We start from the raw sequence: 144,179 nt of genomic DNA, 5'->3' as shown, positions 1-144,179 counted from the left end.
TCTGGCAGCCGCCTGCTGCCGCCCCTCCTTTAGCATCACTGGTGCCCCCCACTGTGGCTACAACTGCTGCGCTTTGAAGCGCCTCGTCGCCTTCCTTGAGGAACAAGCACGTGTCTTACAGCGTCGAGCCCGCCGAACGTAAAGACCCTGTTCATTGCCCCTTTTTTATTTATTCTTTTGGTGGGTGGGAATTGGGCGTTGGGTTTTCGGACAATAGGACAATTAGGTTGGACTTTTTCTTTGTGGACATTGGTTGGGGTTAGGGAGAGGGGTGGGTCAGGTGTTGTGTTTTTTTTTACATCGTTTATTTTTGTTAGGGTATTACATTAATATTTCTACTTTACATACAATGTTGTTAATGTTTTGTGGGTGGGGTTACTGTTTTTCATCACACTGTTTTCTTGCTGGTGCAGGGCCGCCCTCAGCCAGTGTCTGATTTAAATAATTGGCTGACTTTGTAAGACACAAACAGATAGATGCGGCACCCCTCACTGAGTGACTTGTCCTACTAGTACTGTCAGTCTTTTCTAGTCTATGCATTCTTTAACTGGACTCAAAGGGGTGTGTTAATTGAATTAATGAATACATGTCCATTATTAATTATGCCTCCCCCAAACTTCTTACCTTTGCTTGATTTTTAACTTAGGCACAGCGATGGCTGCATGGTGATGATGGTTTCTTTTCTCAACATGCCATGGTTGTGGTGGTAGTAGTGGTAGTAGTACACACTGGCAGCAGCATTTGCAAAAAAAGAAAATGAGACAGTCAGTCGCCTGACAGAGACTCTTCGAGGAGTAGTAGAATGAAGTACAGTACAGAACTTACTACAAAACAATAATATGCAAAAATAGTTTACAACAAAACATAATGGTGGTGGTGATAACCTAGTAGACAGAGTTACAAACTATAGTTGTGTTGAGTCACTTGACTAGGCCTACAGTGCACTGGACACAAGCGTAACCGTTAGTGCTGTCTAGGAGGATGACAACAAATCCAATCAATGCCGGCAATTAATGCTGATGTATAGGTTCCTCACAAATATACTGCTCATGGGTGGGCAAGCCGAAGAAGATCCTCGCCCTGCCTTGAAATTGAAGTACTGTTGCTTTTGCCACAACCACCCCAGCAAGCGTGTGATAAATTATTGGTGTACATTTAATTTAGTCACACCTCAATAAGTCACACAGCCCGGGGAAGAGGGTTAGGGTTTGTTGAATGGATGGGAAGGGCGTTTGGGGAAAGTTTTGACACTGAAAAACAGTACGCATGGACAACCAACAAACGACAATCTTTGTAGACTACCATATCCATATCAATATGTTAAGGGAGAAAAGGAAATGCATGCATGATGATGATTGATAAGGAGACCCGGATTACATACAGTTTGTGTTCAGTTGTTCCACGCTTACTTTTACAGATAGCAAAGCAAATTTTAAAATATCTGTAGGGATGAATTATAAACAGAGAGCAAACCAAATGATAATAATAAGTATAACAACAAGAACACACTGTTGTAAAGTTTGCAGACAAAAAAAAGAATTGAATTATTTAAAAGATGTTGAAAGTTGATCTGCCTGCCTGGCAGATGTAGATTCATTGGTAAGGTAAGTGTGCATTGTTTTCCCAAGTATAGCACAGGGTAAGGCCTGGCTTGTAATTGTAGCTGGTAAAACAAAAGGGATATTGAGAAAAGAAGTTAAAAAAAATGCACAAGTTATGGTGTAGTGCAACAAGAGCACTTTTCGAGGCGGCATGTATGCATCATCTCTACTCTAGTCTGTTTCCAGCATTGACCTACAACTACAACAGGACAGAGCAGGCCCACAGTGACCGTGCCCTTTGCACATCCTCCATTTAGGACATATCCAGCAACATAGCTTTTTACAATTTAAGTGACTCAATCAACGCACCGCAGTCATACCACCACTACCTTCGACTCCACTGCTACACAGACATTTAGGTCTGCTGTGGTTGTTGTTGACTTGTTTACCTTTTATGCCAATCATGAAACGTCCTGACTTATCCCATCAATCATCTCCGATACTTGTACTGAGTGACTGTGAAGAACGGCCTGCAGTAGAAGTACAATTTTGTTATTAAACAACAAGAGTGGAAATATTGACTTGAGTCACTCTTAGTGTGTAGAGTAAATACTAGTACACTTTGACTTTACTTCATGCACAACAAAGAACAAAAACACAAACACCAATCACTCAGAGTCGGTGTCCAATGCATGCCATTCATTTTCATTACCTGTTCGTTCTCATCTTAAGTTAAGGGGCCGCCTCTCGCACCATCATCATCATGGTGCTGTTGTCATACTCAGTGTGCAGTGTACAGATTGAGTCCCCTTCCTATATTCAAAAGCAATGTATTGGGCTGCAGTAGAAGTACACATTTCTAATTGAAAATATTTGCAAAAAGGGAAAAATTGCCTTGAGTTACTTTTAGTGTGTAGATTATTACAAACAACAACAACATTCCTCAGCCTGCGTCCAATGCATGGCATCATTCATTACCTGCTCCATCTCATCTTCAGTTAATGGGAAGTCTCTCTTGGATCAGAAAGCTATAGTAGTCATCACCGTGTTCCACTTCTTTTGGAGGGACTAGGAAAGATTTTATTTTTTCTTCTATTTTGCATCATCCAATCATCATCTGTCTTGAGGGCAATGGATTTAGGGAGATTCAGGAGGATGGAGGAGCAGGATTCTGAGGAGTGTATTGTGAAATGCAGACAGCTGAAAATCGTACATTGAAATAAAAAGAGTAGAAGAGGGAGGTGATGGATTTGTGTGATTCAAAGTTTCTAACCAGAAAGACAGACATACACATAAAGGAAAGTAAGGGAGGAAGACAGTAACTGCAAGCCTAATTGTCAGGGAAGTATAGCTCATCCTCAAACTCTGGGGGTTCAACCAGAAGTAGGTAATCATCATCTAACACACTACTTCTGTCACCTGAGCCGCTGTCCTCATCTTCCTCCCTAGATTCATGTATTGTGTAATTTGGTGGTATAAAGTGCTGATTCATTTTGATCATTGTTAACCTCTCCACGTTTTTGGGCGAGAGACTGGTCCTTCTCACTGTTACAATGGAACCAGCAGCACTGAAAACACGTTCAGAAGAGACACTTGCGACAGGGCAAGCCAGATAGCTTATCGCCAGCCTGCTGAGCAGTGGCATTTGGGCCCTTTTCCCATACCAATACCGCAAAGGGTTTTGATCAATGTACACCTCTGTTGGGTCGTCCAGACAGGCCTGGACCATCCGCTCAATGTTCAGGGTTGCTAAACTTTTTTCGGGCTCTTTTCTCTTTGCATCAGCACTGGACTTTTCAATGCCTAAATGTAAATACCAATCGTTTAACAATTTTACTGGGCCTAATGATCCAGTTCTTGCTGTTGTCGATAGTGATGGTGAGTGTTCTGAGCCAAACGCACTGCTCTCAGCCTCCGAAGGGGAACTTGACGCTGGCTGCCCTGCTGCAGTACTTGCTGTGGGTTTATCTAGCTGGCTTTTAATTAGCAGTCGTTCATTGTCCAACTTACTCGCTTACTCAGCTATCCAAGTTTTGCAGCTGGCAACATCCATCTCTGAAAAAGGAATTAATGTCTTCAGTGCCAATTTTGCCAGTGGATCCAGAATTGTGGCACAAATATAATGATCTTGTGACAAAACCTTATATTGCACCCTTGTATTGTCAGCTAAGCAACGGGCTAAGCTCTCCACCAACTCATATGCTTCTTTTTTCCTCTATACCTTTGTATGCTTCAGACACTGCCTTCAGCTGATGCTCTAGCATTTGCAATAATGGTATAGCTAGGCCCATAGCACAGTCCTCCTTGCTGACTTCATGTTTGAAGACCTCAAATGGAAGAAGCATCTCAGTCAGGCATTTAACTAGGCACCATTGGTCCATCTGAAGGGTCATGCCTTTCACAGTAGCATCCCCTCTTCGCATGACATATTCATTGATTGGCCTGTACTGCTCAAACAGACGGTCAAGCATGTAATAAGTAGAGTTCCAACGTGTTGCCACCTCCTGGACGAGTGCTTTGACTGGCATTCTATAGTCACATTGAAAGATCCTCAGCTGATTCTGAGCTTTAAAAGAATGACTGAAATGAGTGCATATTCTTCGGCAGGGGGTCAGTACATTGCTGACTATGGCTTCTTTTTTCAGAAAGTCTTGAACTATAATGTTAATGCAGTGCACCAAACATGGAACCCTGAAATAGAAACCAAGCTCCGTGGCCTTAATTACATTACTGCCACTATCTGTGGAAACAAAACCAATATTAAGCCCTCTTGGGTGCAGCCATTCGAAAACCTTGCTGCAAAACTCTTCCAATATGTTTACAGCAGTATGAGATTTCTCCATGGCGAACATGGCTACAGTTGCATGTTTCCGAGTGGCTTTAAAAATCTCAGCTGTGTCAAGGGCACCTACTTCAAATAGCTTATCTCTAACCCCCACAAGAGACTCAGTGTGCAGTGATTCACATGTAATCAGTGGCATGGCAACTGGTTTACATGTCTGTCATCAGGTGGATATTGTGAACAGCACTCTGCTGCAAAGCTTGCCCAACCAATTCCAGCACATCATGATGTGGTGCCGGAACAGCAATTCTTGTGAAATAGGACTGGCTGGGAACCTTCCATTTAGGACAGATGGCTGACACAAATTCAAGCAAACCCACTCCTTGCACAAATGAAAAAGGGAGAAGGTCCAACGCTAACATTTTAGCCAGCTTCGCATTGTACAACCGAGCCGTTGGGTGGTTGAGTTGGTACTGCCCCTCCAACCTAAGCATGCTCTCAATGGTAGGCTGGATTACTATCCCTTGTGGTGCTGTTGTTTTTTTTAACCCACTTAGACTCAATGACGCACTTTGTTTCATTGCAGTACTCGGTCACCTTGGTGTCTCAGCCTGACTCTGAGTATGGCTCTTACTGCGGTGCCATTGAGATGTTGCTGAGGATGTGGCGGTACCACTACACTGCTGGGGACAGGGCTAGAAATGCCTGCCTCTTGTTCACCTTCCACCGCGATAATATCGTCATCTGATTCTTCATGCCCAACATCAATGGGTTGAGTTTTACTTTGTTCTAAGCGAAGTAGATGAGCCTCCCACACAATAGTGTGGTGTATTTTGAGATGACTTGTTTGGCCTCCAGTACCATAGTTCATACCAAGCTTACCCCGCTGAACAGCATGTCGACAAATTGAGCATATAGCAACATTCTCCTCCTTACTGCTAACCGAAAAGAAGTCCAACACTGGGGAGGAGAACTTTCTGGCGCTGCTGGATGTGCCACATTCAATACCAGATGAACTGAAGGGGGGCTTGGAATTTGACTCTACAGCTACACTGACTTCTACCACTACCTACTGAGATGTGGTTGAGCTGGATGCAGGTCCCTGCCGGGCCTTCAATCAATCAATCAATCAATCAGTCATTTGTTAAGCGCACTACATACCCGTGAGGGTCTCAAGGCGTGGGGAGGAGGTGGGGGCCGCTACTGATTGAACAGCCAGGTCTTTAGTATCCTCCTAAAGGTCATCAGGTCTTGGGTCTGTCATAGGCTCAGTGGGAGGGTTTTCCATGTCTTGTCGGTGAGGTGGGAGAAGGATCTCCAACCGGTGGTTGTTCTTCGGATGCGCAGGACGGTGGCGAGTGAGAGGTCGGCGGAGCGTAGCTGGCGGTTGGCAGTGTCGAAGGAGTGCCGGCTGTGGAGGTAGGCTGGACCGGTTTTGTGGAGTGCCTTGTGTGCGTGGATGAGGAGCTTGAAGGATATCCTCCTGTTGACGGGGAGCCAGTGTAGATTTCTCAGGTAGGGGTGATGTGGCTGTGTCATTGTACATCGAGGATCAGTCGTGCCGAGGCGTTTTGGATGCGTTGTAGTCAATTGATGTGCTTGATCGGGGCTCCCACATAGAGGGCGTTTCCGTAGTCAAGTCTGCTGCTGACGAGGGCCTGGCTGACTGTCTTTCTTGTATCTGTCGGGATCCATCTGTAGATCTTGAGGAGCATGCAGAGGGTGTTGAAGGAGGAGGAGGGGACGGCATTGACTTGCTTGGTCATTGAGAGCGTTGAGCCAAGGATGATTCCCAGGTTTGATGCGTTGTCGGTGGGGGTCGGGGCTGCCCCCAGTGCCATTGGCCACCAGGAGTCATCCCAGGCTGACGGGTTGGAGCTGAGGATGAGGACCTCCATCTTGTCCGAGTTCAGCTTCAGACGGCTGATCTCCATCCAGTCGGCAACGGCCTTCATTCCTTCATGGAGGTTGACTTTAACGGTGATGGGGTCCTTGGTGAGGGAGAGGATCAGTTGAGTGTCGTCGGCGTAGGAGATAATGTTGAGGTCGTATTGTCAGGCGACGAGTTTGAGCGGGGCCATGTAAATGTTGAACAGTGTTGGGCTGAGGGAGGGCCTTTGCAAATATGGAAGCTGGAGGTCGTGGTGGTGTAACCTGTGTTGATGGTATCCGTGCTACATCCTCGCAGCCATTTTGGGTAGGGTAATATTGTTGGTCTCCATCCCCTTTGGGGCGGGAGTGATGTTCGTGATGACTGGCTCATCATCATCATCATCATCCCCCTTTTGTTCTTCTACCTCCATAACTCTAAGTCTTTCTCGAACCTTCCTTTTCACTAGCCTTGTCTTGTGGCGTGCATCACTCTCAGGCTGAGCTGGTGGCTTCCAAGTGGCATCACGATCATCAGAAGCAGGGCTTGAAGAAGGAGATGATGGACTAACCCTCCTGTTCCTTGCTGGGGGTCTGGAAGACAATGGATCTTCTGAAACAGTGGTTTGCTCTACTTTGTCTGCAGGGAGATCGATTTCTTGAAATGCCCCTACTTCAGGAGCAACAACTAGTATTGTGGGCTGCTACTGCACCTGCTGCTGTTCTTGCGGCTGCTGCACACTTATCTGCTGAGTTTCTGCCTGTGGTGATTGTGTACTACTTTGCGATAATGACATTTCAACATTGCTGCTCGTTAGTAGACTGGCTACCTCTGCGACACTCAGGGGCTTTGGCCTAGTTTGGAGGGGTTGTCCCGTTGGTGCGAAGGTGCTGCTCCCAGCTTGGTTCCTGGACAATGCTGCTGCAGACATAATTTTTTTGGTCCCAAAAAAACACAGTGGTCGGCACACCAGTTGTAGTTAGTGCCACTTCCTTTTTCTATTTTGTCTTCTCACTGGCAACTTTCTTGGTACTGGAGGACCTCGTACCTTTCTTTGGGGCCATCTTCTTCAGATGTCAGGTAGGATGCAGGTGCAGAAGTTGTAGAGATGTCTGTGGTCACACGTGCACGTGATGTGGGGTGCAGCAGCACTTCTGTCTGGCAGAACAACGGGTGATGATGATGACACCTCCTCCTCTGTCTTTTTGTGTACCTAAAAGCAAATAAGCCAGGAGAAGAACATCAGTGAAATGTTGCATTTGTTGTTGTGGTTCAATTACTACTAGTAGAAAGAAACAACCGATGGAGTACCTGCAGACCTATATAGACATTCCCCGATAATTTGGTCTCAGGTACTAACTAAAGTTTTCAGGGTAGCAAATGACAACGTGTTCTCCAATACCTGGGCGATCTCCATTATAGTGCCAATTTTTAAAAAGGGACAACGTGAGGACCCGGGGTGTTACAGACCCATTTCCCTCCTTGACTCTGCCATCAAAATCTTAGGCAGAGTCTTATTGTCTAAACTTAGTGGAAATTTGGAGGTCTGTGGGGGGCTTTCAAACATACAATATGGGTTCAGAGAGAAACGAGGTACTCTGGACCAATGTTTGAATTTGCACCTGTTAATTGCCAAATATGCGGTGGCCCGGGAGGGGTCTCTTTATCTGGCTTTCATGGACCTCTCCTCGGCCTTCGATTTGGTAAATAGGTCCAAACTGTGGTCAATCCTTCTCGAGATGGGGATAGTTCCTTCCCTGGTCACATTCATGGCCTCTTTTCTCTTTGCACCAGGAGCTATTTGCCAAGGTAAGGGTCACAAATGAGGGGAGGTGTACGGGCACTTTTAGGTCGGAGAAAGGGGTCCGCCAAGGGTGCATCCTGGCCCCCCTCCTTTTCACCATTTACATAAATGGGTTGGGAAAACCTCTAGAGGAGGGGGTGGCAGACGTTCCGCGTGTAGGAGGACTGCAGGTTCCGGCCCTCCTATACGCGGACAACGCCGTACTGATTGCTCGTACAGGTATTGGTCTACAGACACTATTGGATCGTTTTGGTTCCTTCATGGAAAACCTTGACTTGAGAGTAAACGCCAAAAAATCTCATTCCATGATAGTGGGTAAACAGAGAGGAAAGTTTAGATCTAAAATATTCATATGTAAGGGTGAGGTGGTTTTCAGGGTTCCGGTCTTCCCTTACCTGGGGGTCCTTTTTGACGAAAGGGGGTCCTGGGCCCCCCAGATAAACGTGAAGTTTATCCTTGGCTCGTTCGACATCTGCACTGTTGGGTTTTACAAAAAGGTTGGGGGCTAGGCCAATGGAAGCATTTTAAAGGTTTATAACACCAAGTGTATTCCCCTTGCCATCTATGGGGCCGCCTTGTGGGGCTACGCTACCCATGATAAAATCCAAAGGGTAGAAAATGGGATAATCAGACAATTGCTCTCAGGTCCCAAATCTACCCCCACCTTTTCTATCCACGAGGAAGTGGGTTTGCCTTACATTGCAGACAAGTTGAACCTGGCACCCCTCTTATTCTGGGCAAAGACATGGCTTAATTCAGAGTTAACCTTGAACCATCTTATCCTGGAGGATGTTATTTCTTTGAACCACGCCATGAAAATACCTTGGCTGAAGTATTTAAAAAACACATTTTCTGTTCTAGGTAGACCGGAACTTTTTTTTTTATCTCCATCTAACATCAGGAGAGAAGATGTAAAATGGATCAAGGTCCATTTTTTAGAGCGAGTGCGTCTTAATAGAGAGGAGAAGGAAATAATGAAACCATCTGTAAGAGCACACTCTATGTTAATCACAACACCCACCCTGGAACCATACCTGAAATTTGTTACAAGACCCCTTCATAGATTCCTATTAGCAAGATTCAGGTTTAATTTGATTCAATTCTCCTTAGGTTGTTACCCATCATGGGCCAATTCAGAAGATGCCCCTCCCTGTGAGTGTGATAACTTTTCAAAACAAGATACCATGCATTTCATGATGTTTTGTGGGTTTTATACCGCCGCTAGGAAAAAACATCTGTTACTTGTTTTGAGGGAGGCTGGCTTTATTCAAGTCAGACCCGCATTAATCTACCTCCATATGTTGGGCAATATTTACATTACTTTTAGTGTTGCCAGCTTTCTAGCGGAAGCTTTTAGATTTAGGACGAAACGTGTACCACTGAACACTTCATTGTAAACATGGTATCGTTTTAACAGATTTTAATTCTACGTGCCAAATACGATGTAGAATAGTCTAATTATGGCCTGCACTGATTTTGTACATAAATGAACTGTGATTTTAATGTATATGTATTGTAGCAGGGTTTCCGTTCTCCCACAGAACTGTGCACAGAGATCTAGAACCTCAGTGAATTAGGGTGACCCAAAACCCACCTTAGTATCCAAAATCCCCTTACCGAACTAGCTACAGTGTCTCATTGGTCATAACAAACTCCCAATGATTTAGACAAACCAGAACATGAACTTAGGTTACCTCAGGTATCGTGGAACACATGAACACTCTTTCGCTCTATAATCATTTCAAACCACAACGGGGAGTAAAAGAACACATGTGCAAGTTTGAAATATTTATTTTTCAATGCAAGGTTCTCAAACGCAGTATCTTATATAATACCAGCATACATATTATAAAAATCAGAGTTATCAGCATAGTCACTAATCCATAGTAAGCGAACGGTGATAGCATATTATAATGCAAAAATCTATAGAAATCTGTATCACCTATATTTCGCGCACCCTATTTTGCATACTATATTATATCTAAGAAGGTCTCATTTGGGTTTTAGCAGGGCGGGCCCATACCTCTAAATGTCAGTAGGAGAAGATCACATCATCAGCTACCAGCTCTCTGCATGCGAAGCACCATCAAGTGTCTTATTGCATTCTCAGTAACTCTATCTTAAATCCGCTTAGAGCCCAATATTGGCAGCAACTTTATTTGTGTTATGTCTAATGTGGTGCGAGGATCAGGCCTCCCAGCAACCTTGTGTTACATTATTCTTAGAGGGTTCAGCTCTCAGTGTACAGACAGTGTACCAAGTGTACCAAGCACAACTGATATCAGAGCAATAACATATTATTCTCAAATAAATCACAAATTTCGTCTAGGTTGAAAGCTACAATAACAATTATGTGTCGTGTGCAAACTGAAGCCGAAGGAAAATATGTTGTTTAAACATTTAATAAACTCATGCTAACTTAACACAATATATAGAAAAGCAGTAGCTATATGACACCCCCACAATGATCCGAGGACGGTCAAAAAAAAACAAGCCAATAATATAATAAAGGCATAACATGAAAGCAGAGTTCAACAATATTGAGCCAAGCTAAATGTATGTAGATGTATATAAAAAATAACAATATAAAAATATGTATGAATGCCTATACTGGCCAAACAAAATGTAATAAAAGTCTTGAACCTGAGGCCAAAAATAAAATCATAGGCCTAGAACATATGAAGTTAAATGTCGTAAGAAGAAGGCACCATTCAGAATTACTAAAAAGTCACGTGCCATTATAATGAAAGTCTCCAAAGCAATTCATGGGTGGATAGAATGTGCAAAAAAGGTAGCAATAGCTTCCAACATGAAATCACTGTCATCATCCGAAAACAGTTCAGCCATCCAATTAAGTAATGGGAAAGAACATACATGCTCTTCCAGCACCGGACCCTCTAGCATCATCAGAGGACAACTCGGTGGGTTCTCAAGAACGCTATGTGCCAGAAACTCATGCGCCGCTGCGGGTATGTCCCACTGACCCATTAGTCCATGCATCGCTGCCAAGGCCATAATACTTTCGTCAGAACAAAAAAACTCGTGAGAAACTACGGGGCCCATCAGGTGATTAAAATCGACGTCAGGAGATAACGGCGAGCAGAGACACAAATCAATGGCCCAGTCGAAATCGCAGCTCAGGCAATGAAACACAGGCTGGACACATGTGAAATAGGAATATCGAAACGATTATCCAAATGCCGTGCTTAAAGTCGCAAGCGGCAGGGTGCCATAGTAATCAAGCATCCGGTTGCGAAACAGTGTCAGAAGGGGCTGAGCGGCTTCTTGCACAGGATGGGCATCCATGCTTTAGGAAGCAGAATAATATCAAAACGCCTGCAGCTAAAGCCAGCAAAACAGGGAATCCTCCAAACAAACTCGAAAATATTGAATGGAAGAAAGCGGGGATGACACCAAAAATCTTTTCAAATGTAGTCAAGAGACCACTGCTAACCAATTTTAAAAAATGAGCTAAGCCAGACGTGGAGGAGGCATTAAAGATTTGATGAACTAATTTACAGAAATGAAATGGCAAGTCAGTATTTAAAAGTGCCTGCACCTCTGTGCATGTGTTAGCTATGTGAAGGACATAAGTTTCACGGGCCGAGCTCAGGGCCACTTCCTTTTGAGACAAAAGAGCCCTTATTCTGCTCATACCATTGAACTCCGCTTTCAAGGTTGGGATGCGCGGCCAGATAAAAACATCAGAATTCCCATGTGTGGGAGGATATAGCACATTTTTGCAACACACCACACGTTCTGATACAGTAACCACATAAGCGATACCGACCACAACACTCCTCCTTATTCAAAAGCAAATAACTACCGTTTGTCAATAATGTAAACATGGGAACTATTGCCGGAACTGGTGTGCCTATGAAAACACAGGCTAAATTAGGCCGGTCCTGATTACAAGAACCATGTAACTGAATGTGTCTGCATATCAGTGAACGGTCAGGCGACTGTGTGCAGTCTTCACCATTTAGATTCACTTCCTTTCCATCTTTCAGACATCTGTACGTGTATGGTAAAGACCATGCCTCATGGAGGAAAGCACTGCCTAATGGTTCATATCGCCCTATTGCAATATATCGCATACAATTAGTAAATTTGTACAAAGCAAATGGTAAAGTAATAACTCCATGGATAAGCCATGTTGCAGCAGCTGCTTTAGCCACAGAAAAGGGTAAAGATTCTAACTTTTCAATATGTAACATAGAAAATGATGCATCTCGCATGGAAAGCATGCGCTGTTTGTCAGTCAAATTAAATGGGGCAAATAGGGAGGACACGTTCATGTAACTCCAGGGCACGGGGCCCGCCTTCAGAGTCTGGAGTGTCCATGCAAACTGCATTACAGAACGCAATTGATTTTGACCATGGTACAATACAGACACCTCATCATTCACAATGTCAACTACAGAAGAAACAATGTTATTCAACGTGTAAATTCGGGAAGAAAGCATGTTAATACTGTTATCTACAACTGCAAGCACTTTTTCCGAATTTGCTTGGTCAATCGCCTTTAGGCGTTTAGCAGCCTCAATTTGTGAAAATTTCCAAATTTGATTGTAAACCGCATAAATCCACCGTTTAGACCTACCCTTAGCCGGACCTTTTATAAAATCATTTAAATCCACATTATCATTTAACTGAGACATATGTAGTTTAACTGCAGCTAACGTGGAATGTTGTAACCAATTCTGACACAATTTCCCCACAGAGTAAGTGGTGACAGTATAATCAGTTTCAAAACGTGGATCAGGTCTGACTTGTGTGAACCCTTCAGCCAAACCCAGAAAACGACGTTGGCAAGAATCAGCACTTCTATGCCACATCAGCCAACCCTTCGGATCCAAACTGGATACATTAAAGGATGAATTGTGCAATAGAGTTTGCAACTCACGAATGGACAATTCAGTATAATTACCCCAACCTGAATATTCTTCCAATTCGGGGATGATTGGTGTATTTAATTTTTTAGAAGTCGCCAATCCAAAGCATGTTGTTTGGGAAATAGTAGAATTTAGAAACAACATGTGATTCGGGATGAGACATGCACGGTGCAAAGCCTCAGTGCCTTGTACCTGCCAATCTTTGGTACCCCAAACCGATTTAAGGTCAATAGTTCCTTTCCACAGTTCGTAGCCATCTACAGCTAACTTGTCTAGAAAGGACTTCGAATACAACAATTTTGTATCGGGAAGTCTAACTTTGGACATGGACATTTGTGTCATTTTGAAATAAAATGACTCAGGATTTGATTGATTAAAGTCTGTAAAATAAGTGTATTTTTTCAGAAACGTATTTGAGCTGCCTCCCAATGGAGCTGGGCAATGTTCCCACTGTGTGTAATTTACCGCAACCCTCCTGGAATTAGGTTTGTGTAAAAAATGATTACCATAATGTTGGAAGCAAAACAAATCACCATAATTAATTGAATCTAAGTATAAATCCTCAGCATCAAAGGCAGCATAGTATTTCAAATCAGAGAATAATGCTTCTACAGCCTGAATATCCCAATCATCAGAACGTATATTTTGTTTAATCACATACCCTATGTTTACTCTAAGCACATTTGGAACATTAATCACTTCAGTGGGGGCATGTATTTGAAATCTAACCGCATCCCACACAATCCCATCAAGGACAGGCCAAGCAGTGATGTTAACTGTATTCAAGTCTCTTTTCAGTCTGTGTGCTGAATGTGAAGAGAAAAGAGGGGCCAATGTTCCATTAAGGTACCGAATTCCTGTTCTTTCTTTGACATAGTGGCCATCGATCAGGCGGAAAAAATAAAACACAAAACCAATTGACATAAAAAGGTAAAATGAAAATAGAATCAACCAAATGTATGCCCAAGGGGGAATTAAAAAATGTTTTTTAAATAGAGTGGCATATTTTGCAATAGTTGAGGGTTTCTTTGAAAGTTCCGAAACAGAGTCAAAAGAGAACCTGGACTGGTCGGCCAAACGAGTCCGCAAATCTGGCATTGATAAATCAGCAGGATAGGTGTAGTTCAGCTCATCAATGTTAGTAACAGGAATAGTATTTAATAAAGGACTGGATATAGCAGGCATCTCGAGGGACACCTCCGGTTCTGCACCAGAAATAATAGCCAGCACAGAATGCCTCACCATGGAAGGACAGGATACAGCCGGTGTCATGCTATGAAGAATCGGCCACCCTGTGTGTCTTGACATTGTCAATAGAGATAAATCTGTTTTCCTTACGACCTGGAAGTGGTGGTAATATGACTGTTCTCGTGCCCTTCACTCCAAGAACTCAAACCGGTGCACGATATGAGGGACCAAACTCTTTCTTGTTATCGATCTTCTCTCGAACCAGTTCTCCAACTTGGGGTAGCCAGCCAACTACCGGGATCTGCAACGCATCATCCGATGTGGAGGGCAAATGTTCCTTTGCTAGACTGTCTCTGGTCTTTTGTAGATCCTGTAAAACATTGCAATGTTCATCTACGTCAAAGGCCGCGGCCTGGGCCTTGCAGTCTAGACCGTCGAGGTCAGGGACGTACATCTTGATACCAAAGAGCATTTCGTATGGGGTCCGCCCACCCAGAGACCTTCTAGGGAGGTTATTAAGCGCACGCTGCACGCCATTGAGGTAGGCTAACCAGTTTCTGCCAGTGCCTATAACTCGAGCTGTCAAAGATTGCTTTAAGTCACGGTTCATTCGTTCCACTACACTGTTTCTCTCGGGTCTGTACGGAGACGAAAACTTGACTTGGACCTCCAACGAAACCATAACATCCTTATACGCCTTAGAGGCGAAAGCCGGAACCCTGATCCGAATGGAAGGTACCACAGGCAAAAATCCCTACAAAGACTCGCAAATCCTTATTGACAGTCCGTGAATCAGCGCTCCGATGGGGCCATACCCACACAAAGCGTGTGCATGAATCAACTGCTACTAAGATGTACTTATATGTAGTATCAGAAGAAAAAGGACCGCAGTGATCTAAATAAACACACCCCAGTGGTTTATTAGAAACGTACAACTGTGTCTGAGGCGGACGCGCAGCAGTTGAAGGTTTAATCTGCTGGCAAATGTCACATTGAAGGACATAATCGCGAGTCTGTTTGTACAGTCCCCGCCACCAGAACTTTTGTTGTAGCTGAGTTACAGTGGCCGAGATGCCCGCATGCGCAGACGCCACACCTTCATGAGCCGCTGTAATCAAAGAAGCTCTGCGATCCGAGTTGGGAATTAAACGTTCGCCAACTTCAGGAATTTTCACATAAGGAACCTTATCGGGACTTAAGTGGTATGTGTACTTCAAAGGGAACCCCGAAGGATATTTACCTCCCTTCTCAGTGGCAGCAACAGCCGCCAAGATGTCATCATCTATCTTACTTTTGGACCTCATGACTGCTGCAACTAAGTATTTAGACACTGCTGACTTCGCTGCTTCATCAGCAAGCGAATTACCGACAGCGTGGACTCCCACGCGCTGATGGCCAAGAGTATGAATCCCAAACACGAGTGGCAACTTTTCTTTGAGTTCCGCCACTCGGACCCAGATCATTTTATGTTTTATTGTGCTACCTTTGGAATCACGAAATTCATTCTGAATCCAAAAGAACAAGTTCTCATTGTAAGACTGGACACAGTAGTAAGAGTCACTTACGATCAAAGTCGTCACACTAGGATCCGCGTACTCCAATGCAAGCATCAGAGCACGAAGCTCTGCCAGTTGTGCGGTGCAGTCCCCAAGCGTCTGCGTGTGCACGACACTGGACTTGAACTCATCGTTCACCATGGCACCGACTACAATGGCGCAAGCAGAAACGTAGGCATGGTTAGAGCCATGCGCAACCTGCGCCGAACCATCAGTGTAAATGATGCAATGGAAATCCTCCAACGGCCGCATTGCTAAAGGAGCAGGATGAACAAATTCATACTGTAAGAACTCCAGCGACTGTAAAGTGGCATCAAAAATAAACGTGACATCCTGGGATGACAAGGATGCAGCCCATTGAATCCACTGAGGGTGCAAAGCTTTAGAATTTGGTACACTGGCTTTCGTAACTGCCTCCAAGGCAGGACACAGGGTAACAACCAACATGCGTTTTCCCTGTGACAGGGCACGTTCCTTGAGAATTGCCATCTGCACAGCCGTCAAAACTTTCTCCACAGTGGAAAATCGCATTTCAGCCGAAGTGTACAAGTGTGACTTGTAAGCAATAGGTACTGTATCTCCTTCATTAAAAGTGAGGTACGTGAAACCCACCGTCCCCGGGACAATTCTTATCACCAGGTTGGTCTGGTTATCACAAGTCTGTAAGTATTCAGAAGCGAGTAAATCAGCTTGCAAAGACTGCAGAATAGCTGAATGCTCAGGCAGCCAGCATGATTTGGAAAAAGATGGTTGTATCAAAGCATACAAAGGCTTGATACGCTGGGCATATTCCGGAATGTATGTTCTACCGAAATTCAAAAAGCCCAGTAATGACTGTAATTTTTTCAGTGTTGTCGGAGAGCGCAACTGTGCGCATTTCTCCAGGAAATGAGGAGCCAAGCCTTTTCCTTCATTGGTTAGTTCATAGCCTAGAAACAACACTGTGTACTCTGAAATGTGTGACTTCGCAAAGTTAAATTTGTAACCCATGTCTGCAAAGTTACAAATAATAATGTTCACTCGACACAGATGCTCCCAAAGTTCGTCGTCTGTGAGATAGATATCATCCACATAGGAACAAGCATCTGGGTCGACCCTCTCCAACAGAGAGACAATGCGGGTGGAAAATACTCCAGGACTATTCTTATAGCCCATTGGGAGACGCCGAAACATTTTTGGGACACCGCCGCATGTGAAAGAAGTCCATTGGGAACTTAGACTGTCCAATGAATGGGCATAAAAACCATTGAAAATGTCAAGCGTGGTTTTGAACCGCTTACGCACAAGACTATTTACAAGGGCAGAGCCGTGAGTATTCTGTACTGCACAGTTACGGCAATGCGAGTTTACATGCCGGTAATCCAAAATCAAACGGTAAAAGCCGTCCGGCTTGTTTACAGTAAAAAGGGGGTTATTCATCGGTGACACACATGTTTCAATTACACCTTGATATTCCAATTGTTCAAGGATCGCTGCGACCGAAGCTTTAGCTTCACGTCGTATGGGATATTGAGGTTGAGGCTGCGGCTGAGACCGTAAAGGAATTTCGTGGCTCGAGGACTATTTATCCCAGCCACACTGATTGCGGTACACAGCCGGTGCAAGCGCCAGAGCCCACTCTTCTGCAAAGTGCAGTGCTTCCACTCTCGAAACACTGTTCGCGAAACTGGGGAGGATTACCTCCTCCCCACGTGGAGCTGCGAGCACAAAAGGCGGGGGCCAGTCAGCCTCCGAAAGCAAAATGTCATACGTAGACGAAAGATTTTCCCAAAATACCCCTTTTATGGTACGCTGTATGTCACCTTCAATTAACAGGACAATTTCAAAAAGTCTATCAGGGGGAGCAACTCTTGTATTAGCTGTTTCAATCACAACATAAGTGTCAGTCGCTGTCACCTTCAGTAGTGGACGGAGGGCCTCTCTCACTATGGTAATCTCCGCCGCGCTGTCCAGCAAGGTCAGAGCCCAAGTCAGATTCCGAAGCCGCGTTCTCACAATCTGGGGCATACCGATGCGCCGTTAAGGCTGCGACTTTCTTCTTGGCAAACTGCGGTCTCTGAGGCGTAGAGCCTTCCTGCTTGTCTGCACCGTTGCGCGGGCGGGGCTGACCACGTCCTTGCTGGCCACCCAAGCCCCTGCCGCCCCCTCCACCACCGGTTGACGGAGCCGATGAGTCCTGAAAGGAACGAGGAGAGCGTTGGTCAGAAGCCTGAAAACGTTCAGGTGATTTAATCATCGCGCGGTCGCGCAAATCATACACTCGTTCCGACTGCGCAGGCAACGGAGACGCTGGGCGCGAAACCTGTGTTTGTTGTTGCTGCTGTTGCTTACCCTGATTCTGTTTTTAGGCCAATTTTGTTTCTCGGACTTGGGTTGAACGTCAGTTTCCGAAGCTTGTCCCTGGGGCCGCTTCTTCTCCTTAGTAGAAAAAGGCTTATTACCCTTACTATTGCGACCTACTGTTTTATAAGCCGTCACAATTATCCTCGCTAACTGTCGGGGTTTCTCGGCATTGGAAACCAGCGCTAAAGCGTTAGCCACCTGAAAGTTCACTGCATCCCCCTTGACATTCGCAAGGATCAGATCGCAAACCACATCAAAGGAGCCACATAGGCGCATACCCAACTCAACAGCCGATTCCGGCCCGTGATCATCTTGAACACGTTTAAGGACCGTAGACAGATTGGACACAGACGGGGAGCCAAAGCACCTCGAATAGACCGCCGCAAAAGTCTTACCCCAGGTCTCACAGTCAACAAGTTCAGGGGCCAAATCTTTCGGCAAACTAAGCGTAAGAATCTGGTGTTTTTCACCAGGAGTCGTATTAGGAAACACCGCCTCCAGCTGGTCAAATTTCTCGGCAAGCCAGAAAGGAAAATCATCCTTATCCTGGGGCTTTTTGCCCATAACGGAATTCACCATGACAGGACTGATTTTCAAACCAGCCTGCCCTGCCGGAAGGGCCGCACCTCTAGGGGCTGCCACTTGAACATTATGACTTGTGTAATGCACAAGGGCTCTAATCACGGCAATGGCGACTACATGAAGTCGCCTAAGGTCTGCCAAGTTACAAGTGGCGTGATTAGGGTGAGGAGTAAATCCAGCCAAAGCGGGCCAATTTGTGCCCGGAATGGACAAAGGACCTAACCTCGGAGCGGTTAAAGAGTGGGGTAGGGCGCCACCAAACCAAACTCCATGCTGCCAAACATCAATAGGTACTTCCTGTGCTCTGTACGGAGCATATTCAGCAGGTACAGGTGACGCAGTGTATGAGTGGAACACACCAGAATTTGCGTCCACTGCCGGAAATGTCACCCACGAATAAAACAGTTCGTACGGGTAAGCATGTTCCGCACTCACCACCAGAACCACAGCCAAGCCTTCAGCAGGTACATCATAAGTCCGCAAATGATCAAGCACCGCAATGCGACTATGCAGCGGGATGTCCACGGCTTGTGCCATGACTGCACAGGAACGGGAAAAAACAAAGATTACTTTGTAGCACAACTGGGTAGTAATTCAAGGAAACCGTTTTAGATAGATTCAAGCTTGAAAAGACCTATTTCAAAAATTGGTAGGTTTTTCCGACACCACCGTTTTCCGGAAACGGTAATGAAGGGGTTACGGTTTGAATGATATACTACCCGAGTGTCATGATATAAGGCCAACAACGTATGGGCGCCATGTAGCAGGGTTTCCGTTCTCCGACAGAACTGTGCACAGAGATCTAGAACCTCGGTGAATTAGGGTGACCCAAAACCCACCTTAGTATCCAAAATCCCCTTACCGAACTAGCTACAGTGTCTCATTGGTCATAACAAACTCCCAATGATTTAGACAAACCAGAACATGAACTTAGGTTACCTCAGGTATGGTGGAACACATGAACACTCTTTCGCTCTATAATCATTTCAAACCACAACGGGGAGTAAAAGAACACACGTGCAAGTTTGAAATATTTATTTTTCAATGCAAGGTTCTCAAACGCAGTATCTTATATAATACCAGCATACATATTATAAAAATCAGAGTTATCAGCATAGTCACTAATCCATAGTAAGCGAACGGTGATAGCATATTATAATGCAAAAATCTATAGAAATCTGTATCACCTATATTTCGCGCACCCTATTTAGCATACTATATTATATCTAAGAAGGTCTCATTTGGGTTTTAGCAGGGCGGGCCCATACCTCTAAATGTCAGTAGGAGAAGATCACATCATCAGCTACCAGCTCTCTGCATGCGAAGCACCATCAAGTGTCTTATTGAATTCTCAGTAACTCTATCTTAAACCCGCTTAGAGCCCAATGTTGGCAGCAACTTTATTTGTGTTATGTCTAATGTGGTGCGAGGATCAGGCCTCCCAGCAACCTTGTGTTAGGTTATTCTTAGAGGGTTCAGCTCTCAGTGTACAGACAGTGTACCAAGTGTACCAAGCACAACTGATATCAGAGCAATAACATATTATTCTCAAATAAATCACATCTTTCGTCTAGGTTGAAGGCTACAATAACAATTATGTGTCGTGTGCAAACTGAAGCCGAAGGAAAATATGTCGTTTAAACATTTAACAAACTCATGCTAACTTAACACAATATATAGAAAAGCAGTAACTATATGACAGTATTGTATGTGCCTTTTATGATTTTTTTAAAATCGAATAAAGTTTACTTTGACTGACTGAGAAAGAAACAAATAAAATATATAGTCTACCCATTTGTGAGACTTTGTCAACAAGGGCTATGGTATACTACTGTGTACACACTACACTCTCAGGAAGGATAGGAAAGAGAATAAGAACAACAACCAAAATATCAATGTAATGGAAGTGGGGTGGACCCTGTTTGGCATTAAAATATTTGACCATCACATCATTCAGGGAGCTGCTGCTGGCAAAGGGGATGGATGGATGGAAGCAGTAAGCCAAGAGGAAAACCATGCAGGCCTATATGGCAAAAGCAGTACACTAATAACTCCCGCCACAAAAGGCCACCAACCACATGGACACTCACAAATCACAAGCAACAAGCAGGAGCCCTGGGAAACACAATGAACTGACAAAAGGCATATAAAAGCCAGGCAAAGGATGCATGCTAAACCACACTGCTTTGCCTTTTTAATGCAATAAAATGCACACAAAAAAATACACAGGCCAAAACAAGGTCTGAGGGTGCATGCACACCAACACACCAGACACACACAGCAAAGAAATGTCTTTAAGACACCCAAAAACAGAAATACCTCCCAAAAACAAATTTTCCAACTCAGTCCAATGCCATCTATGCCCTAAATTATGTTTACATTCAACAGACCACACAGAAACACTTGTTTAATGTACCTGTGGCTACCTGCTCTGAGCCTACTGGATGAAAGCAGGCCTGTTGGCAGACAAGGCCACACAAGCTTGCAGGCCTAGGCTTCAAAATGGCCACCAGCCACATGGCCAAGCCCATCTAAACACAAGAAACAGAAGACATACTATGCAGGTCTATTGCAAAATAGCACACTGCCTACCTTCAAAATGGCCGTGGGCCTCATGGCCAGGCCCACAACAAGAAGGCTAGGCCACAAAGGAATAGTATGCAGGCCTATATAGCAAAAGCAGCACACTAATAACTCCCTCCACAAAAGGCCACCAGCCACATGAACACTCACAAATCACAAGCAACAAGCAGGCGAACTGGGAAACACAATGAACTGACAAAAGGCCTATAGAAGCCAGGCAAAGGATGCATGCTAAACCACACTGCTTTGCCTTTTTAATGCAATAAAATGCAAAAACGAAAATACACAAGACAAAACAAGGTCTGCAGGTTGCATGCACACCAACACACCAGACACACACAACAAAGGCATTTCTTTAAGACACCCAAAAACAGAAATACCCCCCCAAAAACACATTTTCCAAATCAATCCAATGCCATCCATGCCTAAATGATGCTTGAAATACATTCAACACACACTAAAGGAACAGTTTCTTCATCATGCACCCACCGATGGCTAGCTCTGGGCCTACTGACTACTACCCACAACAATTTAAAACAAGCATTAGAAATGCAATAGGTCTCGCAGCATTAGAGTTAGTGCTTTTAGAATTGTTTATAGGTTTTTTGTTGTAAATCTTTTGCATTTTATTTTTTTGTAGGCAATGCAAAAGAATTACAAATCAAAAAAGCAATAAGCAAATGTAAAAGCTTTAACTAAAAATCCTGCGAGACCTATTGCACTGTGTGAGGGTGAGGTGTTGAGGGTGAGTGAGGGTGGGGGTGAGTGAGGAGTTGAGTGTGAGTGAGGTGTTGAGGGTGAGTGAGGTGTTGAGGGTGAGTGTGAGTGAGAGTGAGTGAGGGTGAGGGTGAGAGAGTGTTATTGTGAGTTAGGGTGAGGAGTTGAGGGTGGATGAGGGTGAGGGTGAGGTGTTGAGGATGAGTGAGGGTGAGTGAGGGGTCGAGGGTGAGTGAGGGTGAGTGAGGGTGAGTGAGGGTGACTGAGTGTGAGTGATTGTGAGTGAGGGTGAGTGAGGGTGAGTGAGGGTGAGGGTGAGTCAGAGTGAGTGAGGGTGAGGTGTTGAGGGTGAGGCGTGAGGCAATAGGTCTCGCATTAGGAAAGTTTGAGCTATTGGTATTGTAAAGGACACTTTTTTTTATTTATGTGTTGGTTTTGAAAGTAGCAACATTAATAGCTTTGTCAGTTACAATGTCAATAGTTTTAACTTTTGCAAATGCGACACCTATAGCATTGTGTGTTGTATTTACGTGACTTAGATGTATTGATATTACAAATAACAATGGCTTTTAATTTTGTAAATAATTAATACTTAAATAAAAATTATTGTAATTTATAATGGCAATAGCTTAAACGTTTGTAAATAACTTTTGTGAAGATTATGTTCAGTGTATTTTATTGTGACGAAAATCCAAGAACATTGCAGTTTGCACCTACACACACACACAGAGCCACACACATATTGATGTGGTGGTGGTGGATCTGGGGGATATGGTGGTGGTGGATGTGGTGGTGGTGGTGATGGTGGATGTGGTGGAGATGGTGGTGGTGGATGTGGTGGTGATGGTGGTAGATGTGGTGTTGGTGGTGGATGTGGTGGTGGTGGAGGTGGGGGATGTGGTGGTGATGTGGTGGTTGTGGATGTGGTGAAAGTGGTGGTGGATGTGGTGGTGGAACTGATGGTGATGGGTGTGGTGGTGGATGCGGTGGTGGTGGTGGATGTGGTGGTGGTGGTGGATGTGGTGGTGGATGTGGTGGTGGATGCGGTGGATGTGGTGGTGGATGCGGTGGTGGTGGATGCGGTGGTGGTGAATGTGGTGGTGGATGTGGCGGTGGTGGTGGTGGATGTGGTGGTGGTGGATGTCATGGTGAATGTGGAGGTGGATGTGGTGGTGGTGGTGGATGAGGTGGTGGTGGTGGATGCGGTGGTGGATGCGGTGGTGGTGGTAGTGGTGGATGGGGTGGTGGATGTAGGGGTGGTGGGTGTAGAGGTGGTGGGTGTGGTGGTGGTGGATGCGGTGGTGGTGGATGTCATGGTGGATGTGGGGGTGATGGTGGATGTCATGGTGGATGTGGTGGTGATGGTGGATGCAGTGGTGGTGGATGCGGTGGATGTGGTGATGGTGGATGCGGTGGTGGTGGTGGATGCAGTGGTGGTGGTGGTGGATGGGGTGGTGGTTGTGGATGTAGTTAGTGGTGGTGGGTGTGGTGGTGGTGGATGTGGTGGTGGTGGTGGATGTGGCGGTGGTGGATGTGGTGGTGGTGGATGTGGTGGTGGATGTGGCGGTGGAGGTCATGGTGGATGTGGAGGTGATGGTGGATGTGGTGGATGCGGTGGTGGTGGTGGATGCGGTGGTGGTGGGAGTGGTGGATGGGATGGTGGTTGTGGTGGATGTGGTGGTGGATGTAGGTGGATGTGGTGGTGGATGTAGGTGGGTGTGGTGGGTGTGGTGTATAACTGTTGAATGTTAGCTAGCGGGCTGATGAGCTCTGGGTCACTGTCATTCTCTCGTGCGCACGCCCATAGGCTTTGTGAATGTACATATGCAAACATTGGCGCTCACCCTTCCCTAAGCCAATAGATGGAAATGCTGGCGCTGCCGAGCCAGTCACGCTTCCTGAAACCCGAAAACTTGTCTTCAGGAGATTGTTCTAAATCAGCACAAACGCTAACCTGTCCGTTCCGTATTGGTTGTTTCCCAGCCAGGGCAGGTGTTTGTTTATATGAAAACTAATTAATTATAGCAAAACAGTGTCTAGAGAAATAAGCGTTTTAAAGAGGAGAAATAACTGCAGCGGTGCAGCCCCAAGGACCAATATTTTTTTATAGGGAACCTGCCTCGTACGTCTGTGAAGCATGAGCGGTAGAATTTAAAGTAATTTCAGTTATTTTGTGTTATTTCCGGAGCGCAACCGTCACAGAGAACCTACGGAATACAGCAAAGCCGGCCACGTGACAAATTAGTAATTTTAAATGTGTATTTTGTAACGGGGTGAGGTGGAACACAAGACAAAACCGATAGTGTTGAATTTAAAAGCCGTACGTGAGAAGGGCAGACCAAATAACGAATCATCTCGGCGCGTTTACCTCTGCGATGTAGGTGGGTGTGGTGGATGTGGTGGTGGTGGATGTGGATGTCATGGTGGATGTGGCGGTGGATGTCATGGTGGATGTGGAGGTGACGGTGGATGTGGTGGATGTGATGGTGGATGTGGTGGTGGATGTGGTGGTGGTGGATGCGGTGGATGTGGTGGTGGATGCGGTGGTGGTGGTAGTGGTGGATGGGGTGGTGGTTGTAGTGGATGTGGTGGTGGATGTAGGGGTGGTGGGTGTGGTGGATGCGGTGGTGGTGGATGTGGCGGTGGATGTCATGGTGGATGTGGAGGTGATGGTGGATGAGGTGGTGATGGTGGATGTGGTGGTGGATGCGGTGGTGGTGAATGCATGCAGTGGTGGTGGATGGGGTGGTGGTGGTGGATGCGGTGATGGATGGGGTGGTGGTTGTGGTGGTGGATGTAGTGGTGGTGGGTGTGGTGGTGGATGTAGTGGTGGTGGGTGTGGTGGAAGTGGTGGTGGAGGATGTGCGGGTGGTGGATGTGGCGGTGGATGTCATGGTGGATGTGGCGGTGGATGTCATGGTGGATGTGGAGGTGGTGGTTGTGGATGTGGTGAAAGTGGTGGTGGATGTGGTGGTGGAAGTGATGGTGATGGGTGAGGTGGTGGATGTGGTGGTGGATGCGGTGGAAGTGGTGGATGTGGTGGTGGATGCGGTGGATGTGGAGGTGGTGGATGCGGTGCTGGTGGAAGTGGTGGTGGTGGATGTGGTGGTGGATGTGGTGGTGGATGTCATGGTGGATGTGGCGGTGGATGTCATGGTGGATGTGGAGGTGGATGTGATGGTGGATGTGGAGGTGATGGTGGATGAGGTGATGGATGTGGTGGTGGATGCAGTGGTGGTGGTAGTGGTGGATGGGGTGGTGGTTGTAGTGGATGTGGTGGTGGATGTAGGGGTGGTGGGTGTGGTGGTGGATGCGGTGGTGGTGGATGTCATGGTGGATGTGGGGGTGATGGTGGATGTCATGGTGGATGTGGTGGTGATGGTGGATGTGGTGGTGGATGCGGTGGTGGTGGATGCGGTGATGGTGGATGCGGCGGTGGTGGTGGATGCGGTGGTGGTGGATGGGGTGGTGGTGGAGGCGGTGGTGGTGGTGGATGGGGTAGTGGATGTGGTGGTGGATGTAGTTGGTGGTGGTGGATGTGGTGGTGTGGTGGTGGTGGTGGATGTGGCGGTGGTGGATGTGGCGGTGGTTGTCATGGTGGATGTGGTGGTGGATGTGATGGGGGATGTGGTGGTGGTGGATGTGGTGGATGCGGTGGTGGTGGTGGATGCGGTGGTGGTGGTGGTGGATGTAGTGGTGGTGGATGTGGTGGTGGATGTGGCGGTGGATGTCATGGTGGATGTGGAGGTGATGGTGTATGTGGTGGTGGATGTGATGGTGATGGTGGATGAGGTGGCGGTGGATGCGGTGGTGGTGGTGGATGCGGTGGTGGTGGTGGATGGGGTGGTGGTTGTAGTGGATGTGGTTGTGGATGTAGGGGTGGTGGGTGTGGTGGATGCGGTGGTGGTGGATGTGGCGGTGGATGTCATGGTGGATGTGGAGGTGATGGTGGATGAGGTGGTGATGGTGGATGTAGTGGTGGATGCGGTGGTGGTGAATGCATGCAGTGGTGGTGGATGGGGTGGTGGTGGTGGATGGGGTGGTGGTTGTGGATGTAGTGGTGGTGGGTGTGGTGGAAGTGGTGGTGGTGGATGTGGCGGATGTGGTGGTGGATGTGACGGTGGATGTCATGGTGGATGTGGAGGTGATGGTGGATGTGGAGGTGATGGTGGATGTGATGGTGGATATGGTGGTGATGGTGGATGTGGTGGTGGTGGTAGTGGTGGATGGGGTGGTGGATGTTGTGGTGGATGTGGTGGTGGATGTAGTGGAGGGTGTGGTGGTGGATGTGGCAGTGGGTGTGGTGGTGGATGTGGCAGTGGATGTGGCGGTGGATGTGCATGATATGGGGTCCGCAGACGTTTTGGTAGACTTTTCTTTACCACTTACTATAATTCTCGCCAATGGGCTTGAAATGCTTATTTCTGAGAAGTGCCTGTACACTCTAATTAAAAGTATTACGTCTCCCTTGAGAAGAGCCGGTACTCTCCCTCTCAAATAAAAAAAAAGTGCCGGACCACAGAACCGGCCCATTTGTATAACTGTTGAATGTTAGCTAGCGGGCTGATGAGCTCTGGGTCACTGTCATTCTCTCGTGCGCACGCCCATAGGCTTTGTGAATGTACATATGCAAACATTGGCGCTCGCCCTTCCCTAAGCCAATAGATGGAAATGCTGGCGCTGCCGAGCCAGTCACGCTTCCTGAAACCCGAAAACTTGTCTTCAGGAGATTGTTCTAAATCAGCACAAACGCTAACCTGTCCGTTCCGTATTGGTTGTTTCCCAGCCAGGGCAGGTGTTTGTTTATATGAAAACTAATTAATTATAGCAAAACGGTGTCTAGAGAAATAAGCGTTTTAAAGAGGAGAAATAACTGCAGCGGTGCAGCCCCAAGGACCAATATTTTTTTATAGGGAACCTGCCTCGTACGTCTGTGAAGCATGAGCGGTAGAATTTAAAGTAATTTCAGTTATTTTGTGTTATTTCCGGAGCGCAACCGTCACAGAGAACCTACGGAATACAGCAAAGCCGGCCACGTGACAAATTAGTAATTTTAAATGTGTATTTTGTAACGGGGTGAGGTGGAACACAAGACAAAACCGATAGTGTTGAATTTAAAAGCCGTACGTGAGAAGGGCAGACCAAATAACGAATCATCTCGGCGCGTTTACCTCTGCGAAGGTGACTGTGTCCAGGGACACTGCTCCCTTGGTATGCATAGCATCGTTACTTTTCAAACATAGCGCAAATAAAAGTAGCACGAGAGCCGTAAACATAGATCTTTTTAGCTTAGTTTTTTTGTCAAACTACGCAAAGCAAATAAGGTAACTTTCAATGATGATGAAATATATAAAAACTTACTTTTAGTTTTTAAACGGCGTGGGATATAATGAAACACAATTGAAACAAGCAAGACGGAGGGAAGAGAGGGGAGGGGGGAGGAGAAATGCGACACGGCGCGAGGGGAGGGGGGAGGAGAAATGCGACACGGCGGGAGGGGGCGGAGCGGGTAAAACACGACGGACGTGCACGCGCCCGTGACTTTTAAGGTCAATGCGCATGCGCATAAGCTTAATGCGCATGCGCATTGACCTTAAAAGTCACGGGCACTGCAAGGAATCGCCACGATTCCTTGCAGTGTAGATAAAGACTGGATAACTCGCAATACTCTCGCCTTGCTCGATGCGCATGCGCATCGACAGGCGAGACCTAAAAAAGAATGATAAGTACCAAAATTGTAGTTGCAGAAACTGCAATGCCCCCAATCAAACAGACATAACACCAACTTACTTGTAAAATATCAAATTCAAAAGTCCTCAAATCCAATGATAAAGATGAAGCAGACACAAAGAGTGATCCTTCCAGCTCAAAATCCAAAGGCAGAATGAACAGGAGATGGAAAACACTGGGAGGAGCCTTCTGGACAGGAACAGGAAGTTGGAGATTCTGTGGCACTTCCTCCCTCTCCCCCCATTTTAAACTAGGTGACCGACGAAAGGAGTGAGAGCATCGGAATATCGGACATGTAACAATAGGAGGGAGGAGGGCGAGAGGACAGGTCAAGCGCTGACAGGGGAGAAGTGTGGTGTATGGAAGCAAGGAAAGATAGGGAAACGAGGGGTTGATCCACCCTGACCTTCAGGATATCTACAGGAGATATGCTCAAATACAATGAATCTAAAAGGGAATCATATGCAAAGTCAGGGGATACATTCAGGGCCACTGGAATTATGAGATTCTGCAGCCACAGCTTTTTGCCACATTTGCCACACAATACATCATCTGCTACATAATCTGCAGCTTTTAACAAAAATATTTGCTCCTAGCTCAAAAGGATAAGAAATAAGGCGAAATGTTTGTGCACAGTGCAAAGCTCTTCATTTGTTAAACTGGTACAAATGAGGTGACATCTCTACCCAGACAGTATTAAAATATATAAAAATAACACAAAATAATAAAGTAATATATAAAAACCAGTGTCATATTATGCCCCACAATTTGCCATTTTTGCCACATACTTAAGTCAAACCTGCCGCATAGTTTATTCCAGTGGTCTGGTTATATTGAAAATCGGGCATGGATTTGGCTCTGGTATACCAACATTGGGCTCTCTTCTCTAAACCCTAACTATGATGGTATCTCCATCAACACACTGTGACTAGGACCCTAATCCTGATTGCAGAGCAAATGTTGAGTTGGCACCAAGGCTTGTTTATACTCGACTTAGAATTAATGCACTGGCACAAATTGCACATGCCATAGAGTTTCTACCGCACAGATGTTCGTAAGGTCAAACAAGTAGCAGATGTGCACTGTTTGCAGAACTCTGAATGGAAGAGAACATGTACTGTTATCTTCTTCGACCTCATTTCAGTTTTAAGTGTGTAAAGAGGAATTGGGTGCAAACTGAGATGTTAGAGATGTGCAAACTAGAGTATTTTCCCTTGCTAAATGTCATGAAAATGTTGTAAAACTATGCTGTACTTTTGTAGCTAAATGCTTGCGGTTTGGTAGTATCTTAAATCCCTTCATTTTGCATTAAAACAGTTATGCAAGATGTGTCTTTAAACCAATCACTGGCTAGTATCGTGCGCAATTTCCGTATTTGAGGTGTAGATAAAGTTTTGCGAAATCGTGAAATGTACATTTTTTTTAATTTGATCAATTAAAGGAAATGCGGGAACTTTGAAAATGTTGCCCGTGAGATTAAAACTTCCCTAAGGCATAGTTACTGTATCCTGGGCAACTGATATTTGCCAGGTGTGCAAATTGCGCCCAGTAGGCCACACAATTTGCTGGCCTATGGTAATCGGCTGATCGTCAGGCCCCTCGGGGTGCGATTACCTGGCCCCTTGGTTTGCGATTGCCTGGCCACTTGGAGGCGATTGTCTGGGCCTTATGGCACCTCGCGGTGTGATTGTCTGGTCTCTCGGGGTGCGGTTGCCTAGCACCTCGGGGTGCGAATGCCAGGCCCTTGATTGCCTGGCCCTTAAGGGTGCGATTGCCTAGCCACTAGGGTGTGATTGCCTGGCCACTGGGGTGCGATTGCCTGGCCCATCGGGGTGCGATTGCCTGGCCCATATGTAACCTCGAGGTGCTATTGGCTGGCCCCTCGGGTGCGATTGCGTGGCTCCTATGTCACCTTGGGGTGTGCATGTGATTGCCTGGCCCCCACGGGGTGCGATTGTGTAGCGCTCGTTCCAACCGCTGCTTGGCTCACCCAGCAACATTACTTGCGCTTATGCTGGTAAAGACGTTGATTGATTGCGCAAATTAATTAAAAGGCCTTCATTTCTTCACAGCCATGTTGGGTACGTCACACTTCTTTTCACTCAGGTCTGTTCCATCGGGTTGTCAGTGGCTGTTACGTTTTGTTTGTCATGAAGGATGTTGAATTGGAACTAAGGGACTGCAGCGAAGGGAAGCCCAGGCGCACCCCCACCCTGCAAGCGGCACCTCATTTCACGTTGTCCCCCTGGCTTTCTATTAAGCTCACGTCCTCCAGGGCCGCAGGTGACCAGCCTTTTCAGGGCCGCTTTCAAAATTAGAACGGTTAGCCAACGGAATTGTATGCAAATTACCCTCATAAATATGCATTCCACTGGGAATGAACTTCCAGAAGCTGCCACAAGGGGGTGATCTTACCTGAAGCATTTTGAAGAGACATTTCACCCCATCCAACATACACTCACTAAAGCCAGGGTCACTGCAATCATGCAGCAGGGGAGGGTCATATTATTTGCCACCCAAAGCTACAAGAATAGGTTGGGTGACATGTATTAGTAATTTTCATGAATAATTAAAGTCCTGAATTGTCAAACTTGTGTGAGTGTGATGGGTAGTAGTGATAGTACTGTCATTGGCAGGGCTAGTGGGTGCAATGGGTGGGGTGAGCTGCAGTGGTTTCCAGACAAGGGCCCTTGCACTTTTTTTTTTTACAAATGTAGCACTGGTCCATGGAATGTTTTCACTTAAAGTGCGCCTGGCTGCTTCATTTTCGCAATGCATCAGTAGGCTGTAATTGAGGAGTCAGACCGTTGCTATACTATAAACGACTGTAAAAGGGAAATCTAAATTTCAATAGCTTTTTAACTTGCCGGAGGAAGAACAGACAATTGTGTCATGAACTGAGGGTGCCTTCCACTGTTCCCCAAGTTCCTCGGATCATCTCCAGAATGTGTCAAATGACAAAGGAAAATGTGGGACTATTGATACCGAAGGCTGCAGAAGCCAGAGAGAAAGAAATGGGTAGTTCCAAAAGTCAAACCCCAAAAATATTTATTGGGCATTAAAAGTCCCTTGGGCGCTTGCTTCTCCATGGCAGTTAATGCCATTCCACATATTTCCCTAGGTAGAGCCGAAATAAATTAGAGCCAGTGAAAACAAAACTGCTAATTTTATGCAAGTCCCATATATCTCAGGGGCTAATAAACATACCTAGTATGGGATATGATAACCTTTGAGACACAATCCTGAGGTTGTGGCCGTAGGGCCAGAGCTGCCGACTTTGAAGCTGGGGAACCTGGTTCGATCCTGGGCTTGGCTCAACAACCTTTGATTCTGGGCAAATCACTAATCTCCCTGTGCCTACCCAAAAATGAATGTGTCCTTCTGTAACAGGTACCTTTGGGTCGAGTTTGCGCTATATAAATCCGTAACAACAAATACGGGCTCTACATAGCACTAGCCTTTCAGAGATGAGCAGGACTTGAAACTGACATGTCTCAAGCACTAGTGACCTTTCAGTGGTGAGCCTGACTTGAAACTGATGTGTCTCAAGCTCTAGTGACGTTTCGCTTCAAGCACTAGCGACCTTTCACAGGAGAGCCTGACTTTTCATTGGATTTCCACATTCCCTTTTAGAACTTTGAACAGACAGGATTAGTGACTTGTCCCATTTACTAGCAGCCCTTCAGGGGCGATACGGGAAATGAAACCGGCTTGTCCGGAAAACTAGAGACAACTCAGAGGTGACTCATGCATGTTACTGACAACTCTGGGCAGCAAGTTCCATACAGAGGCGAGTCTGGCACGAGAGTGACCCAGGTCCTAGAGGCCATGCAGAGGTAAGAGGTTTAGCCAGGCATTAGCACCCTTTCCGAACTGATCCTCATGCTACTGTTAATACTGTGCAAAAAACCGATGGATTTAGGCCCAGATCTCTGTACTGGGGTGAATGTATGACATTGTTCTGCATTCTGTCCATCAATTGTTGTTTTTGCATTTGTCACCTCAAGTGGGATGGGTATGCTCAGACGTGAGTCCCATACTCTCCACACCACTGGAGTCAAGCTATCCTGGCTTATGACGGCTGATAGCCAGAAACCGGTCCTAGGATGCTTGAGTCCGGTCCAGGTAAGACATAGCTTGGCAGTTCGGGCTGGACTGCTCCCATGAAGCACAGGGTTGAGGCTGATTTGCATATGGCCATGTCTGAACTGGGGTGGTGTGGAGTGCAAAAAAACGATGGATTTAGGCCCATATCTCTGTACTGGGGTGAATGTATGACATTGTTCAGCATTCTGTCCAACTGTTGTTTTTGCAACTGTTAATTCTCCAGCACTTGCAACTTTTCAGACATAAACCTATTACTGCCTTTGCACCAGTGCTAACAGTCTATCAGAGGAGAGCCTGACAAAACACAGACTGCCATGCCACTAGGGACTTTACACGCCTTTCGCAAACTGCCCCGTGGTCTTTCAGAGATGTTCGACCGTCACAGCCTGCAAGCCATTCAGAGGCACCAGCCTACCTCCTTCAACAGCGAGCGGCACAAAGAATTGCCACGGTAAGTAATAAAGGATGCCCACGTGGAGGCGGGGAAGAGAGGAAGGATAGATGCCAGCATGTGATATTCTGGGTGTGTCAGATTTTCCTGCACCCACCGGCACGCGCATGAGGCCTCTGTTCCCCAGTAGTCCTCTGGGCGGACAAAGAACATCCTATGGCAACCCGGCTACCGCTTGCGCTGCAGGCTAGACTGCAGCTCCTCGGACTCGGCACATATGCAGCATGATGAATTCATTAGCACTGCCTCCTGGCGGGGGCAGTCACTACGTCAGAGGTGCCAGGGTGCTCCATCCCAAGTGCGCCCGCCCTGCCCCATACAAAAAAACACTGGCTCGCTATATTTCGGGAGTGGCGATGGTGGCAAGCACGCGAGTGGTGCCCGCGCGCCACAGCAAGCCATGTGTTTTGCATTATTGTGCACGCGTCTGTGCACAATAATGCAAACCACATGTTACCCTGTGCGGGTAACAGACACCAATAGGCCATGGGCGGAGCAACGCGCCCGCCTTTGGCCTATAACGTGCTCTGTTTAAAAAATATAAGCATGCAAAAGCCAATCCCCTCACAAAAAAAGTTTAAGCTATTGCCATTGTAAATGACAATGCCTTTTATTGATGTTTTAAAAACGAAAACAAAAATAAAAGGCATTGTTATTTGCAATGTCAATAGCACAAACTCGTGTAAATGCGAGACCTATTTCATTGCAAATGCTTGTTTCACTTAGTGAACCAGTTCATCATAGACAATAGCTGCTAAGCATACTAGGATGAGCTTTTTCTTTTTGAAGCATCACTTGCTAGAAGGCATTTAAACGTAAATGTATGTGGAATGTGTGTATGTCAATATACGTATGTATATATGTGGAATTTGTATAGAGCGAACCTAGCCAAAAAAGCAATGGAGCTACCAGCAGGGCAAAAGGAAAGCTTATAGTCCAGGAGTGACTGTGTTCTTGAAGGAGGTGCATCGTCAACTTTATCATAAATCTTTGAGTAGCTTTGGGGTGGTCCTTATGATATGGCAGGGGTCTTCAAAATGTGGGGCGCGACCCCCAGGGGGGCCGTGGAGTGGTGTGAAGGGGGTCGCGCATTCACAGTCACACGTCTGCCCTGGCCTCCAGGGCTTCAGCCCCCCTCTTCTCCCGTCCTTTGTCTCAGCCCAGGCTGCTGCAGTGAAACTCGAGCTGCTGGGGGCTCGGCTGGGCAGTGTCTGGAGTTTTATCTCCGGCACGCCCGAGTTTTTCACAGGTCTTTAAAGACCATTAACATATTTACATGCCTTTTGTAAACTGGTTTCAGAGTCTTAATGTTTTTTATGGTTCCAGTACCCCCTGGGCCCCCACTCTGCCTATTCCTTACATTTGTATTTTTACACTTCTTGCTGTAGTGTGAGAATGCATTTAATGAAAAGGAATATAAAGTTGGGTTGCCAAAAGAAAAATGCCTGCTCTTGACACTAAATAGAGTTTTAAATAAAAAAGTATGTATAAATTAGTTATGTGACTTTTCGGTCTTTGGTCTCTTTAATTTTCAGTCATGGATCATTGAGGCAGCCATACACAATTAAAAGTGCTTTCTATTTATATTTGCTGTTTTAAGTATTCACAGATAAGTGCTAAAAATACAGCTTTTGGTGACTGCTTATTTCTGAGCCATCAAAATAATGAGCTGGTAACCCTAATCATAAGACTGGAAGTTTGTTGCAGGATCAGCACATTATTTATTTCCTCCACCCTCAATCCCTAATTAGTGCCATTATAGCAATAGTTTAACTTATATTTGAAACCCTACACTTCGAATTTCTGGGAATTCACCCTGCTTTCAGACAACTCACTTCTCATTCTCGCCTTCACTTTCACGCTCACCCTGCACTCGCAGCAATCACAATGCACTCGCACTGATCACCATGCACTCACAGTGATCGCCATGCACTCACACCGATCGACATGCACTCACACTGATCGCCATGCACTCACAGCGATCGCCATGCACTCACAGCGATCACATGCACTCACAGCGATTGCCATGCACTCACAGCGATTGCCATGCACTCACACTGATAACAATGCACTCACACTGATCACAATGCACTCACACTGATCAGAATGCACTCACACTGATCACAATGCACTCACACTGATCACAATGCACTCACACTGATCACAATGCACTCACACTGATCACCATGCACTCACACTATTCACCTGCTCACCGTGCACTCACACTGATCACCGTGCACTCACACTGATCACCGTGCACTCACACTGATCACTTTGCACTCACACTGATCACCGTGCACTCACACTGATCACAATGCACTCACACTGATCACCATGCACTCACACTGATCACCATGCACTCACACTGATCACCATGCACTCACACCAATCACCCGCTCACCCTGCACTCACAGTGATCATAATGCACTCACACTGATCACCATGCACTCACAACATTCACCCGCTCACCCTGCACTCACAGTGATCTCAATGCACTCACACTGATCACATGCACTCCCAACATTCACCCGCTCACCCTGCACTCACAGCAATCACAATGCACTCACACTGATCACCATCCACTCACACCATTCACCCGCTCACCCTGCACTCACAGTGATCTCAATACACTCACACTGATCACATGCACTCACAACATTCACCCGCTCACCCTGCACTCACAGTGATCATAATGCACTCACAGTGATCACAATGCACTCACACTGATCACCATGCACTCACAACATTCACCCGCTCACCCTGCACTCACAGTGATCACTCTGCACTAAAAATGTGCTTGCATTGTTCACTCTGTACCTCACCCTGCAGCCACATGAGCACAATTCTCATCCTGCACTTATGTGACACTTCACTCACCCGTCCCCCCTCACTGCTCAATATGTAGCTCACTCAAACAAGGCCATCATTAACCATGCACTAATTTGTCCCACTCTGCACAAATTCATATGATCACCTCACTCAACCTGTAGTACTCCTTTTACCCTACTCTCACACTGTTGCATTGCTCTCCTTGCAGTCACATAGGCACTCTTGTCACCCACACAGTGCAGAAGGTTAAAGTACCTGGTACACAGAAGATGTACCATTCACATCACAGAAGTGAGTGTGAGTAAACTATGAGCATTTTGTCAGACAGGTGCTATAGAGAGATGAGGTGTATTGTTTGTGAGTGATATTGAGGGAATTCATGGGGAAGATGGAAAGACTGTTGCACCCTGTGCGACTAGTGCTAGGGCCAGTCCTGGCTGGGAGTGTTAAACCCCCCCCGAAGTTCGGGTCTAGTGGATCCCCTGCTTCTGCCTATTATTATTTACATTTGTAGTGCGCTACTGTTACTAAAAGGTGTCCTGGGGCTAATAACCATCTGCCTGCAATGTGAGAGAGGGATCCGGGATTGGGAGAGAAGAGAAGAGAGGGATGGAAGGAAGGGGTGAGAGGAAAGGGGCATGGGTAAACTGCTTAACTCTGCACACGACCGCCAGGGTTGGAAGGGACACTTGCTGCTCCCGGCCATGGCCAGGTGAGCTTCTAATGTGGCAGCGCGTATTCCTGCGGAGTGGGAGGCCCTTCACAAAGGTTGACTAGACATGTTTCTGATGTTAATTGCTGTATTTTGGTTATAAACTGGCACTGATGGGGTGAAATCTTTCCTCCGTGTTACTGTGTTTAAAAAATTTCAAAATAATAAAGCAATGCTATCCCAAAATACGCAGCATCACAAAACATTATTTCAATTTTCTACTCACACAATTTAGTCAAGCCTGTCGCATAATTTGGTACTCACCTGCCTCATAATTCTAGTAGCCCTGCCTAGAGGTCTAGACATTTTTGTCAGGAGTGGGTCCTTACGCCTGTAAATGTTGACAGGGGGGTCTCGGCATCCAAAAGTTGGAAGACCTCTGTGATATGGTAATTTTGTTCTAGTTCCTGGTACAATGCCCCTGGCACTTCACATATTTGAATTTTGTGTTTAGTATTTTCTTTTTTAATAGATTTTATACAGCTTGGGAGCTATACTGTGCTTATTGTCAATGCTGGTTTTGTTATGATTTTTTTGCAAAACTTTATTGTTGTGAAAGAGGCCGGGCTCTAGTCATCCTGAAATTTAAAAAGATTTAAGAAACAAAGGGAAAAAAATGCCAAAAACAAAATGTGCGTCCTTGGCTGCTAACCTTTTGCTTGGTCAAGGCTTCATTTATTTTTTTAAATCTTTTCTATACAGAGGTTGCCTGTCAGTAGCATCCACCGAGTGTTCATTAGCTGCTGGCTAGTGGGTTGCTTTCTGAACGGGTTGAAATAACTCAGCCATGCCTCCAATGCCAATCTCTAGTCACAGTCTTCTGCAAGGCTTTTGTCTTGTCATTTTTTTTGTTGTAAAATGTTTATTGTTGAGAAAGCGGTCGGACTCTCGTCATTCTAAAATAGAAAAAAGATAAAAACTGGCTAAAAGCAAAACAAACTTAATCTTAAAAAGCCCACATTCCCTTAATGGTTCCTGGCACAGAAGTGAACTCCTTTAGGGGTGGATCTACTCCTTGTGAAAAGACAGCGGATGTCCCTCACAGTAAAGTGAGTGAATAGCTGAAGAGGGCTCACTCACTTTCATCTAGCGTTCTTCATCCATTGGTCTGTTATTGTGTCATTCACATTTGTCTGTTGCCTACCACAGCATTCAGTAGGGAATGCTGTGGTAGGCAGCAGAAAAATGTGAAGGAAACAATAACAGACCAATGGATGAAGAACGCTGGCTGAAAGCCCCTATAAGTACACTACACATAATTTAGAAAAATTAAACCAGACCTTAAAAGTGGATGCCATTTTACACTTCAGTTTGTGGGGGCACTGCTAATGGCAAAGGTATGAGACTAAATGTACGCATGTGAGATACAACAAGAAAGGTTGCTGCCCATTCCTTTTATTCCAGCGCACCAGTGAAGAATCAGAAAGACTGGATGTGGAAAAAGTGCAGTCACGAAACACAAACAAATCTAAATACTGAATGCAAGTAGCCAGTCAGTGAATAAACAGAATTGAACTAAATTATCTTGAACGATTTGCATCCACTCCACAGGCACATTTGGAGTTAAGCCTGAATCAGAAGGGGCAGTAGACAGTCAAGTTACCCCTCTAGAGTACGAGAAAATGTTGCGTTGTCAGTTTTAAAAACACAAACTGGCTACACTATTCCTTTTCCCAGAAGCGGCGACAGTCCACCCCTGTTACGTTATGTCACAACGATTTGGTGTCATTTTAATGATAAATATATTTCCTATGTTCATAAATAGGTGTTGGATTTTTACTCTGCTGTGTCTATTACTCATTTACTGTTGCTTTTCTCAAGACAGGAAAATTACATTTTTATCTACAAAAGTCTAAGATGTTCCAGAGATCAACATAGAATGTGCTCAGCTTTGTAGGGCAGTCTGTTTCTAGCAAATGTGTCTCTTGATGCTAGTGTTTCTGCTATAAAATGGGTTCCAGCTCTTGTCACTGTCAAAAACATCACTGAAAAACACAAGCTCTAATTACCCCCTGCTGTGCCTTTTCTTTGGAGAAGGCAAAACAACTTCTTACATTCCTAAGAATTCGTCACCGACAGTCAGAATCCTATACAATGAGGAGTTCTGTTTTTGGGCCAGAGTATCATCATCCAAGGTTTATTTCCGAGAGTTATCGGCCAATTCGTTTGATAAGTATAGTACCTACCTCAGCCTGGTACACACTTGCTTGCTGATACAACTTGCATGGAAGTGCAGCAGTATCCCTGGTCCAAGCCTACATTTTCTCAGCATTGAGGATTGATGGTTTCATGCCATTCCTCGTGTGATATCACTTTTTGTCTATGTTTTGCACCAGGCTCCCAATCTTTTAGCTCCACTATCCAGGTCTTGGTTTTATCTCACACAAAGTATAGCAATGCTGTACTTATCAACCTGCCTGACACTACCCTGGCATCACCAAAATCCTTTATTCCGTGCTTACACTTCTCTGATCACAGACTACTTAACCTTTTTCCTGTCTCCTCTTCATTTTTTTCTGGTGGTGGTGGCCTGCTGGGGTGGCACACATTTGGCACCTGAAGCAGAAACTGTGGAGAATTGAGTCCTTTTATCTTGGTACACCTGTCCTTGTCTTTCATCTTGGATGCTTCCTTCCTTTATCCTTTGCCTTGATTGGGGCTGTAAGTTCTTGTCCTTTTTAATTAGTAGCACAACTACTGTGAGACTGTGTTTATTCACCCTGGACTTCCTTTGTACTGGGTTTTCATTTGTCACCGAGGTTTAAAGGCTGTGGTAAGTCCTTTAGATGTCAGATGACATCATACTCAACTCGATATCATTTATTCTCTCATTTACCCGTTTGTGCGGCTGTAATGAGACTATTTTATTATTTTCGGCACAATTTTTGATTACTAGTTTTATTGTATTTCTTTTCTTCTGCGTCACCATCCTATTCCTTCCATTTCCATGTTCATTTTTGCTTTCTGTGTAACCATTACATTGGAACTTTACTATCTTTTCTTAGATTTTTTGCGAAACTTTTTTGACTGAAGTGCTATAATACATTAAATCATTTAAAAAATACTTGTAATTGAACAGATCTCTCCATCACTGAGGGAACTAAACAGGCTAACACTCTCAGCCTGAATCATACTCAAAACCTAGGGGCATATTATTAAGGGCTCATCGCCGCTTTAGTGGCGATATTCTTATCGCCCTATTAGCAAGCTGTCGCTAACAGGCGTTAGAAACAGCTTTCTGGCAATTGCGGCCGGTATTTCCATCACCTTGCATGCCAGCGATATTTTTCGCTAATGACATGCAAGGTTGGCGTTCCCTCTCAAAATTTCACAAAATCTCACGCTAACACCACTTCGCCCTATTATCAAGGTTGGCCCAGACCTGCGAAGCGATAAAAAAACTTCCGCTAAGGCCCTTTAGTGCAGGAATTTAAGACCAGGGTGACAACACTTGGGGCCAAATTAATGCAGCTTTTAGTGCAGAACAGCGCTGCAAGCAATGTTGCAGCACTGACCTGCGACAAAACAACAGTGCAGGAATGCACACAATCAATAAGATAGTGTGCATTTCTGTGCCCCAGTAATGAAACGTGCTGCTGCGCTGTGACAAGACAACATTGCAACACTTCTTACTACGCCCTGCTTGCGACAGCATGGATTTGCTGTAATCACTGGACAGCGCTCCATGACGAAAGAAATGACAGAAACATCAGGAATCCTGACGTATCTGCCAGCGCTAAAGTCACGCAGTGCAGCAGGCGTGTCACAACCATGAAGCAACTCCAGAAATGCATGGGGCCAGCCTATCCCTGTGGCACTCCCTCACCCTCATGCCTGCCATTAGGCAGGCGGAAGGTACTGACGCAGTGCTGTTCATGAGGGGTGCCAGAATGTTGGCTCTGTTGGAGATCCATCGGTGGTGGTTGGGTGCTGTGGTGTCATTGTCTGGAAGCATAGGTGGAGTGTTGGTGCGGAGGGAGTAGACGAGATGTTCATTGGTGGCCTTGATCCAGCTGCGATAGGGTGCGATGATGGCGGTGGCGTCCGGTGGGCAAGGTGAAGACGTGATGTTATCAATGATGGTCGGTCCAGGAGAGTCCGGTGTTGTCGCTGTAGTTGACTGGAGGAGTGTGTGACATTGATCCACATTCAGTCCATCACTTGTGGTTTTTGCAATTGCCGCCCTAAGTGCGCTGGGGATGCCCAGACGTGGGTCCCAGGCACTCCACACCACTTGGAGTCAAGCTAGCCGGGCTGATGAGAGGTGTTACCTCGAAACCGGTCCGGTCCTCGGATGCTTGATTCCGTTCTGGGAAGGACATGGCTTTTGTAGTTCGGACTGGACTGTTCCCATGGGGCAACAGGGTCAGAGCTGATTTGCATATCGCCATTGTCTAACCCAGGGTGGTGTGGAGTGTAAAAAAACGATGGATTTGGGCCCAGATCTTTTGACTGGGGGAGTGTGTGACATTGATCCACATTCAGTCCATCACTTGTTGTTTTTGCAGTGGCTGTAGTTGAAGCGCACGCTGGCGGAAGGCACGTGCTCGACAATTTGTCCTGCCATGTGGCTTGTTGCAGTGACTTGCTGCTTGCGTCTGATGTAGGGGACCTTCCCCATGAGGGGGTGGTGTCCTGCTCACTTGGGTTGTTAGGTGGAACTTGAGTTCACCGAGTAGGATGTCGTCGGTGGATGGGAGACCCTAGGGTGCAATGAGGTCTACAATGGCATTGGAGAATGCGGGGCCAAGGCCCGGGGGCCTTGCACATGAGGGTGCCGCAGATGGTGTTCTTGGCCCTGGTCTGGATCTTGGAGTTGCCGTAGTCCATGGTCCCCCTTGGGTCATCAGAGTGCTTGGTCAGTCGGCGTGTGCTTCTGTAGGTGATGGCAATGACTCCTCTCTGACGGTAGGGGTGCTCCTTTTGGGTGATACTGCAGCCGTCAGTGACGACAATGGGGATGTCTGGTCCGGAGCAGAGGTTGGTCCTGGCAGACAAGGTGGTGTCTAGGTTTGATGGCGAGGAGGCTGCTGGCATCGTATTGGTGGAGTGTCCCAGTGGAACGAACCATGGTGCTCAGCGTGGCCCAGGGGCAGATGGACGCAAATGGCATTGCCTATGTTTGCCTTTGGCACAGGAGACGATCATTACAATGCAGGCAGTACATCCTGAACAACGCAACTCTGACAACGCAGGTGTATTAACATCGCATTGGAATACAACACATTGTGAGGTCAGTAATGGGGTAATATAAAGTTATCAGGTGGGGATGCGGTTTGGATGTAAGATATGAAAAATGGGTTGTGTTTTGGGGTAAAATATGAAAAATGGGGTATGTTTTGGGGTAAAATATAAAAAGTGGGGTGTGTTTTGGGGTAGAATATGAAAAATGAGGTGTGTTTTGGGGTAAAATATGAAAAATGGTCTGTGCATTGGTCTCAAATGAGATCTGTGAGTGTGTTGTGGGGGCTCAAAAAGGAATTCCAGCCTTCACGGTTGGGTTTGTGGTGCAAAGGTCAGTTTTGGGTTGCTCTCAGTGAAGTGGGAACAGTGAACTTAACGTCTCCGCTATACAACACCTACTCTACTGTTGCAATGTGCCTTGTATTAGTATGCATTGGACATGTAATGCAATGTTACGGCATATGTCGTAACTACCTATGTACCTTTGGCACACAAGTGGTACACCCGCTGTGCATGGGCACACAGTGGCCACCACTGAGAAGTGCGGGGGCTCGTCAGCTGTGATGTGGTAAACGCAGGAAAGACAACTGGATGGTGCATGGATGCGGGGATGTGTGTGTGAGTGGGTGTTGCTAAAAATGTGTTGAGAGAAGTCTTACTTCGAAGCCGTGTCCCATGTCTTCGTAGGTCCTGCTCTTCTGTGTCTGCTTCCAGGAAAAGGAAGTAGGCAGCCAGGCTCCCTCCCCTGAATTAATCACAACGCTGCGATGCTGTGGTGGGATTGGTAATCGGCAATGGGACAAGTCATGCAGCCATGGGCCGGAGGGGTTGGCATGTTCTCCATGCAGGCTGTAATGCAGCCTGAAATGCGAACAGGGAAGAGCGCATGACAGCTTTGGGCATCCTGAGTGTACCGGACAAACAGTCATTGCGCACTTGAGGGGGCATACCAATCCGCCCATGCCCTGCTCTGTGTTTGGAGTAGCTCTACCAACCCTCCCACCCCCTGAGGATACATAGCATGATCACATCAGTTAGTAATCACTTGTTTTCCCTTTTCAATCTGTTTTTTTGGCTTCTCTGAGCCCGCACGTTCTGCCTCCTGCAGCTGCTGCCCCTGCTGCCTCGCACCCCTGTCCTCTCACATTCCCGCATCCCAGATGATCCTTCCTTCCCCCTCCCCTACTAAATGTCAGCGCTGCGCGGTCAAACAGCAGACGCGCACCTCTGGTGCGCCAAAGGCGTGCCTAAGGCAAGCCCATCTGCATCCGTCCATTACCCGACCTCAACCAGCATCAGGAACCCTTGATCTCGAGCCAACCACTGCTACAGGTCAGCCACCCTCCACACACTCAACCACGGAAATCTCAGAGACTGACAAAAGACCTTGCCAAACACGTCTCACGGCCAGTTCTCCTGCCGCCACTGCTGCCAGACCTTAACCACCACCCCGGCCTCCAACACAGCCGACGCCAGTGTTGCAGCCAGAAAACTCCACACTTGGCTCTCCAACTGCTCATACAAGCTCGCCTCGCTATGCAATCTCGGCACACAGCGCCCCAGGAAAGCCGCCTGATTCACCACCACTCTCCAAGGAGCAAGGAGCACCTGCAGATGCCCGGAGAAGGACTGGAGTAAAACCAAGACATCCGAAATCTACACCACCGACAAGGACGCCATGACGGACTACCACAAACAAATCCCCTACAACTCCAGCAACTTCAAGCAACTCTTCAAGGTCATTCATGAATTCACCAACCCATGCAGCGAAGCCACAGACATCACCCTGTCCCAACACCTCTGTGAAAAGAGTGGAAGCTACTTCCACCTCTAGATTAAAAAAACTCTACTACAACTTCGTTGACATCAACCAGACGCCACAACAGGCTCCCTGCCCCCGACACACCAGCCAGCCCACCATCTTCACCTGGACGCAGGTCACAGCCGAATACACCGCCTGACCATGAAAGGCATCCACTCGGAGGCCCCCACCAACCCCAGCCCTTCTCATGTCTACCACAGCACAGAGATTGCCCTACTCGCCACCACAGATGACATCCGCACCCTCCTGGACCAATGCCACTCTGCAGCCATCATCCTACTCAACCTTTCAGCTGCCTTCAACACCGTCTCCCACCGCACACTAGTCGCCAGACTAAACAACTCCAGCTTACAAGGAACAGCCCTAGACTGGATCTGAACATTCCTCACCGGAAGAAGCCAAAGGAACAGAATTCCACCCTTCCTCTCGGATTCCACGTCAATCACCTGCAGAGTCACACAGGGGTCATCTCTGAGCCCGACCCTCTTCAACATCTACATGGCCCCCCTAGCCGCCATTGTCCGACAACATGGCCTCAACATCGTATCCTATGCTGATGACACCCAGCTCATCCTCTGCCTCACCAAAGACTCCACCACCACTAGACTCAACTTCCAGAAAGGAATGCATGACGTCAAAGTGTGGATGACCAACAGCTGCCTGTAGCTCAACTCCGAGAGGACAGAAGTCCCTGTCCTTGGAGCCATCCCTTCAGCATGGGGCTACACCTGGTGGCTGCAGCCCTCGGAAGCCCACCTACCCCCTCGGACCATGACAATAACCTCCACATCATACTCAACTCATACCTCACCGTAAACCAACAGGTCTACACCATCACCTCCAGCTGGTTCAACATCCTCCGCATCCTCCGCAAGACCTTCAAATGGATCCCTCCAGAGTCAAGGAAGACAGTCAGCCATGCACTCATCACCAGGAGACTGGACTATGGAAACGCACCCTATGCCTTCATTTACAAGTCCCTACTCCGCAAACTCCAAGCAGTACAGAACACTGCCGCAAGATTCATCATTGGCATCCCCCGACTCGAACACATCAGATAACAACACCTACGTAAACTCCCCTGGTTCCTCGTGGAGTAAAGAGTTACATTCAAAATCCTCACTCACACCTACAAATGCCTACACAACAATGTAACCATATACCTCAACAACAGAATCAACTTCAATGTACACAAAAGAAACATCCGATCTTCAAAACTTGCACTGGGCAAAACCCTGCGCATCCACAGAGCCAGAGTAGGCGGAAGTTCCTTCTCCTACATTGCATCCAAGACCTGGAACGAGCTACCGGCAGACATCGGAGGTGCCCCCTCTCTGAACACCTTCAGGAAGAACCTGGCTCTTTGGCTAACATATCTGCGCCCGCCCAGTGCCTTGGGACCCTCATGGGTGTGTAGTACACTTACAGTTCCCCTGATTGATTGAGTTGTCATCATGTGGTGATTGTTCCTCTTCTGCAATGCTTGCAGCGGTGGGGCAACGCTCTTCCGCGATTGAGATGCCACTGGGGGTGCTTCATCTACATGTGATAGGCATGAGCGACTCACCCCCCCCCCCCGGCACTCCTGTGCTACGCTTCCCACCTTCTCCTTACCTGGACAATGACACCATGGCATGATCCACTGCACTCTCTCCAAATCTGTGACTCAGTCAGCAGGAGCTAGAGTCAGGTGTGATTTCACAGGGCTGGGTACAGCAGTCACCGCGTAGTCCACTGGTGGACCTCACAATGCAGTTGATGCAGCAGGGCTCCCTTAGGCGTGTGGTTGCAGGGCTCACACCATACAAGTTCGGTTTAGCACAGGGGCCTCACCCTCCACAGCGTACGGCCAGCCCAACATCATCCAGCCTGTGATGCAGTAGACGGCACCCCCATTAGTAATCCTCTTTTTGCACCTCGGTGTAGTGGTGGATTGTAGTATGCGATGCGGACCTCACTACATTGGTGCGCAGGAGCACCTCTACCATTAACTGCTCCAAGGAGCGCAAGGCGGGCTTCTTACACAGGTCAGCAGCATGTCTCCATGCAACCTGCCAGACTTCACCAGCAGGTACGGGCAATTGTCGCACACCAATGTCTCTTGCCATGGCTCATCGACTCCACAGCTCCACCACATCCCACCCCAGGCTCCAGACGCAGGTACAGCGAGGCATCCAGGTTACAGACGCAGGTCCAGCAAGGCATCCAGGTTACAGACGCAGGTGCAGTGGGGCATCCAGGCTCTCATACGGGTCATCCTGGATGTTGGGTGTCTTGAGGGTGTTGATGTGTGCTGCACATGGTACTGGCTGCTCAAATCTGCAGTAAACTATTTTTTGGGACATCTTTTCTATGGGAGGTGGACTGATAAGCTATTTTTTCGAAGTCCACACTTGCTGCCTAGCTTGCGTTTTTATATCGCTAAGGACTTATCACTAGATTCTGCACGCTATTGCCGGTTTTCCTATCGCAATCACGCTGATGTTAGCAGCAGTTTTCTCCGCTGATACAATCGCCTGTTAGTGACGTGTTGGTAATACGTCGACACCAAGGCCAGAACTTTCAGGTGTAGACAATTATGACAAAACTCCCGCTAACTAGCGTTACCAATAGTTATCGCCAGGCCTTGTTAATATGCCCCTCAATTTGTGAATGAGAGCAATCACCCTATAGATCCCAGTCACCACCACACCCACCTCCCCCAGGTCCTGATTAAAGGAGACCACCACCACCACTGCAAGGTTCAGTCCTGCACAGCATCAGCTTTCCACTTTCTTGTGGCAGTCATGAGTTCTCCTTACTGGAAAAAATCAAGGGAATTATTATACCTACAGCCTCAACCTCGACCTCAAGTCGCCCTCATAGGGCACCATCATGACAAGATCACAACCCAAGGACAAAATACTTTTCTGTTTATTGTACTAAAATGACAAAGCATCCCGCAGTGACGTTATGACTGTACACTATAGGATAACAGATGCTCATTCTTTTGCCTGGATGCAAAAGCTGTTGCTTTTTAATACAAACAATTTGAGGTTAGAGGTTTTCCACTTTTACAGTTAGGCTTAGAACCCTATAGTTTTATGTTAAGTGCCCTCCTTAAGCAGTACTATAAGATTATTGCACATTGAAACGGGTACTTGCTTTTACCGTCCCTATTTTCATCTTATATTTGGGGACGTGTGTATGTTCTGTCTGCATGCTCTCTTACACCTTTACGGAGCTTTTTGCTCTGCGCAGACAGTCTTTTAACTGCCACCATGTCTTTCCGGGTGGTCGCTCTCTCAGGAAGGGCTGTCCGACATGTGGCTGGTGGCCTTCTGTTCAGAAGGGATACGTATTTGAGACCCCTCTTACGCACTATCAATGCTCTCTTCTCAATACTAGATCCCTCAGCAGACATTCCATTGATATCTGGAATTTGCTGTCTGACTCTAAATTATCTTGCCTGTTTCTAACGGAGACTTGGCTCGGAGAGTGCTCTGGCCCTGATTTGGCGACTGCCATACCTCCGAATTATACCATCTTCAGGAGGGACAGAGCGGGAGGCAGGGGTGGGGGCATGGCATTGATTGTGGATAAGTGTTTCCCTTGCACCACTTTTTCCGTTGATAATATCACGGGTTGTGAAGCCTTAGGTTTTACCCTTGGGCTATCTCCCTGTCAAACGTGCACTGGGATCCTTCTCTATAGAGCTCCTGGGCCCCTTGGCTCTTTTTTCGACGATTTGCAGGTGGCGCTTTCTGTGCCCTGCCTGAGATCGGAGCATTGCATCTTGCTGGGTGATCTGAATCTCCATATGGACAATGCAGCGGATCCTGACACGATTAAGTTGCAGGATATTGTCTCTCCGTTAGGGCTGGTCTCTTACATCACCAGCCCCACTCATATCAAAGGCCATACTATTGATCAGATTCTCTCGACCAGGTTGATTGATGTGTCCCCGTCGCTCCCAGTTTTATGGTCAGACCCTTTTTTAGTCAATTTCTGTATTCCTTCCTCTGCTATGACTGGCCCTAGAGTGCTGAAAGATGTGAAACGGCCGGTGAGGCCATTTCATCAAGTTACGGCGGAATTGTTGTCCGATGCTCTCCGCCGCCATCCCTGTGGGCTTACTGGTAATCTGGAGGAAAATCTAGACTCGGTTCAGAAGTGGCTGATAGCCAGATTCAATGAGCTAGCCCCGGTTAAGCCAGCTAAGTCCTCGGCCAGACATGTCTCGGCCCCTTGGTTTACCCCCTTCCTTGGGAAAATGCGTCAAGATTGTAAAAAAGCTGAAAGAGTGTGGCAGCGCAAGTATGATCCGGACGATAAATCAAAATATCGGGATGCAATTAGGCTTTATCATAAGCACATCTTTGACGGAAAAAAAGTATATTTGGAGCGCAGAATTGATGAGGCGGAAAATTTAAATAAAGAACTCTTTAGGATAGTAAAGGAGTTTACCTCCCCTTCCTTGAGCTCGCCCTCTCATTTTCATACCGAAGCTTGGATTAGCCAACTTGGGGATTTTTTCGTAAATAAAATTAAGTCTATTCAGGATTCTTTCCCTGATGCTGGCCTCAGTTCTACGGTTAGTCAACCGATCACCTTCCCCTTATCATCAGAAGAGAACGGTCCTGTTCTTTCAGTATTTCCTCCTCTGCCTTCTGCTACCTCTCTCGACCTTTTGTCCCGGCTTCAATCTGGTTCGCCACTTGATCCCTGTCCAGCGAAATGCCTGGGAAGAGTAGCGCCTGCAGTTAACATCCTGCTTAATCCGCTGCTCAATCTCTCCCTGATCACGGGAGAGGTACCTTTGGCTTGGAAACATGCTTTGATCTTGCCGCTGCTCAAAAAGCCTACCTTGGATCCCCTTGTTCACGCTAACTATAGGCCGATCTCCCTCCTCCCTGCCCTGGCAAAGGTGATTGAGAAACATGTGCAGATCTCTATTTCCAACTTTATTGAGAGCAATAACATCTTACATGATTCTCAATCGGGTTTCCGTGCTAATTTTAGCACGGAGACAGCCCTTCTTGAGATCACCGATGCCATCAGAGAGACTCTTGACCTCGGGGGTAAGGCTATTCTGGTTATGCTGGACCTGTCGGCGGCTTTCGACACCGTCCCTTACAACGGTCTCTTTTTAAGACTCTGGGAGACCGGTCTTCGTGGGACGGTGTGGAACTGGTTTAAATCTTTTTTGACCGGCCGCCGACAAGTGGTCTGGGCACCTCCGTTCTCTGCTGAAATGCCGCCGCTAGAGGTGGGGGTTCCCCAGGGGTCTATCCTGAGCCCCACCCTTTTTAATATCTATATGGCCCCTCTGGCGGCGGTAGCGGAGTCCTTCAGTGCCCGGATCATATCATATGCTGATGACACCCAGCTCCTTTTTACGTGTAAGAAGGGAGATGCTTTTGATGGTAGTCGGATCAAAGATTGCCTGGGTGCGGTCTTTGACTGGTTTCGGCGGCAGTCTGAAATGCAACTCCGATAAGTCAGAGCTGCTCTTTTTCGGATGTCCGCCTGATCCCAGCTGGAAAACATGGTGGCCCCAGGACATGTTTCCACCTGATGTGGCCTCCGCAAAAGCAAAAAATACCTTGGTGTGTTGTGTGATGACAGCCTTTCTTTCAGACCCCAGATCATCGGGTTGTCTGGGAAATGCTCTGGCATTTTGAAAATGCTACGGAAGTTTCTCCCGCTGTTGTCTCTGCAATACAAAAAAATCATTGCTCAGTCTCTAATAGGATCGCGATTGGATTATGCGAATGCCCTTTATCTAGGGCTGCCTAAATATCTGCTGGCCCGTCTGCAAATTGTGCAGAACTCGGCGGCAAGAGCCATTTTGGTCTTCCGCGTAAGGCAAAAGCCTCCGAATTGCTTAAGAGACTGCATTGGTTGCCTATTTCCAAAAGAATTACTTTCAAGGTTTTGACCCTTGCTTTTAAGGCCCTTCATTCGATTGGCCCTAAATATATTGGGAAGCGCATGGCCTATTATGCGCCGAGGAGGACTCTACGGTCGGCCTTGTTGGCCAAAGCCGTTGTTCCTCCTATCAGACTCGCCCGGATCGGAGGTCGCTCCTTCCGATACCTGGCTTCACGTTGCTGGAATGAGCTTCCTGTTTCCTTAAGGAAAGCCGACAGTCTCCTTTCCTTTAGAAAGGAGTTGAAGACCTGGCTTTTTTCCGTATGATTTCTTTCGGCCTCCGCGAGTAGCTGTGTTGTGTTTTCTTCTCCAGTTCTCTTTGCCAAAGCGCCGGGACACCCCTCGGGGTAGCCGTGCGCTATAAAAGAGACATAACATAACATAACATAACCTTAACACCGATTGGAAAATATGATTATTTGCTTCTGATGAGATCAGTTGTAGTGTATCTGATGCAAACCTTCAAACCACGCGATAGCACTTTGGCCTTAAGTCCTCAAACATTGCTACTTTAGGAGCAAACGGATGCGATGGAGTCTTTGGTTGACCTTGACTTTAAGAGATCGCTGTATCCAGAAGAGTAGGGACTACAGCTACAGCACCTTTCGGATTGCTTTGGGAGTATTCTGCACTCCCTACTTGATTTCGAGATCCATGATAGAGTGTCACTGCATCCAGTCAAGGGCTATCCTTATGTGGGCCGCCCACACCAGAGGCAAGCTGACGAAGGATGTTGATGACAGGGCCTAAACCAGAGCTGGCTACACCTGCCTGCCCACACCACTGGCATCCTTACCTGGGCTGTACTGAATTTATGAAATTATACACCAGCCCCACCTGTACAAGGGATGCTCACCCCAGAGCCAGGTACAATGGGCTGTACCATACTAGAGCTTTTTCTTCAAGGACGTTCCATGGCCCTTAATGAAGAGACCACTTACTCCTGAGCTGTCCATACCACTATCATTTGTACTTAGACTGCCTAGGCCGATGCCACCCATGCAGGCCATTCTCATACCAGAGTCATGTACAGAAGGACTGTCATGCCATGGCAGCTATCCAAGTCACAAGGGATGTCTGTTTAAGGACTGATGATTTTTCAAGGACTGGCCATAGCACAGCCTTTTAAACTTCAGATGTTTATACCAGTGCCTCCCAAGTGAGGGATGCTCAGACCAGAGCCATCTAAAGCTGAGCTGCTTATGCCATGGACATTACTACCACAGATGTCTACATCTGGACTGCCTACAGTGCGCCATCCATAGCAGAGCTGCCCATGAGCAGGCAGGCTATTCTATTGCCATGGCAATGTGCACTTAGGCTTCAGGACTGCCTATGCCAGACCCAAAAATCCTGGGTTTGCCAAGTTTAATTCAAAGCAGGCACACCACTTCTGTAATACTGTAAGGGGCATATTATCAAGCTAACACGGCGATCCCTAGGCTAACGCCTAAATAACTATCGCCATCGCACAGAAGTTTACGGGAGTTTTCAGCGCCATTCCAAGAAACTATCGCCTGTTGCCGACGTGTTGATAATACGTTGCTAACATGGCGATAGATTTCAGGGATAGTAGACGATAAGAAAACTGCCGCTAACCTAGGATGGCGATAGTTATCGCCATTCCTTGGTAATATCCCCCCTAATGTTCAGTCTTTATGGTGATTAATTCAATGGAGCCAGGCAACCTCAACAACAAAAAGAGCATTTCGGTCAACAGCTAAAACACATGGTGACACATCCCATGGATATAAATAATAAAAAATACACCCAAAGAAAGAATTTAAAAATAAACCCGCTCCTTATGCCTACAAAATATATTTTTTTCAATGTGTAAACATTTCAAATCCTTCACTGGCATATTTTACACATTTTTAGGTAATCAGCAAAACCTATTTCTTCGTGAATTCCTCATACATAGGGTTCTTACCTAACACACTCCTAACTTACTTCAATTGGGGTGAATAGTAAATACCCCAATAGGCCTGATTCAAAAAGTGCACACATTCTACGGCTAGTTTCTTTACGACCGTGGAGTTTCCGCACATAAAAAGATCAGACAGGCTAGTGCAGTGGTAAAAATACTACACATAAAATTTGCTTGTGAATAGCAAAAAATCGTAAACTTATACTAAAGTGTACATTTACCTGTGTTAATCATTCCAACAAGTGTCAATTAAGGCATATCTTAGGAACAGGCTATGCTTTAATTAGAAATCACAAATCTTGTTAGTTTCCTTAAATCAAGGCCAAAATATTTACAAAATGATGATTTCAAAACACACAGGCGGCTGCACTTGGAAATGTACTGACCACCTGTGTATGTAGGACGCGGGTGCAGGTTTAAGGACCTCGAATGTTCAGCTTGACATGTAGCTAGAAACTGAAACTTGAGGGCTATGTAACTGCTCGACTTTCCTATTATGTGCCTGTCAGCGGGAGTATGTGAGATTCTTCCTGACAAGTGAGAACGCTAGGAATTTTGTTTTTCACGGACAAAAACCATACCAAAGAAACAATTTCTTCACTCAGATGTCACCTTTTAGATGCATAGGGCATTGCTACATTGTGTTGCCCTGGTTACGGATGGTGTAAAATGACTTCTCTGCTTGGCTCCATCAGAATGATTGCATCCTGTTTTTCCCATCATTTTACAAGAAGCTGTTTTCATTCTCCTTTCCTGACCATATTAAGTGTAAAGAGATTGAATTACTGCGCTGCGCCCTCTCCATCTGATGTGGCTTTAAGAGCTGATATTGATGCACTGAGAGCTGCATGCTTCTTCGAGAAAAAAAAGCTACAAATTATAATGAATTTGACTTTTATGTATCGACCGTTCAAGTAGTGAAGTAGTGTTTCTGCACCCAGGGGACAGACATGGCATGATCAGCATTTTTCACTCGAACGAATCATATTGATAAAGCAATATACTGAGTGTCACTTTGCTTGATCCTCAGCTTTAACAACAGTCATGCTAAAAGTTGATACATTACTCCATAAATTGTGCCCATAAAAAAAATCTGCTGGCCCCAGCTTTATAACGCAGCTCTCTTTCCAACTTTTAACTGTGCGTGACAGAAAAAAAACGGTGCAAGGAAGAAATTGTGCTGATAGCATGCAAGTGTAGGCCATCCATATTTGCTGCGTTTGTGCGCGCGCATGCACTGGGGGAGAGATGCTCCGCTCTCGTGACTGATAGCGTCCCTTTGGAAGGAAACACATTTAACAGTCCTTCCCGTGAAAAGAACTGTGGTCAAATGGCATGTAAATCACTCAAAACTGCTTTTCACAGTCTGACGATGAGAAAGGTTTCACCTTGTGCAGCATGTAATTGGAAACTGGTGCCCAACATAAAAGTGGCAGAGACAAGATGGCTGAAAGAGCGCGTAAATACACCTGCCAAAAAGGTACATAGTTGATGTAAACAAATGCTTCATTTCAGGCTAAACTTACAGTATGAAATGCAGTGTGTTGTCGCTTCACACACTCAACATTTCTCCAAACAGCAAACTAACACAAAAGGGGAAACAGTCTGAAAAACACGGGCAGACACGAGTGTACCGACTACCAAGCGCTACCACGCTCGCTATGTGCAGAAGCCTTAATCATTCAGACCCCCCATAATATAGCGGCATGGGTTAGCAAATTTAGTGACACAAATATGGAAATTTAGCGGCACAAATATGGCAATTTAGTGGCATTTGTGCAGCACTTTATTTTAATCATAATCATTCATTTTCAGCCTTAAATCAATGGAAACTGTTTTAGCAGAGTATTCCACTTTGAAGTAGGCAACCTGGGATATGGAATAGAGGAAGCAGCCCACAGGTGAAGGCTGTTATCCCTTGGAAATGTAATCCTCTATTTGCTTTAGTATAGGTTCTGAGAAGGCCATCAAAGATGCATTTACAAACTGCCATGCGTGAGGCCTGACTACCTCATTAATTCACAATGCCATTGAGTCATTGCGCCATCACCAACTGCCAAGCCTAGCTACCTACATGGGCCTTGGTGTCTTCAGCCTCTTCACAGCACAGTGAAATCTTCATTGGCTACTGAGCCAGGATCTCGCTTGTGATCAAAGCTTTCTTTTTAATAAGCAGACTGCCTAAAATGTGCTATTAATGTGAATGATTTTAAACTATCTACAAAAAGCAGGGCCTTCCATTATTTTCAAGGGCTAAAATAGAACGATTTTTTTTTTTACTTAAATCTATTTATGACATTAATTAACAGTTGCAGACAATGTGTGGCAGTTTGGGGGAGATCAAGCAAACCCGGGGTGACGCTCAAGGCTGCGTCATGGTGAGAGGTAAATCGTCACGTATTCATCAGCGGGTAATGAGAGGGCACAATCACGTGATGCTGGGAGGAGGGATTTTATTTTTTACCTTAGAAATATGTCTGCCATGTGGCACAGCTGCTACTTCCTGTTTTGCTGCTAATAATACTGTTTTGTCTGTCAGCAAATAAACAAAAAGTGAGATGAATTGAGTCGTGAAACAGCTTCTTTTAGCCGAACTATCATATACAGCAATTATATGTACAGAAAATCTTATAACTATGGATTTGTTTCTTTGATATATTGTTCGCATCAGGATATGTCATAGTTTGCAGATTGGTACATAGATTTCCCCTCTTGCTTTCTTTCCTCTTCCTTCATGTATTAACTGCTATCCTCTTTATTTATGAGTTTTAAAGCACACATGTGTCCCTGATGAGAAAACAAACATTTTCACTGCTTGTAATATTGTAACATCCATGCAGGCAAGTGAAGAATTTCAATTACCACAGAAATGTAAAACTTTAACCTTTGCATTCCTTCAATTTCCCTGGCACTTTTGAAAAAATCGTGGCATTTTTACAAAAGTGCCGATTTCGCTGGCACTTTTGTAAAAATCACAGCATTTTTACAAAAGTGCCGATTTCGCGGCGAACCGCGAAATTGCGAAATCCTGGAGGGTCTGGTTAAAGGGTATATAAACTGTTTTGAGAGGTCCGTGACATTAAAAAAGCACACAGTCTGAGGGCTCGCATGTTGTTTATTTTTTTTTATTTTTGGAGTTTTATATAGCGCTAGCCAGACCCGGAGGTATCAGAGCGCTTTACAACATTTGTTCATTAACAGTTTAGTACACCAAGAGTGTCCAGGTAAACAGTGAATCCAAGGAGGTTCCTTAATCAGTAAACGTCTAGTAGTAATCAATGCAGAGTTGAAAGGTTGAGGTACAAGTAGGGGGGAGTAGTGTTCGGAATAGGGGGAAGTGGTATGTTATGTTATGTTATGTTAACCCTTTGTTAAAGCGCAAACAGCTGCCCCAGCAACGGAGCGTCCCGGCGCCTACCTAACCAGTACCTGAGGGGTGGGGGGAAAACCAACAGAAGACTAGATGACAGAAAAGAGGTGAGTTTTGAGTTCCTTTCGAAAGGCAGTCAAGTTGGTTAGGGTGCGGATATGTAGAGGCAGGGAGTTCCAGAGTCTTGCCCCTAAGACTTTGAAGGAACGGCCGCCCATTTTGCAAAGCCTAGTTAGGGGGACCGTCACAAGGTGTTGTCCCAGTGAGCGCAGAGTGCGCTGGGGAGTGTAGGGTACAAGGAGCGGGCGTAGGAGTTCAGGGCCATCTGAGTTAAGAATTTTGAATGCAGTGGTAAGGGTTTTGGAATGGATTCGGGATTCAATTGGCAGCCAGTGCAGATTACGGATGGTGGCTCTGGCAGAGCACCTGCGTGGAAGGCCAACCACAGCTCTGGCGGCCGAGTTCTGAATACGTTGCAGCCGTGCTAGTTCTGCTTTATTTGCCCCCAAGAATAGAACATTGGCATAGTCCAGCCGGGCAAGGATCATGGATTGGATGATAAGTTGGTGGGTTCTGGAGTCGAAGAAACCGAGTATCGGGCTAAGACTCCTCAATAGACCCACACACGTAGCTGCCACTTTCTTTGTGTGGGACTGAAAGTTGAGTGAGGAGTCCAGCCAGACACCTAGGTTCTTCACAACATTTTTTGGCACGGGGTGGGGCCAAGCAAAGAGGGCCACCAATGATCGCTCCAGTGGCTAGGGGTTTTGCCAAGGAGAAGTACCTCCGTTTTCCCGGCGTTCAGCTGAAGGCAGTTGCGCGTCATCCACTGTGCAACTGCCGCTAGGCCATCCCTGAATTTAGTAGCCGAAGTGAAGGGCCTTCAGAGAGTGTGATGACCAGCTGTGTGTCGTCGGCGTACGACACCAGCGTAAGGTCCCACTCTTTTGCCACTACTGCAAGAGGCTGTTTTCTGGCTTTGTGGGATCTAATGTGGGTTTTTTAATAATAGGGGAAACCCATGCTGATTTCCAACAGGTGGGGACTACAGCTGAGGAAAAAGAAAGATTGAGTAGGCTGGCATGCGAGGGAAGAAAGAAATCAAGTGAGTCCAGGAATTTAGTTGGTCTCATGGGGTCTGTGGGGGAGCCAGACTTAACCTGTCTGCACAGTTTAGCAAGGTCGTCGAGGGATATGTCGGGTATTCTTGACAGTTTCGACATATCAACCGCAGAGTTGGGAGTGTTGATGGGCACAGGCTCATCTTGAGGAAAGGAAATATAGATCTTCCTCACTTTTTCAATGAAAAAGGTGGCAAGGTCTTCGCACTGTTTCGAGGAAGTAATGCAGGAGACTGGGTTGGAGACATTTTGGAGGCTTTGAACTAATTTAAAGATCGTTTTGGTGGGGTTGGAGCTTAGTTTAATTTCCTTTGCATAAAAGGAGGCTCGGGTGGTACGAATCGCCTTGTGATACGTGCGTAGTTTTGATAAGTAGAGGACTTTGTCGCTATCTAAATAGTTTTTCCTCCATCCGCGTTCAGCTTTCTTACATTCCTTCCGCAAGGTTTTGAGCGTTTCATTATACCATGGGTTGGTGGGGGAGCTGCGAGTTTTGGTCCACTTAGCCGGAATTAAGGCGTCAAGCCCTGTAACGATCCAGTCGTGAAAAGCAGCATAGGCTGTATTAATGTCTCTGTTCTCGTCAGGGGGGTGGAATTCTCCTAGGTTTTTAATAAGGTCTTCAGAAGAGAGTTTATGCCATGGCCGTTTGTGGCAGGGGTTAGCCGCAACTTTAGCAGGCGTTTTTTTTGCCGTAGTGATAAGTTTGACGAGGAAATGGTCGGTCCAACCCATGGGTTCAGGGGGATCAGCCGTAGCTTCCAACATGTTAGTTAAAATAGGGTCTAATATGTGCCCAGCAGTGGGGGTGGGGGAGTGGACCAGGGAGTTTAGCTGCAGGGCCGTGAGGTCGGCCAACAAGTTTTTAATGGTGGGTTCAATAACGGAATCAAAGTGGAGATTAAGATCACCCAGTATGGTGAAGTTGGGGGAAGAGACTGCCAGAGTGTGGGATATTTCTAGGAGTTCATCAATAAATCTGGCAGAGGGACCTGGTGGCCGGTAGATGTAAAGCCCAGAGAGGGTGAATTGAGGGCAAATGGAGATCTTGAATCGTGCGCATTCGCAACCCCAAATATCTTCTTTCGTGAAGGAGCAGTTGTATTTGGTTCGGTATATAACAGCTATTCCCCCGCCCCTAGAGTCTCTGTTTACCAGTTTTATGGAGAAACCATTGGGCAGCGTGAGGTTCAAAATGCTAGTCTGGTCATCATGGAGCCAGGTTTCGCATAGAAACAGAATGTCTGGGTTTTCGTCCGTTATAAGAGTATGGACTTCCGCATGATGTTTCGCGAGAGATCTGACATTCAGTTGGAGAACCCGAAGGGGAGAAAGCTTAGGTGTCGCCGCTATACAGCTGGATAGGCTAGGCTTAGGTGTAGTAAATTTACAGGACTCACAGTGAAGTGCTGTTTGTCCGAGGCAGCCTCCAAGCTTGTCGCATCTGGTGCTGGTATTTAGTGCGAGGAGATGTTCTCTGTCATAGCAGACTCTAAGCTGGGGTTTTTGTGCAGGGGGACTGGCGAGAGGTGATGTCTTGGCGATGACGGGCACAGACGGGCTTGCCTTAGGCTTAACGTAAGTGAGCTTAACGTAATTGCCGGGTCTTCTGTCTTGAGGTAGGAAATTAAAGCAGGTCCTTTGTCACTTTGTGAGGACTCGATTGAGGAAGTGCGCTTTGAGCTGGCTCTTGAAAGCTTTGTAAGAAGAGTTCGTCCTAATATGTATGGGGATGGCATTCCAGATTTTGGGTGCATTTCCGGTGAATGACCTAGATAAGGTCTTTTGTTTGCAGGTTTTCGGAGGGATGAGTAGCAGAGAGTTGGTGCTTCTGAGGTTTTTTGTCTGTCCCGCTTTTTTGAGTTTGGCAGCTAGATAGGTGGGTTTGCCAGTGTGCAGAGCTTTGTATGTGAGGCAAGCAGTTCTGAAATTGAGCTCTTTTATTGCGGGGTGATGTGTTTGTATTTCTTTACTCCTGTCACCATTCTGACTGCTGCATTTAGTGTTGTTCTGAGCGGAGCAAGGTGAAGTTTAGCCGTGCCTGTGAGGGTGGCGATCCCATAGTCTAATCTGGATAGAACAAGGGATTGTGTGGCTTGCTTAAGGTCCGTTGGTGGGATGAAGGGTTTGATTTTGCTCAGTAGCTTGCTCAGTAGCTCTAAGTTGAAGATACCCAATGACTTCACTGAGTCTGCTGGGATGAGAGTACAGTCGAGAGCATCAATAGACTTTATCCATTCCGTGATTTGGGGGGTATTTTCCTTGCTGGCTATGAGAAGGATTTCCGTTTTGTCTTGATTTAGTTTCAGATGGCCAAGGGACAACCACTTTTGTACTTCTCTTAGGATGATTTTTAGTCTTTGCCTGTCTGCTATGGAGGAGGTTTCTAGGTAGACCTGGATGTCGTCGGCATATAGCTGGAAGGGAATGTTGGCTTTTTTGAGGATGATGGTGAGTGGCTCCATGTAGATGTTGAACAATGCGGGTGAAAGAACTGAGCCTTGGGGAACACCTCTGATTATAGGGTGTAGGTCGGACGTGGAGCTTCCTATTTTTATTCTTTGGGAGCGGTTTTGTAGGAAGGAAGTGAACCGCTGTGAGACTACCCCTTTTGCTTCTAACCTTTCTTGGAGAGTGTTAATGAGCAGTTTGTGGTTGACCGTGTCAAAGGCCGCCGAAAGGTCAAGGAGTATGAGTAGCCAGCAGCGGTTCTTGTCCAGTGATATATGCACATCATCTATGATATTTAAGATGACAGTCTCTTTGCTACATCATTTTCTGAAGCCTGATTGGTGCGGGTCGAGGAGGTTGTTGATGTCCATGTGGTGGGTGAGTTGACAGAGAACACATTTTTCCAGTAATTTTGCTAGGAAAGGAAGATTGGAGACAGGCCTGACGTCAAACAACTAAAATAGCACCCAGTCTGCGGGCTCGCCTGTTGTGACATCAAGCAATTGAAAAAGCACCCCATCTGCGGGCTCGCCTGTTGTGAAATTAAACAATTAAACAAGCATTAAAAATGCAATAGGTCTCACCTTTGATTAAGTTAAAGCCATTTGCTTTGCTATACAAAGCATTTAGCAAAACTTAATCAAAGGTGCGATCTTTTGCATTTTCAATGCTTGTTTTAAGTTCCTTGTCAAATGTGTCCCTGTGCTTAGTTTAACCAGTACCCAGGTCTTAGGTGATAAGATACGTGAGATGTGTTCTCATGCATTGCTCTGAGCGTTGATTTAGTGCATTCCATTACTACATGTAGTCCTACATCACTGCATGCCTTCAATTTTACGCCTGCCCCAGTTCATTGCTTCACCTGTACTCCACATGCCTCACTGCATGGGTTTGTGTGACCTCCTGCCACAGTACATAGCTTCACATGCCCTCCTGCATCAGCGCAGTGCATGGCTTCAAATGTACTCCTGCCTCAGGTCATAGTTTCATGTGTACTCCTGCCTCACTGCATGGGTTTGTGTGACCTCCTGCCCCAGTGCACAGCTTCATATATGATCCTGCATCAGTGCAGTGCATGTCTTTTGATGTACTCCTGCCTCAGGTCATAGTTTCATGTGTACTCCTGCCTCACTGCAGGTGTTTATGTTTACTCCTGCATCAGTGCATAGCTGCACATGTACTCCAGCATCAGTCCATTGCCAGTCTTCACATGAATTCCTGCATCAGTGCAGTACATGGCTTCAAGTGTATGGCCTCAGGTCATAGCTTCACATGTACTTCTGCCTCACTGAATGACGTCACATATACCTCTGCCTAAGTGCCCAGCTTCACATGCACTCCTGTCTCACTGCATGGTTCATGTGTACTCCTGCCTCATGCATAGCTTCACATTTACTCCTGCATCAGTGCAGTGCATTGCTTCATATGTACTCCTGCCTCAGTTCATAGCGTCCCATGTGCTCCTGCCTCACTGCATGGGTTCACGTGCACTCCTGCCTTAGTGCATAGCCTCACATATACACCTGCCTCACTGCATGGCTTCACTTGTTCTCCTGCCTCACTGCATGGCTTCATGTGTACTCTTGCCTCAGTGCCCCGCTTCACATATACTCCTGCCTCACTTCATGGGTTCATGTGTACTCCTGCCTCATGCATAGCTTCACATTTACTCCTGCATCAGTGCAGTGCATGGCTTCATATGTACTCACGCCGGAGTGCATAGCTTCACATTTGTTCCTGCCTCACTGCATGGGTTCACATGTACTCCTGCCTTAGTGCATAGCTTCACATGTATTTCTGAATTGGTGCAGTGCATGGCTTGACATGAACTCCTACATCAGTGCAGTGCATGGCTTCATGTGTACTCTTGCCTTAGTTCATAGTGTCACATGTACTCCTGCCTCACTGCATGGCTATATGTGCACTCCGGCCTCAGTGCCCAGCTTCACATGCACTCCTACTTCCGTACATTGTTTCACGTGTACTCATGCCTCACTGCGTGGCTTCACTTGTACTCCTTCCTCAGTGGATGGCTTCACATATACTTCTGCTCCTCTGCTTAATTTCACATGTACTCTTTGCATGGTACATCGTTTAAAATGTACTCCTGTCTCGATGCGTTGCTTCATAGGTACTCGTGTCTCAGTGCTTATCTTCAGGAGAGCTAAACATATGCTCCTGCCTCAGTGCATGTCTTTATGTGTATTCCTACCTTACCGATTGTCTTCATATGTACTCCTGATTCAGTGCACGGCTTTAAGTGTACTCCTGCCTCAGTGTATGGCCTCATGTGTACTACTACCCATCTGCATGACTTTGTGTTCAGCCCTGCCTCAGTGCATAGCTTTATTTGTAGTCCTGACAAATGCCTGGCTGTAGAGGGGCTTGTCCATTTTAATTAAGCATGGGCGAATTTTGCGAATCTGGCGTTCGCGAATTTGCGTATTTGCGAACTCGAAATCCGCAAAATCCTCTAATTCTCGCGAATTTGCGGATTTTTTTGTTTTTATAGTGTTCGCAAGGGTTTCTGCCAGTTCGCGAGGATTTTGTACCAGTTCGCAATTGCGAACTTACTTGTCGGCACGCAACGGTCGCGACTATGTTGTTTCTACGTCTGGTTCATCATCACAGGTTCACAGCACCCTCTGTTTCAACACTGCCACCCTCTGTTTCACCCATGCCACCCTCTGGTACATCAATGCCACCCTCTGGTTCATCATCATCACTGTAGATTATGGGGGGAAAAAGCAAGCACACCTGCCCTGCTTCAACTGACATGAATTAATTTGGGGTTGATTTATTAATGTGTCACTGTTTTAAAATTCCAGTCTGGCACCTTCTTCCTTATCTGTAATTTGCTTTCTGTTGCAGTGCAATTTTTTTTCCAGGACCTTTGTGGCCTACTTGTAGCTATTCTATGATCCCTGTGAGGGTCAGAGCAGGGTCATACAATTGTTGCAACTAGCAACTGAACTCTGGAGGGGCCCCAGTCAGGAAGCACTACAGGGAATGGTTACTGATGATGAATTTGAACTTTTGCACCTGTTGAGTGCTTTCAGTTTAGCAAAACTCGTTTTTCTGCAGAACAGCAAATGTAATGCCCCAAACAAACTTACTTGTGAAAGTTGATTTCTAATCCAAAAGTGATCCAAAGAAAGTCAAAAGGCCTCAAATCCAAAAAAGGGCAGGCAAATGTCAACCTGAGGAGTTATTCTGATAAAAATCATCATTTTCAGAAGGTCTATGCTGCTTGCTAGTGAATTTCTTGTGCAGAATTGCAAATTTTGTAATTTCGCGAGTGCGAGATTGTTGCTGCCCGCCACACCTACATGTTCGCAATTGCGAACTTACGCCGCACGCTGCAAAATTGTATCACCAAGAAAAGAAAATCCGCTGCGTGCGAATTTGCGGATTTTCGGTAAATTCGCGAGCGTTCGAGGATCGCGAATTTACCGAAAATCCGCAAAATCCGCGAGCGGAATGGATTTTCCGCCCATGCTTAATTTTGATGATCTGAAAACCCCAGCTCACATCAAACAAACAAACGCGTCACCACACGCACGCCTGTTGCTGGTGAATGTTAGAGATGTGGGACTGGGGGGAAAAGAACCATGTTTTGCTCTACCATAGAAATGTACAACTTTAACCTTTGCATTCCTTCAATTTCACTGGCACTTTTGAAAAAATCGTGGCATTTTCACAAAAGTGCTGATTTCGCCAGCACTTTTGTAAAAATCGCAGCATTTTTACAAAAGTGCCGATTTCAAGGCAAACTGCAAAGTCGCGAAATCGTGAAATCCTGGAGGGTCTGTTTAATGCGTGGTTAAGGCAGTGCAGTCTAGCTGCTGGCTGCCGCTCGGCGATAGCAGGAAGACACCAGAAAGAGAGAACACGGTGAGGGAAGTGGGGATGGAGCCGGGTTTGACAGAGGTAATTTGTATGGTTTGGGGACGTTTTCAGGGCTGGAGTCATTTTCTGGGCAGGGGGGTTGGGGTTTGTTTCCTGGGCTGGAGGGGTAGGGGATTGTTTTCAGGGCTGGGGGTCAGGGGTTGTTTTCAGGGCTGGTGGAGGTCGTATCCTTTTTAGGGCTGGGGGGTGAAGGGTAGTTTTAAGGGCTGGGAAAGTAGGGTAGTTTTCAGGACTGGGAAGGGTTGGCTTGTTTTTTAAATTAGGGGTTAGGCTAATAGGCCTTAGGGCAGCAGAAGGGATCGGGTTTTTTAGGGACAGCACAGGGTGGGAGGGGGTTGAGGTAGTGTATGTTAATGGACAGTGTTTTAGGCCTCAGGCCAGGGAAAGGGGAATGGGTAGTTGGGGTAGTTTTTAGGGCTTAGGGGCGGGAGATTTTTTCAGGGCTGGGGAGGGTCTAGGTCTTTTTTTAAAATAGGGGTTAGGGTTTTAGGCCTAAGGGCAGTGGAAGGGGTTGGGGTAGTTTTAGGGACAGCGCAGAGTTGGAAGCGGGCCAGAGTAGTCTATATTAAGGGTTAGGAAAGGCGTGGGGGGTGGGAGGGGTCGGGTATTTGGACCTCAGGGCAGAGGGGCAGGAAGGTGATTTGTAGCTTAGGACTGTGGGGTCCCGACCTTAGCCACACATACCCCTTTACCATTCATGAAATGCGTGGTAAAGGCATGCGTGGTAAAGGAATGCGTGGTTAAGACAGATGCGTGGCTCCGGCTGCGTTGTAGATGCACCCATGGTTTAGCCATGCGTGCCCCTATCATACAACCACACAAAAGTGATAATGTAACTCTTCTACAGCCCAAATTCAAATCAACCAACCCTCAGTGACCTCATTCCCTCCTTTCCACAACCTCATTGACTCCCCCGTTGTATGAAAATACGCAGGGCTTTTAGACTGATGCACTTTATTGTAATTACTCATAGGCCATAACGTAAATTTTTAAAAACTGCCTAACCATTAACGCTTGAAAACTAATCTTGTAATCCTTCTGTTCCACAACAATACTCCCAACAGTTATCGCACTGTAACTGATTCTATGTACTATATAAACAACATATTATTTTATGAACTGTTTTTAAGACAAACTTTCTTTTATGTATATGGTTATCCAATGGCACTGACAATCTGACTTTTTATGTGCTGTTTTTTGCATGCTTTTATGGTTGTAATTTGTAAACCGGAAAAGCTGTTTTTGTTTCATTTGACCCCCCTCCCTCCCCCAGAGATGCACCCTCCAAATGCATCAATCTTTCATTTAGGAAGCAGCTGTGTTCCAATCAAAATCATAACTTCAGTTATGTCAAATACATAGGCATTTACCCATGTACATTACATTTTTGATGTCTAGGATGATGACTATCAATATGTAATCTTGCTATTTGTAGATATGACTTACAAGAAAAGGGCAAATCCAAGACATTGTTTACCTAAAGAATAGCTATCTAGGAACTCAGTATGTGTTCTACCTTATTGCATAAGCACCCTTATATCCTGTGCTAAAAGAGCAAACATAATCATTCAATTCGCCGTCGGTCCCACCAAGATTAACACCCTATCACCTAAAAAAATCATTCCACATCACCACACACAGCGTGGAGGTCTTGGCAAAATCAGCCTTGGCATGTCCTTTTCATACCCACTTATGAATGATTCGGCCTCAGAGTTCTCAGACCTGGTGCCCATCATGTGAATTGTGCCTGTAGATGTATTTTGATTGCAAATGGAAACACATTACTCGGTAATGGAAAATGTGCAGTTGGATGTTAGAATAAAATGTATAACTTACAGACCCTGGGCCAGATTTATCAAACTTTGACGCAGCTCAATGCATCAAAACAATTTGCTGCACTGTGTCAAATGGAGAGGGCAGAAATGAGCCATATTTAATTATTATTATTATTATTATTATTATTATTATTATTATTATTATTATTATTACTATAGCCATTGAGAGAGTGCTCGGGTAACCCATTGTGGTTTCTTGGCTCTGCAATAACAGGATGAAAGTCTTCTATTTCTGCTACGTTAGAACAGCCATGTCTTAAGCTGCTTACAAAATATCATTAGTGATGGGCAGTTTCCACGAGTCCGTTCCATAGTTTTGCCCCTTTGTATGTAGCAAATGCCTCCCATGCGTGTGCATTTAATTGAAGAAACCATGCATAGAGAGTGTTCACTGGAACATAGCGTACAAGACAGTTGGTGGCTTTTACAGTCCTCGCATGTACTTTGGGCCCTTCCTTCCTCTGGCCTTGTGCACATAGCATATTGTCTTGAACTGAATTTGTTTTCTATGGGTAACCAGAGTAATTCCTGTAAAAGACCTGTTGCAAAGGCATTTTTGGCAGCCTAACAAGCATCCTTGATTCCGAGTTATAAACTACTAGCAGTCGAATAGTAGCAGCTTTGTCTGCTCCGAGATATAATATGTTCCCATAGTCCAGCCTAGATATTACTAGAGCCTTAATCACTGTTCTTTGAGCATGAGTTGGTAGCAACCAGAGAATTTTTTGTAGCCATTTTAAAGAGGAAAAGCAGGTGGCCACTAGTGTTGTCACCTGCGGTATCATGGACAGCTTATTGTCCACCACAATTCCCAGACTTTTTGCCTTTGATGGCAACACCGGGAGAGGTACCAAACTTTCCAGCCAGTGTTGGGGACCCCACAAAGACAGGTTCTTGCCTAGTACAAGAAGATCTGTCTTTTCTCCATTAATCTTTAGAGACTGCTTGTTTATCCTTTCTGCAACCAACCTCAGCCTGGAGTTCAAGGTTTCTGAGTTGTGTCTCTATGCAGATGACAGTGAGAAGATGATTTGGATGTCTTCTGCATATGAGAATAATAGTGAGGCCACAATTTTCTAGTAAGTCCGCTAGTGGGCACACATAAACATTGAATAGTTCTGGATTTAGGGATTATCATTTAGAACTCCTAAAATCAGGGAGTGTCGCTTGGAGGAGGCCATTGTTGAGAACACCTGAAATAAGTGGTCTGGTAAGAAAGACGTAATCTAGGAAAGGGCCGTATCTTCTAATCCTAATTCCGTCAGCCTTTCAAGGAGTGTAGTATGTAAAACAGTGTTGAAGGCTTTTCTGAGATCCAGTAATATCTGCACTGCTTTGTTGCCTCTCTCTAGGAGCCATCGCAGATGTCCAGTAACTTCTAGCAAGGCTGACTCAGGACTGTGTCTTTCCTGAATATTTGCAATGATCCTGCTCTTTCCTTGCGCTGGCACACAAGTGGCTCCATAACAATATCACTATCACGATGCAAGGGTTTTACAATCCTTCTACCTTTTTCCTCTTTCCAACTATGCTCAAAAGAAGAAACAACAAGTAGAAATAAAGATATTTCTCCTTTTTGCACCTCAATCGGGAAGGCGTACATTTTTGAAGCATTCCCAGGTTTACCAGCCTTGGTAAATCTGGGGATGTAATACCCTTAACCATAAATAGCAATGGGTCAGTGTAGGTGGAACTATCTAAAAACTGTGTGATCTAATCAAGGGTACAGTCACGAAATCCACTGAGAATTAATTCGTGGTGAAAAATAATTTTTCCCATCAGATACCCATCCTGTACCGCCCTACATCATTTGGGAACCTTCCCCCGAAGGAAGTGGTAAACAACCACTGTAGATTAGGTAGACTGTAGTTAATTTTAATGGAGTCCTATCCACACCCAAGTTTAAAAACAGAGCAAGGTAGTGTTCAACAAATGACTACTCCTGGCAACCGTCCTGGCTGTTTTAATGAAAACAGCCCAGACGGTTGCCAGGAGTACCGACGGACAGAGCGGTGCTCCATCTATACCTGAGCTGCATGCCGGGTGAGGTGGAGAGTGTATTCCCCACAAATTGGGTGATATGATTTTCATTTATTATTCCCCGTCTATACACCAAGCAGTAGCATTTTGTTAAGATCCTGATGAAGCAGGCAGAGATCTCTGGACTCTACATTAACTGCAGAAACATGTCGACCTACATTCCACCTGAGTAGTCATTTGTTGAACACTACCTTGCTCTGTTTTTAAACTTGGGTGGGGATAGGACTCCATTAAAATTAACTTCTTTCCACTTCCACAACCCAATCTTACTCATTTACACTGCACTTCGCACCACTATCACTTTGTTTTGCACTGCTAATCAGATTACCCCCTGATACCACTCAATCAGCCACTACCTCTTAGTTTCCTTCCAACAGATTAGGCTACAGTCTACCTAATCTACAGTGGTTGTTTACCACTTCCTTCGGGTGAAGGTTACCAAATGATGTAGGGCGGTACAGGATGGGTATCTGATGGGAAAAATGATTTTTCACCACAAATTAATTCTCAGTGGATTTCGTGACTGTACCCTTGATTAGATCACACAGTTTTTAGATAGTTCCACCTACACTGACCCATTGCTATTTATGGTTAAGGTTATTACACGTAAGGGATGATAGCAATGCAAGGTCATTAAATATTCCCTTCCGACCCTTCTTATGTATGTTTGTTAAATCTGGGGATGTGCCAAAAGCACATGGGTGGTTGTGTACGCAATACACAGCCACCATAGACTGAAGGTTAAAAAGAATTAGTGCTTAAGAGGACAGAAAGGAAAACATAGGCAACACTTGGCAGAATGCAGTCAACATATCACACTAGGAAACTGAGAACTAAAGCAACAGAGTCAGGAACACAGAACACTGAGTACCAAGGAGGCCGGGAAAAAAGACCAGGACTGCAAAGAGGGAAACGAAAGAAGTAAAAGTTCAAGAAATTATGAAGCATTGAATAGCACTAGCTAATTAATCTGTGCAGCACCACAGAACAGTGCTATCTCTAGAAACACGGATGTACCACAAAATAGAGCAGGTTCAAGAAACATGGCTACACTGATAATTGTTCAGTTTCAGGAAACAGGACTACTCTGCTAAATAGCATAGGATTGCTGTTGCTGAAGAATCAAGATCCAGGAATATTATAAAACAGAGAGTTCAGGGGTAATTTCACAATGACCAATTCCAGAGTGGGGCAAATATAGGCTATACAAGAGCTCAAAAATAATCAGCTGACCCAGATGTTAACAACCGAGCATCGGTCAGACACAAGTGTGCAGATTCCTGCACCTAGCCTTGGCCTGCATGGAAAGAGAAACATCAGTGAGTAAGAAATTCCAGGAATTGACGACTTTGGCAGGAAATTAGTACAACCTGCCCTAAGAACCTGCATGGATCTTGATTGTAGATTTAAACCTAAATGTCTTCCATGAACCTGGAAATCAGTATTCGGAACAGCCACAAGGTTAACGCTTCTGGGAAATGTAGTCTTTGTCATGAGGAAAAACATCCTAGCCATCACAAAGGAGAGAGTACGTACATATAGCACAGAGTCAGAGATCAAAGTCAAATGTTAGAAAGTGTTCACTGACAAAATATCAAAGTTAGAAATATAGAAGTAAAAATATTGATGTAAAAATATAGAATGCAAAAATATTAACCCCCTATACTTAATCAGGTAAGTACAAAAATATCGGTAAAAAATATTGATATAAAAAATATAGTTGTACAAAACATCAAATTATATGACATGTACTAGGCATGGGCGGAAAATCCGTTCCGCTCGCGGATTTTGCGGATTTTCGGGAAATCCGCAATCCGCGAGATTTGCGAATCTCCCGCAAAATCCGCAAATCCGCGAGCAGCGGATTTTGCTCGCACTGCTCGCACTGTTCGCGTGAGTTCGCGTGAGTTCGCGCCCCGCGAATAAGTGCAAAATTGCAGAAATACGATCTTAGCAAAACTGAAAGTAACTACTTACCAGGTTCAAAAGTTCAGGCTCATCATTAGTAGCCATTTCCTGTAGTGCTTCCTGAGGGGCCCCTCCAGAGTTCAGTTGCCAGTTGAAACTATTATGTGACCCTGCTCTGAACCTCAGAATAGTTACACATATGCCACAAAGGCCCTGAATTACAGCTAAGGGAGACAAGCAGGAGCCAGGCTGGAAGTTAAAATCCATTAATCAGCCCCTAATTCATTATTGTCAGTTGGGGCAGGGCAGGTGTTGTAACTAATTTTGCAACAATGAAAGCACTTAGCAAGTGCAAAAGATCACTAATCAGGGCGCACTAAGGAAGCAGGTGCCAGCTAAAAAAATATTCTGTGACACATTAATCAGCCCCAAATTAATTCAGGTCACTTGAGGCAGGGAAGGTGTGCTTGCGTTGCCACAATAATGTACACTGACTGGACAACCAGAGGGTGCTGTGATGAAACAGAGGGTGGCATGGGTGGGCCAGAGGGTGGCATGAGTAGTCAGAGAGTGGCAGTGGTGACAGAGAGTGGCAGTGATGAAGAAGAGTGTCCCAAACAGGCTGGACACGTAGAAACAACAAGTTCGCGAAACTTGCGACCCGACAGGTAAGTTCGCAATTTGCGACATTGTACAAAACCCTCGCGAACTGGCAGAAACCCGCGCAAACACACAAAAAAAAAATCCGCAAATTCGCGAGAATTCGCGGATTTTCCGGATTGCGAGTTCGCAAATCCGCAAAATTCGCGAACGCGAGATTCGCAAAATTCGCCCATGCTTACTGAACTCGCCATACGGTTGTGGGTAGACATTTGGTGCCTGCTGCGCTAATAGCGACACACACAACAGTTGGCATGTGTGATCTCTGACCCCGAGCAGGCATGCCTTCCCTCAGGTACTCCTTCAGCCGAGCCTGCACTCCGGGGGCATGCCACATAGCAACATTGTCCATTGTGGGATGGGTGGGGCAGACACTACAACAGAGACACGTGCTTTAGTCACTTCCTTGGCAAGGCCTAAACTTAACCACACCCAGATCCATGTGTGGAAGAGCCACACCCCTACACTGTACTATCGTACACCTGTCCACTCCCCTTATGGGATGCCTACTGCGGGAAATACAGTGCTCCACGCACAGAGCCATCATCCTAGACATTTAATACAAAGCATTCCTTATCGGGAAAGGCTGCGTATTAAACACAAAAAGAACAATTGATGGACAGAATGCAGAACAATGTCATACATTTACCCCAGTACAGAGATCTGGGCCTAAATCCATTGTTTCTTTGCTTACCATGCCATTCCAGTTTGGACCCAGCCGTATGCAAATCAGTCTTGATCCTACCCCCATTCGGAACAGTCCAGCCCGAACTGCCAGGCCAGGTCCTCCCTGGACTGGAAACAAGCATCCTAGGACCGTATTAAATGCATCTGCAGTACTGAGGAAGATTGCAACATCGCGCAAGCAGCAAGCAGGAATAGGTTTCTAGATAGCGGCTATGCAGCTAATGTTATTGACAAAGCCATTAACAAAAACCAAAGCGATTGTCAGAGATGAAGCCCTTTCATATAAACCTAGTTAAACTAGTGAGTCTCTGGATTTATCTTCACAACTAACAAGAATGATCCTCACTTTTACCAGACAACATCAGGCACTGAATAAAATACTGAATGTGAACTGGGGCTTGTAAGGAATGACCCAATTTTGAGAGATTGTGTTTCTAAGAAACTTGAGCTAACTTTTAGAAAGGCCAGATCGATGAGCAACAGTCTGGTAAAAGTAGCCCAGAATTGAAAATATAGGGCAACTGGCTTACCTCGTGCAAGGGGTTTTTCAAATGTCCCGCATGTAAAGCGTGCAGATTTGCTAATAACAACATATGCTACACCAGCCAATACAAACCAGGCAAGTGAACAAAAAAGTGAAAACCTTTTCATCGCCGATTTTGTCCAAACCCCTTGATTCTGATATTAGACCTTCCGAGCTATGCCCCCAGATCCCTGCAGCCACTCGTCAAAAAGCAGAACACCCCCAAACAGGCAAAAAGCAAAAATGGGCCTACCTTCAATTCAGGTCCTAACTCACCTTTTCCACCATGGATTTCCTGAAAAACAAATGCAATCAACATTAGACTGTGCCAGCAGTGCTCCCAGACCCCAAAACCCACCCACAAAAACCTATAAGCCCCCCAAAACTGCACCCCAAAGACAGGCAAGTGAGCAAAAACTGAAAAACTTTTTCACCATGGATGTGGTCAAAAACACTTGATTCCGATATTACACCTTCCGAGCTATGCCCCCAGACCCCTGCAAGCAGAACACCCCTAAACAGGCAAAAAGCAAAAATGCAAAAACTCATACTTAGAAAATTTTCAGCCAACCAGTCAACATCGGTCCAAACGCGCTCTGCAGCTAGGCCCTAACTCCTCTTTCCCATCATGGATTTTCTTGAAATCACTTCCAATAAAAAGTATGCTATCCCAGCAGTCCTCCCAGACCCCCTCACCCTCCCCACAAATCTAGAACATGCCCAAACAGCCCCCCAAAAACATGCAATACTGGTATATTCAGAACATGGCAAATTGCGCTGTTCACAAAACATTGCTGTTTTCAGCACTTCAACTACTTCGATCCTCTTGAAACTCACCTGGACAGTCACTTGTTCCAGCGATTCACAAGAATCTCACCAAAGGCAGAACAAATTCGAACCACTGCGCTCTTTGAAAAGAAGAAGAAGAAGAAGAAGAAGAAGAAGAAGAAGAAGAAGAAGAAGAAGAAGGTCTACGACTATGTTTCCCTTAGTTTTCACCCAAACACACGTGCCCGCAAAACACCCAAAAAGGCCCAAATTCTGCCAATTCTGGACCAAAGAACACCAAACCCCCCTAAAACATTGCCAACATCATTATGAACGAGCCTGCATCGGGCCCCGAGCCCTAGAAGCAGCGTGAACCATACCAACTGAAACCCAAAAACCCTAGTAAATCACACTGAACCCTAAACCGTCGATATGCTTTGTCTGTCGGTGTCAAAGAGCCTAGGTATGCTACATCAGGAGGATGCTTCACTCAGTGATGCCTGCCTTGACCGTCTGCACGGCCCTGCCGCAAGCATGGGCCAAAAATCCGTTCCGCTCAAGAATTTGCGATTTTTCGGTACTTTCGCAAGATTTGCGAAATACCGAAAACAGCAAATTTTGCAAACATAACGGATGTTTGGCCCAAGCATGAGGCAGTGCCATGCAGAGGGTTAAGGCAGGCACCATTGAGTGAAGCAACCTGTTGTAGCATACCTAGGATCTTTGTCAGACAGACACAGCATATCTAATTGTATGCAGCATGCCACATAGCCCCAATTTTATATGAACTGCTGTTTGGAGTGGACTCTGCCTGGCATAACAACAACAGTACACTGCCTCGCCCTCGACCAATACATACTACGAATAGACAGACATGTAGTTCTGCTGCAGTAGTTGTTGTAGACTGGTTTACCTGTTTGCCACTCACAAATTGGCCATAGTTCTTCCGTAAACCGACGCTGATGATCCATCCATCCCAGTGAGTGACTGTAAAGAAAAAAGATATATTAATTAATCAATCATCATGGTATATTGGCAAGTGAGTCCGCTCCAAGGACATTTTGCATATTTTTTGAAATGCAATATAGTGGCCCCTGAATTTGAAGTACAATTTTAATTAAACAAGGTAAAAAAAAACAGAGTTGTTGAGATGAATTACAATTACTGTGTGAAAGATTAAATAATAACTAAGACAAGACTTATGAATTTCATGCACAAAAAACAAACAGTAATTGGTTTCATCAGAGCCAGACAGCCATTGCTATCCACTGCATGCCATCTTCCTAATTATTCATTACCTGTTCTACTTTTTGTCCGCATCTTCTTTGGAAAGTGAGGGCCCACAGGGCAGCCTCTCCTGTCAATATCAGAAGTAACTCTGTCAGCAATCAGCAAGCATGTAGTCAGTCAGTAATTTCAGTCCCACTTGAGGGGACTCGTCGTAATCCATCCAACTGCCTTGAGGGAAATGGATAGGGGGAGTCTGGAGGAGGAGTATAAAGGAGCATGATTGAGTTGTGAACTTGTGAACCTCAGGAATGTAGACTGTGGCACCTTCAAATCAATAAGGAATATAAGATGAAGACAGTGCTGCTGATGGACTTGTTGTGATTAGGTGGTTAGAGTTTTGTTGTGGTAAAAGTTACAAAACAAAGAAAGGCACCCAGGAATAAAAGTGAATAAGGACGAAAAAAAGGAAGTCATTTTCAGGGCTCGGTGTCAGGGAAGTAGAGCTCGTCCTCAAACTCCATGAATTGAGACGGGAGTAGGTCAGGTAACAGAGAAGTACTTCCATCACCTAAGTCGGTGTCCTCTTCTTCCTGCGTGCATTCACGTATTTTGTAATCTGGTGGTATCAAGTGCTGATTCATCTTGATCAGTGTTAACCTCTCCACATTTTTGGCCGAGAGGCGGGTCCTTTTTGAAGTTACAATGGCACCAGCAGCACTGAAAACACGTTCAGAAGACACACTTGCGAGTGGGCAAGACAAATAATTTATAGCCAGGTTGGTGATCAGTGGCCATAGAGCCATTTTCCTGTTCCAATAGAGCAATGGGTTTGTATTAACAAAGACCTGTGTTGGGTCATCCAGATAGGCCTGCACCATCAACTCAAGGTTCTCTACAGTTGCTCCACTTTGCGTACCATCTGTGGCCTTCTCAGCACTGGAACGAGCAAACTCTTGATGAGTTAGCCAATCCGCTTCGGACAATATTATAGCTGGGCCTGGTGCAGGTGAGGATGATGATACGGTTGCTGCTGGTGTCGTTAACGGCTGTGAGGGAAAGTAACTTCCTTTGCCCACAGATTCAGAAGTGGAACTTGACGCTGGATCCGCTGCTGATTCAGTTGGACTTCTGACAGCTCCTTGAATTTTCTGCTGATCTTTTTCGAACCGACTGGCTGACACAGCTAACCAATGTTTGTACTTTGAAACATCTGCTTCATCAAAAGGAATGAATGCTGTGCTGGCCACTGCCTTTTTGTACCGTGGATCCAGAATAGTGGCACAAATGTAATGTTGTTCTGTATGTATGTTTTGAAGCTTTTCATTGACAACTAGGCGGCTTAATAAGTTCTCCGACAACATATATGCATCTTGCTTTCCAACATCATCTCTGAACGTTGAAGACACCGCCTTCAGTTGGTGCTCTAGCATGACCAACAATGGGATAGCTTTGCTCAAAGAACTGTCCTCCCTGCTGACTTCACGCGTGAAGACCTCAAAAGGCCGAAGCATATCTGTCAGGCTTTTAACTAGCTGCCATTCCTCCAACTCTAGCCTCATGTCTTTCATAGCAGAACCTAGTTTAAAGATATAGTCATTGATTACCATGCACTGCTCAAACAGACGCGCAAGCATGTAAAAGGTTGAGATCCAACGTGTTGCCACCTCCTGGATGGGTCCTTTGACTGGCACTTTACGTACATGTTGAATGCTCCTCAGCTCCTTCCAGGCCTTAAAAGAATGGCTGAAATGTGTGCAGATTCTTCGGCAGGTGGTCAGTAACTTCTTGACTTGGTTTTAATTTTTCAAGAAATCTTGAACAACCAGGTTTATACATTGCGCCAAACACGGCACTCTGAAATATTCACCGTCCTGCATGGCCTTAACTATATTACTGCCATTATCCGTGGAAACATAACCAACTATGCGATTTCTTGGTTGCAGCCATTCAGAGACCTCACTGTTAAACTCCTCCAAAATGTTTTTTGCAGTATGAGCTTTCTCCATGGCAAACATGGCTAATGTTGCATGTTTCCGAATAGCTTGATTAACTGTGTCCAGGTCAACAACTGCACTTGACTTGTCTCTGACCCCTGCACAAGACCCTGCAAAAGAGACCCAGCGTGCAGTGATGCACATGTAATCAAGGGGTTAGCAACTGGTCCACATGTCTGCTGTCAAGTGGATAGTGTGAACAGCACTCTTCTGCAAAGCTTCCCCAATCACCTCCAGCACATCTTGATGTAGTGCTGGAACCGCAACTCTGGCAAAATAGGACCGGCTAGGAACCTTCCATTTAGGGCAGACTGTTGCTACTAATTCTAGAAACCCCACCCCTTCCACGAAAGAAAAAGGGAGAAGGTCCAGCGCTAGCATTTTAGCCAGCTTTGCGTTATACAGACGTACCGTTGGGTGGTTGCGTTAAAATGGCGCCTCCGACGATAACATTCCGTGAATGGTGGGCTGGATCATTTTACGTGATGATGATGATGACGTCTTCAAACCAGTTAGGCCCAGAGATGTAGTTTTTCGCATTGGTGTCTCTCCCAGACTCTTAGTGTGCCTCATAGATGTTGCAGGGGTAGAGGGTGTGGGCAATACCACTGCAGTGCTGCTGCCAGGGGTACTGGATGTACCAGAAAAAATGTCGCTCGATTCTTGACTTCCCCCCTGCACAATCAGCCCCTCGTCAGCATCAGATGCAATGTGAATGGATACATTTGGATCAGTTTTACTTTGTTGGGCTTCCTCGATCTTACTTAGGTGCGTATACCACTGGATAGTGTGGTGTTGTTTGAGATTACCTCTCTGGCCTCCGGTACCATAGTTGGTACCAAGCTTACCCCGACTAACTAATACTTTACAAATCGAACAAACGACCATGTTTTCCACCTTTGCCCATAACCGTAAAGAAGTCCCAAATTGGGGACGGGTGATGTCTGCTGGTGGTGAAGGTGCTACTTTGACTTTCAATGCCAGGTGAAGTGGAGGATGGGCGTGGCTGAATTTGTTTCTGTTATTCACTTACAGCACCACTACTTGAGGTCGAGCTGGATCGAGGTCCATGCCGGCCCTTCTGACTAAAAAAGATGGAAGCTGTAGGTCGTGTTGGTGTTGTAGTTAACAGTGGTGATACCAGTGCCACGCCGCCCATATCCAGCTCAGCAGCCATTCAGGATAGGGTCAAAATGTTTGTCTGCTGCATGCCTGCTGGGGCTCCAGTGACGACTGTGATGACTGGGTCATCATCAGACTATTCATCAGCAGCAGAAGACACCACTTCTTGTTCGTCGTCATCACCCATGAGTCGAAGCTTTGCCGGAGCCTTCCTTTTAGGCTTAGCTACCTTTGTCGGCTCATGGCGTGACTCACTCTCAGACTGCATGGCTGGGTTCCAATCATGATCAAGGTCATCAGAAGGAAGGGGGCTTGAAGAAGAACTTGTAGTAGTAGTAGTAGTACCCCTCCTTGAACTTTTTCTTGCTGGGGATCTGGAAGACAATGGATAATCATCATCAGGAGGAGTGGCTTCCTCGTATGATACCTCCTCTTGAATATCAATTTCCTGATGTGCCCCTACTTCTGGAGGGACAAGCGTTGTAGGCAGTTGTGCCGCTCCATGAACCTCTAGTTGCACCTCTCCATGCACCTGTCCATGCGCCTCTCCTTGCGGCTCTACTTGCAGCTCTACTTGCACCTCTCCTTGCGGCTCTACTTGCGCCTCTCCTTGCAGCTCTCCTTGCGCCTCTCCTTGCGGCTCTACTTGCGCCTCTCCTTGCGGCTCTACTTGCGCCTCTCCTTGCGGCACTACTTGGGCCTCTCCTTGCGCCTCCCCTTGCGCCTCTCCTTGATCATGTATTTGCGCTTGTACTAGTTGCACCTGTGGTTATTGTTGCAGCTGTGGTTGTTGAACACTCGTCAGCTGAGTTACACCCGGTGTTGATTGGATGGTACTTTCTTGTGATGAGCCTACATCACTGGTCGATGCTGATTGAGAAAGTAAAGTGGCTTCCTCAGCAGCACTCATGATCTTGGACCTATGTTGGCGTGGTGGCACTGAGCCCAGTGAAGCGGAGGTGCTGCTTCCAGCTTGGTCCCCGGCGGACACTGCTGCTGCTGCAGGCGTAGTTTTTTTCTCCCAATAAAGGTGTCGGTGGGCACACTTGGTAGGTGGTGCCACTTGCCTCTTCTGCTCCATCTTACTGGCAGTGGCACTGGCAAGTTTTTTCGCTGAGGCGCTACGGCCAACTTTCTTGGGTGCCATCTTCTTGAGATGTCAGAACAGCAGGTCGCAGTTGCACGAGTTGCAGAGTTGTCTTGTCTGTGGCCACACGTGACGTCACGGGACGTTCTGCTGCACACACCGCTGCAGGACTTCTTCCTGGCACTGGTGGTTCTCTTGTGCACCTAAAAGCAATGGAAGACAGAGGAACATCAGTTATACACCCCAAAAAGCCAAAGCACACTCAAAAAACATCACAATCCCATGCCATCCATACCCTCAATGATGTTTAAATTCAAGACACCCCACAGAAAGACTAAGCCAATGCACTACTGAGTACCCCTGGGCATAATGGTTGAAAGCAAGGCAAACTGAGTGTACGCCTGAGCACACTGCCTGGCTTTAAAATGGCCCCTTGACCCCCACCACATGGCCAGGCCCTGCCTGTACCAGGCCTCAAAATGGCCCCCACCACATGGCCAGGCCCCAACAACACCCCAAAAAGTCGAAAAACACTCAAAAATCACCACAATCCAATGCCATCCATGCCCTTAATGATGTTTAAATTCAAGACACCCCACAGAAAGACTAGGCCCATGCACCACTGAGTACCCCTGGGCATAATGGTTGAAAGCAAGGCAAACTTGGTGCAGGCTTGAGCACAATGACTGGCTTCAAAATGGCCTCTTGACCCCCACCACATAGCCAGGCCCTGCCTGTACCAGGCCTCAAATGGCCCACACCCACATGGCCAAGCCCCAACAACACCCCAAAAAGTCGAAAAATACTCAAAAATTACCACAATCCCATGCCATCCATGCCCTCACTGATGTTTAAATTCAAGGCACCCCACAGAAAGACTAGGCACATGCACCACTGAGTACCCCTGGGCATAATGGTTGAAAGCAAGGCAAACTGGGTGCAGGCCTGAGCACATTGCCTGGCTTCAAAATGGCCCCTTGACCCCCACCACATGGCCAGGCCCAGCCTGTACCATGCCTCAAAATGGCCCCACCCACATGGCCAGGCCCCAACAACACCCCAAAAAGTCGAAAAAAACCTCAAAAATCAACACAATCCAATGCCATCCATGCCCTCAATGATGTTTAAATTCAAGACACCCCACAGAAAGACTACGCCCATGCACCACTGAGTACCCCAGGGCATAATGGTTGAAAGCAAGGCAAACTGGGTGCAGGCCTGAGCACACTGCCTGGCTTTAAAGTGGCCACTTGACCCCCACCAAATGCCAAGGCCCTGCCTGTACCAGGCCTCAAAATGGCCCCCACCAACATGGTCAGGCTCCAACAACACCCCAAAAAGTAAAAAAACACTCAGAAATCACCAAAATCCAATGCCATCAATGCCCTCAATGATGTTTAAATTCAAGACACCCCACAGAAAGACAAGGCCCATGTACCACTGAGTACCCCTGGGCATAATGGTTGAAAGCAAGGCAAACTGGGTGCAGGCGGCCTGAGCACACTGCCTGGCTTCCAAATGGCCCCTTGAGCCCCACCACATGGCCAGGCCCTGCATGTAAGCAGGCCTCAAAATGGCCCCCACCCACATGGCCAGGCCCCAACAACACCCCAAAAAGTAAAAAAAACACTCAAAAATCAACACAATCCAATGCCATCCAAGCCCTCAATGATGTTTAAATTCAAGACACCCCACAGAAAGACTAGGCCCATGCACCACTGAGTACCCCTGGGCATAATGGTTGAAAGCAAGGCAAACTTGGTGCAGGCTTGAGCACAATGCCTGGCTTCAAAATGGCCTTTTGACCCCCACCACATGGCCAGGCCCTGCCTGTACCATGCCTCAAAATGGCCCCCACCCACATGGCCAGGCCCCAACAACACCCCAAAAAGTCGAAAAACACTCAAAAATCACCACAATCCAATGCCATCCATGCCCTCAATGATGTTTAAATTCAAGACACCTCACATAAAGACTAGGCCCATGCAACACTGAGTACCCCTGGGCATAATGGTTGAAAGCAAGGCAAACTGGGTGCAGGCCTGAGCACACTGCCTGGCTTCAAAATGGCCCCTTGACCCCAACCACATGGCCAGGCTCTGCCTGTACCAGGCCTCAAATGGCCCACACCCACATGGCCAAGCCCCAACAACACCCCAAAAAGTCGAAAAACACTCAAAAATTACCACAATCCCATGCCATCCATGCCCTCACTGATGTTTAAATTCAAGGCACCCCACAGAAAGACTAGGCACATGCACCACTGAGTACCCCTGGGCATAATGGTTGAAAGCAAGGCAAACTGGGTGCAGGCCTGAGCACATTGCCTGGCTTCAAAATGGCCCCTTGACCCCACCACATGGACAGGCCCAGCCTGTACCAGGCCTCAAAATGGCCCCACCCACATGGCCAGGCCCCAAAAACACCCCAAAAAGTAAAAAAAACACTCAAAAATCAACACAATCCAATGCCATCCATGCCCTCAGTGATGTCTAAATTCAAGACACCCCACAGAAAGACTAGGCCCATGCACCATTGAGTACCCCTGGGCATAATGGTTGAAAGCAAGGCAAACTGGGTGCAGGCGGCCTGAGCACACTGCCTGGCTTCCAAATGGCCCCTTGACCCCCACCACATGGCCAGGCCCTGCCTGTAACCAGGCCTCAAAATGGCCCCCACCCACATGGCCAGGCCCCAACAACACCCCAAAAAGTAAAAAAATCACTCAAAAATCAACACAATCCAATGCCATCCAAGCCCTCAATGATGTTTAAATTCAAGACACCCCACAGAAAGACTAGGCCCATGCACCACTGAGTACCCCTGGGCATAACGGTTGAAAGCAAGGTAAACTGGATGCAGGCCTGAGCACACTGCCGGGATTCAAAATGGCCCCTTGACCCCCACCAGATGGCCAAGCCCTGCCTGTACCAGGCCTTAAAATGGCCCCCACCCGCATGGCCATGCCCCAACAACACCCCAAAAAGTCGAAAAACACTCAAAAATCACCACAATCCCATGCCATCCATGCACTCAATGATGTTTAAATTGAAGACACCCCACAGAAATACTAGGCCCATGCACCACTGAGTACCCCTGGGCATAATGGTTGAAAGCAAGGCAAACTGGGTGCAGGCCTAAGCACACTGCCTGGCTTCAAAATGGCCCCTTGACCCACACCACATGGACAGGCCCTGCCTGTACCAGGCCTCAAAATGGCCCCCACCCACATGGCCAAGCCCCAACAACACCCCAAAAAGTCGAAAAACAATAAAAAATCACCACAATCCCATGCCATCCATGTCCTCAATGATGTTTAAATTCAAGACACCCCACAGAAAGACTAGGCCAATGCACCACTGAGTACCCCTAGGCATAATGGTTTAAAGCAAGGCAAACTGGGTGCAGGCCTGAGCACACTGCCTGGCTTCAAAATGGCCCCCTGACCCCCACCACATGGCCAGGCCCTGCCTGTACCATTCCTCAAAATGGACCCCACCCACATGGCCAGGCCCCAACAACACCCCAAAAAGTCGAAAAACACTCAAAAATCAACACACTCCCATGCCATCCATGCACTCAATGATGTTTAAATTTAAGACACCCCACAGAAAGACTAGGCCCAAGCACCACTGAGTACCCCTGGGCATAATGGTTGGTTGAAAGCAAGGCAAACTGGGTGCAGGCCTGAGCACACTGCCTGGCTTCAAAATGGCCCCTTGACCCCCACCACATGGCCAGGCCCTGCCTGTACCAGTTCTCAAAATGGCCCCATCCACATGGCCAGGCCCCAACAACACCCCAAAAAGTAAAAAAAACACTCAAAAATCAACACAATTCAATGCCATCCATGCCCTCAATGATGTTTAAATTCAAGACACCCCACAGAAAGACTAGGCCCATTCACCACTGAGTACCCCTGGGCATAATGGTTGAAAGCAAGGCAAACTGGGTGCAGGCCTGAACACACTGCCTGGCTTCAAAGTAGCCCCTTGACCCCACCACATGCCAAGGCCCTGCCTGTACCAGGCCTCAAAATGGCCCCCACCCACATGGCCAGGCCCCAACAACAACCCAAAAAGTCAAAAAAACACTAAAAAATCACCACAATCCCATGCCATCCATGCCCTCAATGATGTTTAAATTCAAGACACCCCACAGAAAGACTAGGCCCACGTACCACTGAGTACCCCTGGGCATAATGGTTGAACGCAAGGCAAACTGGGTGCAGGCGGCCTGAGCACACTGCCTGGCTTCCAAATTGCCCCTTGACCCCCACCACATGGCCAGGCCCTGCCAGTACCAGGCCTCAAAATGGCCCCCACCCACCTGGCCAGGCCCCAACAACACCCCAAAAAGTAAAAAAAACACTCACAAATCAACACAATCCATGCCATCCAAGCCCTCAATGAGGTTTAAATTCAAGACACCCCACAGAAAGACTAGGCCCATGCACCACTGAGTACCCCTTGGCATAACGGTTGAAAGCAAGGTAAACTGGGTGCAGGCCTGAGCACACTGCCTAGCTTCAAAATGGTCCATTGGCCCCCACCACATGGACAGGCCCTGCCTGTACCAGGCCTCAAAATGGCCCCCACCCACATGGCCAAGCCCCAACAACACCCCAAAAAGTCGAAAAACACTCAAAATCACCACAATCCCATGCCATCTATGCCCTCAATTATGTTTAAATTCAAGACACCCCACAGAAAGACTAGGCCCATGCACCACTGAGTACCCCTAGGCATAATGGTTGAAAGCAAGGCAAACTGGGTGCAGGCCTAAGCACACTGCCTGGCTTCAAAATGGCCCCTTGACCCCCACCACATGGCCAGGCCCTGCCTGTACCAGGCCTCAAAATGGCCCCCACCCACATGGCCAGGCCCCAACAACACCCCAAAAAGTCGAAAAACCCTCAAAAATTACCACAATCCAATGCCATCCATGCCCTCAATGATGTTTACATTCAAGACACCCCACAGAAAGACTAGGCCCAGGTACCACTGAGTACCCCTCGGCATAATGGTTGAAAGCAAGGCAAACTGGGTGCAGGCCTGAGCACACTGCCTGACTTCAAAATGGCCCCTTGACCCCCACCACATGGACAGGCCCTGCCTGTACCAGGCCTCAAAATGGTCCCCATCCACATGGCCAAGCCCCATCAACACCCCAAAAAGTCGAAAAAACACTAAAAAATCACCCCAATCCAATGCCATCCATGCCCTCAATGATGTTTAAATTCAAGACACCCCACAGAAAGAATAGCCCATGCACCACTGAGTACCCCTGGGCATTATGGTTGAAAGAAAGGCAAAATGGGTGCAGGCCTGAGCACACTGCCTGGCTTCAAAATGCCCCCTTGACCCCCACCACATGGCTAGGCCCTGCCTGTACCAGGCCTCAAATTGGCCCCCACCCACATGGCCAAGCCCCAACAACACCCCAAAAAGTCAAAAAACACTCACAAAACACCACAATCCCATGCCATCCATGCCCTCAATGATGTTTAAATTCAAGACACCCCACAGAAAGACTAGGCCCATGTACCACTGAGTACCCCTGGGCATAATGGTTGAAAGCAAGGTAAACTGGGTGCAGGTGGCCTGAGGACACTGCCTGCCTTCCAAATGCCCCCTTGACCCCCACCACATGGCCAGGCCCTGCCTGTACCAGGCCTCAAAATGGCCCCCACCCACATGGCCAGGCCCCAACAACACCCCAAAAAGTAAAAAAACACTCAAAAATTAACACAATCCAATGCCATCCAAGCCATCAATGATGTTTAAATTCAAGACACCCCACAGAAAGACTAGGCGCATGCACCACTGACTACCCCTGGGCATAACGGTTGAAAGCAAGGCAAACTGGGTGCAGGCCTGAGCACACTGCCTGGCTTTAAAATGGCCCCTTGACCCCCACCATATGGTCAAGCCCTGCCTGTACCAGGCCTCAAAATGGCCCCCACCCACATGGCCAGGCTCCAACAACACCCCAAAAAGTCGAAAAACACTCAAAAATCACCACAATCCCATCCCATCCATGCCCTCAATGATGTTTAAATTGAAGATACCCCACAGAAATACTAGGCCCATGCACCACTGAGAACCCCTGGGCATAATGGTTGAAAGCAAGGCAAACTGGGTGCAGGCCTGAGCACACTGCCTGGCTTCAAAATGGCCCCCTGACCCCCACCACATGGCCAGGCCCTGCCTGTACCATTCCTCAAAATGGACCCCACCCACATGGCCAGGCCCCAACAACACCCCAAAAAGTCGAAAAACACTCAAAAATCAACACACTCCCATGCCATCCATGCACTCAATGATGTTTAAATTTAAGACACCCCACAGAAAGACTAGGCCCAAGCACCACTGAGTACCCCTGGGCATAATGGTTGGTTGAAAGCAAGGCAAACTGGGTGCAGGCCTGAGCACACTGCCTGGCTTCAAAATGGCCCCTTGACCCCCACCACATGGCCAGGCCCTGCCTGTACCAGTTCTCAAAATGGCCCCATCCACATGGCCAGGCCCCAACAACACCCCAAAAAGTAAAAAAAACACTCAAAAATCAACACAATTCAATGCCATCCATGCCCTCAATGATGTTTAAATTCAAGACACCCCACAGAAAGACTAGGCCCATTCACCACTGAGTACCCCTGGGCATAATGGTTGAAAGCAAGGCAAACTGGGTGCAGGCCTGAACACACTGCCTGGCTTCAAAGTAGCCCCTTGACCCCACCACATGCCAAGGCCCTGCCTGTACCAGGCCTCAAAATGGCCCCCACCCACATGGCCAGGCCCCAACAACAACCCAAAAAGTCAAAAAAACACTAAAAAATCACCACAATCCCATGCCATCCATGCCCTCAATGATGTTTAAATTCAAGACACCCCACAGAAAGACTAGGCCCACGTACCACTGAGTACCCCTGGGCATAATGGTTGAACGCAAGGCAAACTGGGTGCAGGCGGCCTGAGCACACTGCCTGGCTTCCAAATTGCCCCTTGACCCCCACCACATGGCCAGGCCCTGCCAGTACCAGGCCTCAAAATGGCCCCCACCCACCTGGCCAGGCCCCAACAACACCCCAAAAAGTAAAAAAAACGCTCACAAATCAACACAATCCATGCCATCCAAGCCCTCAATGAGGTTTAAATTCAAGACACCCCACAGAAAGACTAGGCCCATGCACCACTGAGTACCCCTTGGCATAACGGTTGAAAGCAAGGTAAACTGGGTGCAGGCCTGAGCACACTGCCTAGCTTCAAAATGGTCCATTGGCCCCCACCACATGGACAGGCCCTGCCTGTACCAGGCCTCAAAATGGCCCCCACCCACATGGCCAAGCCCCAACAACACCCCAAAAAGTCGAAAAACACTCAAAATCACCACAATCCCATGCCATCTATGCCCTCAATTATGTTTAAATTCAAGACACCCCACAGAAAGACTAGGCCCATGCACCACTGAGTACCCCTAGGCATAATGGTTGAAAGCAAGGCAAACTGGGTGCAGGCCTAAGCACACTGCCTGGCTTCAAAATGGCCCCTTGACCCCCACCACATGGCCAGGCCCTGCCTGTACCAGGCCTCAAAATGGCCCCCACCCACATGGCCAGGCCCCAACAACACCCCAAAAAGTCGAAAAACCCTCAAAAATTACCACAATCCAATGCCATCCATGCCCTCAATGATGTTTACATTCAAGACACCCCACAGAAAGACTAGGCCCAGGTACCACTGAGTACCCCTCGGCATAATGGTTGAAAGCAAGGCAAACTGGGTGCAGGCCTGAGCACACTGCCTGACTTCAAAATGGCCCCTTGACCCCCACCACATGGACAGGCCCTGCCTGTACCAGGCCTCAAAATGGTCCCCATCCACATGGCCAAGCCCCATCAACACCCCAAAAAGTCGAAAAAACACTAAAAAATCACCCCAATCCAATGCCATCCATGCCCTCAATGATGTTTAAATTCAAGACACCCCACAGAAAGAATAGCCCATGCACCACTGAGTACCCCTGGGCATTATGGTTGAAAGAAAGGCAAAATGGGTGCAGGCCTGAGCACACTGCCTGGCTTCAAAATGCCCCCTTGACCCCCACCACATGGCTAGGCCCTGCCTGTACCAGGCCTCAAATTGGCCCCCACCCACATGGCCAAGCCCCAACAACACCCCAAAAAGTCAAAAAACACTCACAAAACACCACAATCCCATGCCATCCATGCCCTCAATGATGTTTAAATTCAAGACACCCCACAGAAAGACTAGGCCCATGTACCACTGAGTACCCCTGGGCATAATGGTTGAAAGCAAGGTAAACTGGGTGCAGGTGGCCTGAGGACACTGCCTGCCTTCCAAATGCCCCCTTGACCCCCACCACATGGCCAGGCCCTGCCTGTACCAGGCCTCAAAATGGCCCCCACCCACATGGCCAGGCCCCAACAACACCCCAAAAAGTAAAAAAACACTCAAAAATTAACACAATCCAATGCCATCCAAGCCATCAATGATGTTTAAATTCAAGACACCCCACAGAAAGACTAGGCGCATGCACCACTGACTACCCCTGGGCATAACGGTTGAAAGCAAGGCAAACTGGGTGCAGGCCTGAGCACACTGCCTGGCTTTAAAATGGCCCCTTGACCCCCACCATATGGTCAAGCCCTGCCTGTACCAGGCCTCAAAATGGCCCCCACCCACATGGCCAGGCTCCAACAACACCCCAAAAAGTCGAAAAACACTCAAAAATCACCACAATCCCATCCCATCCATGCCCTCAATGATGTTTAAATTGAAGATACCCCACAGAAATACTAGGCCCATGCACCACTGAGAACCCCTGGGCATAATGGTTGAAAGCAAGGCAAACTGGGTGTAGGCCTGAGCACACTGCCTGGCTTCAAAATGGTCCCTTGACCCCCACCACATGGACAGGCCCTGCCTGTACCAGGCCTCAAAATGGCCCCCACCCACATGGCCAAGCCCCAACAACACCCCAAAAAGTCGAGAAACACTCAAAAATCACCACAATCGCATGCCATCTATGCCCTCAATTATGTTTAAATTCAAGACACCCCACAGAAAGACTAGGCCCATGCACCACTGAGTACCCCTAGGCATAGTAGTTGAAAGCAAGGCAAACTGGGTGCGGGCCTGAGCACACTGCCTGGCTTCAAAATGGCCCCTTGCCCCCCACCACATGGGTAGGCCCTGCCTGTTCCAGGCCTCAAAATGGCCCCCACCCACATGGCCAGGCCCCAACAACACCCCAAAAAGTCGAAAAACCCTCAAAAATTACCACAATCCAATGCGATCCATGCCCTCAATGATGTTTAAATTCAAGACACGCCACAGAAAGAATAGCCCATGCACCACTGAGTACCCCTGGGCATAATGGTTGAAAGAAAGGCAAACTGGGTGTAGGCCTGAGCACACTGCCTGGCTTCAAAATGGCCCCTTGACCCCCACCACATGGCCAGGCCCTGCCTGTAACAGGCCTCAAATTTGCCCCCACCCACATGGCCAAGCCCCAACAACACCCCAAAAAGTCACAAAACACTCAAAAATCACCACAATCCCATGCCACCGTTGCCCTCAATGATGTTTAAATTCAAGACACCCCACAGAAAGACTAGGCCCATGTACCACTGAGTACCCCTGGGCATAATGGTTGAAAGCAAGGCAAACTGGGCGCAGGCGGCCTGAGCACACTGCCTGCCTTCCAAATGGCCCCTTGACCCCCACCACATGGCCAGGCCCTGCCTGTACCAGGCCTCAAAATGGCCCAAACCCACATGGACAGGCCCCAACAACACCCCAAAAAGTAAAATAAACACTCAAAAATTAACACAATCCAATGCCATCCAAGCCCTCAATGATGTTTAAATTCAAGACACCCCACAGAAAGACTAGGACCATGCACCACTGACTACCCCTGGGCATAACGGTTGAAAGCAAGGCAAACTGGGTGCAGGCCTGAGCACACTGCCTGGCTTCAAAATGGCCCCTTGACCCCCACCACATGGCCAAGCCCTGCCTGTACCAGGCCTTAAAATGGCCCCCACTGACATGGCCAGGCCCCAACAACACCCCAAAAAGTCGAAAAACACTCAAAAATCACCACAATCCCATGCCATCCATGCCCACAATGATGTTTAAATTCAAGACACCCCACAGAAAGACTAGGCCCATGCACCACTGAGTACCCCTAGGCATAATGGTTGAAAGCAATGCAAACTGGGTGCAGGCCTGAGCACACTGCCTGGCTTCAAAATGGGCCCTTGACCCCCACCACATGGCCAGGCCCTGCCTGTACCAGGCCTCAAAATGGCCCCCACCCACATGGCCAGGCCCCAACAACACCCCAAAAAGTCGAAAAACCCTCAAAAAGCACCACAATCCAATGCCATCCATGCCCTCAATGATGTTTAAATTCAAGACACCCCACAGAAAGACTAGGCCCATGCACCACTGAGTACCCCTGGGCATAATGGTTGAAAGCAAGGCAAACTGGGTGCAGGCCTGAGCACACTGCCTGGCTCCAAAGTGGCCACTTGACCCCCACCACATGCCAAGGCCCTGCCTGTACCAGGCCTCAAAATGCCCCCCACCCACATGGCCAGGCTCCAACAACACCCCAAAAAGTAAAAAAACACTCAAAAATCAACACAATCCAATGCCATCCAAGCCCTCATGATGTTTAAATTCAAGACACCCCAAAGAAAGACTAGGCCCATGCACCACTGAGTACCCATGGGCATAACGGTTGAAAGCAAGGCAAACTGGGTGCAGGCGGCCTGAGCACACTGCCTGGCTTCCAAATTGCCCCTTGACCCCCACCACATGGCCAGGCCCTGCCAGTACCAGGCCTCAAAATGGCCCCCACCCACCTGGCCAGGCCCCAACAACACCCCAAAAAGTAAAAAAAACACTCACAAATCAACACAATCCATGCCATCCAAGCCCTCAATGAGGTTTAAATTCAAGACACCCCACAGAAAGACTAGGCCCATGCACCACTGAGTACCCCTTGGCATAACGGTTGAAAGCAAGGTAAACTGGGTGCAGGCCTGAGCACACTGCCTAGCTTCAAAATGGTCCATTGGCCCCCACCACATGGACAGGCCCTGCCTGTACCAGCCTCAAAATGGCCCCCACCCACATGGCCAAGCCCCAACAACACCCCAAAAAGTCGAAAAACACTCAAAATCACCACAATCCCATGCCATCTATGCCCTCAATTATGTTTAAATTCAAGACACCCTACAGAAAGACTAGGCCCATGCACCACTGAGTACCCCTAGGCATAATGGTTGAAAGCAAGGCAAACTGGGTGCAGGCCTAAGCACACTGCCTGGCTTCAAAATGGCCCCTTGACCCCCACCACATGGCCAGGCCCTGCCTGTACCAGGCCTCAAAATGGCCCCCACCCACATGGCCAGGCCCCAACAACACCCCAAAAAGTCGAAAAACCCTCAACAATTACCACAATCCAATGCCATCCATGCCCTCAATGATGTTTACATTCAAGACACCCCACAGAAAGACTAGGCCCAGGTACCACTGAGTACCCCTCGGCATAATGGTTGAAAGCAAGGCAAACTGGGTGCAGGCCTGAGCACACTGCCTGACTTCAAAATGGCCCCTTGACCCCCACCACATGGACAGGCCCTGCCTGTACCAGGCCTCAAAATGGTCCCCACCCACATGGCCAAGCCCCATCAACACCCCAAAAAGTCGAAAAAACACTAAAAAATCACCCCAATCCAATGCCATCCATGCCCTCAATGATGTTTAAATTCAAGACACCCCACAGAAAGAATAGCCCATGCACCACTGAGTACCCCTGGGCATTATGGTTGCAAGAAAGGCAAAATGGGTGCAGGCCTGAGCACACTGCCTGGCTTCAAAATGCCCCCTTGACCCCCACCACATGGCTAGGCCCTGCCTGTACCAGGCCTCAAATTGGCCCCCACCCACATGGCCAAGCCCCAACAACACCCCAAAAAGTCAAAAAACACTCACAAAACACCACAATCCCATGCCATCCATGCCCTCAATGATGTTTAAATTCAAGACACCCCACAGAAAGACTAGGCCCATGTACCACTGAGTACCCCTGGGCATAATGGTTGAAAGCAAGGTAAACTGGGTGCAGGTGGCCTGAGGACACAGCCTGCCTTCCAAATGGCCCCTTGACCCCCACCACATGGCCAGGCCCTGCCTGTACCAGGCCTCAAAATGGCCCCCACCCACATGGCCAGGCCCCAACAACACCCCAAAAAGTAAAAAAACACTCAAAAATTAACACAATCCAATGCCATCCAAGCCATCAATGATGTTTAAATTCAAGACACCCCACAGAAAGACTAGGCCCATGCACCACTGACTACCCCTGGGCATAACGGTTGAAAGCAAGGCAAACTGGGTGCAGGCCTGAGCACACTGCCTGGCTTTAAAATGGCCCCTTGACCCCCACCATATGGTCAAGCCCTGCCTGTACCAGGCCTCAAAATGGCCCCCACCCACATGGCCAGGCTCCAACAACACCCCAAAAAGTCGAAAAACCCTCAAAAATCACCACAATCCCATCCCATCCATGCCCTCAATGATGTTTAAATTGAAGACACCCCACAGAAATACTAGGCCCATGCACCACTGAGAACCCCTGGGCATAATGGTTGAAAGCAAGGCAAACTGGGTGTAGGCCTGAGCACACTGCCTGGCTTCAAAATGGTCCCTTGACCCCCACCACATGGACAGGCCCTGCCTGTACCAGGCCTCAAAATGGCCCCCACCCACATGGCCAAGCCCCAACAACACCCCAAAAAGTCGAGAAACACTCAAAAATCACCACAATCCCATGCCATCTATGCCCTCAATTATGTTTAAATTCAAGACACCCCACAGAAAGACTAGGCCCATGCACCACTGAGTACCCCTAGGCATAGTGGTTGAAAGCAAGGCAAACTGGGTGCAGGCCTGAGCACACTGCCTGGCTTCAAAATGGCCCCTTGCCCCCCACCACATGGGTAGGCCCTGCCTGTTCCAGGCCTCAAAATGGCCCCCACCCACATGGCCAGGCCCCAACAACACCCCAAAAAGTCGAAAAACCCTCAAAAATTACCACAATCCAATGCGATCCATGCCCTCAATGATGTTTAAATTCAAGACACCCCACAGAAAGAATAGCCCATGCACCACTGAGTACCCCTGGGCATAATGGTTGAAAGAAAGGCAAACTGGGTGCAGGCCTGAGCACACTGCCTGGCTTCAAAATGGCCCCTTGACCCCCACCACATGGCCAGGCCCTGCCTGTAACAGGCCTCAAATTGGCCCCCACCCACATGGCCAAGCCCCAACAACACCCCAAAAAGTCACAAAACACTCAAAAATCACCACAATCCCATGCCACCGTTGCCCTCAATGATGTTTAAATTCAAGACACCCCACAGAAAGACTAGGCCCATGTACCACTGAGTACCCCTGGGCATAATGGTTGAAAGCAAGGCAAACTGGGCGCAGGCGGCCTGAGCACACTGCCTGCCTTCCAAATGGCCCCTTGACCCCCCACCACATGGCCAGGCCCTGCCTGTACCAGGCCTCAAAATGGCCCAAACCCACATGGCCAGGCCCCAACAACACCCCAAAAAGTAAAATAAACACTCAAAAATTAACACAATCCAATGCCATCCAAGCCCTCAATGATGTTTAAATTCAAGACACCCCACAGAAAGACTAGGACCATGCACCACTGACTACCCCTGGGCATAACGGTTGAAAGCAAGGCAAACTGGGTGCAGGCCTGAGCACACTGCCTGGCTTCAAAATGGCCCCTTGACCCCCACCACATGGCCAAGCCCTGCCTGTACCAGGCCTTAAAATGGCCCCCACTGACATGGCCAGGCCCCAACAACACCCCAAAAAGTCGAAAAACAATCAAAAATCAACCACAATCCCATGCCATCCATGCCCTCAATGATGTTTAAATTGAAGACACCACACAGAAATACTAGGCCCATGCACCACTGATTACCCCTGGGTATAATGGTTGAAAGCAAGGCAAACTGGGTGCAGGCCTGAGCACACTGCCTTGCTTCAAAATGGCCCCTTGGCCCCTACCACCTGGACAGGCCCTGCCTGTACCAGGACTCAAAATGGCCCACACCCACATGGCCAAGCCCCAACAACACCCCAAAAAGTCGAAAAACACTCAAAAATCACCACAATCCCATGCCATCCATGCCCACAATGATGTTTAAATTCAAGACACCCCACAGAAAGACTAGGCCCATGCACCACTGAGTACCCCTAGGCATAATGGTTGAAAGCAATGCAAACTGGGTACAGGCCTGAGCACACTGCCTGGCTTCAAAATGGGCCCTTGACCCCCACCACATGGCCAGGCCCTGCCTGTACCAGGCCTCAAAATGGCCCCCACCCACATGGCCAGGCCCCAACAACACCCCAAAAAGTCGAAAAACCCTCAAAAATTACCACAATCCAATGACATCCATGCCCTCAATGATGTTTAAATTCAAGACACCCCACAGAAAGACTAGGCCCAGGTACCACTGAGTACCCCTGGGCATAATGGTTGAAAGCAACGCAAACTGGGTGCAGGCCTGAGCACACTGCCTGACTTCAAAATGGCCCCTTGACCCCCAGCACATGGACAGGCCCTGCCTGTACCAGGCCTCAAAATGGCCCCCACCCACATGGCCAAGCCCCATCAACACCCCAAAAAGTCGAAAAAACATTAAAAAATCACCCCAATCCAATGCCATCCATGCCCTCAATGATGTTTAAATTCAAGACACCCCACAGAAAGAATAGCCCATGCACCACTGAGTACCCCTGGGCATAATGGTTGAAAAAAGGCAAACTGGGTGCAGGCCTGGACACACTGCCTGGCTTCAAAATGGCCCCTTGACCCCCACCACATGGCTAGGCCCTGCCTGTACCAGGCCTCAAATTGGCCCCCACCCACATGGCCAAGCCCCAACAACACCCCAAAAAGTCAAAAAACACTCACAAAACACCACAATCCCATGCCATCCATGCCCTCAATGATGTTTAAATTCAAGACACCCCACAGAAAGACTAGGCCCATGTACCACTGAGTACCCCTGGGCATAATGGTTGAAAGCAAGGTAAACTGGGTGCAGGTGGCCTGAGGACACTGCCTGCCTTCCAAATGGCCCCTTGACCCCCACCACATGGCCAGGCCCTGCCTGTACCAGGCCTCAAAATGGCCCCCACCCACATGGCCAGGCCCCAACAACACCCCAAAAAGTAAAAAAACACTCAAAAATTAACACAATCCAATGCCATCCAAGCCATCAATGATGTTTAAATTCAAGACACCCCACAGAAAGACTAGGCCCATGCACCACTGACTACCCCTGGGCATAACGGTTGAAAGCAAGGCAAACTGGGTGCAGGCCTGAGCACACTGCCTGGCTTTAAAATGGCCCCTTGACCCCCACCATATGGTCAAGCCCTGCCTGTACCAGGCCTCAAAATGGCCCCCACCCACATGGCCAGGCTCCAACAACACCCCAAAAAGTCGAAAAACACTCAAAAATCACCACAATCCCATCCCATCCATGCCCTCAATGATGTTTAAATTGAAGACACCCCACAGAAATACTAGGCCCATGCACCACTGAGTACCCCTGGGCATAATGTTTGAAAGCAAGGAAAACTGGGTGTAGGCCTGAGCACACTGCCTGGCTTCAAAATGGTCCCTTGACCCCCACCACATGGACAGGCCCTGCCTGTACCAGGCCTCAAAATGGCCCCCACCCACATGGCCAAGCCCCAACAACACCCCAAAAAGTCGAAAAACACTCAAAAATCACCACAATCCCATGCCATCTATGCCCTCAATTATGTTTAAATTCAAGACACCCCACAGAAAGACTAGGCCCATGCACCACTGAGTACCCCTAGGCATAGTGGTTGAAAGCAAGGCAAACTGGGTGCAGGCCTGAGCACACTGCCTGGCTTCAAAATGGCCCCTTGACCCCCACCACATGGCTAGGCCCTGCCTGTTCCAGGCCTCAAAATGGCCCCCACCCACATGGCCAAGCCCCAACAACACCCCATAAAGTCGAAAAACCCTCAAAAATTACCACAATCCAATGCGATCCATGCCCTAAATGATGTTTAAATTCAAGACATCCCACAGAAAGAATAGCCCATTCACCACTGAGTACCCCTGGGCATAATGGTTGGAAGAAAGGCAAACTGGGTGCAGGCCTGATCACACTGCCTGGCTTCAAAATGGCCCCTTGACCCCCACCACATGACCAGGCCCTGCCTGTACCAGGCCTCAAATTGGCCCCCACCCACATGGCCAAGCCCCAACAACACCCCCAAAAAGTCACAAAACACTCAAAAATCACCACAATCCCATGCCACCCATGCCCTCAATGATGTTTAAATTCAAGACACCCCACAGAAAGACTAGGCCCATGTACCACTGAGTACCCCTGGGCATAATGGTTGAAAGCAAGGCAAACTGGGCGCAGGGGCCTGAGCACACTGCCTGCCTTCCAAATGGCCCCTTGACCCCCACCACATGGCCAGGCCCTGCCTGTACAAGGCCTCAAAATGGCCCCAACCCACATGGCCAGGCCCCAACAACACCCCAAAAAGTCAAACAAACACTCAAAAATTAACACAATCCAATGCCATCCAAGCCCTCAATGATGTTTAAATTCAAGACACCCCACAGAAAGACTAGGCCCATGCACCACTGAGTACCCCTGGGCATAACGGTTGAAAGCAAGGCAAACTGGGTGCAGGCCTGAGCACACTGCCTGGCTTCAAAATGGCCCCTTGACCCCCACCACATGGCCAAGCCCTGCCTGTACCAGGCCTTAAAATGGCCCCCACAGACATGGCCAGGCCCCAACAACACCCCAAAAAGTCGAAAAACAATCACAAATCACCACAATCCCATGCCATCCATGCCCTCAATGATGTTTAAATTGAAGACACCACACAGAAATACTAGGCCCATGCACCACTGATTACCCCTGGGCATAATGGTTGAAAGCAAGGCAAACTGGGTGCAGGCCTGAGCACACTGCCTGGCTTCAAAATGGCCCCTTGGCCCCTACCACCTGGACAGGCCCTGCCTGCCTGTACCAGGACTCAAAATGGTCCCCACCCACATGGCCAAGCCCCAACAATACCCCAAAAAGTCGAAAAACACTCAAAAATCACCACAATCCCATGCCATCCATGCCCACAATGATGTTTAAATTCAAGACACCCCACAGAAAGACTAGGCCCATGCACCACTGAGTACCCCTAGGCATAATGGTTGAAAGCAAGGCAAACTGGGTGCAGGCCTGAGCACACTGCCTGGCTTCAAAATGGGCCCTTGACCCCCACCACATGGCCAGGCCCTGCCTGTACCAGGCCTCAAAATAGCCCCCACCCACATGGCCAGGCCCCAACAACACCCCAAAAAGTCGAAAAACCCTCAAAAAGCACCACAATCCAATGCCATCCATGCCCTCAATGATGTTTAAATTCAAGACACCCCAGAGAAAGTCTAGACCCATGCACCACTGAGTACCCCTCGGCAGAATGGTTGAAAGCAATGCAAACTGGGTGCAGGCCTGAGCACACTGCCTGGCTTCAAAATGGCCCCTTGACCCCCACCACATGGCAAGGCCTTGCCTGTACCAGGCCTCAAAATGGCCCCCACCCACATGGCCAGGCCCCAACAACACCCCAAAAAGTCGAAAAACACTCAAAAATCACAACAATCAAATGCCATCCATGCCCTCAATGATGTTTAAATTCAAGACACCCCACAGAAAGACTAGGCCCATGCACCACTAAGTACCCCTGGGCATAATGGGTAAAAGCAAGGCACACTGGGTGCAGGCCTGAACACACTGCCTGGCTTCAAAATGGCCCCTCGACCCCCACCACATGGCCAGGCCCTACCTGTACCAGGCCTCAAAATGGCCCCCACCCACATGGCCAGGCCCCAACAACACCCCGAAAAGTCAAAAAACACTCAAAAATCACCACAATCCAATGACATCCATGCCCTCAATGATGTTTAAATTCAAGACACCCCACAGAAAGACTAGGCCCATGAACCACTGAGTATCCCTGGGCATAATGGTTGAAAGCACGGCAAACTCGGTGCAGGGCTGAGCACACTGCCTGGCTGCAAAATGGCCCCTTGACCCCCACCACATGGCCAGGCCCTACCTGTACCAGGCCTCAAAATGGCCCCCATCCACATGGCCAGGCCCCAACAACACCCCAAAAAGTCGAAAAACACTAAAAAACCACCACTATCCCATGCCATCCATTTCTCAATGATGTTTAAATTCAAGACACCCCACAGAAAGACTAGGCGAATGCACCCTCACTACACCTTGGCCTACTTGCTAGTGAGGCTTTACAGGCACCCCAAAATATTAAAAAAATCAACATATAACAGTGAGCTAAAATTCCATGACATAAATGAGAATTAAGTTGAAAAACAAATCATAGAAACTGTTGTATCAAGCACCCATGACTATCCCTGGAGCTACTTTATACTGTGGCTACCCACCACAATATATATTTTGTTAAAGTTGTGAAAAAAGTTTTAGAACTGTAGTTGCCTCAACTGCAATGCCCCAAACAAACAACACCAACTTACTTGAAAAATCTCAAGTCCAAAAGTCATTCAAAACTTCAAAGTCCAAAAAGTCCTCAAATACAAATATCCAGCAGCAGTCACAAAAAAGTAATCCTTCCAGCTCCACAGCCAAATGAAAAGTAACCAGGACAAGGACAAAGCACTGGGAGGAGCCTGCTGGACAGGAACAGGAAGTTGGAGACTCTGGGGCACTTCCTTCCTCCCACCCCACCCCAAAAAATGGACTCCTGCACCAAAAAGTGCATCCAAATGTCAATCTGAGGAGTTATTCTGATCAAAATCATCATTTTCACAAGGTTTATGCTTCCTGTGGTGGATTTCGTGTGCAGAATTGCAATTTTTGCAATTTCGGGAACTCGAGCTGTTCAAATCACCAGCAGGAAGTCAGCTGCGCGCCACATCTACGTGTTGGGCATTGTTTACTCCAGCAATGCGTGATCGTGGGCCTTTATGACGTACTTGTGTTGTCAATCTCTCGCTGTGCAAGATGGCAAGCCGCGATAATGTAATTGCGTTCGAAAAACTCTCGCGCGATCACGCAGCAAGATCGAAAATGGCGCAGCACACGCAAAACCGGGAGAAAAACAACTCGGCGGACTCAGAATCACCGTGAGTCAACGCCGCCCGCACGATATTGTATTTTTGAAGCACGACCAAGCAAAATAATTCGTAGCTTGCGAACTTGCTGATTATTGTGTAAATTTGCGCTATTCGCGGATCGCGAAATCAGCAAAAATCTGCAAATTTGCCCGCGAAGCGGATTTTACGCCCATACTTAATCCAGTACCTATTAAGAAAAGGCTTACTTGTAAAACCAAATTCGCTGTTAATGTGCTGGAGTGTCCCTGTGGCCTAGGTTACATAGGCAGTACCAAACTGCCGGAACACTAGCTGATACTCCAGCACATAAGACCCATCACTAACAGAGATCCAACTTTTCCAGTGGCTAGACACTTTGGGGAGACTCACGGTGGAAGCAAAGAAAACTTTAAATGCTTTGTCATTGACACAGTTTTGCCACTGAGGAAGGGAGGTAACCATGAGGCCAAGTTACGCCTACTGGAAACTAGGTATTTATTGGAACTGGATACAAAAACTCTGTTTGGGCTTAATGCAAGTGAAGATTTCCTGACTTGCTTGTAATAAGTTTCTACTGTGACTTACTTGCACATATCTTTTTTAATATTCTGTCTCTTTTTAACTACTCAGCCCCCTAGTTACATAGTTTTTTAGTCCTTATATTTACAGCACTTAACACTTTTTGAACTCATAGGGGTTCAACAGGGTGGTATGATAAGCATTTACACTCATAACACCAATAAGACATAGCAGAGAATCTAAGCCCACTGTGGGCGTAATTCTGGGTATTAATGTAGTCTAAATACAGCAGAAACTACTTTAGTTACAAACCAGTGAAAGAGTGTAAGTAATTGACACTCTATAGCATTGCTATTCTTACACTGTGTTTTATATTTGCAGGATCCAGCAAATTGTTGCATTTTATTAGACTCAAATTAGGTTGTTAAATGCATTGGTATTAATTATCCTAATATTTTTTATAATTATTAAATATTTAGTGATTTTAAACCAACAATATTGTATTTTTACCTGTAAGGTGTAAATCTACTTTGTATCTAGTTGTGATGGTCTCATCATTCTTCTATGTCTATGATGTAGCAACTTGTGTGATCATGAGTGAGGCACTGGCACTTTAAATTTCAGTAAGGCACCACGCAACGTGTCATGTGGTCAAGGCCTTTGGGGAGGCCGAAACGCATTATGGTGGCGGTGCAGGGTAACAAATAAATTAATTTTGGACCATAAAGTGGGCCCGCGTTCGTCTGTTCCAGAGAAACTGGCTGTTTAGAAGCGAAGCAGGTGATATATATATATATATATATTAGGACCTTGTTTCTATTCAAAAAGTGTTTCTTCTTTTCCCAATAACTTTGGTGCCAATTGACGAATCTTCCCGAAATTTTCAAAACTAGTGGGGAGCTCCGTTCCGCTCCTATCTTGAAAGTTTCGGGGTGATTCGGCAAGCAGGGGCTGAGATAAAAGCGGGTTCTAAAACATGTTTTCTCCATGTTAATTCCCGTAGGAAACTTTAGACGCGGTTACAGCCCGAACTGCTGAACTGAATTACACTAAATTTGGCAAAAAGGTAGCCCTTGTTTCAGAAAGAGCGTTTCTTTAAAATGGTGTAAATCAGTTCAGTAGTTCCTGAGAAATTAAAAAAATAGAGGTCGAAAAAAACATTGCCCATAGGAAATTTTAGACACGGCTACAGCTCGAACTGCTGAACAGAATTACACATAATTTGGCATATAGGTAGCCTTGTCTCAGGAAGAACTCTTTTGTTTAAATAGTGTAAATCCATTCACTAGTTGCTTAGAAAATCAAAAAATAAAAGTTTAGATATATAGGGCACGGAGGATCCACGCACCCTGCCGATCACAAGCTGTATTCTAATTGGCTGTCAACACTCCAAACCAGGAAGTGTTGGCAGCCATCTTGTTCCTCAGTAGAACCGAGGTGCAAAAAAACAGAAAAAGAAACATAAAAAATGTGAAAAGGGGGCAGGGTAGAAACACCCTGACCCCCTAGGCCTGCTTAGGGCCCCCCCCCCACCAATTTTTTTTAAACAAATCGCAGGATACTCGTATGGTACACGTACCTTGCCGATAAAAAAAAATTGCATTTTTTTAGCCCCCGGGGGCAATTGACTCTTTGTAAAGGGGGGCTTATTTTAATGGGGTGGTGGGCTCTGAGGCCCCCATCCCCGGGGACTGCCACCCACAGGGCTTCTTTTATTTGTAATAATGGGGGGCACAGAGAGGCCCCACAGCCCCGGGAACTGCCACCGCCCAGGGCTTCCATGAAATGTATGCAGGGGGCTCATGGCCCCCCCCAGCCCCAGGGACTGCCCCTGCGGCTTCTTCTTTAAAAAAAAAGAAAAAACCTGTGTGGGGGGCTCAAGCCCCCACATATGCAGCGGGGACCGCCACCTCCCCGGGGCACTAATATTCAAAATAGGAGGGACAACGATGGACCACCAAGCCCCGGGGACCACCACCCCCGGGGCTTTTAACTGTTGGGAGGGGGGCCGTGCGGCCCCCTCCTGGAGCCCTTGATGGCCCTGGGGACCGCCACCCCCCAGGGCTGGCTCCTGCAGTGTCCCAGGGTGCCTACCCCCCGGGACACTGCTGTTTGCTATGGAAGGGTGGGAGCCTTGCAGCTCCCGCCCTACCATAGCAAACTGCTTTGGTTTTTGAAAGAGAGAGCAGGAAACCTGCTCTCTCTTTCAAAAATCAAAGCGGATTGCTTTTCTGCATGGGGAGCAGCATGTTAGCTGCTCCCCAAGCAGAAAAGCAATGCCATCTCCCGCAGGAGGCGGGGAGCTGGCAGGGAGCGTGGAGGGCTTGGGGACCCTCCAACGGCCACCATCGAGGAGGGATAGGCCCCGGGGGATGGGGTCCCTGTGGCCAGAAGTGGCCCGGGAGGGGGGCCACGCGGCCCCCCTCCCACAAAATTTAAAAAAAATTAAATAAGATGGACGGCCCCAGGGGATGGTGTCCCCGGGGCCAAAAGTGGCCACAGAAGGGGGGCAAAGCAGTCCCCTTCCTAATGAAAAAAAGGCCATGCCCTGGGGGATGGGGTCCCCAGGGCAGAGTATAACCTTGGAAGGGGGGGCCACGTGTTTAAAATAAAACGGGATCGGGAGGATGCCACGCCCCCTCCCTGCACCTCTCTGCAAACATGTCCCCTGGTGGATTTGCAGAGAGGGAACTAATTCCCCTTGCATACTAGGGGTCCCTGGAGGGCCAACTAGCCCACCAGGACCCTCCAGTATGGGCCAGGGGCTGTGTTGCAGAGAGGTGTAAAAAGGGGCATGGCCTCAGAACACCTCTCTGCCACGCATCCCCCTGGCACATACTGGAGGTTCCTGGTGGGCTAGTTGGCCCCCAGGGACCCTAAGTATTCAAGTGGAATTAGTTCCCCCTCTGCAAACACGCCAGGGGGCTGCTTTGCAGAGAGGTGTAAAAAGGGGCATGGCCTCATTACACCTCTCTGCAAAGCAGCCCCCTGGCTCATACTGGAGGTTCCTGGTGGGCTAGTTGGCCCCCAGGGACCCCCAGTATGCAAGGGGAAATAGTTCCCCCTCTGCAAACGCGCCAGGGGGCTGCGTTGCGGAGAGATTATAAAAGCGGTGTGACCGCATTACACCTCTCTGCAATGCAGCCCCCTGGTGCATACTGAAGATTCCTGGTGGGCTAGTTGGCCCCCAGGGACCCCCAGTATGCAAGTGGAATTAGTTCCCCCTCTGCAAACAGGCACATACTGGAGGTACCTGGTGGGCTTGTTGGCTCACAGGGGACATCAGGATTGAAGAGGAATTAATTCCCCAACCTAAAACGTGCCACAGGGCGTGTTTGCACATATGTCACCTCATGCCCCTCCCCCTTCCTTCACTATTGAGCAAAATATTCCTCTCAAATCAGCCGAACTACGAATTCCGATTTACTCGCCTGTTATTACGAGAGACGTCAGTGCTGCATCTTTGAGCCCAGTACGGACCCTGAAAAGAAAATCTAAGCATACTTACCAGTAACTTGTATTTCCTTCCATAGGAATCTATTGTGTGGTTTTCACCAGAAAAGTTTCTAAGTGTCTATTTTTGAAACGTACAAATATTCGTCTGAAATCAGCCGAACTACGAATTCTGATTTACTCAGTGCTGCATCTTTCATCTCACTACTGATCCTGAAAAGTCATTCTAACCATACTAACAGTAACTTGAATTTCCTTCCATAGGCTAACATTGACTGGTTTCACTTGGAAATTCTTCAAAGTGTGGAGTTTTGGAACTTTAAAAAAATCCTCTAAAATCAGTCGAACTACGACTTCCAATTTACTCACCTGTTATCAGGAGAGACCTCAGTGCTGCATCTTTCAGCTCACTACGGTTCCTGAAAAGTAATTTTAACCAAACTTACCAGTAACTTGAATTTCCTTCCATAGGATATCATTGCCTTATATTTAAAATATATATATAAATAAAAAAGATATAAAATACAAAATATAAATATTACAATTTCAATATTTTTAAAAACTTTTTTTTCAATTTATATTACAAATATGTAATATAATTTTAAAAATAAAATATCTAAAAATAAATACTTTAAAACAATGTAGTAACTCAGTATAAAAAATATAACAATTAATACATTTAAAAATTATCATTTACAAAACCTTTGAAATTCACTGAAAAAAACATAGGTTTCATCCACGTTATAGTTAGGAATTAACATTTAAAAAACCTTAGAAATTCACTGAAAAAACTAAAGGTTTCACACATGTTATAGTTAGCTGGACACTTCACTCATACAAAACCATTCAAAAAATTGAGATACCAATACCAGTTACATCAACCTATTCAGTAATTCCAACATCTACATGCACTCATTCACCAACAGTTCTCTATATTCACTCATACATGTACTCACTCATCATATGTACTCCTACACCTATACATTCTGTTACACACCAATACTCATCTATAGAGTTACTCACACTTGCAAATAAACTATCAAACATCCATTTATTTGCATATACAGCTATACACCCACCACTACACTTACTTCTACAGAAACGTACACATACTTACTCTCTTAAACAATCACTTATAGAAACACATACTTATTTATACAGGAACTCTTCCAATCTCTCACTCTCACATATACTCACTTATATACATCAATACTCACATATACTAGTTTAAAACATATGTAGTTACTCATAAAGATACTATTGAGGCAGTCATTCACTCACTAACACACCCATACACACACTCATCCACCCATACAGTCCTGCACACATGCTGTCTTCAAAACACATACAAACAGTGAGTCAGTCATTCATGCATCTGTGCTCTAAGTAATACCCCCATCAAACCATACAGACACTCATTCTGATACTCAAAAATCCAACTAATAACCCTCATAGACACTCATGTAGCTACTCACCAACCCTTGCAGCCACTAGTACACAAAGTGAGACACTGATACAGTTTTTACATATTTAAACCTTACATGTATTCACTAAGATACACTTAATAAGTCAGTTATACAATCAATTTTACAAAACAAACATCCATTTAGACACTTATTTACACATTTATTCTTCCATCGACCTTTAAATATTTATTTTTTAGAAAGACACACATTCACTGGATGATGTCATCAGTGATGTCACCAGTGATGTCATTTAAGATGTAATCAGTGATGTCATGAGTGATGTCACTGACCATGTCATCAGCAGTGCATTGCGGGCACGCGAGTTATAGTTAGCTGAACCAACTATAACGGGGGAATTTCAATATAATATATATATATATATATATATATATATATATATATATATATATATATATATATATATATATATATATATATATATATATATATATATATATATATATATATATATATATATATGTATATATATATATTCACTGAAAAAAACCATAGGTTTCACACCAGTTATAGTTAGGAATTAGCATTTAAAAAACCTATTAAATTCACTGAAAAAACCATAGGTTTCACACCAGTTATAGTTAGCTGGAAATTTTACTGATATAAAACCATTGAAATTCCCACGTTATAGTTAGTCGGACTCACTATAACTTGCGCGTGCAATGCACTGCTGATGACATCACATATTACATCACTCATGACATGGTCAGTGACATCACTCATGACACCATCCTTGTGACATAGTGACAGACCTCCTTTCACTATAATGTAACCCTTGAGACACATATTCAAAAATAGAAACTGAAATTTTTTAAAAAATGGAGATACCTATATCAGTTACAACAAGCAATTCAGTAATTCCACTATCTATATACACATCCACTCATTCACCAACAGTTCTATATAGTCACTCATACATATACTCACTCATCATATGAAGTGATACACCTATACATCCTGTTACACACCGACATTCATCCAAAAGTTACTCACACACATATTCACACGTGCAAATAAACTATTGGACATCCATTTATTTGAATATAGAGTTATACACACACTTCCACCTTACTTCTATTGAAAATTACACATATTTATTCTCTTAAACAATCACTTATAGAAACACATACTTATTTAAAAAGGAAATCTTACAATCTCTTACTCTCACATATACTCACTTATATACATCAATATTCATATATACTAGATTAAAACATATGTAGTTACTGATAAAGACACTAGTGAGACAGTCATTCACTCACTAACAAACACATATAGACACTCATCCACCCATACAGTCCTGTACATATGCTGTCTTCAAAACACATACAAACAAAGAGTCAGTCACTCATGCATCTATGTGCTAAGTAATACCCCCACCAAACCATATAGACACTCATACTGATACTAATAATAATATCAAATAACCCATATACATACGCATGTTGCTACTTATCAACACATGTAGCCACTTATACACAAAGTGAAACACTAATATATGTATTTAAATTTTTAAACATAACTCACTAATATTTATTTTTCAGAAAGACACATATTCACTGGATGGTGTCATCAGTGATGTCATGAGTGATGTCACTGACCATGTCATGAGTGATGTAATATGTGATGTCATCAGCAGTGCATTGCACGCGCAAGTTATAGTGAGTCCGACTAACTATAACGTGGGAATTTCAATGGTTTTATATCAGTAAAATTTCCAGCTAACTATAACTGGTGTGAAACCTATGGTTTTTTCAGTGAATTTAATAGGTTTTTTAAATGCTAATTCCTAACTATAACTGGTGTGAAACCTATGGTTTTTTTCAGTGAATTTCAAAGGTTTTTTTAATGCTAATTCCTAACTATAAGTTTCACTTTATAAATAAGACTGTTAGCACTCTAGTTGTTCTTTTTAACACTCTGGTACATTCTGTCATTGGGCTACAGTTGGGCTACATCTAGTTGAATTTTGGGCTACATTTACAATTTTTGATCTCTGGTGGCCATCTTTGGGCTACATTGGGCTACTTTGGGCTACATTTGGGCTACATTTTGGCTCTAACATATATTAAGCCCAATGTAGCACAATACATATTTTTATAAAGTTAATTTTTTTACAAACCACTTCAGAATAGGACAACCTGTCCCTACAATTTTCCCATTTTTTTTTTTTTAATTTTTGGGGGGAGCGCTCCCAGAGCGCGCCCCGGAGTGCGCCCCGAAAAGCGTATTTCTGAAAAGCGCCCCCGGGCGCGCTCCGAGGAGCGTCTCGTGAGCGCCAATATCGCAAACGAAAACATGATTGTGACGTTCGCGTAGCCGCGACCGCGTGATACGCACGGCGTAAGCGCACCCGGAAGTACTCGCGCGAATACGATCGTGCAACGTAGGCGTCTGACACGCTTACGCGGCGCGCCTCTGGCCGCGCCCCGCGGCGCGTCGCGTAAGCGCGTCGGGTCATGTGACCAGAAAATAACACTTTTCATTGGTTCATAACAGTTTTGGTTTCATAATGATGAAGCCCATGGTCATGTGACCTGTATATAACACTTTTCATTGGTTCAATAATTATTTTTTTCTAAATTTAGAGAAACCCACCCATTTCTCTCACTATTGATTTTCACTTGGAGAGAGCAAGAGGTGTTTTGTGAATTCTCTACTCATTAATTTTCCTGATCTACAGCAATGGCTGCAAGGGAGTCCTCCAGCAGTGATTCAGATGGATTTGTGCAAGAGGACCCTCCTCACCAGAAAACAAAGAACCACTTCATCTGGAAATTTTATGACATCCCTGAAGGACAAAAAAAAGTTAATGCAAGTAAAGTAACTTGTAAAATATGTGGAAGTATTTTATCCAGAGGCAATCCTCTAAAAAAATACAGCTTTGGAAATGCCAATTTAATTAGGCATGTCAAAAGAAGACACCCCAACAATTACTCCAGGGAGAGTGTCAGGGAGCTGGCAGAGAAGGCACGAAGAGATGGCAGCAGCACCTCCACTGGTGGAGCAACACCTTCAGGTTCAGCACGTGCAAGAATGGTCCCTAACATCCAGCCGGTATTTGCAGGAATAAAATGTTTATGCACAAACTGTGACGAACTACTCTGTTACGGGGAGCAGAGCGTTGAACTCATTGCAATAAAGAAACAGGAACACCAATGCTCTCCCCGTCCCTAAATTTTCTCATTTTTTTTGCTCCTGTTGAGCATTTTCTGAATCCCTGTTTTTGTTTTTCCCCTGAAAAAAAACCAAAAAAAATATAAAATCGTTTCAAAAAGTATAAAAAAAATATAAAATAACAAAAACAAAAAAAAAGTTCTTTTCAGAACTACCTCCAATTTATAAAAAAATGCTATTTTTTTTTTTTTAAAAAGTGCCATTCTTTTTCTCAATCGTACGCTCACCGGTGCGCGTACCAGGCGCTCCCTCGGCGCAAATTTTAAAAAAAATTTTGGGGGGCCCTGTACGGCTTTTTTATGACCCCCACATCAAACCTAGGGGGTCAGGGGGGGTGTACCCTGCCCCCTTTTGCTCATTTCCCCCTTTGATTTTTACCACCTCAATCCTACCGAGGTACAAGATGGCGGCCGCTGCGGACTGTTTCGAATGTTTACAGACACCCGAGAGCCAATCAGCTTTCCATGCGCACCTCGCGTGTCGCGCCTGGAGCGCACTCCGGTGCGCGCACCTGTGCGCTGCTATAGATATATATATTTTTTTGAACCTTAATTACTCAAAATCCACTGGAGCACATATCTTGAGACATAGCAAAGGCACATCGGGCTACCAGTCCCTACAATTTTGCCAAATTTGGTGGAAATACATTCAGCCGTTCGGGCTAAAAGTGAAATCGACCGCCCTATGGAAATTAACATGGGGAAAACGCGTTTTGGGACCCCCCTTTTATCTCGGCCCCCGCTTGACGAATCCCCCCCAAACTTTCAGGGAAGGACCGGACCGCCATGAGACCATTTTCCTGAAAATTTCAGGCAGATTCGTCAACCGGCGCCAAAGTTATTCAAAATAGAATGTTGAGATTTAACATTGAAAATTATCCTAACTATAACTACCTACTGGCGACCGCCAGTAGGTAATATATATATGTATATATATATATATATATATATATATATATATATATATATATATATATATATATATATATATATATATATATATATATATATATATATATATATATATATATATATATATATATATATGTATGTATGTATGTATGGCGGACTGGTGCTGGGCTAACAACTAAAACAAAATAATTGCACCAAACTACGGGTCTTGCTGGTTCCTGTGTCCACTACTCGGCTGATTTGCTGTGTGTATTGCTTACGGGAGCGCCACGTACCTCATATCTATATATATATATATATATATATATATATATATATATATATAACCTACTGGCGATTGCCAGTAGGTAGGTATAGTTAGGATTGGGAATAACTTTGGCGCTGGTTGAAGAATCTGCCTGTAATTTTCCTTAAATTTGCCACACTGCACTCCGCTCCTTCCCTAAATGTTTTCCCCATGTTAATTTCCATAGGGCAATTGGACTCACTTTTAGCCCGAACGGCTGAATGGATTTTCACAAAACTTGGCAAAATTGTAGGGACTGGTAGCCCGATGTGCCTTTGCTATGTCTCAAGATATGTGCTCCAGTGGATTTTGAGTAATTTAGGTTCAAAAAATATATATATCTGGGCGGAGCCTAACCACACATCTGATCTGATTGGCTGTCAGCACTTCATCCAAGAAGTGTTGGCAGCCATCTTGGGACCAATATACATGATAGCACCTCATTAAAAAGCATTGTAGTTAATAGAGGGTTTTAGGACTTTAGTTACGTTATAAATCATTTGTTGATGGTACCATACTCATTTTAGGAATTGTTGTGTGTTCTAAGGTGATTTTACCATGTTTGAAAGAAAACTAATATCTCATGATTTTCCAACAGTGGTTTGGAAGGGGATCTATAAGCTAAACTGAAAGCATATTTTCTGTAAATTCACATTATCTTTCTCAGTCATGTGAGAATGAAGTCTGACATTCTCAGTAAAACATGTACATCCAACAAGGACAGAGACTGCCAGTTGATTCCTTTGTGTTCTACTGCAGCCTCCTAGATTGTTCTAAAGAACAACTAGAGCGCTAACAGTCCTACTTATTACAAAGGTATAGCACACCTGAAGCCATCGTGATGGGAATAAAGTGGTAACTCTTAAAACATTTAATTTAAAAAGGAACACAATGAGGGGGTATATTGTGCCATAGAAATTATTATTAGTGCTGCAAAAAGAAAAATCAGGGCACATGTTGAGTGACTTCTCAAATCCTCTTCTATTTCATTAAAAAAAGTCTGACATGCAGTCTCCCAAGATGGCCACCAGAGACAAAAGAGCCCAAATGTAGCCCATATATCACCCAGATGTAGCCCAAGTATAGCCCAATGACAGAATGTCCCAGAGTGTTCTAAAGAACAACTAGATCGCTAACAGTCCTACTTATTACAAAGGTATGGCACACCTGAAGACATCTTGATTGGAATAAAGTGGTAACTCTTAAAACATTTCATTTAAAAAGGAACACAATGAGGGGGTATATTTTGCCATAGAAAGTATTATTAGTGCTGCAGAAAGAAAAATTAGGGCACATTTTGAGTGACTTCTCAAATCCTCTTCTATTTCATTAAAAAAAGTCTGACATGCAGTCTCCCAAGATGGCCACCAGAGACAAAAGAGCCCAAATGTAGCCCATATATCACCCAGATGTAGCCCAAGTATAGCCCAATGACAGAATGTCCCAGAGTGTTCTAAAGAACAACTAGATCGCTAACAGTCTTACTTATGACAAAAGTATGGCACACCAGAAGCCATCTTGATTGGAATGAAGTGGTAAGTCTGAAAACATTTTATTTAAAAAGGAACAAAATGAGGGGGTTCATTTTGCCATAGAAAGTATGATTAGTGCTTCAGAAAGAAAAATTAGGGATCATTTTGAGTGACTTCTCAAATCCTCTTCTATTTCATTAAAAAAATTCTGACATGCAGACTGAAACATGCATTTTGAATACCAGCAGCAGACTTCCCTGGTGAGCAGTAGCTTTACTACAGTGATCTAATGAGCAACTAGAGTGCTAACATTCAGAATTTATGGCAAATGTGTGACACATCTGAATGCCTTCTTGATGGAACCAAAGTAAACAAGCATTGAAAATGCAGTAGATCTCGCCCTCGTTTAAGTTAAAGCCATTCTGTTTGTAATGAGGTGGCTTTTTAGCTTGGCTTTTATTAGTGTTTTTTAAACTTTCATGTAAATAACATGCATCTGTATGCATATATGTATATGTATGCATGCATTTATATTTGTATTTATATAGATATACAGATTATGTATGTTTATATATGTATGTATATATATATACATACACATACATATATATAAATGAATATGCATATATATGCATATATATGTGTATATGTGTGCGTGTCGAGAGAGGTAGAGAGGTAGAGGTGTAGAGGTAGAGAGGTAGGGGTAGAGAGGTAGCGGTAGAGAGGTAGAGACTAGTAGAGAGAGAAGTAGAGAGAGGTAGAGAGTGAGTAATAGAGAGTAGAGAGTGAGTAGTAGAGAGCAGTAGAGAGAGTAGCAGAGAGTGAGTAGTAGAGAGTAGTAGAGTGAATAGTAGAATGAGTAGTAGAGAGTGAGTAGTAGAGAGTAGTAGAGAGTAAGTAGTAGAGTGAGTAGTAGAGAGCAGCAAAGAGTGAGTAGTAGAGAGTAGTAAAGAGTGAGTAGTAGAGAGTAGTAGAGAGTGAGTAGTAGAGAGTAGTAGAGAGAGAGTAGTAGAGAGTGAGTAGTAGAGAGTAGTAGAGAGTGAGCAGTAGAGTGAGTAGTAGAGAGAGAGTAGTATAGAGTGAGTAGTATAGAGTAGTAGAGAGTGAGAAGTAGAGAGTGAGTAGTAGAGAGTAGTAGAGAGTGAGTAGTAAAGAGTGAGTAGTAGAGAGAGAGTAGTAGAGAGTGAGTAGTAGAGAGTAGTAGATAGTGAGTAGTAGGGAGTGAGTAGTAGAGAGAGAGAAGTAGAGAGTAGTAGAGTAGGAGAGAATGAGTAGTAGAGAGTGAGTATTTGAGAGTAGTGGAGTAGGAGAGAGTAAGTAGTAGAGAGTAGTGGAGAATATTCCAAAGTTTGGCACAGCACCACTTGCACAATAAGTCCAATCAAATCATATCACTTAGAGTCCTTATTGAAGCGCTGAATCTTGGTGTATATTCAAATGCTTTTATTATCCTTATGTTTATGTACCACAGCCGGCCGAAACGTTTCTTTCTGTACAACAGAACTTCTTCAGGGCGTTCTGATTTCCTTCAAGTTATGTCGGTATCCTGTTGTCATTTAACTAGATATTTCTTCCAAATGTTAGACAAGACGTAAGTACATTCTTATTTAAAGTGACTAGGTATCAATTTTACCCACACAATTCGGGCAGACTTGAGTAATTTATAGCATCCTCAAAGTCAGTCTTTCTAAAATTCCAAAGTATAGGACATGATAATTCAAATCCAAATGTTTCTCAAGAAAAGTCATTTTCAATTGTTCGGAATATTGGTGTTTGGGCAGATTTGACCCAGGGACCCCCAGTATGCAAGGGGAATTAGTCCCCCCTCTGCAAACGCGCCAGTGACCTACGTTGCAGAGAGGTGTAAAAAGGGGCATAGCCTCATTACACCTCTGTGCAATGCAGCCCCCCTGGCGCATACTGGAGGTTCCAGGTGTGCTAGTTGGCACCCAGGGACCCCTAGTATGCAAGGGGAATTAGTTCCCCCTCTTCAAACATGCACGGGGGCTGCATTGCAGAGAGGTGTAAAAAAGGGTGTGGCCTCATTACACCTCTCTGCAATGCAGCCCCCTGGTGCATACTGGAGGCTCCTGGTGAGCTAGTTGGCCCCCAGGGACCCCCAGTATGCAAGGGGAATTAGTTCCCCCGCTGCAAACGTGGCAGGGGGCTGCATTGCAGAGAGGTGTAACAAGGGGCATAGCCTCATTACACCTCTGCAATGCAGCCCCTGGCGCATACTGGAGGTTCCAGGTGGGCTAGTTGGCCCCCAGGGGCCCCCAGTATGCAAGGGGAATTAGTTCCCCCTCTTCAAACATGCACGGGGGCTGCGTTGCAGAGAGGTGTAAAAAGGGGCATGGCTTCATTACACCTCTCTGCAATGCAGTGCCCTGGCGCATACTGGAGATTCCATGTGGGCTTTCAGGTCTTATATAGTTAGGAATTAGCATTAAAAAAACCTTTGAAATTCGCTGAAAAAAACATAGGTTTCAGGCCTTATATGGTTAGGAAATAGCATTTAAAAAACCTATGAAATTCACTGAAAAAACCATAGGTTTCACACCAGTTATAGTTAGGAATTAGCATTTAAAAAACCTATTGAATTCACTGAAAAAACATAGGTTTGACACCAGTTATAGTTAGCTGGAAATTTTACTGACATAAAACCATTGAAATTCCAACGTTATAGTTAGTTGGACTCACTATAACTTGCGCGCCTCCAATGCACTGCTGATGACGTCACATATTACATCACTCATGACATGAGCAGCAGTGAGAATAGATAAATTGCAACAGTCTGAGGAGCAGATTTACAAGCCCCTTGTGCCACTTTTGTGTAACTTTTAACATGGGAAAAGTGGTGCAAGGAGCTTGTAAAATTGCCTCTGAGTTCGTAAGAGAAAGCACTCACCTCCGGACTCTGCGAGTCAATGGGGTGCAACAGTCTAAGTACGCAGTATTGAGAACTCACCGCTATGCAGTGGAAGTGCATGAGATATACCACTGTAGAAGAAAAACAGCGCACAGACACCACCTTACAGTGGAAGTTGATGAAATACATTATCCTGAATGTACAAAGTAATGACACAAAAACATACTTGTGCAGTTGTATGTACTATGCTATTACTAACTATATATACTATCTTTCAGATCACTAAACTGGAGGGTGCACTATGAACCACCACATGCTTGGATACACAACGGTGGCAAAAGGTGAGCTACAAAGATTTTCTCCAGTATTACCTGCTCCATCTATAACTTTCTCTCACAGTTTTAATGTCGTTTTTTTCTCTTTCTCTCTCTCACTCTCTCTCACATCGTTTTACTTTCTCTTTTAAAGTTATAGGCGCTGCTGTCCACTCTTCCATCTACAACCAAAGTTGAGTTCAAGTTGTGAACTCTGTTGGTCACAGTATTTACACAAGGTAAGCAGAGCGGCCTAGATGGACAATGCCTCAGATTGAATGCGTTAGAAATAAAGGGGCTTATTTACAAGCCCCTTGTGGCTATTTTGCGTCACTTTTAACATGGGAAAATTAACGCAAAAGTGGCGCATGGGGCTTGTAACTAAGCCCAAAGAATATTGTCCTGCATAATGACTTGATCTCTCACCTAATTCTACCTCATCTCTGAATCATTTTAAAGACCTGTTGGTCCATACTGTAAATCTGACGCAGTAGGCACTTCCGTACAGACACCTCTTGAACGCGGGCCTATAAGAGAGGTGGAATGTATCAGGCACACTGCGAATGTGCAAATCAAAAAATATTGCCAAGTATTACCTTAACTTGTAATGTTTGACCACTTTTAGTCATATCGATTCTAATTTTGAACCATATTTTCATTTTTGTTTTGCAGATTACCTACCCTACTACTAGTGGAGTCCATATCACATTTTGTTTATTATATTGTTTTGTTAAAGTTATGTTTCTAATTATTTATTATATTGTTATCTTTAAGTTATTTATTGTTGTTTCAATAAAAGTTAATTTAAAAAATGATATATGTCTTCTTTTTCTGATAACATTTCACTATTATTTAGGGCTTGATTGTGATGCGGTTAGGAAAGCACTCCCACCTAGGGCCTGATTCTGATGCGGTTACGAAGGCCTCCTAACAGCATTTGCTCCTTCCAAATCAGTTCGGGAACGTGTCTTTCCAATCGAGGACCGACTTTTCTATAAATCAGACTATCCACACAATTGTTTGTGTAATGTCTATTTTAAACTTTCCAGACGCAGATGAAAATGTGTCCTAATGCTGTTTTGGAAACAACAGTTTAAGATATTATATCAGTGACATGAATAAAGAAGGCATGCATTGGTAAATACACATTGTAGATGTTTAAGAATGTCACAAACAAACAAGAACGAGCTCATACCCAATAGGCTGTATTGTCAAGAATGTTCTTCACTCATGCATCCGGGGAACCATTAGGTTTTTTAAAAGAACCCTCACCCACCAACTTAATGGGTGTTATGTTTCATCATTGTATAACCACTCAAGATGCCTAGTGCTAGATTTTGTTTTATGTGAATTTATGAGTGGTTTTAAAACTGCCTTAAGGTTGTCTTTTCCAATCACATTTTTTTATTAATGGATACCTTTGGTAGGGAAGTAAGAGCAACTGATGTAAAGTGAGAGAATAACGGTCTCACACATCACGGTGTATTGTCTACATGTTTTAGCCAAATAAGTGTGCTATGAAACAGTGGATTTCGGCTACACCAGGCTAGCAGCCAGCCTAGTGTAATATGAGAATGCACACAAAGACATGCAGTGAAAGTATGGCGGAAATGTAACTTACAGTTTTCAACAACCTCTAATACTGAAATGTGAAGTAGATAAACTGTGGGAACTTTAAACAGGCCAACAACAGTAGTTTAAAGAATTCCGGAAACATCCATAGCCCACAATCATGCCCATATCATGCAGTGGCTCTCAGGGCATTGAAAACAGTAAGTGCAACTGTGTTAACAAACATTTTTATACACACAACTTAGCGAGTGCTGTCTCCTCCTGCATAGTGCTTTTACATACTTAAAAGCATGTACAAGGAGCAATACCAGATTCACACCATGCCAGTCTGTCAACAATAATCTTTCTTATGCCAGAGGTGTGGTGTATTAGCGAGAATTGCAGAAATAAAAATAAAATGTCAGCACACATGCAGTGCAATCACACGTGTGGCATACAAACTTACATTCTTAAAATCAGTGGTATGTGGAAACTTAGGGGCTGATTTTGATGTCTGGCAGAATTGCTTCCACCCGACACTGAATCGGTCCTGGGACCGACCAACACCGATCGGCAGTCTTGACCGGCCCATTACAATATGAACGAACACTGTTCAGCCCCTTTTCACAATGGGAGCTCATGTTACGGCCGTAAACCGGCCGTAACACAAGCTCCCATTGACAAAGGGAGGTGCAGTTCATCCCTGCACCCCAAGGCAGACACAGCAAGGTGCCTGCCACAATGTGCAAGGATCAACATGGGGGGACCATGGGTGCCCCCTCGACCTCGAACTGGAGGCCTTGGACCAAGGGGCCCTGCTGGGGCCCCCCCCCAACATGCTTTCCAAAATGGTTTCCATGTTGGGCAGGCCGGCATGAAAACCATGTCAAAACTGTTCAGTGTAATCTCAAGGTGCGGGAGGCCTGCACTAGAGATTACTAGCCGGTGGGCAGACAGTTTACTTTCCGACTGCTTCCATCATAATGAGGTGGTCCGAAAGTAAACATCGCTACCCTGAACAGAGCCTTTACAGGCGGCATCGCAATTGGCCCTTTAATGTATGAATCTGACTGAAAGCTGTAAATGATAGTGCATAGTCCTCAAAATAACATACCTAATGTACCTGTAGTCACACACTGTAGAAAAATATCATCAGTGATATTGTAAGAAAGTCACTCTTATATAACTGTTCCAAACAAGATTCAGATGTGGTGTCTCTAGGACACAGATGAGACCCCCCTCATTAACTTCATTGAGGCAAGCTGCCTGCACTTCAAACGCACAGTGATCGTGATGTTATCAGGGCAATGGCTGAGGCCGATAAAGTAGGGAAGCAAGCAGGAATCCTACCGTACTTCCGCATTCCTTTGTGCAGCATCATTCGAGCGGCACTTGGAGGAGGAGTTAACCTCTTACATGCATACTAAATACATCTAGGCATCAGAAGGCTGCTCCGAGAGCTTGTATTCAAAGGAGAAAGCAGCATAAGGAGCATTGTTATGCAGAGACATTAGTACCTACATTTGCAAACCTGGGCTCAGAGTGTAATGGCCCACTTAGAAAGGGCTAAATGGGCAGGTTAATTGCCTGTGCCTGATAGTATTGCACTAATGGTGGTATTAAATATTTTTTAGGCATAAAACCATTCAAATGGATAGAGTTCCTCATATGTGCCCCAATCGTATTCTCTCACTTTACATCAGCTACTTTCACCTCCCTACTCAAGGTATCTATTAATACAAAATTTTGATTGGAAAGCGCAACCTTGAGGCAGTTGTAGTAAACATTTGCAATGCAATAGATCTCACATTTGTTTAAGATATTGGAATGTTAAATGACATTGCCTGTGTTTTCAAAACCAACAGATATATAAAAGGCCTTGTAATTTCTAATGTCAATAGCCCAAACTCTCGCAAATGCGAGACTGCTTTCATAGTGGCTGCGCCCATTTCTTTAGATGCTGCTTGTCGTATTCAGGGTACAGCGAGCCGTGTGAAAAGAAATGGGCATGGCCACCAATAAAGTGAAAGCTCATCACAGGGTGCTTTTACCCCCACAAAAAAATTGTTCACAAACACAAAAAATTTTTTGGGTGCAAATGCGCCCCATGCTGTGCTTTCACTTTAATGGTGTGCACGCCTCTTTCTTTAGACGTGGCTCTCTGTAACCTGAATACAGCAGCAGTGTCTTAAGAAAGGGGCAAGACACTATGTAAGTGAAAGCATGGAATGGGGGCTTTTACTGGAAAAAAATCAAGTTATAGCAGACTGTGCTGGCAAATTAAATCTATACTAATATAATAAAGAGAGAGCCCAAACCTTTGAGGCGGGTAATCTCAGGAACCACAGCACCAATCACAACACCCAATACAGCGTGGAAAGGGCAGTTGCAGCAGAAGGACATAGGCTATGCAGACGCCCACCATACACATTTAAAAGGTAAGAGAACCGTGCCAGCAAAGTAGTCCCTTGTGGGTGTGTCTGCGTTGTGCTGTGGGCGTGTGCTGGGGGCGTAACAAACGATGGGGGCGTGTGGTACGTTCCGCCCTTCATGTCATGTCTCATATCGTGTGCTATTCCCACCCTGCTCCCTTTATATACCCCTGCACCCCATAATCATAACCCACCCTTACTCCTTCAAATACCCCAACACCCGTAAACACTAACCCATCTTAACCCTATAAATATACCCTGTACCCAAAAACCCAAACCTATCCCTAAACCCTAAAAATACCCCTGTACCCCAAAACCCAAAAATAGCCCTGAACCCTAAAATACCCCTGTACCCCAAAACCCAAACCTAGCCCTGAACCCTAAAAATACCACTGTACCCCAAAACCACCCCTGAACCCTAAAATACCCCTGTACCCCAAAACCCAAACCTAGCCCTGAACCCTTAAAATACCCCTGTACCCCAAAACCCAAACTTACCCCTGAACCCTAAAAATAACCCTGTACCCCAAAACCCAAAACTAGGCCTGGACCCTAAAAATAACCCTGTACCCCAAAACCTACCCCTGAAACCTAAAATATCCATGTACCCCAAAACACAAACCTAGCCCTGAACCCTAAAAATACCCCTGTACCCCAAAACCCAAACCAAGCCCTGAACCATTAAAATACCTCTGTTCCCCAAAACCCAAATCTACACCTAAACCCTAAAAATACCCCTATACCCCAAAACCCAAACCTAACCCCGAACCCTAAAAATACCCCTGTACCCCAAAACCCATACCTATCCCTAAACCCTAAAACTACCCCTGTACCCCAAAACCCATACCTATCCCTAAACCCTAAAACTGCCTCTGTACCCCATAACCCAAAACTATATCTGAACCCTTAAAATACCCAAACACCCCAAAACATATACCTCAGTACCCCAAAACATATACCCCTATACCTATACTTACCTTATCCAAACATTTAAAAAAAACATGCTTTTACCATTCATGCATTTACAACAAATGTTGTTGTAAATGTATGCGTGGTAAAAGCATATAAAATGTAATGCCATGCATTTTAATTGCATTGCGGAGTCATGGTACTTTCGTAATGAAAGTATGCGGAGTGATGGTATGCGGAAAGAAAGTTGCGGATTAATGGGTGTTTACCCTCCCCCGGTAAGTACATTGGTGGCACGGCGGCCCACATCTCCAGCAACATACTCATATTTTTTCACCACCCATTTGAAAAATGCACAGGTCTCTCTCATTGATGGCCAGCACCGACATACACTTTTAGACATACCTCCTGCCACAAGTTCTAGAATTGCAAACTTTAGAGCTGGGGAGCTATGTTCGAATCTCGGCATCAGCTCAACATCCTGTGATTCCAGGCAAATCGCTTTGTCTCCCCGTGCCTACCACAAATTAATGTGTTCTTCTGTAATGTAAATTGTGCTCATGCCATGTTGTCGAGTTTGCGCTATATAATATTGCAAGGAAAAATAAAGTAGGGAAACTCGAATTCACACACTACTGAACGCGCACTCTAAAGTGCGTCAGCAGTGCACTGTGAATCGGAGCGTTTCACAGGCCTGTCACAGATAAGAAATGCTATCAAAACGAAATCCTACAAAACAATATACTACTGTCCGGCAGCAATTCATTCCCGGACAACGTCGGGACGGGCTGCTAGTAACTATATAAGCGTGGCTGCTATACCTTAAGCTGACCAAGCTGCTAAAGTGTAAATAAATAAAAAAGCAAGGCGGCTATAGTTATAGCGGACCACCATTGGCCTGGAGTGTGGGGGGTCGGCATTCCCCCATGGCCCCTGCTGTTCTTGCATGCCCAGGGGCCCCCATGTGGTTCTCTAAAAGCATAGGTGGCCTAGGCTGGCTGGGACATGTGGTTGGTCAGCAGTGAAGATGGGTCTGTGACCCCCGTTTGTCTTGCACCCCGCATGGCTGGCGCCTATCTGGTCCACAACATTGACCCATGGAGCAGCTCGGTGGAGGCGGCCCAGTGAGCTGTGGCCTGCTCTGGGGTGCTCTCTGGGCTGTTGGAGCCTTCTACAAAAAACTCACACCACCCCCCTGCAGTGACCCAATAGGGCTTGGGACTGCATCGTGCAAGGGTGCCTTCGCTGCAGGGAATTGTTTATGTGCAGGAAGGTTCCCTTCGTGCACATAAACAATCACTAATGGTGATTTATTACTTGTATGTATGCTGCAGAATGCACATAAACAATCATTAATGGCATTTTGCTCTTTCTGTCTGTGCTGCAGAATGCAGCACACATAGAAAAAGCAAAGGTGTGGACAAAATAAAGTATTTACCCCTATTTTGCCATTCTAAGGCCAGTTCTTGCATGGCGTTAGCTTTTGGTACTGCCTCAGTTTCACACCTCCTTGTAAATCTGGTGCATCGTCAAAAGCAATTGGTGTTGTGGTGCAACTCGTACAGCAACGCCCATTGCAGGCCCCTTTCATGCTAAGTGATGCATGTAAAGGTGCCTTATTTACAAGGTGGCGTTAAGCCACAAAAAGTGGCCTAACGCCGCTTTGTAAATATGGAGAAGGGTATATCACCACCAGAACATCACTAAAAGTGACATTTGGGTGGTAATATCCCCTTGTAAATATGCCCGGGTTTTTACTGTTTAATAGTGGTAGCATTGAACACGTACTTGTTAGCTTTGGAGGTTGCAGATAATACTGCTGCATTCATTTTGTGATTTGCCAATGTGGTATAGGTGATAAAATATGTTTCGCATTTGCCCTTTTTTTGCTTTACCATCGCTTCCTACTGAGTCATGCATCTGTCAGGCACCGCTTACCCATTTGCCCTCCAGCAGTCCAAATAATCTGTGGTCCCTCCCTACTTTATTTAGGCACTCCTCATAGGACATTCAGTTCAGGCATTGGGGTACATGGCAGAGAGAATCAGGACAGCTGTTTTGGACTTTTACAGCCTGGTTTGACTATAGCCAAAACTCCTTTCAGGTCATTATTTTTTCTTCTTCCTTGATGCTCTCCCTGCAACCTCCTCTTTTACTCGGTGAGGTAAGTGTAGTCATTCTAAGGAAACAATTGTGGACACTCCCTGCTGATTTCTTTAACACCTTCCACAATGAGGATAAATATGGATATCTCTAAACCACTGTAAAGATGACAAGTATCCACTGGCATCATCGGGTCTATTCATTTATTGTCACATTTTACATGACTCTTTATATTTAAGCACAGTTTTTTCAACCATTCATGCCAGTCAGGGGTATGAAGTGCTATATGAAATATATTATACAGTACAATAAAATACCTAACTAGCCATCTACTGAAATGCAATTTCAGTTTGACTGAAAAGCCCTTGCACCATTCAAGTCAAGCTATTGTATGCAATCCACATGTTTGCTTTTTAATTGGTTAAAACAGAGAACAGCTTGTTTCAGGAATGGATTTTATACCTTTGCATGCTAATCAATTATCTGTTATTTTAAATGTTGGGCTACTGGTGCTTGTAGAAAATAAGTGTAACTGAACACATTATTTCGGTATTTTGTAAGAAAACGTCATCCATTGATGATGCATTGATGAAAAATTATAACGTGATTTCAAAGCAGACCTCCTCTGAAAGTAATTCTTTACTGAGATGCTATTGGCATTAACTAATAGTTATGTAGATAGCTGACCATGGTGAAATAATTAAAAAGAACTTGTGAAGTGATATGAGGTGGGAAAAATTATAACTCAACTAAAAGCAAAATTACTAAAATAATTCAAATGCGTAATTTGTGTTTCATTTTTTTCATTTTGTGATGTGCAAGTCACACTTACTTTGAAATGAAGAATATCAAACTAAGTTTATTTGTACATGTTCTGTCTATGGTGGGTGCCGTGCTGTATGTAGGTAGTGGTGGGAGATAAAATCTGCTCTGCCAGCGGAGTTTGCTGAGTTTTGCCCACTCCCCACTCTGCTTGGAGCATGAAGTTCTGTAAAAACTCTGACAACTGCTGTGTGGTGTTTTTTCTCATGCTCCGCTCACCAGCGTTAAGTTAGCAAGTGAGAAAATTGAGTGCTAATACGCCTCTAAGCGAGATTTCCAACGCGGGCGGTCACGGCAGGTCACTGCCGTTCATGTTGAGAAAGCTGCTGCTCGAGTAGAAAATCTACTTAAGTGGCAGGATGAGGAGGTGCCCTCTGGCACTCCGTGTGGTGTTGTTCATGCTGATTTTACAGCACACAACACGTTTCCGGTGCTAACAATCAGTGTGAGCAGCACGTGCTGAATTCTGCCACTCGTGGAACTTTTAATGTAACTCCGCAGAATTCCGTTCAGTGAAACTCCGAGAGTTCCGCCCATCTCTGTATGTAGGTCCTGTATGTAGGTCCTCAACTTTCATCTGACAGATCATTGAATTTTTAGCTTTGGATACTTTATTTGCTATAATTTCTCTATTAACTAACACCATATATAACAATTATTTGGAAAGAGAATGCACAAGTCTGGATACACAGGGCCGTCTTTGCAAGCAACTGACACACACAAATATGTTTTTATAAATGTAAAAACATTTTTCCTATTCAGGAAAATTGATTTTTGCGTTCATAAATGAATTTACTCACACACAAGATTCCCTGAGAATGGACATTCAAAGTTGGAAATGCACAAGACATTTTTGCACACCCTAAAACGTACACATTGTGTGGGTATTCACTAAACAATATCTGACTCATTCATGCCCAGCATGGGCACTAAGGGCCTTATTTTGAGTATAGAGGGACCAATTTCTGCAGGAATCTCTAAATGAAGAGTAAGATTCACTATCTGAATTTTCACAAGCATAGAGTTATTATTATTATTATTATTATTTTTTTGTCCTCATTAGCCACTTTATCGTTCCAAGAATTAACCGACCACCAAGAAAAGTCCTTGAAAGGTAGGTATCTAGAATATAGCTCCATTCTTCCCAGGACCAGACCAGATATCTTGGCGGGGGGTAACCTCTGGACGATCTTACTCCATCACAGCCTAAGACAGGCTATCGGCCCACTTTCTTCTTGGCATGGGGGAGCCTCCCGTTGGACCTGGAGTACTGGGCCTAATCATCGGACCTGGGGGAAAAAAAAAACGGGTTCTCTGACAGTTTTATCTCCACTCAAGTAGAAAATTCCAAAAGCGCAAACTACGGGGACTACAAGCCCTTGCCATGTCGACTTTAGATATTTCATAAAGTGATGTCAGCCACTCTGCATGAGTCGGCGGATTGACATTGACCCAGTTTTTACAGATTTGTCTTCTTGCTATCAAAATAGCATAAAACAAAAATGACCTCTCTAACCCCCCAATGTTATCACTTAGTCCAAAAATGACTAGGGACCAAGAAAAAGAAATCGAGGTTTTCAGGATTGATTCAAGAGAAGCCTTAACTTCCTGCCAGAAACTACTAATGTTGGGACATTACCAAAACATGTGAACATCTGAGGCTGCTGGGAGGAGACATTTATTGCAGCACTTCCCTGATTGGAACTTTGACAGTCTTTGGGAAGAGAAGTATGCGCGATGTAAAGTAAATAGAAGATTGCGCCTCAGCCAGGCAGGTTTGATGACTTTGTACAGGAGACTGAAAGATCTCATCCATAGTTCTTCCGCCTGAACTTCTGCATTCCCTCCCGACAGTTCTGCCGGGAGGCTGAAGTCTCCATCCGCTTCCTCCATGATGTTCCAATAGAAAAAGGCAACTTCCTTACCACCCCTAACTTTCTCTACTAGATTATTCTCTAAGGAACTGTATCCCCCGAGTTTGACCTTTTTCTTTGTCTGTTCTCGAAACCAGCTTGACAATTGTATATATATATACCAGGATAAAGGTGAGCCGACCCTCTCAGCAAATGCATCCCATTCTACTAAGATCCCTCCTGCCACCAACTCTCCCCATCTTAATATCCCTGCCTCCAATAGCACAGATGTAAAGCTATTGACAAGGTGCGAAGAGAGCCCTGTTAGATCTCAAATAGGAGCGAAATTAGAAAAGTAAGCCAGCCCAACCCTAGCTTTGATTTAAGTCCATTCTTTTACAAGCAAATGTAGGGTCTTTAGCCTCACTCTCTTGAAATATCTCTGTGTCCAAATTTAAACAAAAATCTGTCAAGGGGGAGATTAGAGCCAGATAGCATTGCCTTGAACATACAACCATTTGAATTATCCTTGGGGGTCTTTAATAACATCCTAGAGTGGGACAGGTGAAAAGCCCAAGCATAATATTCCAGGTCTGGCAGTTCAAGGCCCCCCTTCTCCCTCCTTCTTCTTAACTTTTTCCATGCCAACCTGGTAGATCTAAAACCCCAGATGAAAGAATTAATGTTTTGTTGGCATTTAAAAAGTTGCTTAGAATCAAATGCCAACGGGATGGTGTTAAAGATAAATGTATATTTAGGAAGAATAGTCATTTTCACTTAGCTCGTTCTCCCATAGATAGTAAGAGCGAGAAAGGACCATGCTTTCATCAGTGCCTTAGATTCACGGGAAATCCGGTCTAAATTAATGTGGGCCAAAATACTTATGTCATTTGTAATTCTAACTCCCAGATAGCGGATTGAAGGTGTCACCGGGAGATGGAGATTTGCGATATTCCAAGCCATGAGATCGGTTTTCCCAGCATTGATTTCATAGCCCGAGTACTTCCCAAATTCCTCGTTCCTTTTTATAACCCTGGGAAAAGCCTGGTCGGGATCGGTTGTATATATGAGAATATCATCCGCATACAACCCGACCTTTTTCTCCCAGCCGAAAAAGGAGATGGGCGGAATGTTACTATCATCCCTAAGGGTCTGAACAAAGGGTTCAACATAAATATTGAATAGGAGGGGGGAAAGCGGACACACCTGTCTGTCCCCCTATGAATTTCAAAAGGTTCTGTGCGGGTGCCGTTAATCAAGAGGCTAGCTCTCGGATCTTTATATAGCAAGCTGATTACTCGGCAAAATTTGGGACCAAATTGGAATTTTTTCATTACTGCATCTAGATAGGGCCAATCGACACTATTGAATGCCTTCGTTGCGTCATGTGTCATAATCGCAAGAGGCAGGGCAAAAGTGGAGGCGATATCTATTGCCCCGACCAAATCGTAAGTCAGATCTGCCAACTGGCGACCCCGAATGAAGCCCTTTTGGTCCTGGTGGATGATCGTATCGATCTCGCTCCCCAAACGTGCTTCCAAAATTGCTGTAAAGATCTTATAATCATTATTTAGGAGCGAGATCAGATGATAAGATCCACACTCCGCTGGATCCTTTCCTGGTTTTGGAACTAGGGCAATATTTGCCTCACCCCATGAACTAGGCGGTTTCTCACCCCTGATTAAAATGTTGTAAAACAAGCCCGTCAAGACTGGGATGATAGTCGAGTCTAGCACCCGATACAGTTCGCCGGGTATGAAATCCGGCCCTGAGGCCTTCCCCTGCTTCAGTTGTTAATAGCTCTTATGACTTCTGCCTCTGTTATTTCTTTATCTAGATGTTCACTCTGTCGCTTAGTTAATTTTGGGAAGCTCACCTTCTCCAACCACGTATCTCTCTCCTCAGAATTTACTCTGATTACTTCCGTGTATATATTCTGAAAAAAGGCCCGAAAGGCTTACCCTATTTCCAAGTCAGAGTTCCTATTATTGGTTTCGCCCTCTACCCTCACTTCTTTGATATAGTTTCTGACTTGGTCTGCTTTAATTTTCCAGGCAAACAACTTGCCCGCAGCCTCACCATATTCGAAGTGGGATAGCTTACTAGCCTGCCACCTTTTATTCACTCTCTCCTGCAATATAGCATCCAGTTTGTTTTTTAGCACAGACCTTCCTTCCGAATTCGCCGGGGACATGGGGTCGTCCGAATCTATGAGCGCCAGGTCTCGCTCTATATTTGATAGCTCCTCTCTATATTTCTTTTTTCTAAAGGAGGCGCGGTTGGTAATACATCCCCTCAGATCGGCCTTCCAAGTCTCCCACAAAGAGACCAGGGTGGCAGAGTTTAAATTGCACTCCAGAAGAATGGTGCGATCGAAGGACCATGAGGTATGGGTGACATTCTGGCCTATTATTAATGAAAAGAGAATAGCTGCGTGGTCAGACAAGTGAGGGGGATGGTAGACCAAGCTTTTTATGGAGTCTTTGAGGGTGAAGCTGAATAGGGCATAATCAATGCGAGATTTATGTTTATATTTGTAATTATGAAAGGAAACCCCCAAGGTATTACCTGCTCTCTCCCGCCAAAAGTCCACCAGCCCCAAATTCGACGTGCAAGTCAAGAGAGTAGCCCTCGCTTTGCTGTGTGGTACTGCTCTAGAGCTGGGGGATTTATTCAATTTCGGGTCTAGGACCAGATTGAAGTCTCCCATCCATATTATGGGATTCTGAGTTGTGATCAAGTGGTTCTGTATTGTATCAAGGTGGGAAGGGTCATCCTGGTTGGGGCCATGGTACCCAACCAGAGTGAACCCCCTCCCATCAAGCTGAACATTGGCTATCAACCATCTACCGCTCGTATCCACCCTATAATCCGCAATCTGAGCTTTAGCTTCCTTTTTAAAAGTAATGGCTATCCCGCGAATGTTAGCATTATGGTCCGTGCTGAGAAATTTGTCCACCCATTTCAATTTCTTCATTATATCAATGACCTCTTGTTTTAGTAAGTGTGTCTCCTGGATTATTATGACCTGCGCGGGGGAGTCCCTAATACATTGCATAATTTTATGTCTCCTAACCTTCACGCACAGGCCATTAACATTCCAGGATATAATCTTAATCTCCCTCATCTATCTTTATCAACCATCTTCCCATCTCCTGGCCTGCCTACTCCTGGGGACCCTGTACTTCTCCCTACCATTTCCTGTCTAATCTGTGTTATATTATCAAATTGGTGGCTAGGATAGTGCTTGGAATCTGAAAAATGCAAAAAGGCTAAAATCTGCTTATAAGGACTTTTTAATGCTTTCTCCCTCCCCCCTCCCCCTGGAACCCCCCAACTTACTCTGGCTAGATGTCTTGCCAGTTTTCCCTCTCCAACATACCCCCAACCCTACCCCTATCCATCTTCGAAAGACGATATTGGCCAGCTAGTGTAAAGGAGTCAAATTTATATAGGTGGTGTGCAGAAAAAGCCAGAAAGTATGGAGAGGAGGAAAAGAGTGGAAAAGGCCATAGATCTGATTATGGAGTTATGCAAAAAGTTTGTTCCTATAGAATACTTATAATATTTGATGTCATCTTTAATTACAAAGTAATTACAAACTAGGTTCATACTATTCCTTTTTTTATATTATATTCTCTTCTCTTTCTTACTGCAACTATTCCACACTTTAGTTCTTTAATTCCTCTCCTTCCCCCTATTTATATATATATATATTTTTTTCCCAGTGCTTTAACCTTTTTTTTTATTTATTTTTATTTTTTGATTGATTGGTGATTGATGATTACCCCTTTTCCCCCCTTTTTTTTGTTTCTTTATTTTTTATTCTTTACTGAGCTCATTTGAGCATCTTATTCCATGTATCCAGTACAATCCTTTACTCGTACCTCTTAGACCTAGTGTCTATCTATTGTATAGACTATCATATATATTAATATATTAGCCTAAGGAGACGACCAATGGGAAGGTGGAAAAGTGACCAGACAACGGAGTGTAGTCAAAAAATCATCTCTTGGGCGAGGAGAGATGCTAGCAACCTGTTTGTGTAAACTCGCTAATAGAAACTAGCAGTTCGTCTGCTTCTAGAGGGGTCTTAATGTTATACATTTTATTGTTAAACATTATCTTCAGAAAGGCGGGGAACCTCATCTGCACTGTGGCCCCCAAGGCCCTGAACTTCTCCATTCTCTGCCCGAGCTCCCACTGCCTTTCTAATGTGGTTTTGGACAGATCTGATCTAACTTCGAAGGAGAAGTCTGAGGCCTTCAATGTCTTAGCTTTGAGTGCAAGATTCGGAATCTTCTCTTTTGTTGCGTAGGTTAGAAAATTCACAAGGATTTTCCTGGGCTTTGTCCTCCCTGGATTCGGACGGAAAGGGTCCCGATGTATCCTTTGTATGTCCAATTCTAACTCTGCTGCTGACTCATCTAAATTAAGGGCATCTCTAAGAAGGGAAACAACATATTGTTGGATGTCACTCCCCTCCTTCCCCTCTGGGATTTTTAAAAGCCTAAGGTTGTTCCTCCTAGAATAATTTTCCAAGGACTCAACTCTGTCTTTTACTACTTCCCCTTCTCTTCGTAATGTCTGGATTTGTACTTCTGCGTGCTCTAATTTAGCGTTGAGCTCTCCTACAGTGCCTTCCAGGCTCCCCGTCCTCTCAAAGAGGCCATCCACTTTCGTCTCTAAAGTTTCACACATTGCCCGGATCTTAGATTGATTTTGTCTTCATTCCGCAAAGCCTTTTTTTCGATTCCGCAAAGCCACTTTTAATTTCACTTCTCACGGCGATTAGCATATCCTGGAGGGAACCCTCACTGCTACCCCCAGAGAATAACTCTGACTCGCTGGTGTTGTTTGCGGAATTACGCCCCACCGAATCAACCGACGCAGAGTCCATTAGCGCCGCTGTAATTGTTGGTTGTTCAAGTGCTCCTGCAGTCGTCATGTCTGTCTGCCCCAATAATTCTCCTGCTGCGCGAATTTCACTACTGCGACGAGCGATGGGGGTGCTAACAGCGGTGCTTATACTCTTATTATGTACATTTTGTTCGTCCACTGGACCCTGCAATTCTTGAGTTATATTCAGAACCTGAGGCAGGACCTTAAAATAAGACTTTAAAGAGGGGGTTATTAGGGTAGCCTTTTTACCTGTATTTCTGGGTTTGCTTTTTTTAAAGACTGCTTTAGCAGCAGCTCATTTGTGGTGGTGCTATGCCCGGACCCTTCAACTCCTATATTAGCAGCCTGAAATATAGGTTTTATTGCTTCCCCTACCTTACTCAAAGTATCGCCCCCCTAGTATCAATACTGGATCCAGCCCAGGCTCAGGCTCAGTCTCCGGCTCCCCCCCGGCTCGTACTCAGATTCAGAGTCTCTAATGGAGTCTTTATCTGACAACGGGCTTTTCACCTGCTTCCTGTTCTTACCCCTTCGCTTCCCCAGAGTTCCGCTGGAGACCTCTCTTTTTCCTCGGGGTTCCCCCTTCTTTTGAACCTTCCTGCTCTTCTGAGCTTGCACAATAGTCTTTATAGAGTGTATCTTGCTCCTAATTTCTCTCAGCTTTGGGGCAAAATCAGGACAGGAACTGGGTTCTGTAAATCTGATCTGGGCAGAGCTTACAGCAGTATCTGGCTCTGTGTCACTCTCATTATTGATGTTTAGCCCAGCTCCACGAACACCTGGAACTACAGTCCTCCGTGCAGCCCCCTTACTGCACCCCTTGAACGCTCCTCCGCCTCCGCCTCTGAGAAGACCGTGGACCGCCGCCCTACGGCTCCTCCGCAGCTCCGCGGCTGCCTCCAACCAACGGAAAGGCACAGGGGGCGGAACCAGTGCTAGACACATGGGCTGCTCCGGGAGTGATGCGCCGCGGTCCGGGAACACAGGAAACGCCGACTCAGCCGAGCCCCGACCCGAAAAAGCCTGAGAGCCCCCAGAAAGCACCGTCACACGCTGTCCATGGCTGCGGCTCCTCACCACCTCCGATTCATGTGCCGACCAGGTAGAGATTTAATGCATTAGGGCACCAGGTCGGGAGTGTTTGTCGGGACGTGCGCGCCGTTCTAACTGGCGGCCGCCATGTTTTCCCAGCATAGAGTTATTATTGTGCAGTAAATTCAGCCAATGGATTGTACTCCATTAGTACAGTTTCCTCTAGAAACTGGACAATTATCTGGTCCTTCCAAACTCTAAAAGAGGCCCTTAGAATTACACAACTCAGGAAAAGTGATCACTTTGATGGTCAGAGATTGACTCACCAATGCCACCAGTCCTTCCTCTACCTAAAATCAAATTTAATTGCTAACTTCATCTCATGAATTGGTCAGGCACTGCAAACCATTGGCCCTCAGGCGGTTCAAATCTAACTATTAAATGTATATGAAACATGCATTCAAACATCAATGTCAAAATCCGTACGTGCACGGCATGAACTACTGCAGTTTGTGCCGTGCAGGTACTGGGGGCATTCAGACAGGGAATATATGTTGTGCTCCCCTGTGTTCAAACCCATGGTGCAGAGGCACAAGGGGGCCCTACGGAGCACTTTTTGTTTCCTCACTGTCACACTTTTCTTGGTGGTTGCACCACACTCAAAATTGTGCTGGTAAGAAAACTTGTAATGTTCTTGGTGGGGCGGCAGGAAACCCGTAATATTCCTGGCGGGGCAGCAGCGGCACGCCATGTATATTGTGACCTCAGGACCACTGACTAACCACCAGGGAACAGTGTTTCCCTGGCTGCTGTGGTGGCCCCAGGTCTGTCAGATCACCCTAACCGTAATAGGGAAGTCGAGAGACCGCCACCGTGAGTCTGGCAGTCTGTGGACCGCCAGACTCATAATAAGCCTGTTAGTCCGTGCCTTTGGGTGGTCTACCTGCATGGTTGCTTAAAGTTATCTGCACCTGGCTAACAATGTGTGATTGCTAGTCAGTATGTCTTCATGTCAATGTATGAATGTTTGCAGTGTGTATGTCTGCGTGTACTATACATACATCAAATCTATTGGAATTTCCATTGCTTATTTTCAAAAAGTATTTCTAATCGTAATAATTCGTGTGGTATAACAGAGAGACTGTTCTCCTCTTTGTGTGATCATTTGCCTGGTGCTTTCAAATGAGTAGGCTGACAAATAGGAAAACTCTCAGGCGATAAATGCAATAAGTGGCATTGTGATTCGAGAGGAGTGATGTGGCAAGGACTGCGTGCCTCGGTGGTGTGCAACAGATTGAACGCGAAGGTTAACGGGGCATGCTGCCGCCTTGCAGAGTGGATGCAGCCAATCACTCGGTGCTAAACACTATCATCTCTTATTTACTGCACACATCTGCACTGATGGCTTAGCGGTCACTGCCCTGTATGGGGGGATTGGAAACAGTCCAGGAGCTCTGCCATTCTGTGTTCAACCATTGAAACCACCCTTCATCCATTTTCTAATGACACCAAGGCTGGCATGCGTGCCTGCACTCTTTTTTTATGTATTTTTATTTTGTCGCCAGATTAAAGGACAAGGAGGAGATGACAAGCATGAAGGAATCTGTATAGAATACGTCATGGTCTGTGGATTAGTCTCATCAAGTGTAAACTGCAGGGAGGTCTGCAGAGATGGGAGTGGGTGACCAAATCCTCTCGGCTCAGCTAAGGCGAAAAGAAGACAATCAGCAAAAGATTAAAGGAAAACTCAGAAAAAAAGAAGAAAGTATGTAGTAGGAGAGCTGTTTGAGGTCTCAGGAAGAGGAGCCTAGAAATGCAATTAATCTAATGATCATAGTTTCCACTAACAAATTCTTAGCTCAAGTAGTAGTAAATCCTTAATCTCTCTGACGGAAAAAATAAAACGAGCAAAGCTTGAAATTCTATATATTTGGGATTCAGTTTTTTCCACTAGTCCTGCTCCTCGTTTTCTTGCCTTCCTGCTCTTGAACTCCCCGATGCCTCCTGATGCTTCTCCAATTTATAAACCCTACTGTGACCACTGACCATTTTGATACATTTCTACCTTTTAATGCTGAGACTTGTATTGAAAATATGGCGCTTGCTTTGAAGCAGTGCAAATCAAAAAATACAATTTATGGGATAACTTCCTGAATTCAATTTGCTTATACACAAGTGTATTTCTTTCATTTCTATTTTTTAAAATCTTTTTTTACTGACTCAAAATTCAGCTTCTGTTTGACGTCGTTTTTTGGAGGGTGTAATACTAATGAGTGAACGAACCATCACCCTACAATCATTAAAGGCTTCTGTTAACACTCATGCTCACATACAGAGCCTCAAGGATAAAAGAAAAAAAACATTTATGGATATATGCCCGAGAGGCTGTGTTTTCAGTTTAGCGTTTTTTTTTCTATTATTCAGATTACTATAGTGATCGAATGAATAGAGTCTAATAACATAATTTTAATATCATTGTGATAAAAGCTCTTACACTTGTTGTAGAGTCACACAAATGCGTATAGATGCATACTGCCCGATGGACTGCCTTATACGTATGCAAACTATATTTTGAATAAAAATTAAAATCCAAAATGAAACCTCTTTTTTCAGCGCACCACAGGTTCTTCTGCTTTTTTATGTTAATACAATTTAAATTTAAACGTTCTTCTTCAGGAATGAAAAGAAAATACATTTATAGACAGCACAGCAGGAGAGTGCATAATTTCCATGACAAGCTCCTTTGCTTCCACCTCCAAACTGCTCTATGCAATCCTGTTTCTGTGATCCAGAGTTTGAGTATTCGACTACCAAATCAAAATAGCATTTGTTAGGGAGATTGTCTTAATTCCTTCCTGCTTGATGGATTTCTCTGATTTGGACACAGGTGCGGCATTGGAATGACTCAAGCCCGCTGATTTCATGCTTGTGGATCAAACTGTAGTAGGCTGTGATTGCAAACATATCTGCATTCATGCGTAAGCTTGCAAGGTTCGGGGCCATTATATTCTAAGTGAGTAATTTCTTTTTAGACGACTAGAGGCAGAGTTTGCCAATCTCTGCAGCATCGCACGCCTATTCCACTACGGTAGATCACTAACAGGAATACTGATGTCTCTTTGAGCTAAGATTCCTGGTGCTGTAATCAAATGGCATTCATTTCTGATCGAATTTTTAGGTTCAGTTTATGAGGCCTCATTTAAGTTTTTGTTATATTCATATTCTTTATTTCCAAAACCGATACACAGCCACGGTTTTCTTGATTGTCCTACATTTGTATACACCACTTTATTTCATTTTGTTCCTTAATGTGACTTATGATAAGCAAACGTATCCGACTTGTGACTTCTCCGAATGATTCTGTCTTCGTAAAATATGAGTTTCACTTAAAGTAGTAAATATTTACATTTCGTAATCAATTTGAAATTCCAATAAGATAGTTTTGAAGTGAACATCTTAATTGGATTGTTTCAACATGACTATTGTCATTTAAAATGTTTTAATACTCTCAAGATTTTATGGCTCTGTACATGTCAAATGTAACTATGATCAATAATTCTGTACAGTGCTAATGACTGGCTTTATCATACCTTAAGCCTATGACGATAAGGTCAGTGGTCTAATACAGAGTTCAAGCTCAGTACAACTGAGTCTCCGAGTAAGTCCTCAATACATTGGACCGTCGGTTTTCGTTGCTATACTATTGTTTGCGATTGGTGGCAGAGTGAGAGAAAGTCTCATTTGTTCTGCAGGAGTCAAGCTTGGGCAAGTAAATAATTGCTACATCTGGACATAATAGAGCGACATCAAACATGGCTTAGTTGACCCCATTCAAAATTAGTATCACATTTCAATAACGCCTAAGCCCTAAAAAGTAATTTTAAAAAAACGAACTTTTTCCAACATTGCTTGAACAGGAATGTCCACTGTTGGTATATGGGAATATACCCTGCACTAGGTACCTCACTATGTGTAGCTCATGACCTGTTTTTTTTTCCCCTGATGTCATGATTATTTGGCATGTGCGCAGAGGCCTAGGCCTGTCCCTGACATTAGTAAGCCCTATACTTGTCCTGCAACTTGGGAGGGTGTACCAAGCATGCTCTCATTTAGTGAGAGTGGACTACTGTCCTTTTTAGGGGGTTAGTACTTATAGCGGAGGTGGCAGCATGCTGTTTATTGAGCATTAACAGTGCAATCAGACCTTTTTATCTGGAGTGGAGGCCTAGTGGGCTACTAGTGTAAAGATCCACTTTTAAGCGTTTGCTCACTTCTTTTTGCTAACATCCAGAGGGTGATTTAATAATTTTCATGTGTGTAGCCTGTGTAATACAAGCAAGGTTTCGGTGAGTAAATCAGCAGAGCGGGGTCCAGTTTTGTTACCCCTGGCCTTGCCTTGCACAATATGAAGTTCAGGATTGTGCTCCCTTCCCAGAAAGAGGGAGTGTTTTGCTCACATTCATGTAGCAAGAGCGCTGAGTCCTAGATACTGAAATGAGGAGAGAGAAGACAGTGATCCATATGGATATTCTATGAAGCCTTTCGTTAGAAAGGCGTTGCTGATTAGTGTTCCTGAAAATTGCAATTTGGTCGAAGGTGTTGCAGCGTAAAAGCGAGCGTAAAATATATATTCATACTCTTACTTTCATTTACTCCTCCAACCATACTGGGCCCTTTACGATTAGATGAACCGCAATGATTTCATTCACCACAGTGGCAATGATCCTTTTATGAATCTTTCTCCCCCGATAGGAGAGGTGGAAATTAGGGTGGCCAAATTCCAGGTTAGATGTACAATTAAAGAGTACTTGCTTGTCAAAAAAAGGTGCAAAAGGTAGACGCAATGCTATATCCAGCCAGATTGTGAATAGAACACTAAGGTCAGACGATGATTTTTGCAACGCCCAAATCAGCAATGTAGTATGTCAACAAACTCTCCCTCCCCACCTCCGACGGCCCACCACACTTAAGCGGTGGACGCAGGAGAGGACTAAAATCACCCACAGTGTGATAGTCCACGGCCACTGATACTGCCCAAGTTCTATCTGCAATTGATAGATGAGCCATCATACAAGACACTAGAACTCTAAGATGGGTCGCCTGGGCTGCTTGGTGGTGGTGATTGACCTCTCCGGCCAGCTTTTTGCTTACTGTTGGCTTTGGGGACAACGCGCTGCAGCCATACTGGCCTGCTTCAATGTATTATATGCTGATGATTTATGTGAAGGGGCTGACAACACATCCATTTGCTTCATGAGAATGATCAGTGAGTGGGTATCCAGTAGAACATTTCTTTATATTTCTATAGTTTTCTTGAATTGGAGTGCGTAATGGCCTGATAGTGTTCCCGATTTATGGTCTGTTGCAGGGATGAAAAATGATGTAGATCGCAAATTTGCTGTTACAGTGAATCCATTTCTTGATCCAAATGAAAGGACCCCTTGGTAGTACAAGCTGAGAAGATTTGTTTTGACCCAATTTACATATATTGCAGTTGGAACATGTATGAAAACCAACTGGTCTGTCCAGAATGTTCTTGTTTTTTTTCCTTTCATCAACGAATCCCGACCTGAATAAACGATTATATATATATATATATTTCTTCTTTTGCTGTTTGCTATACTGCTGGAATTGTCCTTCAATGTGTTGTCTATGTCTCCATCAACACATTAGCCTTGAAAAAGCCCCAGTCTTGTATGCCAGAAATGGGCGAAACATGTCAGCTTTTCTTACTAAATTCATGTGATTATGACATTTAGGAATCACATGTTTGTACCAATAAACAAAGTATGAATTGTCATTGAATGTAATTTTCAAAAAATCATAACTTTATGGAACTTGCTTTGGTACAATTGACTATTCCTTACTATGGATGAGAGTGGGTTTCCCCATTTCCCAAGGCTAAGTAATCACCAACATATCCTTATTAAATCAGGATGGACCACTAGACAGGATCTTACACCCCTCTGACTTTGCCCCACCACACCCCAAGTGAGCAACTGGGACTCTAGCAGACCCACATTGGTGCACCCCAAATGTTTGTTAAAGCTACATTATTGGTGGCATCCTCTGAGTACTTTCAATGTACTATGCTACTGTTCGCACTGTTTTTACTTTGCAGGATGATCTGTAGCATAGTTTTGATGCTAAAGTGGGTGGGTGGAGAGCTATATGTTTTGGAATGTTATTGCCATGGCATTGCATTAATTTTTGTAGATGATGCACACAATGACACGCTGCTATATTACCAGCTGATAAATTACACATGTGATGGGAAAGACTAGACTGCAACCACCTGATACCACCTCATCAATCACAAGGAACATTAAAATGATTAATAATCACTGCAAAACAAGGCAGGTACTGGTGTATCTAGACCACCACCATATGCACATAGCTCTCCTTCAGGAGACTCATTTGACAAAACAGATAGAGAGTGCTGTGGGGATGAGATGGGCTGGGACCAGACTGGCTTCCTCATACTACTCGTATTCCAGGGGTGTGCTGATATTGACAAAAGAAAGGAGTGCCATTCACTGTGACTCATGCCATTACAGACAACCAAGGTAGATATGCTATACTATAGACAAACTCTCTAGCTCTTTATTCACATTCGTGAACACATACAGACCAAATGTGAATGACCCAGAGTTCTCCACTTGCATCTGGAATACCATACACACCCTGCCACAATCCATCATTATATGATGGGGGTTTCCATACACCCTAAACTCAATGCAGGAAAGACCATCGCAGAACCCTGTCAATGACAGACAATCCACCAGAGTGCTAAGTGAGGGTATGGAGGAATTTGGCATGGTGGACCTTTAGCAGCAGTGCAACCCAGACAAAAGGGACGGCACATATGCCTCTGCAGTGCACAACTCCTGGTCTAGGCTAGGCTATTGGCTGTCGACTGAGGAGGTGGGCATGTGGGCAACAGGTATTTTACATCTTCCAAGAACTCCGTCCAACCATAACCCAGTTAAATTAGATATGATGAGCCCAATGCAGATACAAACACAATTCAGCTGGAGAAATATTACATCTGCACTATTAGACCCGGTATACAAGGAGTCCATAAGACTACCCATAGTAGAAAACTTTGACATCAACAATGGATCGGTGGAGGGGGTTAACAAGCTCTGGGAAACCTCTAGGGCTATACTATGGGGGATCTGCATTATTACACATGCAGGTATACTTAAAGATATCCGCACACAGCTTTAAAAGATTGAGCAAGCAATACAGGAGCGAGAGAGGGAATACGAGCTTCGCCATGCGCAGCCGCTCTGGCCGACAACAGAGACCAAATGACAACAACATGGCAGATTGATAACTGCAATATCTCTCCCGTAGGCACGTGGCATGAACCTATGGGGGTAGGAAGAAGCCCGGGCTATATTCTGGCCACCAGGCTCAGACCCGGGGGGGAACCATCAAGTGATAAAAATCATCGGTAGTGATGGGAAAGACTACCACGACACATCAGAAATTCCATCTGCTTTTCAGGATTCTATTAGACTGTGTACACATCCAGAGAGACATCCCCAGCCTATTTGGATGACATACCTCTAGTGTGGATATCAATGATCAGAGTGAGTACCGATCACAATCAATAGAGGTGGAGGAAGTCCTTGAGGTCATCCGCTCCATGTCGAACGGCAAGGCAACGGGGCCGGATGGGGTCAACAGTGAATTCAATAAGGAATATGTGACCCTCTTAGCATCTCACTTACAGACCATGTATATGAAGGCATACACTAATGAGATACCACCCCCGACTCTCCGTGAAACCCTCATCATAGCGCTCCTCAAACCTGACAAACAGTCATACAAATGCAAATCCTACCGACCTCTCTCGCTCATCAACACTGACATCAAAATACTGGCTAAAATTCTAGCTTGCAGATTTCAGCCCCTGCTAACCAACATGGTCCTGCCAGATCAATTAGGCTTCATACCGACACGCTCCACCAGACACAATGTAAGCACAATATTTGCACTCCTCTGCGAATTAAACCTAGAATTAGGCAGTGATATTACTTGATGCCTCGAAATCCTTCAACTCAATAGAAAGGCCATACATGTTTACTATTTTAACAAGGATGGGCATCCCAGTGGGGTTTCTAAAGTGTGTACAATTGTTTTATACATCACCAGTGGCCAGGGTGCGTGTCAATGGACACAGGTCTGGACTGTTATCTATCCATCGAGCTACAAGACAGGGATGTCCGGTATCTCCAATTCTGCTTACACTAGCGTGTGTGCCCGATAGAGGAATACAGATGCGGCATTACGTTTCCAGGAGAGACCGATTGACATCTCATTACATGCGTACGATATGGTCCTACACGTTTGTAACCCCAGACAGCACCTGCCAGACTTGCTTAGAGAATACATCCAATTTGAAGGGCACTCCAGCCTGGGTATAAATTGGGTGAAATCAGTGATAGTACCTTTAACGCCTTGTACAACACCTTATTTATTTATTTATTTATTCATTCATTCATTTATTTATAGGTTTGATGTAGCGCTAGCTACACCCGAAGATATCAGAGCCCTTTACATAATTGTGAACAACACAATATAATTAAGTCGCTGAGCTTATGATTCGAGACATATTAGATTCTATTACACACAAAAATATATACAAGGAAAATAGTTAGGCAATGAGGGTAGTTACCATATGCTGGCAATTAGAACAGTATGAGTTAAGGGAGAGAAAGTCCTAATAGAGAGTAGAAGCAAACAAACAACTGACTATCACAGAGGGTCTAGTCCTAAAAAGAGAGAATATTGGAAAGGGGCGACCACTCGGTCCCCCCGAACGTATGGCGGAGTGCCTCGATCCCCCCGGGAAGCCATTTTTGGGCGGGAGGCGCGTCTCGGCTGGTATGCCCGAAGCGGCGTAGCCGGGGCGCGCCTTTTCCCGCCCTAGAGTGGGCTGGCCTAGACACCGACGTAGCCAGCCCCGCCCTAGGGGCAGGCAGGGGCGGGTTCTCGCCCGCCCTGAAGACGGATAAAAAGAGACGCAAGACCAGAAGACGTCCTCTTGTTCTTGTGCTCCGAAGCTGCACCTCCTCGCTACCCGTGAGCTCGGGACAGAACGAAGAGCCAATTTTGAGCGTTTTGATCTTTTCTCTTTGTCTTTTAGATACTTCGTCGGAGAGATGCCCAAGAAAGGCGCAAAGAGAATGACGACCGACCAGATGGTGCGGGCTCTTTGCAAAGAGGTGTCCGACATAAAGAAACGGTTGGCGGAGCGAGACGGGGAGGAGGGTTCGGGCTCTGCGCCGGCTGAAGGTAGGCCAAAGAGGCCGAGAAGGGTTCCAGCCGGTGGAGACGTCCCGGTTCCCTCTGCCCCGCTCGAGGCGCCGACCCCAGTACCGAGGGAGGGGAATCCAATTCCCGTTGTCGTCACCCCGACATCCAAGGAAGACATGCCCCCCGAGCTGGCAGCACAGCTAGCAGCTTGGTTGGGGGAGAGTAGTGATGGCGCCACGGCCGCCGAGGCACAGGCGCTGATAAAAGGGCTTCGTGAGAAGAGAGATGCAGCTAAAGTGGCTGCGCCGTTGGCAGAAGCTGCGTCCGGTGCAGGTAAGCGGCCATTGCCGATTGCAAGGGACGAGTCAGCACCCTCTCGAGAGAGAGATTGGGTCAACATGTGCCTTTAGCTATAAAGGAAAAGATTTGGGCTGGGGAATACGTGAATATTTTCGCCTTGCTTGTTGATCATTATGAGGTGGAGAATGTTAGAAGTCAAAAGGACCTAATGCATCCGAGTGTTTGGCGCGCAAAAATGGCCGCCTTTAAGATAAATGAGAATATTGGCAACTGGGGCAATGCGTGGGGAATTTTTACATCAATTCTGGGGGAACGTAGGCCCGAGTTGCTTCCTGAGTTTCCCATTTATCAATCAAGAATTATGGGTTACTCGACAGCGTATCAAGGTAACCATTGGTTTTGTTATGACAATCTGTTCAGGAAAGAAAAAGAACATAACAAGAGTTTGACTTGGGATTGTTATGATTCTGTAACATGGGACAAAATGAAGGAATCAGGAATGTTAAGAATGCCATTGGTTGGGAGCAATGTTGTTGATTACTCCCGCCAAAATGTGGGGACGCCCTTTCGACCAAGTACGAGCACCGACGATCAGTCGAGGCCCGCAGGCAATTCAGGGAGAAAGGGTTTCTGCTTTAATTTCAACAAAGGGAAATGTAACAGACCTCCGGGATCGTGTAAGTTCAAACACGAGTGTAGTACGTGTGGGTCGTCCCATCCTGAGTCATCGTGCAGAGCCAGAACGGGTGAGAATGGGGGAAAGGGAGGCGCCAAACAGGTCTGAACTAGTCCGAGGGGCGCCTTTACCAACCCCGATTGATACCCTGGCGATGATTCCCTGGCTCAGTGAATACCCGGATCGTACTTCCGCTGGGGTGCTGCGGAACGGTTTTACACATGGTTTCCGCATCCCGGTGGGGGACTTTCAGGGTGTAGGGATTTGCAAAAACCAACTTTCCGTTTTACAACATACATCTGTAGTGCAAGAGAAAATTCAGAAAGAGCTTAGCCGGGGACGGGTCGCCGGCCCGTTTTGTATACCCCCGGTACCGGATTTTGTTTGTTCTCCGTTAGGGGTGGTCCCCAAGAAGGACCCAGGTGAGTTTCGTTTGATCCATAACCTGTCTGCTCCACATGGTCTTTCGGTGAACGACGCAATTGATCCAGAAGTTTGTTCGGTGCGATACGCATCGTTTGATGAGGCAGTAGCCATCTTGAATCGCCTGGGGCCCGGGACGTTGATGGCGAAATCAGATATCGAGTCAGCGTTCCGGTTGCTCCCGGTACACCCAGACGATCAGCGTCTTCTGGGATTCGGGTTTCAGGGGTCATTTTACATGGATAGGTGTATGCCAATGGGATGCTCTATATCATGTGCTTATTTTGAACAATTCAGTACTTTCCTGCAATGGGTGTTCACTAAGAAAACGGGTTTCCGAAATGTAATGCACTACCTTGACGATTTTTTGTTCCTTGGTCCCGCCGGAAATCCCGCATGTGCTCAGGCCTTAGCTGAATTCTGTGTGTTGATGGGTCATTTTGGCGTGCCATTGGCACCGGGTAAAACTATGGGTCCCACGACTTGCCTCGAGTTTTTGGGGATCGAGTTGGACTCAAGGGAGGGGTGTTTCCGTTTACCAGCTAGCAAAGTGTTAAAATTCAGGGCAGCCCTCCAAGTATGTTTGAATGCATCTAAGGTTACACTGCATCAGTTGCAACAATTAGTGGGAAAGTTGAACTTTGCCTTGAGGGTGATCCCAATGGCTCGCCCTTTTTCCCGCTCAATTGCCCAAGCGATGGTTGGCCTAAAGGAGGGTCATCATCGCACGAGGTTATCGGCTGAGGTCCGCCAGGACATGCGGATTTGGTTAGCATTTTTGGCGGACTTCAATGGCCGAGTCGTCTGGAACAAGCCAGCCGTGTCCTCGGAAGAGCTTGGGCTATGGACAGATTCAGCAGGAAGCATAGGCTTTGGCGCCATCTTCGGCACAAAGTGGTCTGCTCAAAGGTGGCCCCTATGGTGGCACGAGAAGGGGTTAACGAGTAATATTGCTTTCCTTGAACTATTTCCCATTCTGGTGGCCCTGAGAACCTGGCCAGAAGGGTTCAGAGATCATTCTGTAGTGTTCTGGTCCGACAATATGACCGTGGTAGAATGCATCAATAGTCAGGCAGCCCATTGTAAAATGATTTTGAGGCTGCTCAAAGAAATTGTCCTACTGTGTATGCAACTGAACGTGGTATTCAGAGCAAAACATGTCCCAGGGGTGATGAATCAGGCTGCTGATGCACTGTCTCGTTTTCACATGCAGGCTTTCTCGGGTTTCCTTCCCTCAGCGGACCCGGAGCCGGCACCCTTCCCCGAAGCTCTCTGGTCTCTCGGTGCCCCGAACTTCGTCACCTCGTGGGAGAGAGTCTAGCACCCAGGACAAGGAAGGCATATGAAGGGGCGTTCCAGGCCTATTTAGCCTTTTTAGGGGCAGAGAGAGGGGGACTTTGGGGTCAGGAAGAGTGGGTTGTACTTTTTCTAATGTCCTTACGTAAGGCTGGGAAATCGGTGGCTACGGCCCAAAGGCATCGTGCCGCCATTTCCTTTGTTGCCAGGGCCCATGGCATCCTGGACCCAACAGCGTCTTTTTCAGTTCAGAAAGCGCTGCGTGGGTGGCAACGCCTAGAGGGTCGCAGAGTAGACGTTAGACGACCGATAGGTTTGGACAGGTTGTCCCAGTTACTGGCCACACTCCCTAACACATGCTCGTCCCCTTTCGAAACCTGTTTGTTCCGGACTGCATTTACGCTGGCGTTTCACGGGGCTATGAGAGTTAGTGAGCTAGTTGCAAGGAACAAACAGGATGTGACGGGGGGCTTGTGCAGGGAACATGTTCAGATCAGGGGGGATGCGATGATTGTCTCCTTTCTCAGGTCCAAGACCGACCAAGATGGGAGAGGGGACTGCACGATCATTCGCAGGAACCCCGAGTCATCCATGTGTCCGGTACAGTGCTTAGAAGATTACCTAGCACGAAGGGTGGCATCATGGGGGGGGACATTGTTGAGGCATGCAGACGCCACCCCGCTGACGAGGTTTCAGTTTCAGAGGGTGCTTGCATTGGCCATTGCCGCAGCGGGCTTGGACCCGGGCGAATTTGGGACCCATTCCTTTCGAATAGGGGCTGCCACTGAAGCTACAGCCAGGGGTCTTAATGTAGAACAAGTGAAACGTGTGGGGCGTTGGTCCTCCAATTGTTATAAGAGGTACGTGCGATTGCACATGTTGTGAAGCTGTAATCATGTACTCACGCTTCTTGTCTTTTGTTTGTTTTCAGTTGCGCAAGCCTACGCGGCAGGGCGAACTGTGCAGTCGACCCAACACCGGGCCAGCGGTCGCACGTCACCGGCTGTGAAGAAGGAGGTGTGGGTCGTGGGCCACTCATACGTGAGACGGGCCGCAGACGTATTCAAAGCAGGTGACATGATTCACGTACCTGGGGAATACGGGTACAGAGTGTCCTTCTACGGAAGGGGCGGTCTCTGTATTGACCAGTTTCAGGAATTTTTTTGAGGGTTTGTTAGAGCGGATGAGGTCACCGCCATCCATAGTCATAGTACATTTAGGGGGCAATGATTTGGTCACCACCGGTAGACGACTTCTCCTGGAGGCTATGCTTTCCACAGTAAGTTGGTTAGCGAGGAGAGTTCCGGGGTGCATAATTGCGTGGTCTCACATGATCCCACGAAAAGTGTGGCGGGGGGCTATCTCGATCCCTGCTTTGAATCATTCTGTTAAAAAATTGAATAACAAAGTGAGTAGGTTGTTCCGTTCCAAGACATTGCATTCGATCTCGCATAGTTGTATTAATGATGACAGTATGTATCTGGGGGATGGTGTGCATTTGTCGAGGGTGGGGAATGAGTTACTCATAGGTGACTTCTTAGCCTGGTTAAAATCGTTAAAACATGACCTTTAGGTAGGAGTTTTTGTGGGGGGTCCGGATAGCCGGTCAACTATCCGGACCTGTGGCGGTAAGGTCATGATCGGTGAGCACTAATTGGTAGATCCCTATGAGTGGGCGTCACCCAACACGGATGGGAGCGCTCGGGTGAGGTGGCCATTGGCCCCTCAATGGGGAGGCGGTCCCGTCTAAGGGCGGGTCGCCGGAAGTAAAGGAAAGGCGGTCAAGGCCCCTTCCTTTGTAGGAGGGGTTACAGCCCCCTCCTGGGGGAATTTCCCGGGGCCAGTGTCATCTGCGACGGCAGATGCGGTAAGTTGTGTGGGGTAGGGGGAGGTCCACGATACCTTCTAGATACCACACACAAGTCTTCGAACGACCTTTAAATGGCGTCGAGTCTTAAGTGCCCCCGTCAAGTCAAGGGAAATTGTTAGTAGTTGCACTTGAGGTAAGCCTCTGTGCTGTCGCCCCTCCCAAGTGGGAGGGGTAAGTCTGGTTAGGGATCTTGACACCGGTTATGACCTTGCCGTTGGCCCTTAAACGTTAGGATGTACAATTTCAGTGTTTTTAGAGAATGTTTTGTAGGATGCTAGTTCGGCTAGGAGAACCTCTGTATTAGAGAATATGTTAAGGTTAGCCAAACATCGCAATGTGATAATGAAATTGTACATAACATGAAACGTTTAATGTTTTAATTTTTTGTTTTAATAAATACGGCCGCGGGAGGGTCACTCCCTCCCACATCCAAAAACTTTAAGAACTGTTTCCGGTTTCCCTCCTTTTGGGGATTGTGTTGAGAGGGGGTGGCGGGTATCTCAGCCATATGGAAAGGGGCGACCACTCGGTCCCCCCGAACGTATGGCGGAGTGCCTCGATCCCCCCGGGAAGCCATTTTTGGGCGGGAGGCGCGTCTCGGCTGGTATGCCCGAAGCGGCGTAGCCGGGGCGCGCCTTTTCCCGCCCTAGAGTGGGCTGGCCTAGACACCGACGTAGCCAGCCCCGCCCTAGGGGCAGGCAGGGGCGGGTTCTCGCCCGCCCTGAAGACGGATAAAAAGAGACGCAAGACCAGAAGACGTCCTCTTGTTCTTGTGCTCCGAAGCTGCACCTCCTCGCTACCCGTGAGCTCGGGACAGAACGAAGAGCCAATTTTGACCCACCCACCAGCCCCTGAGGACAGCAAGTCATCGTGCAATAAAGTGAATTTTATGAATTTGTTTTTCGTTTCGTTACAGGCTGTGAAAGTATCAGTTTGTTGTTGTTTATAATAAAGTATGGTGAATATTATGTAAGTTGTTACGATTAAAATGATTTGATGTAGTGTTGCACTTTAAGCATGTTCTTTCGGTCGTAGCGACCAATGTTTTCTTAGGTGTGAGTAAGAATTGTCGTATTTATTTTTTGGTAGGCGGTAAGGTCATGATCGGTGAGCACTAATTGGTAGATCCCTATGAGTGGGCGTCACCCAACACGGATGGGAGCGCTCGGGTGAGGTGGCCATTGGCCCCTCAATGGGGAGGCGGTCCCGTCTAAGGGCGGGTCGCCGGAAGTAAAGGAAAGGCGGTCAAGGCCCCTTCCTTTGTAGGAGGGGTTACAGCCCCCTCCTGGGGGAATTTCCCGGGGCCAGTGTCATCTGCGACGGCAGATGCGGTAAGTTGTGTGGGGTAGGGGGAGGTCCACGATACCTTCTAGATACCACACACAAGTCTTCGAACGACCTTTAAATGGCGTCGAGTCTTAAGTGCCCCCGTCAAGTCAAGGGAAATTGTTAGTAGTTGCACTTGAGGTAAGCCTCTGTGCTGTCGCCCCTCCCAAGTGGGAGGGGTAAGTCTGGTTAGGGATCTTGACACCGGTTATGACCTTGCCGTTGGCCCTTAAACGTTAGGATGTACAATTTCAGTGTTTTTAGAGAATGTTTTGTAGGATGCTAGTTCGGCTAGGAGAACCTCTGTATTAGAGAATATGTTAAGGTTAGCCAAACATCGCAATGTGATAATGAAATTGTACATAACATGAAACGTTTAATGTTTTAATTTTTTGTTTTAATAAATACGGCCGCGGGAGGGTCACTCCCTCCCACATCCAAAAACTTTAAGAACTGTTTCCGGTTTCCCTCCTTTTGGGGATTGTGTTGAGAGGGGGTGGCGGGTATCTCAGCCATAATGAACAGGTTCAATTTATTTATGTGTTAAAATATTTGTTGAGGAGGAATTTCAGGTCTCTTTTGAAGCAAGAGAAAGATGTGTTGCATCGTAGATCGCTAGGGAGAAAGTTCCATATGCTGGGTGCATTTCCAGAAAAAGAGAGAGTCTGTTTTGATTTCCTTTTTAGTTTGGGAGGTACGATAAGAAGTGTGTTGCAGATTCTCAGAGTTATGTTTCTTCCTGCTTTCGTTAGTTTGTTGTCCAAATAGTTGGGGGTATGTGAGGGAAGGGCTTTGTGGATGAAAAAGGCAGTCAGTCTAGTAAGTACATCTTCCTTTAATGGGAAGACAGTTGAGGATCTTGAGAGCTGGTGTGATGTGTTCAAACCGGATAATACCTGTTATGAACCGGACTGCTATGTTTAGAACTGATCTAACGGGAAGGTGAGTTTTCGGCTTCCCTGTGAGGATGGCATTCCCATGGTCAAGTTTGGAGAGGACCAGAGATTGTACTACCATGTTGAATTCATCAGGGGGAAAGAATGGTTACATTTTTTTAAAGTGTTTTAGTGTGTAAAGTGCTCCTTTGAATACGTTTTTGAAGTGATCCTTCATTGACATGTTTTTGTCCAGGGTGAAGCCTAAGGATTTTAAAGAGTTGTACAGAGTTAGAGAACAATTTAGTGCATTCAGGTCGGTGAACCAGTTGTGGATTGGTAAGTGTTTACTTTTAGGGGAGAACAGTATTACGTCTGTTTTGTTAGGGTTTAACTTTAGTCGGTTGGAGTTAAACCAAGATTTTTTCTTGCTCAGTTTAGAGAGACAAGAGTTGAATTTGATTTGTTGCGATTAGTGTTGTAGGTAAGATGTGAACCATATGAAGACCGTGCCATTGATACCAGAACTGATCTTCAGTGATCTGCGTGATTTACGATATCAAAACCCACTGGTAAATCAAGTAGGCATGCGTCTCCTTCGTCTTAAGATCTGTGGATGTCAGCCGAGATAATGAGCATGGCAGTTTCTGTGCTACATCCTTTCCTGAACCCTGATTGGAAGGTGTCATGGAGGTTGAACTCCCCTATATTGAGGTTAAGTTGTTGTAAGGTGCATTTTTACATTATTTTGGCTATAAACGGGAGGTTGGAGATAGGTCTGAGGTTATTGAGATCATTTGGGTCTTCCCTGGGATTTTTGAGTATGGGTGTGATTTGTCCTAGTTGGAGGGAATCTGGTTGACATCCCAAGGCAAGAGATGCATTGATGATTTTTGTCTAGAATGGGACACTGTTGTGGTTGAGATTTTGTACTATTGTTAATGGGAGAGGATCCTTAGTGTGTGAAGTGGGCTCTCATTTTGCAATTGTATTGAAAACTTCAATTTCTGTCATGGATTTGAAGTCGGACAAATTGGCATTGTTTTTCAGTTGGGTGTTATTATGGTTGCTGTTAGTTCCTTTTGGGGCCATTTGGTCATTGATAAGTTCTGGTGGTGGAACTACCATGGAGAAGGGTGTGTCAGTGTGGACCGCTAGGAGTGAGGGTAGATTTGTGACGTGCAAGAAGGATTGCTCAATTTTTGCGACTTTGTCAGTGAAGAAGCTGGCAATATCTTCAGCGTTCATTAGTGGCAATTACTTTGCGAGGATGAAGATGTTGTTTGTCGTTTAACAATGTTAAAGGGCTCCCTTGCTCTATTCTTTGCATGGTCAAGTCTGTTGTGGAAGAAAGGCATTTTCTCTAAAAATTTGTTTTTGCAGTTCTAAGTAGTGCTAGGTGGATTGTCGAGGGATTTTGTCTTCATGTCCTTTCTGCTGGTCTGAGTTGTCTTCTTTCGTTGTTAAGATCAGAGTTAAACCAAGATTTCAATTGGATTGATCTCAGTTGTTTTCATTTGAGTGGTGACACTTGGTCGAGAACTTCCGACATCACTGTTTTGTAGTGGGCAGTGAGATCTTTAACGGTATGAGTGAGAAGGTGATGCTGTAGTTGTTCACGAATCTTGGATTCCACTTCAGTTATTGGGACTTGTTTGAGGTTTCTGGTCCACTGCTTAGGTTTATTTGTTAAGTCTGGGTGGGGTCTGATGGGAGTATAAATATTGAACAGTATGAGATGGTGGTCTGACCAGTCAATGGGTGAGATGAAACTGAGAGACAGCAGTTAATTTTTAGTGACAATCACATCTAGAGTAGAGCATTTGATGTGTGTCGGTTCATTGCAGAGTTGTTAAAGGTGTTTTTTTGTCAAGAAAGTTTGTGAGGAGCCAGACTGTGGTGTTTTCTGAGTTATTCCAGTGAATGTTGAAGTGGCCCAAGAACACGTCCTTCGCGTCAGGTACGGAGAACTGAGTTACTCGGTCAGATAACTTTTCTGCGAAGAGGGCACGATCACCAGGACAGTGGTAGATGGAGTAAAGTTTGTTAGGAGGGGAACCTTTGCCTTTAAATTCAACACCGAGGTATTCAAAAGTTGAGTATTCTGTGTTATTTAAAATGGAAAGATGAATTCCTACTTTGTGAATTATGGCTAGTCCTCCACCTGTTATTTTAAGTCTGTCATGTCTAATGATGGTATATCCAGGTGGTGTAAGCAGGCCAAGTATTGGGGTAGAGTGGTCATTGAGCCAGGATTCCATGAGGAAATCTCATCACTGAGTATAGCTTCCGCGATATCTCTAGCCTGTTGTGCTGTTGATCTACAGAGGAGGAGCATGCATGATAGAGGGCAGGTATTATCCTTAGTAGAATGTCGTGTTTGAATGGTGGTGTATTGAGCAGGAGGTCTGGGTGAGTTTATAATTATAGGGGTTCTATTTGTGCACACTATTATTGGGATTGTGGAAGGGTGTTTTTGGAACCATACTCTGGTTCTTAGTGAGGTAAGATTCGCAGAGAGCAATAGCTTCAAGTGTGGATAAGGAGCAGTGTGCACAGTGGGGTCAGTAGGACAGATGACACAAGGGAGTAGAGTGCCAGGGGATGTGTTGTAAGGTCGTAGGAGAACCTGTGTGTGAAGGCAATTTACAACTCTCAGGAGTATGAGAGCGGGATAGCTTGGCCTGACTTGAGAGGTCTTGTTTTAGATGTGCTATGTCATTCACAAGACAATCGATTTTTAGTTCTATTTGGTTCAAGATCTGTGTGAGTGTGTTATTGATGCTTCCTTCATTGAGAATGGGAGGATATGCAGCAAGTCCTGTTTATGTGGGAGCAGAGAATGCTACGCTTGGGGGTGGTCTGTTTTTTGGGACTAGGATTGTACAAAGTACTCTGTGTGAGCTGAGTAGGGTCTGCATTAGTAGGGAGGGGTCCGTCTGCTGAGAGTTCAGTAGATGATGGTCTGAGGTTGGGGCCCACATCACTAGGGTTGCAGTGAGCATCATCAGGATTTGTTACCGTGGGTCTGCATGTTAGGGTGGGAACAGGTGAAGTCCTTCTAGTGGAAATTTGTTGGCCGTGTCTGTGGTGGATCAGCAAGGTTAATAATAGTGTCAGGGGTGTCACAGAGTTGCATAGTGAAACTGTGGGGGTAAGAAGGCGGATCAGTTCTGGGTTGATGGTCCATGGTAAGGGGAGAAAGGGGATTGGGACAAATGGCCCTGTTGTGTGAGTGAGGTGAAAAATAATAGGAAGTGTTGATCAAAAATGGTGAGGTGAGGGTCAGTAGCTGTATAAGTATGCTCTGGAGTAGGCACTAGAGTGGAACACAGAACCCGTGAAATACTTGGGGATGTGGATACATAGGGATCCTGTACTGGTGATACGTGGGAACTATGGTAAAGCTAAGGTGAAGCTGGAGGATCAAGTGGAAGATGGATATGGATGCCTCCGTGGCATGGGCGGACAAACAACCGCACATTGGGTAGGACACAATGACTAGGCTTTATGCACAGGGAGGCTTTGGGGCATCGGATCTGTATCT

Source organism: Lissotriton vulgaris, chromosome 3_1, assembly GCF_964263255.1.
Source record: "Lissotriton vulgaris chromosome 3_1, aLisVul1.2, whole genome shotgun sequence".
In the NCBI taxonomy this organism is placed as follows: Eukaryota; Metazoa; Chordata; class Amphibia; order Caudata; family Salamandridae; genus Lissotriton; species Lissotriton vulgaris.
The sequence above is the reverse complement of the archived record's forward strand: the minus strand, read 5'-3'. Positions refer to the sequence as shown.